Genomic DNA, 144,179 nt, shown 5'->3' with positions numbered 1-144,179 from the left:
GTTACCTAACAAAGACTGTCAAAATGTGAAAAATAACCAAATGATACCTAATGCTAGAATGTATTTCAAAGGTTAGTGAAAAGTATATCCTGGTCTGGCAATCCAGGAAAGGTTTCATCATTACTTTGTTGCTTAATGAAACTTGGGTTCTTATATCAGTCGGGAAAACCACGCCTTGGCAATATTTTCTTCATGAGATTCCGAAAGTCTGCATGAATTTATCATTCTAACGTCAACCCTGTAGGTGTCACATAACTTGCATATAAATATACCACAGCCAGACATGTATTATATGCAGCCTAAGTGCATTGACTGCACATCCTATTTATCTGAGTAACCAACTGATAGAAGCTGATTTTGTTTATAGCTGAACGAATGTTTGTCTTGGGTTCCTCCTTAAATGATTCACACATCTTACTTTCTGATGCCAGTGCACATCCTGTTCTCTATCATGGATAAGCAGCCCTTAAACATCATTGTCAACCAGTTGATTTTGTCAGGTGTCAGTCATGATTCTCGACAATGTTCAGACCCAGCTCTAAGAAGTTCTGGAAAGTGGAATAAGCAAACCTGATAGAAATAATGGAGCAGCTGAGTAAATTTCAATTTGTTCAAGAAGCTGAATATACTGAATAATAGATGTGCTAAGTATTTCCAGTAAGCTGCAATTTTCCATTGGTGAAATACCACTTCTCAGAGAAGCCACAAAGCCTTTGTCTGAACTTGTCGTTAACCAGAGTTGAAGATCTAAAACCAACTCTCAGGGTCTATAAAGGCTGAAAGGCTTGACTACTTTCTAGCTGTGTCATGCTGAAAAGGGCATTTAAAGTCTCTTGACCTCAGTTTTCTCACCTGTAAAATGGGGATAATAGCAGTTGCCTCCTTAGAGGGTGATTGTGAGGAATAAGTGAATTAATGTATATGAAGTGCTTGGAACATTGTCTGGCACATAATAAGTGCTGTGTAAGTGTTTGCTAATATTATTTTAGGGGTGTTGCAGCCTGTCTATATAATATATCAAATACTAAAATTGTGCCAAACAATATTCTTAACAAAAACTGTGTTAATTTAAAACTTTTGGTATGGAATAAAAATGATCACCTCTAACTGCACTGTGTTAATTTAAAATGACTATTCGATTTTATGTGCCTTATGGAATAGGTCATAAGTTGCTTTTTAAGAATAATTCCCAGGGACTTCCCTGGTGGTGCAGTGGTCAAGAATCCACCTGCCAATGCAGGGGACACGGGTTTGAGCCCTCATCTGGGAAGATCCCACATGCTGAGGAACAACTAAGTCTGTGTGCCACAACTACTGAGCCTGTGCTCCAGAGCCCGTGTGCCACAACTACTGAAGCCCGCATGCCTAGAGCCCATACTCCGCAACAAGAGAAGCCATCACAATGAGAAGCCCACACACTGCAACGAAGAGTAGCCCCTGCTCACCACAATCAGAGAAAGCCTGCGCACAGCAACGAAGACCCAAAATAGCCCAAAATAAAACAAATAAAAAATTAACTAAAATAATAATAATAATAATAATAATTCCCAGATGGCATTTATCTTTTTCTCATAAAATAAAGTCTAGAAAAAAGATAGTCATTTTAATTTTATAACAAACAGAAAAAACACACAAAAGTCTGGATGATGGGTAAACAGGGCATTATTTTTATGACTAATAGGTACTGGGCACGGTCAACTTTCAAATAATCATCTCATCCTTTGGCCAATAATTCTCCAGTTCTGTTGGAATGAAATTAGTTTTTAAGTGTTTAAGGCTGGAATTTCTCTCATTCATATATAATTATTGAGTTAATTTTTGGAAAAACTTTAAAAGACGGGATTATTTTTCAATATTGTTTTTAGTGTTACTCAAATGACGAACACGTTCCTTGATAGCAGGTGTAAACAAACATTTTCTGTAAAGGACCAGATAGTAAATATTTGGGGTGATACATAAATATATAAAGGACCACACGGTCTCTGTCACAACTACTCCACTCTGGCAGTGGAGCATGAATGCAGTCATAGACAACAAGGAAATGAATGGACGTGGCTGTGTGCCCAGAATGCTGTATTTGGAAAAACAGGCAGCATCAGGATGGACTGGGTCCATGGGCCATAGTTAGCTGACCCCTGTTCTTAGAGAATTCCTATTTTTCTTATTTTTACTAGAGTAAAATATACATGCACACATATATAATTTTGTACTTGCACACATATATGTGTGTGCACATTAATTTGAAAATCATGAAGATGAAGTGAAAAAACTATGCACGTTAAAGAATTTAACGAAAAGAAGGAGCTTAAAGAAGAAATAAAGGATGATATTTTATTCAGTATTCATTGATTAATTACCCCAAAACTCTTTCTTTCTGAACAAGGTCCAGAGAGGATTTACCATTTTCTTTTTGTTCTGAAATCAACCTGTAAGGTTTAATTTCCTTTTGATCAAAACTACCCTTAAAAATTCTTTAGTCTTACTATATGTATAGTATTCTCCAGCTTGCTATTTTCACTTTACATTCTGTTTAAACATTTGTTTTATATTTTGGTTATCTTTTCATACCAGTACTCATAACGCTAGTTGATACTGTTTAAAAGCTGCAAAATATTCTAGTCTTCAAATGTATTGTCATTTATTTAACTAATTTATTGATGTTGTTTCCAATTATTGAAATCATTAACAATTTAATAAAAGTTATTGAGGATTTGCAAAAGAAAAAAAGTTCTTTAGTCTTGTTATTGTGCATAGAACTCTATATTATAGAGTCTTGTTATTGTGTATAGCACTCTGTATAATAATGTTATATATATTCCAAATTTGAGAACCACTGAGCTGGACTAAAGGAGAAAATAGCTGTGTACAGAGGTCTGGGTAGTCATTTTTTTTTTCCCTAAAGTATCTATCAAGTTATTTGAGGGAATGGAAAATTCTACTGTGTTTCTTCATGCCTGCAGAATTTTCTTTTTTTTTTTAAATGTTAAGCCTTTCTGTCTTTAATATGCGTTAATAGATTTGTTTGCTACTGTACATTGTATGTGAATGCTCACAGATTAAGTGAGCTAATACATGTAAAAGCACTTAATACAGGTCCTGGCCCAGTCAGTGTTTGTCACTTTTGAATCAAAACCTTGTCTGCTCATATCCATATACACATTTTTCTTTGAAGGAGCACAGAGAAGAACTGAGGCACCTGCTTTATGTCTTTCCAAGTTTACCTTTCCTTCTGGGCGTTGAAGAAGAATTAACAGCTCTCAGTTTAACTCTTAGGGCTCCTTACTAGTAGAGCAACATCTTCCTTGAGAACAGGATGGGGTCTGTTTTACCAGATGTGAAAATCACACAGGCCTTGGTGGAGACACATAGTGATGTGTAGATTTAGACATCTATTGTAAGAGAGCAGGACTTGAAAATGAACCTCAGCTCTGCCCCTTGCATTTAAGGACACTCATGTATTGAGGGCAAGTACACCTGAATGGCTTCTAAGGTACAAAACAAAGCTAGTGCTTTCTAGTAATTGTGTTTATTTCAGTAAGAAATAATTTGTATTGTTTTAGTGGAATTTCTAAGCAGAACTACTAATCCAGAATGACTTTTAGGATTCTGAATGTCAAAATAAGTTTAGTACTCTAGACAGAAAATGTAATTAGTTGTTAAAAAATTCCCTTCCATCCTGTGCTGTACAGAATCAGTGCAGACTGGGCTAGAGGCCCAGTCCTTTAAAGCTTACTGGATGTAATTAACAATTTACCAGGACAAATATATTCTCTTGAGAGAGAATACAATTGCCTACTATTTATTAGATGAAAACAATTTAAAATATTATTTTTTCTTTATAAAAGCTTCACTGGAGTGAAGCTAAAAAGTAAGAAAAAGTCTGCAACAGTTAGCATTTTCACTTCTCTATTCGAAACACTCAGAAAAGGACCTAGCTGTTTGTAAATGCTCAGTGTATGACTATAAGGAACCATCATGAAATTCATCTCATAGTCTCAGTTACCCAATATAAGAATAAAGCCATGGGTTGAATTTAGTATTGACCTACATGATGTAATTGATATACATGGATCAGAGATTAAATTATTAATTTCCTAACTTCTTTTTTTTACAGAAAGAAACAAGAACATATTATCAACCCTTTGAGAACACAATATAACAAACTTTACCATTTTACCACTTCTTTGAATAGGTAAGACCCTATCCTCTCTACAATAAAAGAGTTTACCCACAATTGTGGAAACTAAACCTTTGTTAACCACATTTTTTAAAAACTCTTTATTAAATAAGTATCAATTCATTTTGATAAGGGAAAAATATACATGCATTCTACAGCTAATAGATTTAGGATTATTAAAATAGCATTTCATAATGTTTTGAATGATTTCATAGTAAATGAATGAAAAAAATCTTTCTCTGAAATGAGGATTGAACTAAGCCTGTCTCTCCTGCTATGGTTAACAATACCAATAGTGTCTTCTCAACACTTACTATGTGCCATTTGTGGTCCTACATGACTTACTTCACATAAACTAAACCATTTATTCTGTATAACAACCCTGTGAGTAGATATAAGGGTGCTCCTTTTATAGATTAAGGGCATGAGGCAGAGAGAGAGGAGGTAGGTAGGTATAGAAGTTCATCCAAGGCTGTATCCTGGGATCTGGGATCAAGGCACTGGAAAGAACGTCAGCCCAGCTGTTATTGCGAGGCTAGTTGTGGTAGAAATGCCTAGTCATCAGATTCTTGTTTGTGTTGAGTTGGTTCTCTCTAATTAAGGAAGAAAAAAAGACAATGCACTTACCCAAAGAGATGGCAGGGAACCATTTATTTTAGGTTTGTACTTGTTACTTTACAGTTGTTGCATGAGTAAATAAAGGAGTGTGTACACTTTAGCTCAGTTTACAAGCAGAAAGAATATTTTCTTTCATGTTACATCTATGAACTCAAAATTCCTCTGATAAAAGCAGAACAATATTACAGAAAGAGTACAGATGAATGATTTCTTATTCTAGGAAATGAAGGCTGCATTTTCATGTAATCTCTTGTTACTGGAAGTACTGAATATTCAGTCTTAAATCCTCTGTAGCAGTAAGCACTTTTCTCTTTTCATTATTTCTTTATTATTTTATTTTTAATCAAGAAAGCTTACAAAATTTCCGAAGTGAAATATGGGAAATATTATAAGAAATACCTGAGTATCAGCCACATGAATTTGAAAAAAATGCTAACATTCAGCTTTGTTGAAATCTTTTCTAAAGAAATAAACCTTTCCCTTCTTCCTAAAATGTGTCATAATCCTGAAGATGATATAACCTTCCTATGTTTAATGATGTCCTAAATTTAATGACATATGTATGAAACAATATCCCATATAATCATTTACATTTTGAAAGTTTGTATAAATGGCATCATACTGCAGATATTCTTTTGCACCTTGCCTTCACCCAACATTATATTTAGAGATTCATCCATATTGATACATAAAGATCTGGTTGACTCACTCTGTGGTAAAGTTGACTCATTGTAGTGTTTCAGTCATCCGGTGCTCAGTATTATTAACTATTATTTCTAAATAACTTTAAGCATTTTGAAGATTTAATGCTAAAATGGTTTAAGTATGGCTTTCAAAGCATCTCCAGATTTCTATATAAGAGATCCAAATATCTTAATATGTGATATCATGCCAATTCTGTTTGTTTCATTTTTCCTATTAGAAAAGATTTTTTGTTGTTGTTTTGTTTATTTGGCTGTAAGGATGTTGCTAACTAATGGTACTCATATTTTTTACTGCTTTTGCCATAACACAATATTGAAATTTGTTTTATTTCCCCATAGGTGAAATACTGACTATTCCCAAACACAATGTAAATACTACCCTTGAAATTTGAAAGATACATAAAAGAAGAACACTCTTGTTTGGCCCATGTTAGCTGTTCATATGCCCTTCAAAAATCATGAGAGAAACTTTATAAAAGGATTTTTTTTCTAATTTTCTCTATCACTACATTTAATTTTACAGTTCATTTAAGGTAAAAGAAATATCAATATATAATAATATTTATAGACATAGAATATTTCATAACCATTTTATTTTCTGAAGGGAGTAAATTACTACTCTGACGGAGTTGGGAGAGAAAGAAGAGATAAACTAACCCTTGCTGAGCAAATATGAGTACATGTAAGATTTGATGCAAGCCTTGCAGGTCAAAAGTGCAATGCAATTTTGCAGATGGGAAATCAAGGCCAACATATGTTGGGTAACTTACTAACATCATATAGTGATTGCAGAGCCCAGATTCAAATTCATCTCTCTCAGACTTCAAAGCTATACTCCTACCAGAAAAAGAATGGGGAAAACTTAACCTGTTTGATACCTAAATTGCAGATTCATTTATTCCACCAATATTATTAGGATTCATTTATGAGAGTTGAGGGGACTGGTGTTAGAAAAGGAAGGAAGGGGCCTCCCTGGTGGCGCAAGTGGTTGAGAGTCCGCCTGCCGATGCAGGGAATACGGGTTCGTGCCCCGGTCTGGGAGGATCCCATATGCCGCGGAGCGGCTGGGCCCGTGAGCCATGGCCGCTGAGCCTGCGCGTCCGGAGCCTGCGCGTCCGGAGCCTGTGCTCCGCAACGGGGGAGGCCACAACAGTGAGAGGCCCGCATACCGCAAAAAAAAAAAAAAAAAAAAAAAAGAAAAGGAAGGAAGGCACAATATCTACCCAGAGAGAGAAAACAAGCTATTCAACATCATTCTCAATGGTGAAAAACGGAAATCATTTCCACTAAGATCAGGAAGAAGACAAGGTTGCCCACTCTTACCACTTTTTTTTTTTTTTTTTTTTTTTTTTTTTTGTGGTATGTGGGCCTCTCACTGTTGTGGTTTCTCCTGCTGTGGAGCACAGGCTCCAGACACGCAGGCTCAGTGGCCATGGCTCATGGGGCCAGCCTCTCTGTGGCATGTGGGACCTTCCTGGACCGGGACACGAACCCGTGTCCCCTGCATTGGCAGGTGGACTCTCAACCACTGTGCCACCAGGGAAGCCCTCACCACTATTATTCAACATAGTTTTGGAATTTTTAGCCACAGCAATCAGAGAAGAAAAAGAAATAAAAGGAATACAAATTGGAAAAGAAGAAGTAAAACTGTCACTGTTTGCAGATGACATGATACTATACATAGAGAATCCTAAAGATGCTACCAGAAAACTACTAGAGCTAATCAATGAATTTGGTAAAGTAGCAGAATACAAAATTAATGCACAGAAATCTCTTGCATGCCTATATACTAATGATGAAAAATCTGAAAGAGAAATTAAAGAAGCACTCCCATTTACCATTGCAACAAAAAGAATAAAATACTTAGGAATAAACCTACCTAAGGAGAAAAAAGACCTGTATGCAGAAAACTATAAGACACTGATGAAAGAAATTAAAGATGATACAAAGTGATGGAGAGATATACCATGTTCTTGAATTGGAAGAATCAACATTGTGAAAATGACTATACTACCCAAAGCAATCTACAGATTCAATGCAATCCCTATCAAACTACCAATGGCATTTTTCGCAGAACTAGAACAAAAACTTTCACAATTTGTGTGGAAACACAAAAGACCCTGATAGCCCAAGCAATCTTGAGAAAGAAAAACGGAGCTGGAGGAATCAGGCTCCCTGACTTCAGACTATACTACAAAGCTACAGTAACCAAGACAGTATGCTACTGGCACAAAAACAGAAAGATAGATCAATGGAACAGGATAGAAAGCCCAGAGATAAACCCACGCACATATGGTCACCTTATCTTTGATAAAGGAGGCAAGAATATGGAGAAAAGATAGCATCTTCAATAAGTGGTGCTGGGAAAACTGGACAGCTACAAACTGGACAGCTACATGTAAAAGAATGAAATTAGAACACTCCCTAACACCACACACAAAAGTAAACTCAAAATGGATTAAAGACCTAAATGTAAGGCCAGACCCTATAAAACTCTTAGAGGAAATCATAGGCAGAATACTCTATGATGTAAATCACAGCAAGATCCTTTTTGACCCACCTCCTAGAGAAATGGAAACAAAAAGAAACAAATGGGACCTAATGAAACTTCAAAGCTTTTGCACAGCAAAGGAAACCATAAACAAGACGAAAAGACAACCTTCAGAATGGGAGAAAATATTTGCAAATGAAGCAACTGACAAAGGATTAACCTCCAAAATTTACAAGCAGCTCATGCAGCTCAATATCAAAAAAACAAACAACCCAATCCAAAAATGGGCAGAAGATCTAAATAGACATTTCTCCAAAGAAGATATACAGATTGCCAACAAACACATGAAAGGATGCTCAACATCACTAATCATTAGAGAAATGCAAATCAAAACTATAATGAGGGGGCTTCCCTGGTGGCGCAGTGGTTGAGAGTCCGCCTGCCGATGCAGGAGACACGGGTTCGTGCCCCGGTCTGGGAAGATGCCACATGATGCGGAGCGGCTGGGCCCGTGAGCCATGGCCGCTGAGCCTGCGCGTCCGGAGCCTGTGCTCCACAACAGCAGAGGCCACAGCAGTGAGAGGCCCGCATACAGCAAAAAAAAAAAAAAAAAAACTATAATGAGATATCACCTTACACCAGTCAGAATAGCCATCATCAAAAAAATCTACAAATAATAAATGCTGGAGAGGGTGTGGAGAAAAGGGAACCCTCTTGCACTCTTGGTGGGAGTGTAAGTTGATACAGCCACTATGGACAACAGTATGGAGGTTCCTTAAAAAAACTAAAAATAGAACTACCATATGACCCAGCAATCCCACTACTGGGCATATACCCTGAGAAAACCATAATTCAAAAAGAGTCATGTACCACAATGTTCATTGCAGCTCTGTTTACAATAGTCAGGACATGGAAGCAACCTAAGTGTCCATTGACAGATGAATGGATAAAGAAGATGTGGCACATATACACAATGGAATATTACTCAACCATAAAAAGAAATGAAACTGAGTTATTTGTAGCAAGGTGGTTGGACCTAGAGACTGTCAAGCAGAGTGAAGTAAGTCAGAGAGAGAAAAACAAATACCGTATGCTAACACATATATATGGAATCAAAAAAAGTGCTTCTGAAGAACCTAGTGGCAGGACAGAAAAAAAACGCAGACATAGAGCATTGACTTGAGGACACGGGGAGGGGGAAGGGTAAGCTGGGACGAAGTGAGAGAGTGGCATGGACTTATATATAAACTACAAAATGTAAAATAGATAGCTAGTGGGAAGCAGCCACATAGCACAGGGAGATCAGCTTGGTGCTTTGTGTCCAACTAGAAGGGTGGGATAGGGAGGGTGGGAGGGAGACGCAAGAGGGAGGATATATGGAGATATATGTATACGTATAGCTGATCCACTCTGTTATACAGCAGAAACTAACACCCCATTTTAAAGCAATTATACTCCAGTAAAGATGTTAAAAAAAGAAAACAAACTATTGAGAATGGCAAAGATTCCTTCTGTCGACTTAAAAAATGCACAACATGAGAGTTGCAAGTTAAGTTTTATTTGGGGCAAAATGAGCACTGCAGCCTGGGAGACAGCATTTCATATAGCTCTGAAAAACTGCTCCAAGGAGGCAGCGGGGAAGGTCAGTATATATGTGATTTTGGTGAAGGGGGAATATATGCAATCAAGCACATATTTTTTTACAGAAGGTTTCTGCTAGTCTTGTGCAGGTTACTGCTAGTCACGGGAAGCAGAAGTCACCATGAAGGATTTTACTGCTTTTCTAGATCTGAGAAGATATAGGAATTGGGCTCATAAAATTGGCTCCTGAGAATATCTAACTATCTGAAGACCTGTTCTGCCTGTTTATGCCACCCCCCGCCCTGGAGCACAGAGTGCCTCATTTCTGCTGTCCACCCTGAACTCCTTTCAGGGGGTGTTGAAAATCAGCAGCTGCAGTACCTGATCTAATCCTTGTAGAGGTAGATAACAAGTGCCAATGGCAAGTGCCAATTTGTAGTTGACACTTCAGTGATATCATAAATATGACTATTAGATATCTCTATTTTGCTATGCTAACATTGAATGGGATAATAGGAGTGAAAATGCTTTGTAAATGACAAAATCTTTATAATCATGTGCTAATATTACTAATTCTGTAAAATTTAGAATTGAATTTTTCAAACCTAATACATGTAGTTCTTAGTATAAAGGTTGTTATATCTCTCTAACATTTAAGTCTGACTACTTCATATAATATCAGCATCTTTTTGACACAAAAGTCCCATGTAGACATTTAAAGCGTAGTAAACGACCCTGACGGTTGCTTTATTTCTGGCCTCCACTACCTATTAGAGGCATATTATTTAACCTTCTTAAGCCTCATTTCAGATAATAACAGTAACAAGCTCATCTCTGTCCAGAACTAATCATTTCTCATTGTCTTTACCTGTATCATTGGAATCTACTCTCTCTCATTTTAGTGAATGCAGTAGCCTCCTGTGCTCAATATTGCTCTTGTATAATGTATTGTTCACATAGTCTGATCTTTTATAAATCAGTTGATATGACTCTTTTGTTCAGAATCCACCAATGACTGCCCTTAATAGTCAGAAGAAAACCCACACTCCTGTTGTGGCCAGCAAGGTGCTATATAAGCTGACATCTTCTACCTCCCTCATGTCATCTCAACATCCTCTCTTTCCCCACTGAGGGCAGAGACTGTGTGATGTTCTGAGCTGTGTCTAGAATGGTATCTCTACCTTGGTGGACCCTCACTTTTTGAAGGACTAGAGAGGTATGCAAAGGTTACTTTGGAATACGCATGCTATCTTTCACGCACACTAGTGATGGTTGTTGCCCTTTTCAGGATTCTTTCAGTTTGTCTTAATAGAGTCCCTCACTTCTGGAATGCTGAGGAGCTTTCCTGCATCTTTTTGACACATGATTTTATAGCATTATGACAAAATTTTATTCTACTGATACGTAATCTTGAATCTTAATTTATAGCACCAGAAACAGAAAAATTAGCTGAGTGGAAATGAGAAAACCATTTTGAAAGCAGAACATATTTATTTTCCTTTTCCACACCATCTTTTGTCTACATAATAATAAGACTTGCCACAACCTGACATTGCTTAGATTTTGCTTTATCTTCAGAATAGATTTACATCTTTTCATCGTACATCGATGGGTGAAGTTTATCCTTTAAGACAATGTTCTGTAAAATAGGCTGATTTTTTTGTTTCATTTTTACAGTATTCCTTAGGAGCAGCCCTTGATGAATGTTTACACTGTTGAGAACATTTGGCAAGAGAAAGACAAACAGTAGGACCACAATACCCTAAGAGTTAAGGGAAAAAGAAAGAAACCCTGGTATTTTCACCATCCTTTCCGAAAATAAGTACCTTGACTTGTGCTGATTACTGTCTCATCAGCATTCAGCTCTGGTCTATGGCACTCTGTGTGAATAATTTTAAAGGCAGATTAAACATTCTAAAAATAAAATTCTATTGGTAAATTAGGATATCAGATGTTCCCTTCATGAAAGCCTTTTCTAATCTGCACTATCAGCTGGCAGTCATACCCAGACCCCAAACTGTTCTGGCTCTAACTGAGCAAGAACCTATTCTGGGGTGAGGTTTTGAAGAGGGATGTCTCTTGGTTAACTCAAGACAGAAAGAGAGAGAATTGCCCACATACTCTGGCAGGAGTTAAAATAACAATAACAGTCCTCCTACTTAACAGGCTGAGTCATAAGCACATTCTACTGAGTTCTCTGCAATTCCGAGCAGATTGTTTGGGCTGCAGTTCTGTAGGCAGAGGTGGGCACCACCTGCTCCAAAAGGCTCTAGTTCTCGTTCATGAGGGTGCTGTTATTAAGTCTTGCCTTTTAACAGTTTGGCCAGATGGAGATAGGAAAAGACAAAACTTGGGTGCTGATGAGCACTTTTTCTAATGCTTAGAATAAGTAATAGTTATTATGCATTTAGTTCTTTTATTTGGCCATGACTACAAGTCACTTAATAAGGGAGGCTTACTGTGGGAGGTCTTAAAAGCCAAATCTTGTTGGATGTTTGCCTTTAGAAAATTCTGTAGACCTGTTGCTGTAGCCTTTTCTCAGTCAATTTGGGGAAGGAGTCAAAGTCAATAAGTCTACTTTTTGCTTAAGCAGAAGAGGGAAAATTATTTTATGGTCCCTGAGGTACTTCATAATGCAAGTGCCGGACTCTCTTAACCCTCAGTATGGACCTCCAGTACATTTACCTGAAGCTTTTAATGGCCTTTGATGAGCTTCCCTCTTCCTGACTCTTGTATAACCTGACTCTCCATCATGTGACTTTTTCATATAGATCATATCGCTTCTTTTCCCTATTTAAAACTTTTCTATAATATAAAGGTCCAAACTCACTAAAGACCCTTCAAACTAGGGCTCTAAGTAGCCACTTCTGGACAATCTTCAATCCCTGTCTCTTACTCAATTGCCTTTCCTTCATTCTAACCACAGTAGACTACTTGTTGTTTCTTCAACTTAATTATTTCTTTGTACACCATGTTTTTCTCATATTACTTATTGCCTTTGTTATTTCTGCAGCTCCTGCCTAAATACTCTTTTTCCTCTTGTCTGGCTTACAAAAGCTTACATCTTTTCAATTCAAATGTCATTCCTTCTATGAAGCTTTCTTCTCCAGCCTGAAAAGTAGTATTAATTGTACCTTTTGAGGCAGGAGGCACTTTCATAGCCCTTTAGGTATATCTAGACTACAGAAAAATCACCTTGTTGTGTACTTATTTTCATCTGTCTTTCTCCCCAGCTCTGTGAAGTCCTCAAAGGCAAAAGTTTTGTCTTCATCATATTTGTGCCTCCAGAAACGTGTTATTCAGTGTGAAACAAATGAATATTTAATAAATTGTCAATAGCTAATAACAACAATAAATAATGAGTAAATAATGATTGAAAGAGTGAGTAGGTGGTATGTAAATGAGGGGTTAAAGAGGTGAAAAACAAATGAGCTCTAGCCCAAGGTAGCAGATTTACAAAATAGGTTTTATGATGGTAGTTGTTTTTTAATTGTCATTTCTCTTGTGTGTGTGATTGTTTGTTTGTTGTGGATAAGAAAAAAGAGTATGTTTATAGTCAGAAGGAAGGAGGAAGCTGACACTGTGATTCCAAAAGGGAATATTTAAGGAAACAAAGCTTTGGAGGAGGCGGGAGAAGATCTGCTAAAGAACAAGTGGAGATATTAATATTAACAAAAGCAAGGGCCACCTGTTCTAAGATAAAGTGAAGACAGTAAGGGAGGATGAAGAAGGACTGTGGAGACAGGAAATAGACCAGGTGTAAAGTCTTCTATCATCTCAGGAAAGGCAGTGCTTTCACTTTGTCCTTGGCAAACATCAAACTATCCTAAGATTCTCTGAAAATGATTGCAAATTCTGTCTCCACCTTGGCCTCAAGGCAGGCATTAGAATAGGATCAACCTGAAGGCTGGGCTCTTTGCACCATCCATACCAGAAAAGGTGAGGGGCATGAAGAAGGTAATTTAGGAAGAGCAGCAGGACATGCTCTTGCCTCCCGTTGACTCTCTCCCTTCTCCCATTCCAACACCCATGGACTGTCCTAGTGCTGTCGGGATTTGCTGTGTGGGCAACAGATGGAGGAGAGTTACTGAAATTTGTTTCATTTAACCCTGTTGCTTCTATTAGTCTCATCCTTTTTTTTTTTCTAATCTCATTATATAGTTCTTCAAACTTTTCTCCAAGTATATTAGTTAGGATTGGCTAGTTGCTAAGACAAGTAGATTCAGAAGTGTGTTATCACTTTATTTCTTGCTCATGTAACAGTCCTAGCTTAGTGTTTGGGTTGGGAAGCTGTCTTCCCTCTTCATAGTCAACTAGGTATCCAGACTCCTTTTATTTGTGGCTTTGTTATTGTCTCCATCCAGCTGGCAGAAGGGCAAAGACCAAGGAGGAGCACATGGAAATGTGTATGAGTGAAACTTGGCAGTGAACATGTGACGTCTTCTCACATTCCATTAGAGCTGGGTCATGTGACCACATCTAACTGCAAGGGAGGTTAGGAGATGTAATCCTACTGTGTGCTGAGGAAAAAGAAGACAGAGATTTTGATAAACTGCTGGCAGTCTCTGTTATACCAAAAGAAAATCTGTCTATGGAATTAATATATTTGAACATATGGATCAAATAGTTCAAGCCCTGACAAGAATAGATGCCATTCATACCATAGAGATAAAACTATGAATCATAATCTCAGTATCATGTTAAAATAGTAAATATACTAGATACTTCAGTTTATCAAAGTTAATTCATACAGTAGTACACAAACAAGATATTTTTTTAAATGCCCCTTATAGAAATAAATGTTGTATCCAAAAGGATAATGGCTCAAAAAGAATAGTGCCTGGTACTGCTCTTGGTTTTCTTCAATAACTGCTTGCTAAAAGGATCAAATTATTAATTGATAAATGTAGAAAGCATCATTGTAGAACAAAATAAATATTTGTACTCTGATGTGTTTCTAAAATTCATTATAAAAAGACATGAGTTGGGCTGGTAAAATAAAAACTCATTTTGAACTGAAAAAAGAGGTGCCCTATGGGCTTCCCTGGTGGCGCAGTGGTTGAGAGTCCGCCTGCCGATGCGGGGGGCGTGGGTTCGTGCCCCGGTCTGGGAGGATCCCATGTGCCGTGGAGCGGCTGGGCCCGTGAGCCATGGCCACTGGGCCTGCGCGTCCGGAGCCTGTGCTTCGCAGCGAGGGAGGCCACGGCAGTGAGAGGCCCGCGTACCGCACAAAAAAAAAAAAAAAAAAAAAAAAAAAAGAGGTGCCCTTTTAAAGAAAAATAAGTAAAGGTAAAATATTGAGGAAAAAACCCACAGTTTATACTTCTGCAAACATTTTTAAATAATTTTGATTTTTGGATGAATTCACAACTAATATAGGCCCCATATTATATTTTTTATTTGTTTTATCAGTGCCGTTTATTTGGAGAGTAGTAAATATTGCTGTTTATATGGAGGGTAGCTGTGCATATAATTTTATGTGACCAGAATATTGTGTTACAGTGTTGTTTAAAAGCCATTCAATCAGGTAAACATTCTGCAAAATCAACTTACCTGCTAATAATTCTGTCACAAAGCTTCAGGTTCCTGTGACTGTGGAACGCTTGGGTTTTTGTAAGCATATTACATTGCAGTAAGTGTATGATCACTGTTTTTTCCTTGAAGATTAAAACTCCTTTTCCCTTTAAGAATGGGTAGCAATTTAATCAAGTTCTCATGGCATCAGAGAGCATTTTAAAATGGAGGAAACCTAATAAAAATGGCCCTTCCTGCAAGTATATAAGGAAAAATGGTTTAGTGCGTCAGCCTGTGTAAGAAGAATGAGAAGTGATAAGCAAAACTCCAACTTGGTTGAACCTGGAGGCTGATTCCTTCTGAGTGTCTCTGTCAGATCTTTCTTCCTGAGCACTATAATGATTTACTTAAACATGCTAATTTCTTGTGATTAATTTTTCTTACTCTTTTTTTTCCTCACCCACCCCCTGCACTTTTTTTAATGAATGTCAAGGACTCCCATTGTACCATGTGCTCAGTAATTACTACAGAAAGCAGTTTGATTCTGAGACAGTTGTAGTCTCTGTAAGAGAAATTTAAAATTCACTAAAGCAAATACTTTAGTGAGGGGGTGCCAAAGCTTGAGTCATTTAAAACCATTGTGAACAGCACCCTAGGAAAGATCCGGTAGTAATCAATCTTGAATAAAGAGCAAAGGACCAAAACAATCAAAAAGACCTTTTTCCAAGACAGACTGCTGTGGTACTAGAAAGTTCTTGCTACTGGGAAACAGTGTGTAAGCCTCTTTGTTTCAGGCTTGTGTATTCCTTTTTAGCATATGTTTACAACTGGAGCAGGTCTTGCTTTTGAAACCTAAGAATTCTAAAGGAAAGTTTGTTTTAAAAGGAAGAGGAATTGAAAAATAGAGTAATTTAAGATAATATAACATAACATACATGCACACTTAACTATAATATATAGACATATATCTACGGATCATTTAAATATACACTACAAAAGTGTTATTTTAATGGAGCACAAGGGCAGGGAAGTTCTTCAATGAAGCTCTGTAGGGAAGTAACATACTGATGTATAATTTTTATATAATTTTCTCATTACAGACCTGAGTAACTATATTACATAATTTAGATCCCATTTGTTTGTTTTTGCTTTTATTTTCTTTACTTTAGGAGACGGATCCAAAACAGTATTGCTGCAATTTATGTCAGAGTGTTCTGCCTGTTTTCCTCTAGGAGTTTTATAGTATCTGGTCTTACATTTTGGTCTTTAATCCACTTTGGGTTTATTTTTGTATCTGGTGTTAGAGAATGTTCTAATTTCATTTTTTTACATGTAGCTGTCCAGTTTTCCCAGCACCACTTATTGAAGAGACTGTCTTTTCTCCATTGTATATTCTTGTGTCCTTTGTCATGGATTGATTGACCGTAAGTGTGTGGGTTTATTTCTGGCTTCTCTATTCTGTTCCACTGATCTGTGTCTGTTTTTGTGCCAGTATTATACTGTTTTGATTACTGTAGCTTTGTAGTATAGTCTGAAGTCAGAGAGTGTGAGTCTTCCAGCTCTGTTCTTCTTTCTCAAGATTATTTTGGCTATTTCATATATGAAATGCAAGATTTAATAATTTAATATAAATTAATATTTAATCATATGAAATTTAATATTTTAATTAGGTGTTTGGTAACTATATGATTACCTCATTAAAATGTAACTTTCATGAGGATGGGAATTTTGCATGAACTGTGGGGCACTGAGTGACCTACCTGTGTTTCAAAATAAATATCTTATATCCTTCCCCCATCTCCAATCCCACCAGCACTAATTTAATTCAAATTCTTATATGCACTCTCATTGATTATCACATTATTGACCATCTATTTACTTTTCCTGTTTCTGATCATAACCTTCTATAACCCTTCCTATGGCTCATTTTCTCATTCATCATTGGCTTAAAGTTTCTCAGTGAGGTACCGTTAATAATGCTTAAATTTATCCTACACAGGCTGACAAGATGCTTCATCATCTGGACACTTGCTTCTCTGAAGCACATCCACTCTCCTATTTCTGGCATTCTGAAACATCCTTGATGTTTTCTAGCATGTTGCCAGTTCTCTTCTACCCCCATGTCTTAGTGTTGCTGATTTTGTGATTAGAATTATGCCCTTGTCCACCATGAATGCCCTTCAAGACTGAAGGCACATTTTGCCATTATGAAGTCTCCCACAAATTTTTTAATTTCATAGGTACTTCCACAGAATCCCTGTATACCTGTATTAAAACACTTATCATTTCATCACTTAACTGTATTATGTCATACTGATTTCTCTCAATAGCTTCTTAAGACCAAAAGCTGAGTTTTGCTAGTACTTACATATCCTGAGCATCTAGAAACATGCCTGTGACATAATAGATGTTTAATAAATATTGTTAAATTTCACCAGAAGAGAACATTTTCTAACCTCATATGTCTCTCATCTACTGCTCATGATTAAGGCACTTGTGTCACTTTTTTTTCTTTTAGTTAAGAATGAGTGAGGCAGTCTCTTTCTTATTTACAAATTATTTCTGAAAAGACTTTTATTTTTTCCTAAGAAATTTTGGTTTCCTTTACATTTGAGGTCTGTGGTTCCTCAAAGGAGATATATCTGTGCATCTTAATTTGCATTACCCTGACCTTACCAAGAAAATATTTATGTTTAACTGAAATGTCTGTTTCCCTTGGCCTTTACAATTAAAATGCCAGACATGGTATATAGTTTTAGTTTTAAAAACTAAACTATTCATTCTAATTTTTTAAAGATAAAACAGAGAGAAAAAGGTAACAAAGGTAAAATTAAATCTTGCTGCTTAGAAATTCTCAACCAAAATGCCTACTGGAAATACGGATCTCATGTGAAGCTAAATGACAATTGTTTATGGCCATTTTCTTGGAGTAATGCAGTTACCTTATTTCACTGAATTTCTTGATCCCATCCTGAGTTCTCATTTTTTACATAGCTTAACGCTGACTTTCTAACCTAAATTTGGAGTATTTCCTCTCCTTGGTTTACCTCTTAGTTTGGTTAAAGTAAAAGATTTTTTAAAAATAAAAGAAGCAAATTCTTTTGGTCCCATACTTCAGTGGGTGAGGGTAGTGCTTTTTCCATCTATTTCTGTCTGACACTTTTCAATAGTCTCATCTAGTGTCAAGAGAACTGCCAAGTGGAAATGAGTGGTCTATTAGTACTTGGTTTGACCAAAATGGAGACCCATAAGCCATGCTCTGAAAGTCCCATCACCCACGTCCTCTTATCTGATGCCACAGTCTGATATTTCTCTTGTATAATAGTACGTCACTTTCTTTATAGGCTTCCAGAAATAATTTTAAAAAAATTCTCATTGTAATGATCAATGTCTAAGGGTTTTGAGAAACCTAAGTAGAAATTTTGTGAACTTTTCTTCGTTTTGAAAAAAAACCTATTGTATTGAAACAATAGGTTCTAATACAATAGGTTCTAAGCATTTAAAAAGAAAACAATGTAGAAATAATCCATATGCTTGCTTCTTGCTGAGAAGCCAATTCTTAATCTATAGATTTACTTGTGGTACCCAAGTTCTTCAGCATGGAACTGAAAAGAATTTCAAAAAATGTTTTAGAGATTAACGGTGGGAGAGACAGAAAGATTCTCCAGATTTGCCTATTTATTGCTTCTATAAGAACACTAAGGTGAATTTTTGGATGTATAGATTAGAAATCTAAAAATCAAAGAGTGCCAACCAAAAGCTCAGACACAACCTACCTGAATAAAGCAGGTTTACTGCTACTGTGTTCCTGTTACCTCAGGTCATCTGCAATCCCAGGCAGATGAGGCACAGTCCACAGCAGCCCTTTTTCTCTTTCCTTTTCAGAGATGTTATCACCAGCAACACTTCTAACCTGCCCAGAGGTTTATCATCAACCTTATCTGTCCCCTTTTCTCCCCTTCTCCTACTGCCATTAAAAAAGCTTAAAGTTCCTATCCTTTAACAATGCAATGGTTATAATGAAGTGTTAAAAACGTATTGGGTTTAATTTTAAAAAGTAAGCACTGCCCAAAGAATATATTTAAAAAATTAACGTGCTTCCTCAAAATTCTTGTGACTTTCATAGAAATGTGTTTCATTTAAAAATTAATTTAGCATTTTTTACATTCCAAACCATGTTTTTATTTGTTCTTGGCCAGGTCCCATTTGCCTTAATTGCCTAAGATGGGTCTGTTTTTATATCAAAATGTTTTTATCTGTGAGCTCACCATACAATTTTGCCACATCAATGCCTATACATGCATTAAGACTTCTACATGTAAGATTGGAATATTTGTCTTTGTAGAAAAATTAATTATTGTGAATATTTCTTTACTTGAATATTTTTTTCAGCTCAGTTTTCAATCATCTCATAAACATAGTCTAATTACATATATTTCAGGCCTGGAGGATTTAGCAATTTTATGTCACATCATATCACTCCAGAAGGTTAGCAGAATACTAGTCACAAGCCATAAAAGTTGAACTGATTTCTAGAATTCACTCCAGGGTACATAAAGATATGTCAGCTCAAAGAAATATCTCAAACAGTATATGAGGACTGACTGACCCACTTGGATCAGACATGAGTTGTGAGGGAATTCCAAATGATAAGGATTCTGTGAGGTGGTTTTTTTTGTTTTGTTTTGTTTTTGGCCCAACTCAGCTGATGGAGTGAACAAGGCCACTTTCAGCTTAACTCAGAATTCTCCTGAATCACAATTACAGCCAGCAGATGCACTGTGCAACATGGCACACAGCCTGACCCAAATCCAAAAAGAAAGAAAATAGAAAAAAGTTGATCTTCTTTATATGACTCATACTTTACTTTTATATGACTCATATTTTACCTTTCCCTAGAAGAAAATTAGTATTTATTATAATTGACTAGATTTTGGACTCTCCCTGGATGCAGTAGTTTAGTATATTTAAAAATGGATGTTATACAAATATTTTGCATCTATCCATTTTTCTTTCTAAATGTATATGACTTAGAAGGCCTATATTCATGTAGCACCTGTGATGGCCTCTATCATTGCATTAACTGTGTTATCTTGTAACATACATATTTCAAACACATCTGACCTCTTCAGTATAGTGTGAGCTGTTCGTGGCCAGAATCCATAATTTAATCATCATTGTATTCCTAGCGCCTAATAGCTTGGTATGAAGCTGGTACTTAATAAATGTTTATTGAATAAGATTCTAGAAAGCACAATAAATAAATTGATAATTGATGACAATCTGAAAGTTAAATGAAGGCTCAATACATGCTTTGTTAAAGCAATTTATAAATAGTGCCTCTTAAGGAAAAGTCCAGTTCTTCAGTCTGTTCAGGCTCTCTTTTTCTCAGCATTCTCCATTTTCTTGCTTCAGTGTCTCATCAGATGAATCCAGATCTGACCGGGCTCATGTGTCTCTGTAACCCACTATCACATTTCAAATAACAGCAAGATAAAATTTTAAAAGTGGTGTCTAAAAGAACCTCATGAGACTCACACTGAACAAAAACAAACCAAAAAAAAAAAAAAATTCCACCTTACAGTGTTCATCAAAAATCAAGCAAAATATTCCCTAACACTGTGTAGTTTAATGAAAGAGCACTCTTCAGAACATGGTATGTGACTGAACTTAAGAAATCTGAACTTGAGTTACAAACTGACCTCAAGAAAATAATAAAGTAAATGCCTGTCAAAATAGTATAAAACATGATACTTCTCACAACAAACAGATTGGTAGTAAGGTTTGTAAATAGGTAGATGATAGATAGGTAGATAGATGGATAGGTAAAATAGAGAAACTTTAATTTATAAGCAGTCTGGTAAAAGACAGGTTTTATTTTAATTAATTAAGTTTTTGAACATGGAATCTAGCCTCTCATTTCAATCCTGATCTCATCACCAAGTTCAGTTCTATGTGCTCCTTTTCTAAAGTAGCTTTCTCATAAGAGTTGCTTCCATATTTAATCATGCATCCTTCCAATTCACTTTTAATACCACTGCTGGATCAATCATTCTAAAAAATAAACTTGATTATGTCACATCTTTTGTGGGTGCCCTCTGGCCTTCAGGAGAGTCTAAGTATGGCTCACTATACCCCTTTATGATTCCACCCTTGCCTGCCTGTCAGCCTCCTTTCCCCATGTCCCACTTCACTTCTGGACCACAGGGAACAATCCTGTGCTCTACACATGTTCCTCATTCATTTGTGTAGTAAACATGTGTTGTTGAGCTTACTCTGTGCGACACACTGTACTAGATGCAGGTGATGCAGATATGAAACCCTCCCCCTCCAAGAGCTCACAGCTTCTTGAGGAAGACAGAATAGGGAGGAACATCCAACACAGAGTGAAAACTGGAGTTAAGGATGCCAAAATAGTGCTCATTATGGTATCTTCCTGGAAGGTGTTGCCTAGCCCAAGTCAAAAATAGCATAGGATGTGGTCACCCAGACTCTTTCTTCCTAGAAAGCTTCCCCTCCTTTCTTTGGCTAACTCCTACTTGTCCTTTAAATTCAACTCGATGTTACCTCCTCCGGAAAGTATTGACTTCCCAGTGTGGTAAGAACTGCCTGTGTGCCTCCACAATTTCCTGTCCTTATCTGCGTCACAGCATGGACCACATGACTTTCTGTTGTTGGTTTGTCTGTGAGCTCCTTCAGCATAAGTGCTATACATTTTTTCTTGTATCCCCAGTGCATTCCCTATGATACATAGAGCCTTTCCATTAATGTTTGGGAGACATTTCTCAAACAATTAATTGGTTAATGAATTAAGATTTGTAACCTCAGTTGGAAGGCATTTTAGAAGTCGTATAGGCCAACATCTCCTTGATTCTATAACGTTCATGACAGGATGGGCATTCAACTTGTGCTTGAACACATCCACTGACAAGGAGTGCATTAAGTTCAAAGAAGTGCAGAAAACAAATGCGGCAACTGATTATCCTAGAAGTCCATATACACTTACTATATTTAGAACAAGATTTTAATCTGAACATGTTCAGAGGCAGAGCTTCAGTCGCATGGCTTGTGTTTGTGAAAGAGGAATTGTTCATCAAAAGATAAAGGGACTGAGCAGATCAGATAAAGTGGCAGAAAAGAGCACAAGTGGCATCTTGTTTATAACTTCCCAGGGCTTCATCCTTTCTTGTCTTAAATAGCTAAAAGCAGATCCTATTCATGGAAAACCATAAAGTATTTAGTTTTTAAATCCTTCACTTCCAACTCTCCATCCTTTTTTTTTCTTTTCATAACTCCTATTTTCTTCTCCAACTTTTCACATTTTTTTGTTTGTCTTTAATTCTAGCATCTTATTTTGTGATATATAGCACAGTCTCCAAGTTTAACTGGGTCATGACCCTGCTCCCACCTCCTGTAAAGAAATATCTGAAGCATCTTGTCCTCAAGCACTGATTGCTGTTTTTACGTTGTAGCCCCTTTAACACCCAACCAGTTCCCTATAAGGTGGTTCTCAGGTGTCTGGAACTAAAGGATCTTCATTTGATGGTGGTGCCAGTAAATACTTAGGACATACTTTTTTGTTTGGAAAACCTGTAATTCTATAGAATAGGCCTTAGCTTTGTACCCAAAGGAGATTTATTTTTACAGTGCTTTATTATGTGACACTGGACAAAGTCTGACAAATCTGGAATCAGATTTCAAACTGGAAAAAGTTTAAAACAAAAGTATTAATTGTCAAAATCCAAATTACAATTTCCCTCCTACACTTTTTATCCTTTTTATTTATGCTTAAATAAAATTGTATTAAAATTACTATGAATTTCTCTTTATATGGTAAAAGAAAAGTATTGATGTAAGGGTCAAAATTTAGCCATTCAATAGTTCCCTTGCTTATGAAACACACTCAGGTTTTGTTCATGTCTAAGTCTGTACACCTAGTAAATGGGAGAACCAGTATTCAACCCTAATTTTCTTGTTAGAAATCTATTACTTATTACACTATATCTCCAGGTCCTTAGTGAAATATCATCAGTAGAGACTAAAGCTTTAGAGCATTTAAATATTATTTATTTCTGGTATGTATACTGTATTTATTAGTTCTCTTATATAATATGAAAAAGGGCCAGAAATAATATACAACTGTGAAGTACAGGTTGTATGCCATGGTCACATAAAGCTCCTTACCCAGTTTAATATGATAAACTGTTATCAGTGGAATGGGTGCATGAAGTTAGTGTCCTCATCTGGACTGGATTCTCCTAGTTCCTACCCCATTCCACCAACTCCTTGGTGAAAGAGCAAGCAATGGAATGGATATTAGTAGATTTGGCTTCTCATTCCAGGTCTCCCTGGAAGTGTCTAACTTTGTCAAATAGTTTACTCTGTCTGGCCTCAGTTTTTCAATATGTGGCAAACCATACATTGAATCCTATTGCTAAAAATGTTCAAATAAAAGCCACAAAATAATAACAAATAATAGGTAACATTTGTTGAGCACTTCCAACTTGCCTGGAATTATGCTTTATTTGTATTGCCTTATCTAATTCTATCAATAACATAGCATTGGCTTGTTGTAGACTCTGTGTCCATTATCATCAGAAATAATGATGCACTCAACAACTCTCTTGATGTGAATTGTTTATTAGTCATGGTGTGTGGTGAAGAATGAATCATCCTTATCGGTATTTTACAATCAGCCTGAAAAGAGCAGAAAAGACATGAAACAAATACCTGGATTTTCAAATTTCATGTCATCAAGAACTTTTCCTCAGTTTTGTATAGAGACAAAGAGAAAATACGTAGGGCTGTAATTTGTTAGTCAACAGCTATTTAAGCTTAGAACTCCTCAGCATTTGTTAGGAAAGATACAGATTCTGCATAAATTTCTTATATTGTTAGGGACCAAAACAAAAGTTTCTGTTTTGTAGTACTGATATGGATAGTTAGTAGTATAAAGCATAATTGAGCCTACATGGAAAAGGGAAACAATATTCATATGCTTAATTGTATTATATAACTTGTTGTTGTATTCTTTTGTTCATCCTTGGATATGTATCAGTACAAAATTAGGATCCCAGTGTTTTTATTGAACTGGCACATTACATGGTGACAGGGCAGAGCATATCACAGAAAACATTCTAGAATTGCTAATGCCAAGTGCATTATAAAAATGGAGACATGCTTATCTAGCACACAGTGTATTTTTCCTTTAGATTTTCCAAGCTTTCATTGTTTCTCCTTTTGCCAATTTTTGAGACTATTTAATGTTGCCTGGTAATAACTATAATCAGTGACTCTTTCTGTGTTTTGTGATCTTTCTAATGTTGTAATCCAAAGAAAAACAGTGAGGTTTGTGGTTTTATGGGAATCCCAAGAGAAAAAAGTTCTTCTTGACTAAATGATATTTTCGGCACACATCTCAACTATCTAGATATTAAATCCTTCAGTTACTCCTTTGAGGGCTTTGCTAGTTCAGAATATCACATATTCACACCATGCCTATTACCCCACATCCATCTCCAAAGTGATCTAACAGATAAAGAAGATTATAACTAGATTTGAGGTATTTTAGGCAAAGTGTATTTTTGTCCTAAACCGTTAACAAGTGCCAAGAAGTATCTGAAATAAATATTCTAAAGACATCTTGAATATGATGTTAAACTGACCAAGAACTAGTCACTGTTTTCACAGTGTGCAGTAGGTTTTTTACCACAGAAAATGGGTAACTTTAAACATTCTTCTGAGACATTTCTGCTTCCCTCAAGTAGGATTAGACACAACAAAGAACTGGCGTGTTCCCAGGAAGCTGACTGAAAGCAGTGATTGGACTCCATCTCATCATCATAAATGTCCTGGACTAAAGCAATGAAAGATTCAGCTTCTATTTTTGAGAATGACTGCCTGACCTATCAAGATAATTGCCTTAACCCCTTACTCCAGTTATTCTACAGGGATATTTCGTGTGTGCATTTCTATCACTCCCCATTCTTTCCTGAGGTCCTGTGCAGCAGGCTTGCCTGAAAGCACCAATCTTCAAACTTCAGTGTTTCAGAGTCATCTGTTAAACCTGTTAAAATACCAATTTCCAAGCCCTATACCCAGAAATTCTCATTTATTGGATGGATGCTGGAGGTGATTGGCTGAAGACACTTTAAGTTACATTGGAATAGATCCCCAAAGAGTGTTTTAGTTTCATGTTTTAAAGCCTTTTTCTGAGAGGGATGAAACTGTTTATCTTAAAGATATTTCTAAACCTGTATGTTGCATGGTCACTATTATGTATGCTAGGTCATATTCAGGTCTGGAAGTTTGTTCTACTAAGCATTATTTTTCATACACTCTCAGTGGAGTTAGAACTTGAGTCTCACTTCTTCTGCCATGCCTGAAAATTAGGTTTCAAAACCATTCTTCTCTCACTGATTGAGCTAATGTTGGCCAAATAGCTATAGCTGACAGAACCTTTTTCCCTGTGTTTATCTGGATGTATTAATTAATTCAATATTCAACAAATGTTTGAAGCCCAGCTTATGACTAAGCTTTGGCCCTTTGGTAGGTTTGAATATTACTGTCATGGTTTGCTTGTGTGCATCTTACTTTTACATAATCCTTTTCATACTTTGAAGGAAAAATATGAAAAGCTCCAACTAAGTAGGCAGAAAATTAGAGAATGGTTTCTTTTTTAGTAAAAATGTATCTCTGATTTGCATTCTTAGTCCTGGATTTCCTCTGAGAAATGAAATTCATTGGTAGCTCAGACAGCAGAGCTGTCAGGGACATTTTCTTCTGAGTGTTTCTGTTTAGTTCTTATTTCTTCTCTTTACAGTGGAGGAAATGTGACAGATGTACCTTATTTTATTTTATTTCTTTGTATCTGCAAGCCCTTGGGACATATATGCTCAGGAACTACTGTTTGCTTCACTTAAATAAATACATTCACCACTTGCTTTAAAGAACAAAAAATACAGGAACTATCAAAGCATGTCAAATTTGTTTTAATGTACAATATGCAGGCAGTTCAATGATAGATCAAGGTCCAGATGAAAATGCTTCTCTTTTTAAACTAGGCTTTAAACACATTAAGTTTTAATGTACACATATGGTTTTGTAACCTTTAGGGAGAACCAACAAAACTGTATTATTTGGCCACCTTCAAAATAATAAATACTTTGTCATTCTAAAGTTATCATTCACTTATTAGCAACATTTGCTTGGATGGTAATTAAAAGAGTATTCTAGGGAAAATGAATAAAGGAGAGATACTTTTTTAAAAAGCCATGTAATGTTATTTTTTCTAAGAAATTATATTTTCATTAGAATTTAACTTATAACCTGTCTGAAAGATCTAGAATATTAAGTGAAGTTTTATAAAACATGTTGTATGAAAAAGATTGATGTCTGTTTTGTATTTTATTCACTTTATATACATGAAGGATAATATCAGAGCTATTGTGTGCTAAATAATATTATGTAATTTGCTCAAAAGAATGATACCCTAAAATAAAATGTCAGAAGGCAACAGATACAGTTATTATTTATTTATAATATATATCCTGCCTGACTTAAGGAAAGATTTGATAAGTTTTACAATTAAATTATATATAAATTATATTTATATATAATTTATTTCTATAAACAAACACAGTAACGAAGACTTAGAATGAGGTAAATACTGCAGTTAAGCATTAAAAGAGTTCCTGATAATTAAGGGGAAATGTGGGAACAGATATATTACCTGACTAAGAAATATCAGAAATCAGCAAAATATACATTATCTCATCTTATTTCTAAATTCTAATATAAATTAACTTATTGGATGTATCCTTATGCAACGAACAATCATATCACAAAAGACTATTTTCAAGAGTGATTTTACAGATTTGGAGGCAGACTTTTAGGTTGCTTGTGAGCAAATCCAAATTTTTTCTTATACACACAAAAATATGAATTTATTTAAGTATCTGGACAGGTACTCAAGTAAAGTCTCAGAGTTTTGAAACATAGAACATTATAGTCTTAGGCCTGGAAAATTTTTAAAGCAGATGCATTTAAATACAAGTGATTCTCAATATAGTAGAAATCTAATTATGGACGTTGTAGTCAATATTCTAGAAATCTAAGTAATAGCAGTACTGACTGACAGACCTACCCATAAGCTACAAAATGGGTCTCCAAGAACCTACATTAATTATCATATAAGATAAACATTTTCTATTAAGTAATTGAAAATTAGAATATGTCTATCCCAAACCATGAATTGAGTTTTGCCATCATAGCCTTGTTTGATGTTGAGCTGGATATTTCCTTTTTTTTTTCTGTTGTTTCTTTTGCTCTTTGTTGTTGTTTCTTCCACTCTTTTATTTGCTTTTTCTCTCTCTCTCAGTATTTCTTAATTAGAATTATCTAAGGGCCTTGGCTAAGGCTCCTGATCCATAGAAATAAAAACCTTCTAATCAATGTGTGGGAAGGTACTTATTTTTTACTCTGCAACATTAAACATGTATGCATTAAATCTACCTAAAAACAAAACTGATGAATTTTACATATATTAAATAGACAAGAAATTAGTTTGTATACCATTTCAACTTAGAAATTACTCTGTAGAAAGACTGTTTTCATTCAGGTTATAGCAGTTTTATTATGATACAAGAGGATACAGGTTGAATCTTCAGCAAGTTAGAAATCTGATCAATGCCATGTCATAATGTCTGGCTCATGTCATTGTAATCAAAGGATAATGACAGGTTGCCAAACACTAAAGAATCTTACATTTTTTCATAATTATCCATCAGTGATATGAATCAGAGTGTAGCCATGATCAGTAGGTTCAACAGCTGGTGTGAAAAAAACCTGCATGCTCTTACCAAGGAGCAGTAGATGGAGAGAGCCAGTTCTAAGGCTTATTAAGGGAAAAACTGGAAGAACTGAAATTTTAGAAGCTGGGATTTTGATGAAAGAAGAAATGTCTGTCCTTAGAGAACTTTCAAATATCAAAAGGAAATTGTTTAATATCAAATGGTGGCAAAGATTGAAGCTCACCACTCAAGTCTATAACTAACGTTTGTTGTGTCACAAGACCTTCTCTTAGCTTTTCTTTCCAACTGTATATCTTAATTGGGAAGAAGACTGGGGCCCTGTTTTATGTAGCATAATAGCCATGACATGATAGAGTCAAGTGAAATATCTCATTCTCAAATCAAATAAATAGAAATTTGAACTTCTTGGATTTCTTTTTAAAAATCCATATTACAGGTATCTGTATCCTCATTCATGCTGGCATTTGTGTTTAGCCCTAACAGCTAAGATTCCATTGCAACTTATTATGAATTGTAGGTCAATGTCTTGGACTTAGTACCTTTTTTTAAAAACTCAGGAATTTCCTTGCTCACATTATCAAGCTAGGCTTTTGGGAAGGAGAAGAGTGTAGGTAGCTTCTCAGCTTGCTTTATCCATCCAGAAGATTGTATGGCAGATGCCCAGCTGTCCAGCAGTTAGGAGCAAAGAGGATATGTGATCTTTTGCAATATGGACAGAGGAGTCTTTTCCATTACACAGTAGGAATGGAATGCTACAATTCCTGGTACCTCACAAGTTTTCTTTAATAGAGTTGGAGAGAATTTGCCTTTATCTCAGTTTTCTTATCTTCTTTAATTCCACAAGCACAATTTTCAGAGAGATTCAGGTAAAAGTAATATTATACATCAGGAAGAAGAAATTAAAGGAAGCTGTGATCACTTTTAACTATGTTTTAACACCATTTTGAAGAGTAGAGATAATCTGTGACCCCAAAACATTGATTGGGAGTTTAAGTGAAATTTACCATGAATGAGTGGTATTTTAATAATACCATGTTGTGATTTTAAGTGAGAGAAGCTAAATAGTGTCTCCTCTGTTTCCAGCTGCTTCTCAGTAAAACCTAAGGAAATCTTTCCAAATCATATTTTCTGTCAAAGTAGTCTTGTCAGCAGTCCAGTTCTAGCTTGAAATCTCCTAAAATGATTGTCACTTAATAGAGAGTTAAACTATATACATTTCAAAAGTCCAACAAATTAGAAAGTGATATCTGACTGATCTGTATACATTTTAAGGAGTATTATCTGAGTAGTCTTATCAGGAAGCCAGATGATACATTTTAGATAATAAATTCACTTTATTTGTGCCTCTGATAGTAAGTGAAATCAGTGTAGCCAGCCTGCCCTTTCTTCTTCCAACATTAGTTTTTATTGATTACTTAAAAAGAAAGAATTAAAAACTCTAAAGTATTAAACACTAAGGAATTCACTTTTTGAATGCCTGGTCTCTTGAAAACAAATTATCAAATTATTATTAACTTTTTTTTTTTTTTTTTGCGGTATGCGGGCCTCTCACTGTTGAGGCCTCTCCCGTTGCGGAGCACAGGCTCCGGACGTGCAGGCTCAGCGGCCATGGCTCACGGGCCCAGCTGCTCCACAGCATGTGGGACCTTCCCAGACCGGGGCACGAACCCGTGTCCCTTGCATCGGCAGGCAGACTCTCAACCACTGCGCCACCTGGGAAGCCCTATCATAACATTTTTAAATGGATGATTACCAAGTAACACACTGCTCATTTTCATGTTGGATTTTTAGGTTCAAAATGAAGATTTTTAGTCATTGAAAAATCTTTTCCAGGTAGCCCTAGGGGAAGAATTGCCAATTTTAGCTGGGAGTTATGGGTGCTCATATTATTTTATTTCCTTTGAATATCTATGGCTAGAATGCCCAGAGTTAAACATGGGCTAAAGTGCAAACCTAAGTACTTTCCAAATCCTTTTGGAGATGTTAATAAACATGGCATCAGATGAAGGTTCTATAGCCAATTGCTTGAGATGCTTTGCACACCACTTGCCTTCCCTGAGATTCCCATGTGCAGTAGAATAGCAAAAGCTCTCAGAAAGCTTGTGTTATACATGCCCATGTAACTCAGCATCTCTCAAGCTTATTTGAGCACTTTACTGCTGATGATCTTCCTCCCCAAAGCACATAATCAAAGACTATTCATGAAAAAATATCAGACAAATTTCAGTAGAGGGGCATCTATAATTTACCTGACCAGTATTTCTCAAGGTCATCAAAAACAAGAGAAGTCTGAGAACTTCTCACAGCCAAGAAGAACCTGAAGAGACAGGAAAACTAAATGTAATGTAAAATCCTGGATGGGGGTTCTAGAAGCAAAAGAGGACATTAGGAAAAAACTAAGATAATCTAAATAAACTATGGACTTTAGTTAATAATAATGCATCAGTATTGTTTCATTAATTATAACAAATGTATTCATACTAATGTAAGATATTAATAACAGAGAATTGCGTGCAGGGGATACATAGGAAATCTCTGTACTGTCTGCTCAATTTTTCTGTAAATCTAAAACTGTTCTAAAAATATAAAATTTTTTAAAAACAGTATTAGCCAGGCATGTGCTTTTTTTGTGGAAAACTCTTTCTATTTACAGGTGTTCACTCTGCACAAAAATTATTTTGGACCGTATAAGAATATGGAAATTTTATTTAAGCTGTTCTGGTAAAGGAAAAGTAAAGAAATCAAGGCATGTAAAGATAAGGATGCTGGGCTTCCCTGGTGGCGCAGTGGTTGAGAGTCCGCCTGCTTATGCAGGGGACACGGGTTCGTGCCCCAGACCGGGAAGATCCCACATGCCGCGGAGCGGCTGGGCCCGTGAGCCATGGCCGCTGAGCCTGCGCGTCCAGAGCCTGTGCTCCGCAACGGGAGAGGCCACAACAGTGAGAGGCCCGGGTACCGCAAAAAAAAAAAAAAAAGAAAAAGAAAAAGAAAAAGATAAGGGTGCTGAGCCAACAGCCTCGCTAGCAATAAAATATTATGATCAAAGTCACGCTTTGAATGTAAATAATTTATTCAGCCCATTAGATATATGAAGATGCCGAAACAAGATTATGTTTCTCAGAAGAAACATAATCTTCAGACTCCCAATTTAGGTCCTTTGATAGTTGACTAGAAGACAATGGCAGAGTGGAGTCTAGAACTGTCTTTATAAAAGATGTAGCTGAGTTTTCAGGTGTACATATGGAGCAGTTAGTTCTGAGGACACACTCCTCCCATCAGGTTCTCATGTCCCAGATACTTGCCGTGTCTGTCTTGGAACGTTCATTCAGTTCTCTGTGATATCTGGGAGCAGATTTGCAAGTAACCCTTTATTATTGGACTTAGCAAGTTTTCAGGCTCTTCTTCCTATGCCAGCAATTCCAGAAAAACTACTGAAAATATTTTATATGTAATGACTGGTGGTATGATGACTGTTAGTATAATTATAATAATAATAACAAAGGTAGTAACTACTATTTATTGAGCTTGCCAGGGACTTGTGCTGAGTCCTTTATTTTATTCTGTTTAAACTTCGCAACAAACCAATAAACTAGGCAGCCTTGTCCTCATTTTATATATGAGGAAACTCTTCCGTGCATACAGTTCTTTGTACATCATCAGGGCTGTGCGGATGCTCTTTGGTTTATTCACAAGCCCCTCAATCAATGTTTTAGAAGTTAAACTTCTTATCTTCTATTTAAATATGCTCATAGAGACAATAAACAGAATCCTTATGGGAAACAATTGCTGGGGTTAGGGGCGTGTTATTATCAAATTAGTTTAAATGAGTTGATTCATCTAGTTCTTCCTGGTATGAACAGAAAATTAGAATAGGGACCTGAGAATAGATTGAAATTCAGTAAAAAACAGACAGATCCTTACTAGGAATCTGATAGGAAGCTTACTTTCTTTACAGCTTAATTTATTTTTGATGTCTCTAAACAGAGCTTGGTAGCCAAAAGTAGATTTGTTTTAATACAGTTTTTGTTTCCTTGTTTCGAGGGTTTTGCTTGAGTTACTGTTTTTGAAAGAAAGGAAAGTGTTCTTAGTTTCCATCAGAGACTCTCATTGTTTGTGTCATCATGAGTGTGGGGACAATAGACCATCAACAAAGCTACATTGCCGGCAACAGCTTTTCAAAACTGAGTGATTTATCACCTCTCATCAACTACATCTCTAAATTTAGTGGCATCGGCATATAAGTAAAGGCTGTGCAGTATCTGCCATTTGCTTAACACGTACAGAACACCTACTCCACGACTTATTCAAACTTTACTATAATTTACAGCCACCTAGTATATGTTAGTGATTTAACTTAATTGACTTAATTGTGAAATAAAACTGTAAGTTATGACATAGGCCTGATATTATAATTTTTATTCTCTATGTAAGATTTATACTGAGAAAATTTCATTCCCTTGTAATCTATACATAGGGCTTAGAAAAGTTTGCTGAAAAATTGTCAAAACTATCTTTCTCTTAATACACAGTATCCAGAAGAACATATCTACCTGGTTTGAATTGATCATCTTTGAAACTGAAAGGGCTAATATATTGGCCGTTGTCTTTTCTAGGTTTCACAGAGAGTTGTGGTTTAAAAGAGTATTTGGGATAATTTGCCATAATCCAGCATTTCCCCTCAGCCATTATTTTCCCCACTCTTTTCTATCCAGTTTTGTCACCCTACAGATTTTCCCTATACTAAAGAATTCCTTTACTGTACAATGTCACATGTCAATGAAAGTTAGCTCAAGTATGTCCTTAAATGCCAAGCACTGGTTTAAAAAAAACAAAGAGGATATGTAAACTGATGGTGATCTTATATTAAAAGAATAGATATTCCAGAAAAGATCTGTAAAAACCAAGGTGTTAACAATAGCTACCTCTTGATATTAAAAGTGGGTTGTCGAATATGTTTTTTGACCATAGCTAACTAGTGAGCTTGCTATAAATTTTCCCTATCTTAGTACTACTAATATCTGATAAGCTTTCTCCAAAGTCATGGCTGCCGTTTTTCCTCTTCCAATCACAGGAGAAGTCACAGGACGTTGAAGAATGGCAGATGATCGGAAAGATGAAGCAAAGGCGCCTCACTGGACCTCAGCTCAACTAACAGAGGCATCCGCCCACCCACATCCACCTGAGATCAAGGATCAAGGTGGGGCAGGGGAAGGACTTGTCAGAAGCGCCAATGGATTCCCATACAGGGAGGATGAAGAGGGTGCCTTTGGAGAACATGGGTCACAGGACACCTACTCAAATACCAAAGAGAATGGGATCAATGGAGAGCTGACCTCAGCTGACAGAGAAACAGCAGGTAACTAACGGCTCTTCTGTCACCAGGGCTTGCTTTGTGCTTTGAAGTCTGTTTAGGCTGAAAGTGAATTAATTTACAGCACTGATCTTCTTTCACTAGTGCTAGGACTGAAATTCCAGTCGGTCAGGGGAAATGGACACCAAAAGGAGAGAAAAATCATGGGAACTAGCCTGACATTTCCCCCAAATTAGTTGTATGCTCAATCTCATCTCCCTATTTAGTTTTTACCACTTTAATTTTAGTAGACAAATGGCTTGATATATGCATGTTTTGCTAGTAACTGTCAGCACTGTAACTTACTGAAAGAAAACTTCACGAATAGTTTCTTATTGATACTCTTGAATGATACTGGACTTAAATCGATTAATTGATAAGAAGCATATTTACTTTTTAGGGCAGAAAGGAATGTAGAGTCTATCTCCCAGCCTTTAAAAAATAAAAGAGAAAAAGCAAAGAAAACAAACACACACATACATACACAGGAACCATTTAATACTTCCTCAGATAGCTTTTTAAGAACTAATATACAGATGCTTAAAGGAGAACATAATGTAATTTAATCTTAAGTACTTCCTTTCAAAGTGTAATTTCTACCAATAGTCCTCTTTACTGTTGATGATATTGTCATTAATGGCTTAGAGAAACACTAGCCTGCCCTATAATATTCTACACCATTATTTCCCTTTTTTCCATAATTCAGAATTTAATGCATTTGAACACAGCAACTTGCTGACATGCTACTCCAAAGAGAGTAAGTAAACTACTAGTTAGAAAGGCTATACCGCCTTCAAAATCATCCCTTACTTATTCAAAGATTGGTTTTCTATACTCAATTAGTTAACAACATGTGCACTGTACGCTCAGTTCAAAAAATATATTTAAATTTTAATGGGCAAGTATGAAAGGCATTTCAAATATACTATGATTTTTTTTTAAAATCCACTCATTCAACAAACTACTATTGGGCATTTTCTATGTACAAGCTGTGCCAGGGTGTGTGCAAGGAATGGACTCTGAACTTCACAGAGCGGATGATCTAGTAGCAGACATTAGACATGTGCGTACAATTAATTCAGATACAGAGCACAGCGTGTTAAGTATCAAATAAGCAGTATAGGAGGACAAAGCTAAAGAGGGATTGTTTCCAAACAAAATTCCCAAGTTGTGCACAGAAGCATCTTGAGGTGCCACAGCAAAGGCACAAGAGTATGGCAGAGTGTTCAAAATACTCAGAAGGAACACTGTGATACTCAATAGCTTTCAAATACTACATGAACTATTAGTTCAAGATAGTTCCATTTCAGTACTAGATCACACCACATTCCTTTTCAAGATGCCCTGTCTTTGTGAAGCTGCATGTTGGCAGTTGCTGTGTAAAAAACAAATACCCTGCAGAGATGTATGTGGAATGGAAAAAGAGGGTGGCAGTGTCCAATCTAATTCAAAGATTTGAAAAGCTGTGCAATGCCCTATAGGCACAAATGTCACATTAGGAAGAAATTGTGGTTAAGAATGAAATAAAAATATTATTTTTACTTTTCATGGTTACAAGGAGGATTGAAAGAGATAGTAGAGTATGTAAAATGAATGACTTAAGAAATAGTCTATTAATTACCATTATTGTTATTAGGATTATCAGTGGTGGTAGTTGTATCTATATGGACAACAGGGCACTCTGGGTCTAGGAATATTTTTCTACAGCTGAGTGTAATTCAACTTGAAGAGGGTGGGACTTGGGTGTCAGGAGCACTAACTGGGAAACTTTTGAAGGGACTGAGGCATCAAGAGTTGAGGACATGTTAGAACAAAATGGTTGTGGGAAGGAAAGAGATAACGTGAGACCAAGACTTTTCTCATCATAGTCCCCTGCAGCACTTGACATTATACCTCGAGGACTCAATAAATGTGTGTTGAGTGAGTGGTTGAATGAATGATGCAAAAAGAAGAAAGTCCTTTTCAAATTTATGGTGAAAACTATTGGAAAGTCTTATTTTGTCTCTTGAACTCTCCCTAGTTGACTCTCACTGACTATTATGGAGGCTTATTACATACTCAAGTAAAAAATCACTGTAGCATGCTTGGTCAAGCAGTAGAGAACCAACATCATTCACTATTTCATTTTTTCAATGGTCTTAATTATTTAAGAGCATCAGAAAAATCTATTTGCCAGGTCAGTGTGTCCTTGCCAGCTTCTTTGAGAAAATAATATAAATGAAAAAAAGACTAACAGATGTTTCTTTTTTTTTTTTTCTTTTTTTTGCGGTATGCGGGCCTCTCACTGTTGTGGCCTCTCCCGTTGCGGAGCACAGGCTCCGGATGCGCAGGCCCAGCGGCCATGGCTCACGGGCCCAGCCGCTCCGTGGCATATGGGATCCTCCCAGACCGGGGCACGAACCCGTATCCCCTGCATCGGCAGGCGGACTCTCAACCACTGCGCCACCAGGGAGGCCCCAGATGTTTCTTTAAATTGTGGGTTCAGGACCATCCAGAGACAAGTTTGAATTCAGCTTAATATATATCAAATAAATATTACATTACCTTTGGGAGACTAATTATGTAAGTTTTATATGTATATTCAAAGTGACAAAGGCTGTGTAAACAGTCTGCTCTAGGTTACCAGAGTGATGTTTCAGTCCAAATTATGATGTGATTTTAAATCAATGTCCCTCCAGAAAGAACAGGCCAAGTATTGAATCCATCAATTATCCACATGTGGAAAGCAGTAGGAGAGGAAAAAGTGTAAAATATTGTCTTCTCATACCTACAGAGGATTTCCCAGTGATAAGTTAATGTGCAATTAAATTTCTCTCCAAATTTTAGCTTAATAAAAGAATAAATTATATTATTGATGGTTTATATATAACTGTTTCACAAATCACAAACAAAAGTTATCCCCAGTAAAAAGAAATGTTCTCAAATCTTAGATATGTTCTTTAAAAATGCTATCTTCTGATGATGGAGACCATTGATACGAGCTGGCATTATATCAATAATTTGAGGTGATTATTTGGAAGAGGACCAGGCTATATATTAGCCCACTCTTTTATCATTCCATATAATGTATTGGTATATTGCAATTTCCCCTATAATGGATATTTCTCAGGACATTGTGAACATGAAACATTTCCCAGTGACATCTTCAGCTCTGTGCTATAGTGTCCAGACCATTCCTGGTTAAAGCCGAAGATCTTTCTTCTACTTTCCTTCTTTGCTGTAGTCTTCTCTTCATTCTTACAAATAAATCTTTTCCTCAACATTGTTTATTTTTATTTATCTCTATAAACAAGATCACATAACAAATGAATTGTAATCATCAGTTCTCCCTCCTTCTTCCTTCCTTTATCAGAGTGGGCTTACTTCACCCAAAGGTCTACCTCATTGTCTCTCATCTGCCCTTTTCAATGTGCACCTTCATTTCTGGGCCATAATAACTTTTAATTTTTAAAGGTGCAAGGCCATAGTCAGCTTATCTTTGATCTTATGCCCTGAGGTGGTGGGGGAGGCAGCAGGAGAGTAGGAGTTGCACAGGAAAAGCTGGAAGGAAATTGTACTTTACATTATATTTCTTTACAGCTTACCCTTCTAGATTTTTGTCTCTTTCCTTCCAATTTAAAGCTAATCCATAGAAAGGTAGATAGTATTAAATGCTCACCTATTACTTTAAGAATGTTTCTTACATTTGTTTTTTGACGTTTCCTTTTTAGAAGCCATGCCACAGAAGCCTAACAAAAGAAGTGAGAAAACATTGAGAATCAGGCCATTTAGTAAAGTTATTATTATTGATAAGTGAATAAAACATGTGACTAAAGCAGTCATTTTTAAATTGTTTTCCCTACATGAATAATAAGAGTAAAGTCTTGTAATAAACACTTCCTCTCTTTTCCACCTTATCTTCATTGAAGAAAGCAAGCAGAATGCATTTTGGTCCCTATAGAGTTTGAACTCTGAGTGAAAATTAGAAGCCTCATCTTTAAGCTTCTTATTCGTGGGTGGGGCCCAAACTCATATGAGAATTTATATCATGATAACATCAAGATAACTGGATGTTAGCTTGTAAGATGACCTTTCACACTCCTCTTTATGGGTTTAGCGACCCATCCAAGATCACATGGCTACAGCCAACATGCAGGTCTCCTGCTTTATAGACAAGTGCTCTTTCCACTGCCCCACGCAGCCTGATTCATAGCCACACGCCCAGCTGTGGCTGTTACCAGTCATAGCCAAAGAAGGCAATTCTTCTTCCATTGCAGAACGGTCATGTCCATGTACCTTGAAGCATGACAGAAAATGAGACCTTTATTCCCAGTTTTCAGCGTGAATGGAGAAAGAAAGGAGGCAATTCTGAGAAGTTTACAGATACCAAAACTTTGAAGTATTTAAAATCATGCTTTCGTGATTTTGACTGTTTTAAGGTACAGTGCTTTGAATACTAGTAAAAACACCAGTCACAGTATAAAGTGCCTTCGTGATCATCAAAAGCCAGCATCAGGTATCTCTTTGAGTAAATTTAAAGATTAAAGGGCATTCCTTCAGTAACTGCCCCTTGATTTCCCAGGGCTGCTGTGTTTCCCCAACATTTCCCTGGATTCTTTCCAGGTCTACTCCCTGTCAAGGCAGTGAGATCTGTAAAAGCTCTTCTGGGTTATCCATGGTCAGTTTTTCTAGAGCTTTCTAATGGAGATGCGCCTTCTAAAGCCTGGCCTGCCCTTTCACATCTGCACGACTGAAGCAGCCAAGTCATGAACATAGTCAGATATCTAAGTTTATTGTTGCTGAAATTATAAATTTAAGCTTGAAAATGCACAGTGGAGAAAAATGTTGTCATCACTCACAAGCAAAAATCTGAACATACCTTTAAACTTCTCTCTTTCCCTTTTCGATCTTGGAAAATTCAGCGTTTTCTTACCTCCCCATTCTCCCCTCCTCCATCCCCAGATTTGAGAGTTACTGGTAGGAGTCACCATCCCATTTAAATTGTGGCATATGGTATATAATATATATTAATGTAGGCAGAGCGAAATAGTACAGGACCATTTCTCCTGTGAAATGACTGAAGCCATCCGTACGACCCCCAAGGCAAATAAACAAGCTGGCCTAACAATACAAGAGGTTGCAGATTTTCCTTTCCTTGTTGTCATGCCAACCACTCATTGCTCTGGCTGCCATTTCCCTGAGCTCCACAGAGAGGAGTGTGCTGAGCAGTTATTTAGCATTCAGGGCGGATCTGCAGAAAAGCACACAGCCTCGCTGCAGAGTGTCTGGCCTGGCGGCGCCGATGGATGAGGACAGAGAATGGGGATCTTTTCAATGTTTTCCTTCGAAAGGTTAGGCATCGGGGGCTAGAAAGAGTGAGAAAGACAAGGACTGATAGAAAAGACATGAGGTTTGTATTTGTCACGTTTGCTTTGTCCTATGTGGTCTCTATACTATTTGAAGGCAAGTTTGGAGAATTGGCTTCAATCATATGTGACTTGTCTTGTTGGTAAATAGAAGGATCTGAACCTAACTGGGGGCTAGCTTGCGTGGACATTGTAATAAAGAACTGCCTCTCTTAATCTTGGTAAGGTATGAGCTTGTTTATAGCAGGTATTGCTAACTAGAGCTTATAATGTTTTACAAATTAGAAGAAAAGACAGGTACCAGATACAGTTGTTTATTTAAATGTGCAGTTAGAGGGTAGTTCTTCCTATAAAAAATTACCTTATATCTTTCTTTGCTCTTCAGCTGAAGTCTTAGAGTAGAATGTGATTGTCTTAAGCCGGTAATTATGTATCAAAATTTAAGGAAAACTTGGTTTCTCTAGACTCCTTTTAACTAACCCCAATGATGCAACAAATAAAACATGATTTTATTCCTTGGAATTTTAATTGCCTACAAACACTTCGAGTTGTGAAAAGCAAGGCTCGGTGTAACACAATATAATATGATATTTTAAAATTAAGATTAATTTGCATACACATTTACTCCCATGTATGGTCCTCCAGAAAATTCCTCCCATGCACTTGCAGAAATCATTCTCTTTTCTTTATTGTCTTGTTTTGTGTTAAATGTCAGAATCACAAGCAAAAAAAAACCTATTTTATCATTTTGTTTGGTCTACTGGCACTTTGAAAAATTGTGTTGACTTTGAATCTTAATCAATGCAACAGATTTGAGCTAAGAATAATTCAGAACTACTTGTAAAAATTATTGTCTCGCTTGTTTCTAGATGTAGATATAATTTAATACCATTGTAGTTTTTACTTGAGCCTTTCTCCTAATCCTGTATTTTTCAGACCTTATCAAATTTTCTCCTAATTTGCTGTCATGGTGGGTCATCATATTTTTCTTTTAATATATTCCAATTATTTGAGGTTTTTAAAATCTCCACTAAGAGAAGATCTCTAAGCAGTTCATAAAATCTTTTTTATTTGCCGTGAGTAGATGACACTAATCAGTCATGGAAACAAGTTTTCCTTGATTCATTTTTCAACCCTCTAAGCCCGTGTTTTGGTTAGGGTTATGCACAGCCTTTATCTGTCCCTTGTTCAATTTCTAAGCATTCTCTCCTCACAAAAGAGAAAAGAAAAAAAAAAAAGATGAGAAAAACTTTAATACTAATTTGGAACAAATAAATTTCCCTAATATCTGGGGAATATATTCATCATCAATCAATAATGTGTTTTTTGAAATGTATGATGTATATATAAATTGATTATATTGCTTGTATATACCTGAGAAAAATATCTGTCTCTGTATACCAAATACCCCCTTGAGGGTTGGCTTCAGGTTTGATTTTATTGCTGTTGGGAGGTTAGTAGGCCGGGGAGTACCTAACAGTCATCACACCTCCCTCTTTTCTCTCCGAGCTACTTGAGATGAACTGACTTTCTGCTTCAGTGTATCAAGCCCTCTTGCTCTCTCACACTTCACTGCACCTTAGCATGTTACGTAAAACACTGCTTTGACTGTCTGGGGAGCCTGGAAATTCATACCAGGAGCAGTGAACAGAACAACTGGTGCTGCATTGCAGACCTGGTAGTTTAAGCATGATCTGACTTGGCATCATGAGTCCCCGGGGGAAAAGGACACTGAACGCTCGCTGCCCTCTCACTGTGTTACTCGCCTCACAGGATGAGTCACTGTTCAACAACCATCCGAGAAAATACAGTTCTAAAACCAGCCAAGCTGATAAGCAGAGAAAGAAGAGAGCATATGTCCTAGGCTCTCATGGCAACTTTTAACAAATATGCAAATGGTAGGTGGTTATTAGAACACAGAAATGAGAGTTAAATATCCACTTTTACAGTTGATTTCAGCAAAACTCAAACTTCAGAAGATATTAGGCAAAATGGATACCAAGGGAGGAATCAAGGTTCAGAGAAAAATCATGTGTAATAGAGATGATTCAACCTCAGCAGCCTGAAAATTAGACTCAATATTTTCAGTCCAGAGTTTGTATTTGGAAACATAGGTCAAAGCGGTGCTGGGAGCTGAGCACCTCTGATTCTTGCATAAGTGACTCTAGCATGAATGGTCGGTCCTTTGATTGAACTAACAATCTTCTCTTTTGCAAGCAAAGATAATTTGCCCAAGCAATCTGTTATGGTTTCATTCGTGTGCAGCATCATGAAACAAGTGATGGAAAAATATTTTGAAAGGGTACATACAACAGAAGAGATGATCAGAAGTCCATGATCAAAGATCCAGAGCTGATTCATTTTATTCTCTCAAATGAATCTCTTCTTCTTTCAAACATCCCCATGTACCATGTTTATATCTTGCTAATAATAACACTGATCATATCAAAACATTTTACTGAGGTTACTTGTTACTTGTTTTAATCCCCATCACTAGGTTCTAAGTGTTTTGAGGTAGAAGCTGTGCTTCATTCATCTTTGTGTTCCTTCTGTTATATAATGCAAGGCTTACGTTCCATAGTAGGTGCTAATAAACATTTTTTGAAGTGAGATAAAGAAAGAGAGCGTTAGTATCCATGTTCGGTTTTGAGAATGGAAATCACATCAACAAAATGGGGCTACAAAAATTACACCACAGTGCAAGCAATACATTTTTGGAAAAGATGATGTTAGAAAGGAATACTGGAACTAAAGAGGCAGATGGAGGAACATCCATGGAGGAGACTAGATTCAAAGTAAAGACTATAGGGGCTTCCCTGGTGGTGCAGTGGTTGAGAATCTGCCTGCTAATGCAGGGGACATGGGTTCGAGCCCTGGTCTGGGAGGATCCCACATGCCGCAGAACAACTAGGCCCATGAGCCACAACTACTGAGCCTGCGTGTCTGGAGCCTGTGCTCCACAACAGGAGAGGACGCGATAGTGAGAGGCCCGCACACCGCAATGAAGAGTGGCCCCCGCTTGCCACAACTAGAGAAAGCCCTCGCACAGAAATGAAGACCCAACACAGCAAAAATAAATAAATTAATTAATAAACTCCTACCCCCAACATCTTAAAAAAAAAAAAAGTAAAGACTATAGAACTTGATTAGGACAATCAAGTAGGAACTCTGAAATATGGTTATAAAGGGAATGTCATGGAGGGATATAGAAGAAGACTTGATATGTTCTGATATGTTCTGAAAATAAGAGTGAAGGTTTGAAGCAAAGAAAGATAATATATCTTTGACTTAAGATAGCAGTAAGACATTTGATTAGAAATATTGTCTTCATGATGAAAACAGCTGAACTGGGAAGAATATGAAAAAACAGGATAAATGACCTTTCTAAGAGACATCAATAATCTAACAGCTAAGAAGTATACAGATATTGAACAACTTTTCTTGTTCATGCCTGCAAAATTGAGCCTCATGTAATAGAGTTGGCCTCGATAGAAAACGATAGAAACGAAATATCCTGCAAACAGAACTCTAAAATGAACGTCTTTGTTGATCCTATCCTCTGGCTGTAAGGTAAGGATTGCCTCACTGCTGTAGATCAGGAGGTCACATAAATTTCATTTCTGACAAATGGACAAACTGAATCTTAAAGCAAATTGATGTTCTAAATCATAGACTTAATTATACTTCTGTAAAGGAATATACCAGTATTGGCTTGGAGAGATGTTATGTATCCTGCTTTTGAAGGTTAACCTGAATAAAATATCACCAATGTTCTTTTTTACTCTACTTCATCTGTGAGTCTATAAATTATTTGAAAATGATAAGTTCTTAGGTAATAAACAGCATTTCCCTATTGAATAACAGGGATATTTATTCACTAACTTTAGGGAAAATGTTTCAATTTCAATTAGAGATACCTCTCTAGTTTTGTTATTTTTAAAAATGATAAAAGCTGTTTGTAATCGATAATTTTTTTTTCTTTTTGACATATTAAAATCAAAGATGCTCCCATTTACACTTTCTAATTCTGATCATTAAGTTTTTCAGTATTTAAAGGACTTTCTTTTTCTCCAAGGAGGAAAATAATAAAATGACAAGAAAAACAACTACTCTTACTTTTATAAGCAATTTTTGAAATGAATCAATTCATTGGATACTTTTTCTCCTTGTTGCATTTTGCATGTTGCTATTCTTTTTCTTAAAGCCAAATTATATTTTTCTCTTTCTTTAAAAATTACCTATTGGCTGTTTTTCTCATCAGCTTGAAAAACCAAGGTTTGTGACTAATGCACTGAAAAGATTGGAATAAACCTCCCCTGAGAGCTTTACCAGAATTGCCTTTTCTCAAAAAAAAATTGCACTAATTTGGCCTAAGTCACAAAGCATGTAAGATAGTTCCTCCAGGCCAGTTCTCACCCAATTCTTATGTCTTGATCGTAGTAAAACAAGAAACAGAGAAATGGGTTTGAAGCAAATACAGATGCCACTTTCAAAAGTCACATTTTAGGAGAGGAAGTTCATTCAATCAAGGTAACAGTGATTTCTGACCTCGTGAAAATATCTGCTCTCTGACCTAAGAAAAATTTAGTACTTGAAATGCTTTTGGACCACAGTGAACTTGCACATATGATCTGAATGCTGTATTGAAAACACTGCTCAAGGGTTTGGCTGTTTCGGTGACACACGTTTCCTTTCTAGTTGGATTTCACTGTTTATGAGTGAATTGAAGCTACCCTAGCTGATAATTTAGTGTCTTAGGACTGGAATCACCAGAGAAGGTTGATTTATTTTTTTTAAGTGAAGGAATAAAAACCTCCCAAATTATGTTTAACTTTTTTAAAGTAAATTTTAAAATAATGAGCATTTCTTCAATTCTAACTAGAAATGCTTGAGTCTCCTATGCTCAAATAATGGTGTTTCAACTCTCCCTTATGTTCTCTGATGCAAATGGGTGTGAAAAAAACTATAAATACAAAATGCCTTTCTTCATTAGGTCTGTGGAAAATTTTAGAAAGTATTTTTAATATCTATTTGATTAAAATGTCAAGGTGTTTCTTTTATTTTTTCCTATAAAATTTTAACTATAATGCTTCAAATAATATAATGATTGCATTAAAACTGAACTTCTCTTCCCATAGCTTTTGATCACCTTGTTACTGTCAGACCAAGTCAGCCCTGCTTCTGCATTTCATGTTGCATTTCAGAATTATCCAAGAAAAAAAAAGAGCAGAAACCACAAAGTTCCCTGGTTTCATAAGAGTTCTTACTTATACAACAAATTGCTCTTTAGGAAATCAGACCCAAATACAAGCTCAAATAAAACATTTTTTAAGGGTGGAGGACCTCTGTAAAAGTTGGGAAGGAGTGACTGATAATGTAGCAGGGGAATGAAAATGAATCAGAGAAACCAAGTTATTTTTGGTCATATTCTTAGAACCAAAACTTGGTCAGCCTCTTCATAATCAGGGCTATTGTATATGAAATATTGAAATTGTAATTTCATTTTGAAAACATAAAAGTCCTGATTTAGAATTCTTTTTTATATGTCAGGAAGAAAATAATAGATATTTTCATAGTAAATTGAATTTTCATTGCCATATTTTACTAAGAAAAATTCAGGACCTTTTTAGGAAATTTGAATTTTCATATCATCAGGAAGCCCCTTATAACTCTTCCCTAGAACTGTGTTTTTTATGCCAAATGAAGCTCTGTGTTTTTTGACTGTGCATAGCATATGATTACAGTAGCATCTGCCAATCCGAAGCTAAATTATGAAGTAAATAGAACTTGCCTTGAGCACCTTTCCATTTGCTTCCTGAATCCTATTTCTTCATTTTCTTCAGGTTGTTAGCAGTCACCTGCAGATACCACATATGCCCAGGATCCCACTCTCAATGCCATTTGCAAAGCGCAGTTGCCTTGCCCCATGTTAGGCTACCTACCTAGCTAGCATTACATTCTTGCATTTTTCTCAACACTGCCACTCCATCAAAATTGATCTACCTTTCTCTTTCTGCTGCATTCCTACAGTAGAACAACCAGAGCTATTGCCATAATGAGTTACAATTTTATGCTTCCTAGATATCATTTGCTTTCTGATATAAAGTGTCAGTGTCTTCAAATAAAGAATGAATATTTTGACAGTTTTAAGTGTGATATATCACCCTTGGCACCCACAATTGGCAAGTATTTCTAGAGATGTGCTTGGTAACAATGAGACCCACTACACAGAGAAGAGGTATAGACTGAAATAAGTAAACAACATTGAAGCAAAATCATCAATGTAAAATTTTATTTCAACAGATCCCTAAGGGACATTTTCTAAAGTAGGATTTGTATGTTATTTTAAAATTTCTGAACATAACTTTGAAATTACTATTATTGTTCTTGTTTGTCTTAACATAATGAACTTTTGTATCCCATGATTGGAGAGAAATTCATTTAATAGTATTTTCCATAGGATGTATTAATCCAGAACACAAAAGAAAATTTTATTCTAGAATAATTTTTGGCATAAAGAAATTTTAAAATTATATTAAAGTCTTTACTTTTTAAATACTATCATAATAGTACAAATATAACATTGGACCTAACACTTATTTTCTTACTTTAAAAAATTATTTTCTCACTTGCAAAGTCTATTGATTTTGCTACTCAGAGACCATGGAGAAACGTCTTTAACTATCAACAGCTTTGCTTGTTTGGAATTTTTCCAGAGAAGCGGTCCTCCTTCTCTCAGGTTGTGACTGAGCTTAATTTAACAAACGTTAGTAAAGGATAAAAGAAGGATGACTGAAAATTATCTTTCTTCTCATTTTTTTTGTTTTCTTTTTCACCATAGCATTTTAGTTTTCAGAATTTCACAATGTAATTAATTCCATTGTCCCTTTACCCACAGTATAATTGAAACATTGTTCTCAGGTTATATATATTCAGTTATAATTTGAAAATTATAAAGAATTACCATGTGCACTTAGTGACTTAAAGTCTGCCAAGTTCTTTTAGGACTGATATAAAGAGAATATTTGTGGACAATATTTTTTATAGCTCCAATGGCAAAAATAAAATAGGCAGTTGTAGCAGATGGAGAATCACTTATTTAAAATATTTACAGTTCACGAGAGACTGGCTAAGAAGAAAGCACATAAGGTAGATGCTGTTATGTTGCTATTTGCACATTCATTTTCAGAATGATGTTAGGACTAGAGGCTTAAGCAAACTGTAATTACACAGAAATCACGTTGGTTTATCTGTTTGCTGATTGAATGTACCCTGTGATGTATTGTGAACAAAGTGATTTTCTCATCACATAGTTCCTAAATTCCATATGCTTCTAGGTCACAAGGCCTCCAAAGATTTACTTAAGTTATTATGCTGGGGATGAGTTAGAAGGAGCAAACAAAAGGTAGCTAAGCTGGTGATTTTTACCATTTTATTGTAACAGTTTTTCCCTAGATGAAATATTTAAATTAATGGAGGTAACTAGTAAAGACTCTTCCTGGTGTATGGAGCACTTATACTTTAAAAGTTCACCCCAGTGACTTCTTTTGGAATCTAGAATGTTTTTCCATTTTTCCGTTGTATCCTCTGCCTTGGACATTCCTAGGTTTTGCAACTGTAGAAGCAATGATTTCCCCATGTGAAATCTTAGACTTGCGCCTGGTGCCCAAGTCCTTTGAGGTACCCAAATACAGGTGAAGCTTTGAAGACATGGAGAGACCCTATGTGCATGAATGATGGCACATACGTAAATTCACACACACACACTCACATAAGCACGTGTGTGCGCAAGTGCTGTTCTGCACACACAATACATTTTGTATTGTTTATCCCACAGTTACTCTAAGGATGAATTTTTTCAAGCTCTCTTAGTTTTATTGATATTTCACCTTTTCATTAATGTTATTAATAATGTCTTATGCTACATTCCTTCAAGAGTGTGATGTGTTCAAGACAATGCAGAAGACAATCCAAATTCTCAATGTCTACAAGAAGTAGTACCTTTGTAATGGTTTTGACAAAATGCAAAACTGAGTATTTCAAAGCTCTAAAAGCATTTTATCAATTCCCTCAGTGCCTTAATTATTGTATTCAATTTATTAATATTAAGCTTTTTGAAATTTTCAGAGGGACATATTCCCCAAGACATTTCTTTCTCAAATTAATTTAAGATCAATAAAATATTACAAGCTGATTTAATTAGTAAATGTTTAATATATGAAGTACAAACAACAATAAAAATATACACACATTACTATACTGGGATCCCCCAATACCAACAACAGCACAAATCTTTAACTAGAATATGTAAGTATAAAGCTAGACCATATTTGCTTACTATATTTCTTCTGCTGTACCCTTAAAATTACAAGTAAAATTTTCCAGTAGGTACTATTTTTGATCCATGCTTTGCTTTTCTAATTACTTTTGATTCCATACTATAATATCCTTAACCTGCAGTATCCTTTCACTGATAACCATCTTAATTTACTAAGCCTTTCCCTTTGACTAAATTTAAATGTTAGGCCAATTCTATCCAAGTTCTAAAAATTTCATTTGAGTAAATTAAATTGTCAGTCTAAACAAGATTATGGATTTAAGCACACAGGTTGAAATAGGGAAAAAGAGCGAAAGAGGGAAAATTCTCCTATAATCGTACACCGTACTCCTAATCCTAGCCCAAATGCATTTCAGAAGAGGACCATATGAGTGACTGTGGTGAGATCAGCTAAAATCGGTGGCCATTACTAGAAAAATCTTAAAAAACAAAACCATGCCCTTCAATGAGATTGCCCCGCTTTCAAGCACAATTAAAATGTAGGAACACCATGTCTTACTCATGTTTGTAGCCCCCGTAATGACTAAGCATAGTTCCATCATCTATAGTGGATGTGATATAAATTCTCTTAAATTTAAGTACCCATCAGAATGAACTTTGTGCAATCATGATCGTGTATCTTAAATGCATTTATCTCCATAGACTAACTTTATTGCAAAAGCATTTCCCCCCATAGATTAAATTTATCCTAGGTTTAGTCAATAAATTTTAGGAAGAAATCTTTGAAAAAGCTGGTATGCAGAGATCTACAGCTGTAGTGTTGGCCAGGGTGACCCTTTGGAATCAATGGGAGTCTGACTAGCGAAGGATATGCCAACACTGGCCTCTTTAATAAGTGCTAAGGTGCCAGAGAAACAAACAAAACAACAACAAAAATCCAATCTGCTCTTTTAATTTCCTTCATCACCAGTTGATTACAGGAAATAGCTTCAGAGAGAATATTTACTCTCCAAATTAAGCAAGGAGTAGAAGCAAGGAACTTTCCTTCTTTCCCTGCTTTTATGAATTTATCTAAGGTATTTGTTTGGCAGGGCGCTTCCAACACAGTGCTTTCCTTGTTGACTAGTTTCCATCAGCAGCAGCAATTAGCATCAGTTTCCTAGGCAACCATTCTGTACCGTACTGAGAAAAACCTTTTCTTGACAGGAGCGTTCTAAAATTGTTTTGTTTTCCTTCTTTCACAAGTGTACGGTAGGCTCACTTGTCATTTATTTTAACACAGCACTATTATGCTCATTATTCTTAAATGCAGAAACACTTGCTGGCTTTTATATTCCATGTGGTTGAATTTATTGTCGATGTCTCTTACTTTTCTCTTAAACAACCTGAAAGAAATCAACAAAAATATGTTCTCAGGCATATGCCAACTTGCTTGGATTTTTTTGTTCACAGTCTAATTGATGAGGCTTTACATGTTCAAGTAATCACAGCTGGTTCTGATGAAAACCCAAAAGGTACACATTCAAAATCAGACTTCTGTGCATACCAACAATATCCTGTGTTGCTCAGGACAAAGTTGGAATTCTCAGGACCACTTAGAAACTTTCAACTCCATTGTTTTTATTATAAATCAATGAAACAATATTGATAGATTAATATAACAAAATAACTAAATTTAAAATAAGTGCTAAAAACTGGTTCTGAGACTGGCAACAAAATTTGACATGATAAAATAATGTGACCAGCAGAGCATAGCAGTGGTGTAGCATGAATCAGCATCATGGAAGAAAACAGAGGGCTGCAACCCAACTGTAAATGCTGAATAGTATGGTACAAGGGTAGAGTAAAATTTACTTTAACATTTTAGTTTAAATAATAAGTGGCAGGAGCCTGATAGAGTCTGTTAGATAGTGACCCAAGATTCAGGCAAGAAGGTACTCACTGGGAAAAATGAGAGAATCGTCCTAATGTATAACAAAAACTCTCAGGTCTTTACCTACATTTTGCAATCAAATGATGATAGTAGACTTGGTGATAACAAGACTGTAAAAGTGATTAAAACAGTAATATGTAATTTAAATAAGCACTTGATATATAAATTTCATTTAATTGTCACAACATACCAAAAGATGAATATCACTTCTATTCCCCTTCACAGATAGGGAAACTGAGGGTTAGAGAGATTGTCACTTATTTGCAGATGGTAAGAGATAAAGAGAGAATTTTATTCCAGATTTTCTGACACCAGAATCTACTATGATATAAAATATTTGTACTGCACTGATGTAAATCAAAGTGATATTCAAATGAGACAGTAAATTGCCTTTATCCATTATTTTGCCAGTTTTCCAACCTGGAAAATGTGTTACTGTGTGAATTAAATAATATTGACAGGAAATAAAAGTGCCTAGTGTAGCAACTTGTTTAATAACCTTGTATTGCAGTATGATGCTCATTCATTATTTATGATAATGTAAGTATCTTAGCATCATATCTTTGAGGTATTATCAAGTAGGTTTCTGTGGATGAGAGCATGTCTCAATTAGTTGCTTCTTTTTTTAAATAAATTTATTTATTTATTTTTGGCTGCATTGGGTCTTCGTTGGACTTTCTCTAGTTGCAGCGAGCCGGGGCTACTCTTCGTTGCAGTGCGCAGGCTTCTCACTGCGGTGGCTTCTGTTGTTGCGGAGCACAAGCTCTAGGCGCGCGGGCTCAGTATTTGTGGCTCACGGACTCTACAGTGCAGGCTCAGTAATTGTGGCGCACGGGCTTAGTCGCTTAGCAGCACGTGGGATCTTCCCGGACCAGGGCTCGAATCCGATGCAGGGGATTCTTAACCACTGAGTCAACAGGGAAGTCCCTCAATTCGTTTCTTACATCTATTTACTCCTATTGGTGGTATACGTTAACACCAATATATTTATCCAACAACAAGAAAAAACATTCTTCTTTCCAGAATTCAATTCAGTCTACTGAGGACTGCTTTGATCCTCTTGTGAATACTGACCCCATATCTGTTATCCAGAATACATTTACAAGACAGACTTCACTTTTTACCTGTAGCTGTTTATCTATATAGTGATGATATGATATCACCTGTTGCTCTATTCCCTGTGCTGTGTCTTTAAATCCCTTGTTTTATATCAGCTGATAATCAATAACATTATTTAGAGGTTATAAGATGAATTTGTTTTTAAAAAATTAGGCTTTTATTGTTTTTATTCCAACTGATTTATAGCAAGATCATTTATCAGATCAATTCCAAGTTATTCATTTGCTTAGGCATGATGGGGCTTTACAGCCACATCATGAGCCATTTTTGTATTATTTATAAAAACTGTCTCATTACCATAATGACACTGCTAATAAAGTAACACCAAGTTAATACTCCAATACTGGTTGTAAGGTTTTCACTGAAATTCGAAATCCTTGACATTAACAAAAGAGAGAATAAAACACATATTATACAAACTCCTTAACTAAGACAATTTCTAACATAGACTAAAAATGTCCACTTCCAGAAAATTTTAGACGTTCAAAAGAAACATAACCGAGCCTTTCAGAATTTCAGATTACAGTAAGATGTGTCATGTTTACAGCTGTGAAGATCAATGCTAACTTTCAATGAAGTATAATGAATAGTACTTTTTCAATCTATGCATAATCTGTATTCATCTTTAATCTTCTGAACAGCTAAGTTCTATTCAAAATTTTATACGTGTAATGTTTGGAAGAAAAAATAACAAAGAATTAGACTAGAAATTAGGAAAGGCAATAAGGAGGTAGAACAAGTGAGCAATGAAAAATTAAAATGTCTAATCTCTTAATTACAAAAAGAATGTTTCATGTTGCTAATTGTCCTCAGCAGTAGATAGGGGTTATCATGCCTTTAAGAATGCTGTCTAGAAGACAGTCCTAAATTGGGACTTACTGGCTGGAATCTAGAGCAGATGGTAGACCAGAACCTACACAGCCAAAGAAGTGGGTATAAAGCCAGAGAATAAATAATAACATCCCTCTAGCTCTGTCTAGAAAAAAACAAAAATCTGCCCTTAGCCATCAACATAGATGATTGCAGACTAACCATATTATCTGATATTCATCATAATGATAGCCTAGTTGGGCTGGACCCTTAGGGCATATCACTGTTGCTCTTTCTTTAAAGTAGAAATATAAAAGTAGAAGACTCAGAACAATATATGGCTGAGAGAAAATGAAAACATCTTGGTAAAGAACTAGCGGGAGATCTTCTTTTTATTTGAGTTCCTTGATGTGCCAGGCCTGTTATATATTTTTGTAATTGAGTTCCTCACAAAAACCTGTGAGATGGGTACTATTATCATTTCCATTTTTTGATTGAAGAATTGAAACTCAGTGAGTTTGAGTAAAATTCCTAGGATGAAGTAACTAGAAAGTAGTAATGCTAGAGTTTATACCCACATTTCTCTGAATTAAAGTCCATGTGAGTTTGTGTAAAATTCCTAGGATGAAGTAACTAGAAAGTAGTAATGCTAGAGTTTATACCCACATTTCTCTGAATTAAAGTCCATGTGACTTTGTCTAATGCACACTATAAATGACAGTAATCCCCTAGATAGAAAGATACGATAGATGGGTGTATGGATGGATGGGAGGATGGATGGAGGCGTTTAATAAATACTTGTAGAATGAATAAAGAAATTATATATATAATTATAAAATTAAGTACATATATATATATACATATATAATCACACACACATTGTAACTCTTATGTTATCATTTTTATAGGTCTGATTTTGTGACTGCCTTCCTTTATCTTTTGTATATGTTTGACACGTTTACCATTAATCTTCCCTGAACTTCACCTGAACCCTGAGTGAATTTGCTCCTGTTCCAGGAGCCAGGCTATAATGGTGAGCCTCACTCAGGAGATCTGCTGATTAGGCCTCCATTGCAAAAAGGCCATCCTCCGTGGGAGAAGCTACCATCTCTGCACTGATGACAGCCCTTTCTTAGAGGAAGATTTTTGAATTGACTGGACCAATTGAAACACCCAGAGCAATCCTATACTCATGTTTTCCTAAATACACTATGAAATTAATATTAAAAAATAGTTATTTTTCTATTTTTAAAGTTTTAACAGTATTATTTTTCCCCCAAACGGAAGATAACATGTCATGAACTTGACTCCCATACAGCCCGTTTGATTATTCTAAAGTAACATTTCTTATAATCTGTTAAATTCTTTTAAAGAAAAAAATGATCAATTATCCCAAGAATGGGCTAAATTATTTTCTTACTAGTTTTGATTAAATACATACAAATACAAAATCAGCTTATTCAACTATGAAACTCAAACACATTTATAAATTAATGTTCTCTGAAACAACAAAACCAATAAAATTCAAATGTCCTGCCTCTTCCCATCTAAAAAAATAATATTGTTTTGCTAAGACTAAATTATCACTCACAAAATATGTGGTACCGGCTGATACAGTGCACTTTATTTAGGTTGGACGTGTCTATACTGACTGGAGATAAGTAATGATTCAATTTTCCCTTTACTTATCTCTGTTTAGAATATTTTGAAAGTCTGTACAGTGCCTAATGATGTCATTTGGCCTACACCTCATGCTAATGCATTCTTTATTAAGTTCACCTCTGTTCTCATTAGCCAACAGCATATAAACTAATTCTCCATGGTTTCAAAATTATTCTAAATACAATCTCAAACAAAAAGACTGGAATAATGTGGTATAGCTCAGTTGTAATTTGTTCACATAAACTAGTAATACTTATTTTTATTGGATTATTTTCCCAATTTAAACAAATTTAATTTATGTAAACTACTCTTAGATCCTGGAAAATTCTTCAGTAGGTACAGAAGAATTTGGAACACCCATTTAAGAAGTAGTATTCTAAAATGCATCAAAAACTTAAACAAGAATACAATAAATGATATAAATTGGGGAAGTTAAGTTAGTAAATATAGTAACAAGCACAGATTATTTCTGAATTTGTGTAAGCATCATAAGCCTTTCATGTTAATTTTTCATCCTTTCAAAAACTTGTATTAAGCATTCAATCTGGGTCAAGTTCAATGAGAGAAGCTTCGAGAATTGCAGCAATGACAGAAAGTCCTTGACTTGGGAAACTTTACATAGTAGTGGAGATAAGGCTTGTGTACTGACACAATTCCATGCAAGATGTATTTACTATATGCCATAGAGAGATACTAAATTTTGCATACATGCCAACAAGGAGATGCAGGAATGATCCAGAAGATGCATGGGTTCTATATATGTCCCATTTTCTGCAATTCTTGCTCCACCTCTCCATTATATCCAGTTTTCCATAAAACACCTGGATGTTAGAAGTGCTAAAAATCACTCTTGATTTTTAAAGGTCTGAATTGCATTGAAAATTAATATATGCAAGTGGCAATTCGCAAAACATGAAATAATTCTTTTTGCAATATTATTAAGCAGTGTAAACAACAAAGAGGTGTCTCAAAGTGGATTTAACTTTCTGTAGCCCTTTTTGCAGTATTCTTTCCCATTGAAAATGTCACTTTGGGAGACTAGCCTTTCAGGGATTTTTCAGAGAAACCCTCCCCAACAGCCTGGCTTCATGAAAACACACAGCCCTTCCTCCTCTTCTGCCCCCGCCCCCCCACCAAATAGCACAGCAGTTAGTATTCCTTACAATGCCTTGATGATTGTTATTGTCATTTATTTACCTGGAACAACTATGAAAATTTCTGCTCAAACACTAAAATAGAACAAAAATTCTAATAAAATAGTACTGTCTCAGAAATAAAGTATTCATCTTCTTGAGTTAAATTATCTATTACAGTATCTAACATGGTCTACAAGATATATAGGTAGATAGGTAGATGATTAGATAGATAAATAGATAGATAGATAATTACAGATAGATAGGTAATTACTCAATCATGGTCAATCACTTGTTACATAGTCTCAAAATATAATCAGGAATGGTAATAGTGTACATTAGATAGATGAATAGACAAGCAGGTCTGAGAGAATGTTTCCTTGGTTCATACCTTTAAAGTTCATATATTTCCATTAGCCATTCACATGACTGCTAGAGAATTTTCTGGTTGTTTCTCCATTAGTCCTTCTGTTCGTCTATTTAAGAGAAAAAACATCATAATAGGAAACCTGTGTTCTAGTCTGTTTACCTCTATCAGCTGTCTGAACTTGAGCAAATCTCATCAGTATACCCAGCCTTTGTTTCCTCATCTGCAAAATGAGAGGATTTAGACAAAATCTTCTCTCAGAGCTCTTTTAGCTCTAAAATTATGTGATGCTATGAATTAAATTGTATAGTTTAAAACATCCTTATAAGGATGAATTGTATCAATACTGTTTGATATTGTAATTATTCTGTACATGTTTGCAATAGTAAAGAAAAAAGGTCCTTCCTTGTTGAAACTAAATTGAGTGCAAAGTGTATTGTCTAAAAAATTGCTTTATGAAAAATACTTGGTATATAAATGTATGAAATGAATTTGCTGGAGCCTTGCTTAGAAATTAAAGCTTTTTCAGAAATAATTTTAAGTAGCCTATCTATACTTGCTCTTTGGATACTTGAAATTTAAATTAGGACTCCAGCTTCTTAAAATTATACTTCGAACATAAAAAAATATTAAATCAGGGCTTTCCTGGTGGTGCAGTGGTTAAGAATCTGCCTGCCAATGCCGGGGACACGGGTTTGTGCCCTGGTCCAGGAAGATCCCACATGCTGCGGAACAACTAAGCCCATGTGCCACAATTACGGAGCCTGTGCTCTAGAGCCCGCGAGACACAACTACTGAGCTCACGAGCCGCAACTGCTGAAGCCCGCGCACCTAGAGCCCGTGCTCTGCAACAAGAGAAGCCACCGCAATGAGAAGCCCGCGCACCGCAACGAAGAGTAGCCCCTGCTCGCTGCAACTAGAGAAAGCCCATGCGCAGCAATGAAGACTCAACACAGCCAAAAATAAAAATAAACAAAATAGATCATTTTAAAAATATATTAAATCACGCTTAGTTTAGTTTTAGTATTTAAGGCATTTTATAATATACTAATTACTTGAAAATTGGTATTCTAACTATGATATTTATAAGAATGTCTGATTATATGATCTAATCCTATTGTCCTCTGTTTCATCATCTGAAAGATGGGAGTAATAATAGTAAATAATGCATTAGAATGATGAGAGCAACCACCTTAGCAAAGTGTTTGGCACGTAGTGAGCACTATAATATTTTTAAAATACTGCTTCTCCTACTATTACTGCTACTGGCTGTAGATAAGAGTGTTTACAGTGCATCCCTTAAGACTATATACATAGGGTATAGTGTCAAGTGGCTATTTAAAAAATCAGGAAGTTAAACATATAGACGCAAATGTATTCAATCAGGTAATCCAGCTTTTAAAATTCAGATAAATGTTGTCCAAGTGGATTGCTTATCCAGAAGCCTGCTTCTCAAGCACTATGGTCTCTGTCATCCTGGGTGGGGTGATGAAGCCTTTCTAGAGGAGGCTGTGTTTAAATGAACCAGCCAGGAAAAAACAGGCAGATCTTCCCCAACCTGCTTGTGAATGTGTAAATTCCAATCAGGAACCATAATTTCAATGAAATATTTATTCTAAAATCTTGATTAAAATTATGAGAACAAGTCCCTACCCATCCCCTTATCCAGGACAACTTGTTTCTATTAAGGCTATAAGTTTAAGGTTTATTTCCTAGTATGGAAGATGTTTTTATATAAAGATGATGAAAAGTTAAATTCTGTAGAATTTATTTCTAATTTAGAAAATATTTTTAATCTCAAAAGGCATCTTTCCTTTTTAGTTGATGATATATGGAACATCATTTCCTGAATTTTTTCTGACTAGGTTATATGAAGTTAGCATTGTTAATGGTTCAGCAGATGCCATTTCAGGCCAAAAACTAGTTATCAGGCATCTCATAGACTGATCATTTTAATGATGACCCTCCCTCCCACCCTGGCTTTTTTTTAATGAAACTATTGCACTGACTAGGTTGAATATATATCATATGGCCTTAAAGATCTTTAAACCATCCACTGTCTAGAAAAGTAGTAGCTCTTTAGAAAGAGACCATCTGATATATCATTTCCATGTATTTCACTCAGATTTTATCTTCCCAGATTTTTCTTAATCTCTCGTGTTCAAACTAATCCCAGATAGTGCTGTTTAATCATAAATTCACATTTTGAAGCATCTTTCGATTTTAAATCATGGTATTTCTGCAAATTAGCATAGAAGATTATTTTAATATACTTTTCTATAAAACTGTAAGAAAACTATAAAACAGTATTTTAAGTTAAATCTAAAATGAATCCTCTCTTCTCTTAGAATTTGTTTTACTAGGTACAAAATATTACATTGTTTCTGTTTGTATAAAGTTTTTAAAATTTAAGCTGCCATACAGGTTAATTATTTTTCTTTAGTTCTGTGTTAATTTTGCTTAGCTCCCAGAATGCCAACTCCTTTTATTTTCTCTCTCTCTCACTTTTTTTCTTGTTTGTTTGTTTATATGTGGTGTGTGTGTGTGTGTGTGTGTGTGTGTGTGTATTTATCTGCAATTTAATAAATTGTTATACTTCTTTGGGAGAAAGACAATGAAAATAAAATCCTAATTGACTATATTGTTTGATTATTTTTCCTCGTTGCTACCTGTTTTGGATGGCTCATCATTTTATATTCTTTTGTTACTATTTATTACAGAGGAGGTGTCTGCAAGGATAGTTCAAGTAGTCACGGCAGAAGCTGTAGCAGTTCTGAAAGGTGAACAAGAGAAAGAAGCTCAGCATAAAGATCAGCCTGCAGCTCTGCCTTTAGGTAAATGAGAAAGAGCCTCAGGTCAGGGGCTGTGTCTGCTGCACCCTGATCACAGAATCAAGTCTTCGCATTCAAAGATAGGCCATATCTCATACTTCATCCCTAACTGTGACATTCATCAAACATCTTTGTTGGGATGCACTGGGATCTATTTTCACCTTTCTCAACAGACTCATGGTATTTCGGTAGTCTTTAGGACAGTCAACTTATAATTAGACTTTGCCCCTAAATTGCCCTTAATTTTCCTTTTCCAGACCACTGGAGATAGTTATTATAAAAATAAAGCCAGTTCGTTTTGATGTCATGGCCCCTACTCATAAGGAAAATGTTCTAATGCTTTAATTAGAAATGATTTTTTCCTGTTATAGGTTTTCGTTAATTATTGTCTATACTATAGTCTCTTTTTGGTCTCCCTGAACAGGCTACACAAAACCTATAGCCAGAGATTGTTAGAATCATCAGTGACATAGTATCTCATATATGGTACTGGTCTTCACTTGGTTCATTTAAGGAAAATGAGATAGCATTTGCCCTCTCGCTCCATCACAAGTCAAATGCCCTGCAGGGCCAAACAGGTAATAATGGTGCTCACCAAGGAAAACACTCTCAGCCAAAGGCTCCCTATCCCTACTCTGGATAGACAGATAGATAGATAGATAGATGATAAATAGATATATGCTAAATGTAGATGTATGTACATGCAGAGATGCATAAAAAAGGAAATTCTCTTATGTTCAACATATATGTTTATTTCACAGGTGCATATAACTAACACATTGAAAGGTATGGTTTTTAAAGCCTAAAAATAGTACATATCTATTTTTTCTGTCTTTCAATCTAATGTATCCTTTTTTCTTTTTTTTTGCGGTATGTGGTTCTCTCACTGCTGTGGCCTCTCCCGTTGTGGAGCACAGGCTCCAGACGCGCAGGCTCAGTGGCCATGGCTCATGGGCCCAGCCGCTCCGCGGCATGTGAGGTCTTCCCAGACCGGGGCACAAACCAGTGTCCCCTGCATCGGCAGGCAGACTCTCAACCACTGCACCACCAGGGAAGCCCCTAATGTATCCTTAATATTTGATCTTCTGATTAGCACTCCATTGTCTACTAAAAATTAAACAATAAAAATTTCTCCTCTCCCAGAATAATAATTAAAAATAATCTCATTATAGTCAGTAAAATATTCTTTGATTATCACGGATTATTTTCTTCTAAAACAGAGAGGGAAAATCTTATCTAAAAAATTAACCTTCTTTCTGTGGTTTACTTGTATTCTTTCAAATAAAACAAAACCCCCTTTTTAATTTTTTTTAATTTTTAATACAATTTAAAGGTTACTTTCCATTTACAGTTATTACAAAATATGGGCTATATTCCCCGAACTGTACAATACATCCTTGAGCCTATCTTACACCCAGTAGTTTATAGCTCCCACACCCTCACCCCTATGTTGCCCCTTCCCCCTCCTCACTGGTAACCACCAGTTTGTCCTCTGTATCTGTGAGTCGCTTCTTTTTTGTTACATTCACTAGTTTGCTATATTATTTAGATTCCACGTGTAAGTGATATACACCATTTGTCTTTCTCTGACTTCTTTCACTTAGCATAATGCCCTCCAAGTCCACCCATGGTGCTACAAATGACAAAATTTCATTCTTTTTTAAAAGAAAAATCTCCCTTTTAAAAAAAAGATTGAGGGCTTCCCTGGTGGCGCAGTGGTTAAGAATCCACCTGCCAATGCAGGGGACACGGGTTCCAGCCCTAGTCTGGGAAGATCCCACATGCCGCGGAGCAACTAAGCCTGTGCGCCACAACTACTGAGCCCGCATGCCACAACTACTAAGCCTGCGTGCCTAGATCCCATGCTCTGCAACAAGAGAAGCCACTGCAATGAGAAGCCCGTGCACCGCAAAGAAGAGAAGCCCCCACTTGCCTCAACTAGAGAAAGCCTGCACACAGCAATGAAGACCCAACGCAGCCAAAAATAAATTAAATAAATTTTTTAAAAAACTTTAAAATATGGCTTAGAAGCCCACAGGGCTTATTTAAAATAAATTTTACCACTGCCCTTGACTGATAAATATTTCCTTTTAAAATCCCTTACCTTCATATGAGTGGTCATAAAGAAGGTAAGGGTCTTGAAGAGGAAACGTTGGAGTTAAATGTGAATGAATTCCATCTTTTAGAACCTTTCTCTCTTTGGTCCTTCTTCATGTGTAGTGCCGAGGCTAGAATATTTCTCAGCTCCTACTAGTAGATGTTTCTATCTAAGGTTGCCTCAAGCTGTGACAGCTTCATTTTTCTTTTCTAAGAATACATACAGAGGATGGGTTTCAACATTATCATCAGTGGACAAAATGTTATTTAAAAAATACATCTCCTAAAATAACTGTGATTAGTTTCCAGATCACAATGAACAATAGAGAGCTCTAACATTTTTTTAATCAGTCAAGCCAAATCCAAACTAAAATGCTTGCCTGCGTAGGTTTGAATTTAGTAAATTAGGACCAGAATGAAATATTTTGTTAATTGAACAAGCAGACACAAATTAATGGGATTAATGATAGAATTTTAGCAGCCATCTCTAATCCATTTTTATGGAGAGGACAAAATGTTTTTTTTAATATCAAATGCTCTTCTTTTTTTTAGGCTTTCAGAAATACGTGAACCAGGTAATGGGGCTAAAAATAAGTCAAATGCAGCTTGCTATTGAGTCTTTCCCTGAATTTAATAAAGAGTCCTTTTTACAGATAGCAGAACTGCCTACACATCTACTGGCCTAATCGGATTAATTGTTGTATCTCATTTTTTTGTTTGTTTGCTCTTCAGCAGCTGAAGAGACAGCTAATCTGCCTCCTTCTCCACCCCCATCACCAGCCTCAGAACAGACTGTGACAGTGGAGGAAGGTAAGGCTTGCTGGACTCTTTGAGGTTTGTCTTCTAATAAGGGTAAATAAACCTCAACCCATAAGTGCTGGACTTCTGTATGGGTTAGTATGTGACCCAGTTTGGGAGCTCTGTTTCAAATAGTCAAGAAGAAACAAAGACTTTAATTAAATGTATTATCATGTCTCTATACAAAATCAAAAGTAGATGAATACGGTAAAATAAAAAAGGAAAAATCTGCTCGATAAAGGAAAAGATAACTTTGTGTTTAAATTGCTAACTAGAATAACTACAGAGAACCAGTTTACTTCATGTAGAATGTTTTGACAGAGAAGATACAATTTAATTTTATAAGTGACTGAACCAAAATACATTTATTGATGAAATCAACACATTTTTATGGAAGGGTTGGCAGGAACTGTCTCTGTTGTGCTCACTATTGTATTGCCAAGGGCTTCCCCAGGGCATGGCCTGTAGCAAACTCTCAATAAATATTAATGAATAAATGAAGAAGTCAGTGAATGAATGTGATATTGAGAGTAGTGAACTGGAAACTGAGATCATGGCTTCTTTCCTGCTGAGACCTGTTATTGTCCATGAATTTTTTAATGCATTTACTCAACATGGAATGCCATGTCAGCTTTTCAGTTCTCAGTGATGAAGCAGACAGATGCCTTTGAAGAATATTCATTTAGAATCTGAGATGAAAGGCACTATTTAAAAGCAAACTATTATTGGTTCTCTGACTTAGATCAGGTAACTTTTGTCTATTGTTTGAGAGTTACAGGAGAAGGCAGAAGAAAGCTTTTAAAATATATTGAAAGCTTACTTGTTTCAATATAATTTAGTTTTTGTATACTAAAATCAGAATGTTGATACTTCTCCATTTTATTCATTTATTTCTTCACTTATTTTTCCTTCTGTTTTCCCTTTTAGAGCTCATTTTGTTGTGCTAAAAATGGAATAATGTCACAAAAGACCCACTGTCTTTTTATAATCTGTAATTAGGTTTGTTTAAAATACTTTCTGAATTCCTTAATGGAGATTATTCTAAATTACTGAACTATAAACTATCAATAAATATAATTTATTTTTGTCACAGATTTATAAACTTAAACCTTTTTTTAGCAAGATCTTTTTTTCTTAACTTGAGGCCTTTTTTTCTCATTTTGCTGCCTGATATAATGTTAAACTAAATTAGTCTAAGGAGTAAACAAAAATTTGAGGACTATAAGCAGTGCATATAATCAGTGTCATTATAGCCACTGATTATTAGTTAACTCCCTGAAAATGTGACTTGATCTTTTAATTCACAGATCTGAAAGATCCTTCTTGGCCTTATGTTCTTCTGTTCATTCAGCACATACCTATGAAGCCCAAGGTTCTTGCAGTCTTCACATTCTAGGTATACACTAGTGAACAAACAGACATGATCTCTGCTTATAAGAAGCATGCAGTCTGGTGGAGAACAGATATCCAATAAATAAGCTTAGCACTAGGAAGGAAAAGAACAGGGAGCTTTAAGATAGAAGAGTAATCTTAGTTTGTTGGATGGGGAAAAGACAACTTGGGAGCTGATCTCAGAAGCCTGAGGAGGTGTTGGCCAAGCAAAGAAGGAGGAAAGGGGCATTTTGGACAGGGGGTCCAGGATGTGCAAGGGCTCTCAGGTGGGCAAGCGCATGAAGTGCTCTAGGAACTGAAGGAGTCCTATGACTAATGTGTGAGAAAGGGTAGAGGACTGAAGGAGCTTGGGAGTAAGCGGCAGCCGACTTGGTTCGGGGACCTGGATTTTACTCTGAATGCAGTAGAAAGCCTTCCGTGACAGCTGTGCCTCCCTCAGGTCACTGAAAATGTTTCTGAACCCGTACTTAAAACCTTCCAAGTGTCAGAGAATCCTCTTAGCCCAGAGAAGGGTATGATGTTGACTCCAAAGTCAGCTAGAGGTCACGTAATTTATTCTTCTTACTCTTTTATGGGAGTTGGAGCCGAAAGGGCAGCAGGGTCCTCCCATCCGAGATTCACCCAGTCTGTTTCTGGAGGGTGGTACAGTGGATATAATGAAAATATAAATAAAATATAGAATCACTTTCACATTTTGGTAACTTAGGTGTCACTTTCCAAAGTAACTGTTCCTTCACATTTCGGGATTGTTTTCTTCGAGCCGTTTCAGTATATTTAGGGAAAATGTCAACTTACTTCCTACTGAAAGTAATTGGAACATATTTTTAACATTTTTCAAACCAAACCTGTATTTTTATTGAATTATTATTTTTTATTTTTTTCAAACGAAAGCATTAACCTATACAAAGGCCTAATGACTTGCTTTTAAAAGGATAACCATATTTTTGAGTTATATAGAAAAAAAGTATGTATTTTACAAACTCTACCTCATTCATTTAAAAGATCAGATATTCTCACCTTAAATATATGAAAGATATGTGATCTAGGGAATCAAACTAGTCCCTCTCTTTTATTTTAAACTGCTTTTAAAGTACGTATAATAACTTATTTGTTTTGTTTTATCAGAAAAAATTAGTGAAAAACTGCAAGACAGGATTCAGCTTTTCAATTATTCAAACCAATCGGTTTGTAAAGACCAAGCCAAAATTCCATTGATATACTGCTCATAGTATGCTGGGTGGAAAGAAAGCACGTGGATTTTTTCATCTGGGAGATTTTTTACCCTCCTCAAAACACTCTCAAAGCAACTTTACTCTAAAGGCACAGTGAATGTCACAATTCAGTCCTTTTATACAAACGTAAAAGAGTTCGTAAATTGAGTAATTCAATGATTTTGAGGATATACTTACTTTTTATTAATTATCAAACATTTTAAAAGCTGTTCTTTCCCAAAGGGGAAGCATGAAAGCTCTCACTAAAAATAATTTAAGATGTTATTTACTGTCATTTATGAATATCCATTTATTATAACTGATTTAATATTCATAATTCCCAGAATTCTTGCTTATTCTGGGAAACAAAGGGATTTTAATGAAAAAATTATATTAGTAGCACATTTAGAAAGGAAACCCAGGTACAGTGAACCAATACTGTACTATTTATGATATTTTCAAATTAACCTCCTTTTTCTTTTTGGCCTAACCATAATAGCTGTCATTTGGACTGAACTGTTAGAATTTGGAAACCCGTGCACGAACAGTGGAAACATCTGAAAACAGAACCAGGAATGCTTCTGCCCTCTTAGGTTTGCTCCAAATCCTAGGGTGATGATTTCCTGAGTCAATGATTTGGCCACATTATAACTGCTGATTTGAAACAGTTTCCCTCCATAACATTCTGGGGCAGCAGATACAGCGGGCCAACTGAGGAGTCCTCATCAAAAGCTTGTAGAATGGAAAGGGCTTAGAGATGGTAAGAAACAATATTAGTGGAGCCAGCTGCCCCAGGGCATGGGGCAGAAGCTGTGATGCCAGGACAGGCAAAATCACTGAGTCATTGATACCCCAAGAGACTCAGTCTCTCGTAAAAGTGACTATCATTTGTACCAAAGGGCACTGACATACCAAGACTGAATTTTGTGTGGCAAACTTTACCCAATATAAATTTTCAAATGCTTTAAAAAAAAAAAAAAAAGGTTTGTGTGAAAGCCAATTAGGGAAAATGTATTCTTCCACTGAAACCAGGTAAACTTCATTTTTAAAGATTATCATTATGCAAAGAAATTTATGTAAAAGTCCAAGGTTCATAAGGCTACCCTGTCCTTTAAAATATCACATTATTAAATGAAACAGACTATTTTGTGGCAGAAGCAGAGACTCCATAAGCAAGTGTCCTTATAGTTAAAAGGAGACATTCAATCCTGGCCTTAAAGAACAAAACTGTTATGAATTCATTTTTCATAAATCTCTCAAGTCTAGCTTTGATGTGTCAAATGAAAGTAAAGAGCAAAGGTACACGACAACTTGTCTGATATACTGAAGACAGAGATGCTAATGTATATGGAATTGAGCATGATACTTGGTGCTTTCTCAAATACCTTCCCATTTAATCCTCCAAGCAACCCACACAGATAATACTCACTTCCACTCTTGCCCAGGATGTCATGGCTAGTAAGTGGCTTATCCAGAATTTAAATCCAAATCTAACTCCCTACAAACACAGCCTCACTGCATCCCTAAAGTTGTATGTTATTTAGGCTTTTACTGTGGGACAATGAAAGTGAAATGATCTTCTAATGAGAGTTTATTGGTTACAAGCCACTGGACTGATTTCCTTTTTATCCAAACTACTCCCATGTAAATAATTCATTCTTTTATAATGTATTTATTTATAATTATTATGTATTTATAATTCACTCATTTACAATTTATTATGTGTCCACCTCTATTTGGGTATGAACTGAGACCACCTGCCATACACAGTTCTGTAGCAAATGAGGATCTCTTGTCTTCTAGCATTATCACTGGAAGCCCATGCACTGGTACACTATCTGAACTTAGCCAGCCATGATGCTCTAAGTGTCACTTGCCTGGCACATCTCTGGGACTTGTAATGTAGATGGACTGCAGGCTCATAGGTCCTAAACAGAGACTTGGAGTGCATACAGCTCACAGTACCCAGACAGGACTGGGCTTTGCCAGACATTCTTTTTGGCGTTGCCTGGCTAAGGGCCAGACAAATACTACAGAGAAGCTATTTTTCCACTGAAGCACTTAAAGTTTTTGTTGTTTTTGTTGTTCTCTGATTAGTCAAAGTTTTCAGAATAGAAAGTACTGTTTCTTTGAAATATTATAGATCAGAAGCAAGACTCTGGGCTGTTTTCACATTTTGGCACTTGCAAAAAAGAGCAACAAGCAACAAGAAAGAGGAAGCCAAAATCTTCAAAAGGTTAAAACATCCACAGGATATTGCCTTTAAACTATCAGCTCTCAGCTTTAAATTCTTTAGTTTTGAACTGTAGTCTGGTCTACTCCCCAGAACATGTTGAAAAACAGAGAGGCAAATATGTCATTTTCACTAATTGATTGTCCATGCAATTTGTTGAAAGTATTAGAAGTTTTAAGAGGAACTTGTGTCCATAGGGAGTCTACAGCCTCAGGAGTCACTAGAGGAAATATGAATGGCTGGGACTTGTGACAAGCCCAGGACTTAGGATTCAGCCAGCATTGTAGGCCACATCTCAGCCAGTTGTCTGCTCAGCTGAGAAATCATGCTGAGTTGAACTAAGAATATCAGATGTAATCTTAGGTTTCTTCTATCCCATGTTATAATAAGCATCCTGGCTGAGAAAATTCTGAGCACCCATCCAGAAACAACTTCCATGGAACAATCAGTAAATAATGTGCTCAAAAGATTAAAAGTATTCTCCTTTCAAAATGTTATTTTAGCATCCTTATGATTTCAGGTTCATTTCCAGTTGTCAGCACTCAGTTTGCTAAAAATAAGTTATTGCCCTAAAAATATCATGCATTTTCAAATTATTGCTGTAATTTTGTCAACTTAAATTTTGATAGAAATAAAAATTATATAGATAGTACACATTTTGAAAATTACAAAAATTTAAAATTATTCTCTATATAAGTAAGTAAATAGTGATTAGCAAATTTAGTAACCTGCCATGTAGGCCTGAGGTGTAGTGTCTGTACTACATCAGCAGCCAGATATTGTTCTTTGTCATCATCCTTAAGGCTCATTGAAATATGCAAGAATCCAAATGCTAAGCAAACTGATTGATCTACACTCGTGTAACTAAGGAAGTATATTTAAATAATGCAGATTTCTAAGCCAAGACACAGGAAAGAAGAGAAATGAGAGCAGTTCCTTTGGCATTTCAATGAGAAATATGCAATGAGGTGTTTGAGATATAAAAACAGTCAGAAGCCAGTAGTGCAAGTGAAACTGCATTGAATAAAATACTGATGAGTCTGAAGCCAACTCAATAGAAATTCTCAGCTAACTGTAATCTATTAAGCTTTCAGAAGAGAAGCAGAACACGGGAAAACAACTGTATATTTCTAGGTACTTTCTAAAACTTTCTAATATTTTCACAGTCATGCAAATGAGGACCAGGGTTTAAAAAGATGCCTAGGAGTCTGCATCCAAAGTAAAAACTGTGCCAACTGTGCTCCCCTAAGCAAGACAGGAAAGAAAGATAATGCATTGTAGATTTTTCTTAACAGGATTGAAATTAAAAATTACTTTCTGGTTGAAGTCATTAACTAAAAATTAAATCAACCAAAATGCTAACCATGTGAGCATACTAGATAATTAAGGTTGTACTTCATCAGGACTGATTTCCCCCATAATTGTGCAGGCATCAGATCCTAACAGCTTTCCTCTTTTTTAACTTATAAATATATTGATAAAAGCATGAGGAAAATTTATGTACTTGAAAGAATTTCTTCTAACAAGTGTATTTGTTTGATAGTGCTTTGTTTCTATTCCAGTGTCCTGTTGTTGTTTTAACTTGTTTGAGGAGAATGTAAAGATAATTTCTATTATGCAGTGGGGGTGTCAGAGCATTTGGTTCATTTAGATCAATGGCAAGATTACTGAAGGGATAGCTGAAATGCAGCGGCTACTGAAGCATGAGACGTCACTGTCTCCCATCCTCCATCCTGCTCTGCTGCTTCCATGGCCCCATGTCCTCGCGCAGGTGTCTGTCTCGTCTGTCTGATCTTGTGTCTGTCTTGTCCAGTTCTCCCTGCAGTTTCTTCCTGTGTGTCTGTTTGTAGATGAAGGGGCTGAGGATCAAGTGGGTCCTCTACACAGTTTGCCCAACCACAAACCTGCCACCAGTGAGGAGAGGCGTAGACTCCTAGCCCCCTCCACCATCTCGGTGTCTGTGCCTGATGATGACTCTTCCAATTCCGATGAGGAGTACTATAAGCATCCTTTGTTCAGTTCACAGTGGACTACCTCTAGTGTGCTCCCCAGTGTCCCAGCGCAGAGTGCAGAGGCCCACTTAGACCAGGAGAAAGGTGAACCGAGCATGGTCCCCTTTTGATCCCCCTCCCCTGCCTGCAGCTTTGACCACATGCATCATACTAAGTGTGCCTTCATGTGTGGAGTGGGAGAGACAGGAGCCTGCTTTCTCCATATGAAAGTGAAGTCCCTATATAGCTCAGTCCATCCAAACGCCTTAACAATTTATATCTAAGAAGCCTTATTTGAGACATGTGAGTACTTCCTTTTTTTTTTCACGGCTTCTGAGAAGGAAGCAAAAAAAGTTCAAATAAAGTATGACTTCTTTCTGCCCCTTGCAAATAAATCAGTGGGGGAAGAATATATTCTCTTACCCAAACCAAAGAAGATGAACTTTAATATAATTTTATCCTCTTGGATACGTAATATTTCTAGGACCAGACTTCAATAGAGTTAGGCTTCTTTTTAGTGCTATGTTAATGTGATAGCTCTTTAAAAGAGAAAGGTCTGTTTAGGGTAGAATAAATGTTATGGAATGAATTTATTTCTCCAAATCACTTAATCATCTACAGAAACTACAGAGGCTTCCCCAGGTGACCTAAATCTTGCTTCAAATAAGTAGAAGTGGGCTAAAATGAGGGAAATGCTCCAAAGCTTTTGTCATTCCAGTCTCATGAAGGTGGAGACCCTATGTATAGTTGGCATTGGTGAGGATAAAATAAGTGGGCAGTGGGCTGCAATTTGTCTCATTCTAACAAGGTAGTTTTATAAGGAAAAAAAATAGAGCTCAATTTTTTTTTTTTTTTTTGCTTAGGTGAAGAAGTTATTTTCAAATGAGGAAAAATAACTTGCTTAAATGAAGAGTTTATTTTTATATGGCACAATATTTAATGTAAGGGCAGATAGTTCCAAGGCAAGAGCACCAGTGGCTCAGACACTCTGATGGAGAAATATAACCCATATTGAGTACAACTAAGTGAACTTAAAACAATTCAGAAAACTATGTGAATTTTTGAATAAAGAACAGGTGTGGAAATAAACATGATTTAGACAAAATGAGAAAATGGAAAGCTAAAAAATTACATGGATTTGGAAAACATGTAAATTAATTTGATAAGATTTCATCCAATAAGGTGCTATATTAAAGCAGCTATATTAAAAGTCTCTTAGCTTTAATCAAAATCTCTAATTCTATGGCATTATAAAAATTGCCTTAATAATGAGTTAGAATCTGAATGCTTAAAATGTTACTGACATAATTAAATTACAACAATGAAAGTTTCTGAGTGCTAAATGTGAGAAAATAGAAGTAGTCCTCTTTTTTCCCCCCTCTAAAGATTTTAATATTTCTCAAAAAATTTCTTTCCATCTGTAGTCTTTCTCACAAGTCCGTTTAAACAGTGTATAATTGTTTAAATTATAGGAATCTCATAAGAATTTCCTAGGAATTTCATAAGAGACATTCATTTGCAGAACTAGAAAACAGCTTATATATTTCCCTCTACTTTCTTTTTTTTGTATATATAAATTTATTTATTTATTATTTTTGGCTGCATTGGGTCTCCGTTGCTGCGTGTAGGCTTTTTCTTGTTGTGGCGAGTGGGGGCTACTCTTCTATGCAGTGCGCAGGCTTCTCATTGTGGTGGCTTCTCTTGTGAAGCACAGGTTCTAGGCGTGCAGGCTGCAGTAGTTATGGCACATGGGCTCAGTAGTTGTGGCCCATGGGCTCTAGAGAGCCCCTTGGCTTGGTAGTTGTGGCTCGCAGGTTCTAGATAGCAGGCTCAGTAGTTGTGGTGCATGGGCTTAGTTGCTCCACGGCATGTGGGATCTTCCCGGACCAGGGCTCGAACCCGTGTCCCCTGCATCGGCAGGCGGATTCTTAACCACTGCGCCACCAAGGAAATCCCTCCCTGTAATTTCTTAAGCAATAAAATGGGATTTATTTTACTGACATTTGAAGTGTAAATGAGAAACAAATGAACACGATAATTCATGGCCTTCATAAATTTGTTTTTTACATTTTACTTGTTAACATTTTTCTGTGTGATATACATCTTTGGGGAGGATATTTTGGCAGTTTTGTTGCCACTCAATTATCTTTCCTTGGTGGTTTTGTTTTGAATTGCAGAAATGAGGCTTTATAATATGCACATTTTCTTTCTTCAGTGTCAAAGAGGACTATACAAGAACTATATTACTGATATTTCAGTGGTTTGAACAATCTGATAACAGTCATGTCCCAGAGGTAGACTTTTCTAAATAGTAGTGAAATTAACTCTTACCTGGACCTTGTTTTTCAAAATATTTTACTTACTTCTTGAAAACTTTTACATTCTCCAATCATATAATGCAATGAATGTAAAATTAAGTTTGGTAGTCTTTGGCCTTAAAAATACTAAATAAATTATATTTTAAAGAGTTTTGATGGATTTCATGATAAAGCTGATAATAAGGTAGTTGATTGGATATTATTTTGAGACCAGGCTTTTTATTCCCAAAGATTTTTTTAGCAAAGTTTGTGTGTTTTAAATTAAGTAATCAGAAATTCGTATGTAGGGGCTTCCTGCATTGGAGAAAACAGCACATGTCTAACAAATTTAAAGGTTTGTTTCAGCACATCAATGCTTCTATCTTTTCACAGCCATCTGTTATCTGGCAGTACCATCTCTTATTTCCAGCCAGCTTTCCACATTGTGTACAACTTACTGCCATTTCCACTGAGGGTAATAGAGCAATAAAACCCTTTCAGCTCTCAAGTTTTAAAATAAAGAGCCTTTTCATGAGACTGTAAAAGGCATCATGATTTGCAGATTATGCATAATAATTTTCCAAGCAATACATAATGTCCATTGCATTAGGATATTAATTTGCTCATCCAAATGGTAAAAGAGGTTCTTGTGAGGTCAATATAATCGAGCTGAAAGTGTTCCTTGAATAATATTTCTGTTGTTTCATGTATGTTTCTGTGGTCATGATGTCAACATCTTTTTCCTCCCTAAGAAGAAGAAATGCTAGCGAGTCCAATGGCTGAGGAAGAGAAACCTGCCACTCTTCCTGGGAAAGAGTGTGAGGCTGCCAAGGCCTCAGACCAGCCCAAGGGCCTCAGTGAAGGCCAAGTGGAGTCTAGTGCGGAGGCCCAAATAGCTCCTGAAGAGAGCGCCCCAGCAGGGACCCCACAGGAGAAAAGTATAAAAGAGGTCGCGGAGGTGTCTCCAGAAGTAAAAACCCCTTCCTCTGCCGGGGAAGGTGTGTCTTTCTTAGGATTTGCATGTGTTTTGTTGCAAAAGATAGATCTCTCCAGCAGCTTACCAACCTGATGCCTTTCCAATGCTATCCCATCGCTGGGTCTTCTCATGATCCCAAAACCACTGTTTGAGACTTAATGAGCAGAGAGTGTGGCTTGTGCAGGTGCTGTGTGGCAGCTTGATTTTCCACTGCTGCAGCTGATTCCTGGTTTTACTTTGCCATGATACAATACGCTTTGCAGCCAGGCTGATGACACTATGTGAGCTTTTTTCCGCCCCCGCTCTTCATCTCAAATGTTTGCCAGTCACATTGCTAATACATGTATATTTTTATTTTTATTTTGGGGGACAGCAATTCATATGCTTTTCTTTCAAACTGTAGAGATGGATTTTGGCACATACAGGCTTAAATGGTAGAATCGTTTTTGTTTGCAACCGCAGTGTGCTATATTTTTTTATGCTTCAGTGAATACTGGTTTGGTTTCCTTAAAAGCGCCTGCTGATGCTTCTCATATCATTTCCTTTCCATGGCAGCCAACCCCTTTGATAATCACCATATCTCTTGAGTTTTCATTCATCTAACCTTTATTAGAAAGGTTCGTGTAGTATTTCTTTTCTATTGTGACAACAAGACACACAAGTATATAAGGTAATAATGATCCATACACTTGCTCTTCAGGAGATGACAGTTTTATTTTCCAGATAATTACATTTAGCCCTATTCACCACAGTGAATAACTTTGACCTTAAAATACAATTGAAACTCTGAAACCTTTTGGAATGCTGAACAAATAAAAATTAAAAAGAGTCATTTAATCTCTGTGAAGCATCTCTAAAGCCAATACTGGTCAGTGCTTTGCCCGTTGGTCACATTCCAGAGAATGAGGTCATGACCAAGGAGAGAAAGAATTTTAATAGTTGACTCTTTAAAATTTTGTTAGTCACATGACTTCCCAGTATTATCAGTATAATTCAGATTTTCTTACCTCTACCATACAGAGTAAGTAATGATTAGAACTTAAGAATTTTGATATGTGGTAGAAATTGACTTGTCAATATTTAGGTCATATCATATAAAGTCAGTAGTAATCATTTATTTGTATTACCAAAATTTATTCTCAGATGACTTCTAAAAATTTATTCTAGTAACCTTTCAGTGCCCCCAAAATTGGTCCTGGAACTTGTCAATCCAGTTAACTGAATTTATTTAACACATATAACTATAACTTAATTGGCCTTCTGCCCATGGCCTGCCAATTCACTTACAAATTAGAAAACAAAGAAAAAGGTCAGTAGAAATCAATTCTTTCCCATATTTAGATTACTATATAGATTCTTTTGTACCTTAATGTTAGTTACTTATTCAATATTCTTTAATTTGTAATTTTATCTGTAGAAGGCACATGAAAATTTTTTTCTACTTCAGTACACATCACATACTGTTTAGAGAGACCAAACAAAGGAAAAAAGAGTATTCAAAATATACTCTTATTACAATTTATGTACATATTAATTCACAATGGGAGTTCATTTTAGCAATCGTACAAATATATCTCAGTCCTGACATTTTCATATTGATTTTTAAATGAGTAGCATGCTTGCATGTTTCATAGTTTTTCTTTATACCCTACCATTCATTTGCCATTTCAAAATATAATTTTAAGCTTACTGCCTGAAAGCACTTGCCTATTATTTGTTTAAAAATCAACCCAATTACTTCAGGTTTGCTTACAGCCTCGAAGATGGAGTTTCATGATCAACAGGAATTGACTCCCTCTCCAGCCGAGCCATTAGACAAGAAGGAAAAGGAGTCAGAGAAAGAAAGTAAGCCTGGTGAAGACCTTAAACATGCTGCCTTAGTTTCTCAGCCTGAGACAACTAAAACTTCCCCTGATAAAAAGGATATGCAAGACACAGAAGAAGAAAAAGTACCTCCCACTCTGTTTGGGCATACTCTGGGTGCCAGCCTAGAAGACACAAAACAGAAGATAGAACCGAGCCTAGTGGTACCTGATATTGGCCTTCCCGCAGAGCCCTCAGCTGCAAAAGAGCAAAAGGACTGGTTCATCCAAATGCCAATGGAAGCAAAAAAGGATGAGTGGGGTTTAGTTGCTCCAGTATCTCCTGGCCCCCTAACACCCATGAAGGAAAAAGACGTACTTGAGGACATCCCAAAATGGGAAGGGAAACAATTTGATTCTCCCATGCCAAGTCCCTTTCAGGGTGGAAGCTTCACTCTTCCTTTAGATATCACAAAGAATGACATTGTTGCAGCAACATCACCCTTTGCCCCTGCCCTACTACAGCCAGATGACAAAAAATCTTTGGAAGAAACTGGTAGCCCAGCGACTGCCAAAGATAGTTCTAAAGTTGAAGAGCCCCATAAGGATCAACCTGACAAAATGGCAGAAGCACCAGCCTCAGAGGCAGTTACATCACCCAAAGATGCTCACATTTCGATTGTGGAAGAATATGTTCCGGAGAAAGGTTTAGGAGAAGAGAAAGGGGCAATAAAGCAAGAGAGTGTGCAGATAAAAGAGACTCCCACCTTCAGTGAACAGGAGTCTATGCTTACTGAAAAGGAACCTCACCTAAAGCTTGAAGAACAAACAACCATTTCTGATGAAGAAGCTGTGTCAAAAGAGAGTGAAGCCCCAAAATTGACAGATGAAGAAACTGGTGTAATTCAGCCCTCCACAGAGCACGCTTACTCCAAAGAAGAACCGAAAGGCCAGGAGCTTCCCACAGATATATTAAAACAGGACTCATTCCCTGTAAGTTTGGAGCAAGCAGTTACTGATTCAGCCGTGACCTCTAAGACACCAGAAAAAGTCATGACTGAACCAGCTGCACTAAGTGAAAAGAGTGCCACCCAGGAGCTTTTTGAAGAAAAAGTTGCTGACAAAGATAATAAGGTTGAAGGAGTTGGAGCTGTAACGTCAGCTGAGCTTGACATGCCATTTTATGAAGATAAGTCAGGAATGTCCAAGTACTTTGAAACATCTGCCTTGAAAGAAGAAGTGACAAAAAGTATCCAGCCAGGCAGTGATTACTATGAACTGAGTGACACAAGAGAAAGTGCCCAAGAGTCTTTTGATACTGTATCTTCCATGTATAAAAACGGCGACAAGGCACTTATGGCAGAGAAAGACTCCCAGCCCAGTGCTCCAGCACAAGAAGCAGGGTATAGCACTCTCGCACAGAGTTATCCGTCTGACTTACCTGAAGAGCCCAGTTCTCCTCAAGAAAGAATGTTCACTATTGATCCAAAAGTGTATGGGGAGAAAAGGGATCTCCACAGTAAGAATAAGGATGATTTGACACTAAGCAGGAGTTTAGGACTTGGTGGTAGGTCTGCAATAGAGCAAAGAAGCATGTCAATCAATTTGCCCATGTCTTGCCTGGATTCCATAGCCCTTGGATTTAACTTTGGCCGGGGGCATGATCTTTCTCCCCTTGCTTCTGATATTCTAACCAACACTAGTGGAAGTATGGACGAAGGAGATGATTACCTTCCAGCCACAACACCTGCAGTGGACAAAGCCCCTTGCTTCCCAACAGAAAGCAAAGAAGAAAAAGAACAGATCAAGGGGGAAAAAGCTACTGGAGAGGAAAACACCCAAGTCGAGACATCGTGTGAGTCACCTTTCCTAGCCAAAGATTATTACAAAAATGGTACTGTCATGGCACCTGACCTGCCTGAGATGCTAGACCTGGCAGGCACAAGGTCAAGATTAGCTTCCGTGAGTGCAGATGCTGAGGTTGCCAGGAGAAAATCAGTCACATCAGAGACTCTGGTGGAGGAGAGTAGTACTGGCTTCCCCCCTGTCACTGATGAAAACCATGTCATTGTTAAAACTGACAGTCAACTCGAAGACCTGGGCTACTGTGTGTTCAATAAATACACAGTCCCACTCCCATCACCTGTTCAAGACAGTGAAAATTTATCTGGGGAGAGTGGTTCCTTTTATGAAGGCACTGATGATAAAGCACGAAGAGATTTGGTCACGGATCTTTCATTGATTGAAGTCAAACTGGCAGCTGCTGGAAGAGTCAAAGATGAACTCAGTGCTGAGAAAGAAGTATCCCCGCCTATCTCTGGTGACAAATCAGGACTGAGTAGGGAGTTTGATCAGGAGAAGAAAGCGAATGATAAGCTGGATACTTTACTAGAAAAAAGTGAAGAACATGCCGATTCAAAAGAACATGCTGAGGAAACAGAAGAGGCTGGTGATAAAGTTGAAACTTTTGGATTAGGAGTAACCCATGAGCAAGCTTCAGCCAAAGAACTGACAGTCTCAAAAGATGCATCACCTCTCATGGCTGAGAAAGCAGAGAAAGGTCTTAGTTCCGTGCCAGAGGTAGCTGAAGTAGAACCATCCCAAAAAGCTGAACCGGAACTCGATTTTGCTGCAAAGAAAGCTGACCAGGGTCAGTTAGATATTAAAATCAGTGACTTTGGACAGATGGCTTCAGGGCTACACATAGATGCTGGAAACGCAGCAGAGCTTAAACTCAAGGCTACCCAGGACCTCGCCCCTTCATCCACAGCACCTCAGGAGGCAGATGCGTTTATGGGTGTTGAGTCTGGCCACGTGAAAGAAGGCACAAAAGTTAGTGAAACAGAAGTCAAGGAGAAGGTGGCCAAGCCTGACCTGGTGCACCAGGAGGCTGTAGACAAAGAGGAGTCCTATGAGTCCAGCGGTGAGCATGAAAGCCTCACTATGGAGTCCTTGAAAGCTGATGAGGGCAAGAAGGAAATTTCCCCAGAATCTTCTCTAATTCAAGACGAGATTGCCATCAAATTGTCTGTGGAAATACCCTGTGCACCTGCTGTTTCAGAGGCTGATTTAGCCGCAGATGAGAGAGCTGACGTCCAGATGGAATTTATTCAGCTGCCAAAAGAAGAAAACAAGGAGACCCCAGATATATCTATCACGCCCTCTGATGTTACAGAACCATTGCCTGAAGCCACTGGAGCTGAACCAGCAGAGGCTGAGGATGAGGAAGAAGAGATAGAAGCCCAGGGAGATTATGATAAACTGCTCTTCCGCTCAGACACCCTTCAGATTACTGACCTGGGTGTCCCAGGTGTCAGGGAGGAATATGTGGAGACCTGCCCTGGTGAACACAAGGGAGTGATTGAGTCCGTTGTAACTATCGAGGATGATTTCATCACTGTCGTGCAAACCACAACTGATGAAGGGGAGTCGGGTTCCCACAGTGTGCGTTTTGCAGCCTTAGAGCAGCCTGAGGTAGAAAGGAGACCATCCCCCCGTGCTGAAGAAGAGCTTGAAGTAGAAGAAGCAGCTGAAGCCCAGGCTGAACCCAAGGATGGCTCCCCAGAAGCTCCGGCTTCCCCTGAGAGAGAAGAGGTTGGACTCTCAGAATATAAGACAGAAACCTATGATGATTACAAAGACGAGACCACCATTGATGACTCCATCATGGATGCTGACAGCCTCTGGGTGGACACTCAAGGTGTGCATTTTTTTTTTTTTAATTTTCTACTCCCAAATAAAATCCAGTAACCTAGTGGAATTTTTTTTCATTTTTAAACATTTTAAAATGACCCTTTATCTCTTGATTTTGCATTTTTTTAATAGATGAAGGATTTTGTACATTTGTTACTAATGTTTTCGTTGTTGTTGTTGTCATGGTTTGCTTTGATCCACAGATGATGATAGGAGCATCATGACAGAACAGTTAGAAACTATTCCTAAAGAGGAGAAAGCTGAAAAGGAAGCTCGGAGACCATCTCTTGAGAAACATAGAAAAGAAAAGCCTTTTAAAACCGGGAGAGGCAGAATTTCCACTCCTGAAAGAAAAATAGCTAAAAAGGAACCTAGCACAGTCTCCAGAGATGAAGTGAGAAGGAAAAAAGGTTCATTTAACAATCACTTCTTTAAAAATGTTTTTGAAGTAATTCATTATTACTCTTTTGTAGAAGAAACTGCCTAACCATGGTAACTAATTATTGATGAAATTTCATTCGGTTTTGCTCCAAGTGTTTATTTTTTCCTGATGGTGTGCTTTTTGTGTTTTCTTATTCATAGCAGTTTATAAGAAGGCTGAACTTGCTAAAAAAACAGAAGTTCAGGCCCACTCTCCCTCCAGGAAATTCATTTTAAAACCTGCTATCAAATATACTAGACCAACTCATCTCTCCTGTGTTAAGCGGAAAACGACAGGTGACTGTTCAATTCTGCAATGTGGCTGGCAAACATGGACATGTATTTTTTTTATCTCATTACCGTAGCAGCTTCGTTTTGTTTTTCTTCCAAGAATCTCAGCAGTCATGAACAATTTCGCTATTAAGTGTCTTGTATCATTATTCTTTTTTTTTTCCCTCCCTGCAGAAGAGGTCATGACCATCTGTTTCTTTGTCATGCTCAGACTTAACAGTGATTGTATCTTGGCATTGTGCTCTAGTGTCACGTTCTGGGGATTCCTATTTTCATTCTGTGTTTTTGGTTAGACGATGGCAATGAATATAACCGTGGTATGCATTCTCATTATTTTGCTTATTTATCTCCCTCATGCTTAAAAACCCATATGTATTTGTCCTATTTTCTATATTGTTATTGCCAAATCTGTTACTGATGTTGATGAATTTACTGAGAACCACCAAGAATGCATAGTGATTTTGAGATGGAAAATGAAAGGCAAATCTGGGGTGAAATTGTGGTTGAAAAATTACTTTGCTTTTGGATGGAAGAAAAAATGGAGAAGGAAATTGTCTGGTAATCCTATCAGATTTTATTTTTCATATCCAAAATTAGCCAGGCTTTCTGGTGATACTACATCTCTTAGCTGACATTTTGTCCTTGGGATTTTCTTAAATGTGTTGGATCCAAACTGCTAAATTCCCCTACATAAGGTAGCATTCAAAAATTTAATAAATTTAAAATTTAATGAACCCCTTCCCTCCCAATATCTTAGAATTTAGGTTTATTTCTATTTTCCTACCTTCTTATTGTTCTGTCTCCTTCAGATATACTTGTTTTTTACTGTTTAAAAAGGAGTGAAAGAGTGAACATGAAGGAGTGAAACATGTTACAAATCATCACAAAAGACCATACATAATATCTATAATGTAAACTCTATTCCTAAATTTCAGTGCAAAGTATTTATTTTAAATGTATAATTGTATTAGGATACTCTTCATTTAGAATATATTTTATTTTAGCATTGATTAAATGGCACACTTGCAGTCTACAAAAGAAGACATCAGAGTTCTTAAGTCAGAAAGGAATATTTCCCAATCCATTATACATTAGAAGTGCCTTTATATGACTCTTCGGATGGCTTTAAAGGGTTAGGAGCAGCATTAACCCTTGTAAGAAAAAAAAATCAAGGTTAATGGTTTCATGATAACCACTAAAAATTTCAAGTATTTTTAATTTGTGTTCTTCATATAGAAAATATCTCATGAGCATCCTTCAATAACTAGTATGTAAGTCAGGATTTGAAAGTAGAAGACATAATTATACACACACCTTGATGATGAAGGTTTAGAATGAGGGGTTCCTCTAAGTTAAGAGTTAGGAATTAACATGACATCTCTAAATCTTATAGTGCATCTTACTTAGTACATTTTCATTAAACTTGGAATTTTTCTTCTAGTTAGAAAAATGCTTGCACAGGCAGAATCTCTTGGTTGGGGCATAAAAGCCCTATATGCCACCTAAAAAGATGAAAAATATATTAGGATCGTACAATTTCAGAGGAAATGTCAAATGGTTTGGTGAAGTACCTGCATGTCATTAGTATTCAATATGCCACACTGAGAATAACTTACCTTTTTATTTCATTCATTAAAGGAAATTTAAGATCTTTGGACTCATTAGGATCTTCCTTTTTTATTCAAATATTAAGATACTCAAACAGAAAGCATATACCAAACATGAGTTTCATTGACTTAAAGCAAAGTATATATGTCACAGAAAAAATGAGCTATATTGTAGAAATAGTAAAGAGGCATAATTTGCACTGATTCTTTTAAAAAAAAATAGTTTCAGAGTCTGCGAATAATCTTACTAGCCAGTCCTAAATAGCATGGAACATATTGTAGGCCGTTACTGTTTTTGTCTTAGAACTGCACATGGCACAAGAAACCTTTTTGAAACTCATTTGGAGCGCTTATAAGGATAAGTATTTTTTTTTCCAGAGGATTTCTCTCTTGTGAAAGAAAATTAAGGTGGAAGTAAACACACAAGTTTATGCCTTTTATTTTCTTAGCCCAATTGTTAAATAGGGACAGTTTCCCCAAACACAAAGGGTTGTGTTCAATCATGAAAGATATTTAAGTCAAGTCAGGTAAGTCATCAGCAGAAATTATGCTAGAGATGATGGAGTTTAAAATTGAAACCAGAAGTATAAAACAGCAGCAAGAGAAACAACAGTAACAGATGTGGTAATAATTTCATACAGGAAGTGCATGTGTAGAACATGGTCTATTTTACTGAACTTAAATTTCTTCTCATGTTTTCTCTTCTTGACAAGCCATTTTTCTTCCCTTCCCTTCTCATGTGGTCCGTTTCACGTCAAACAAGTGTGTCATTCATATTGTGAAATGAAGGGGTGCAGAGGGAAAGGGGTTGGCAGAGCATGACAGTTTAAAATATAAAATGCAGAAATGTCTGTAGATATGACAGTGGCTACATAAAGAAGGTTTGGGAATCTCTGTGAATATTCTTATGTGATGCCCACCTTAGAAACCAGTCACTCCCCTTTTCCTTAAATTCTGCAGCATTCGGATTACTGTCCTATGATTTCCATTCTGAAGGATCAATTGTAATTTAAGGGTACATTGGTAACAGATAGAAAATTACTTGGTGTGCTTACCTGTGCTTTGGTAAACACTGGGTTATAGTAATTAGCACACTCTATAGTGGGAGCCACATGCTATAATGTTCTTATTATTCGGGTTTCTTCAGTTACTGAATTTGAGTCTCAATATAAACAAAATTCACTTTGCATTGTCTGTTGACACAACTGAATATCCAAAAGGCATTAAAAATGCATTTACGTGGTCTTTAGCCACTAAGTGTGTGGTTGTTTTTGTCTCCTCTCTCAACAGCAGCAGGTGCTGAATCAGCTCAGGCTCCCAGTGTATTTAAACAGACAAAGGACAAAGTGTCTGTGAGTAAAATAGCTTCTTCCTTGCTCTTCATTCAACATTCCCTTTGGTATTAGTGGCAATGTTTCAATAATTTTAGATAAAATTTAGACTTTAGATGTTTACTCTTTTAAAACATTTTAGATCATTCAACTCACCCAGATTGATTCTTGATGGCATTCAAGCATGTCCGAATGTCTTCTGGAATGTGATGGTAGCTGGTGAGGGCAGAGCTGGCATTTAGGCTGCCTCTTTTTTAGTAAGACAAAAACATGTGAAACACCATAATGATCTGGCAAAAGTGGGGGAGCCCAGTTTATTTACTTTTCACAGAATCAAGATAAACCATTATAATCAACACTAAACTGTATTTTACAACACATTTTCATTATTGTTTTACAAAATAAGAATATGAGAAAATTAATGTAGATGAGAAAAATAAGTAAAAATATATTATCTCCTTATCTAAAGATAACTGCAGTTACCATTTTGACATAAAATCTTAATTTTTTTTACACATTTATATGTTTAATAACAAAGATGGAAACACCACATATCAGTTTTTTAATTAAACAATAAACAGATTTCCATGTCATTAAACATTCTTGTACATCATTTTAATGACTACATAATATTTCATTTTGTATTTTTACTGTGATGTTCTTAATCAATTTCCCATTACTTGACATTCAAACCAGTTTTCTTTTATTTTAGCAGTATTACTGTAGAAATCTTTTTGGCTACATCTATGAATGTATCCATATGCATGTCCTTAGGATAATTTTGTAGTAGCAAAATCATTGTTTCAAAAAGAAAGTCCACATTTAAACTTTTTGCTGCATATTGTCAAATTGTCCTCCAGAAAGGTTCTACAGCTTATATGTCCTCCAGCTGTATATGAACATGCTTGTATTTGTTATTACTAGATATCTCTATACTTTTTCTATATTTACCAAGTTATGGAGATGAAATATTTTGTTGTTTTAATTTGGTTGTATTAATGATGTTTAGCTTCTTCTATGTTTATAAATCTTTTATATTTCTTATTTTGCAAATTTTATTTTTATATTATTAATCATGTTTTTTAAATTTTCAAAAGACCAAAACCAACACAAAGTATTTTACTTCTTTCTTATTGAAAGAAAAAAGTTAAAAGACTTATCATGGAATCCTAAAATTACAACAAATAATTTGAGTGATGATAATTAGTAATGTATCACAATGTTCTGGGTCTTAGCCATCATGTATGATATGTAAATCACAATTCTTAGTTTAGCTTTCTAAAAACTAATAAAATTTTAGACTTCTTTTTATTTATTGTGAAAAATAGGAATTCATTTTCAATGACAGCCAAACGTTTTATATCATATTGAAGTTGAAGCCAAGGGACTTTATGTTGATTAAAAAATATATGTATATTGATTATTATATAAATGTTTTCAGACATATTCCTGAACTTATGGCAAGCAATAGAATCCATTTAGCACTTTGGTAATTTTAGTCCTTATTTTGAACACACTGCTATTTCAAGATTTGTATCTCTTTACCTTGTTTCTGATGGGGAACTAGTGGGTTATGTTGGTTAAGAGCAGGACCATGAAACAGGCCAGATCCAAGTTTTGAATGTTTATTAACTATATGGTCTTTTTCTTCCTGTGTCTTAATTTTCCAAAAATAAAGGGAGGAGTAAAAATTCCTATATCATAAGTGAGTTGTAAACACTAAGTAAGTAATTTTATGAAATAATACATTCTATAGTGCTTAGAACATAGTATTTATTCAATAAACAGCAATTATTATTATTATTATTATTATTATTTTAAAAGTGGAAGTCTTTAGGAGCAGATACAGAAAGTAAGTCTGAGCTTTCTCTTGGTAAAATATTTTTTAAGATTATAAAATAATTTTAAGATTACATAAAATAATTATGTAAATAATTATTATGAAATTATTATGTAAATAATTATTATGAAATTATTAATTTCATAATATTTATGAAATATTATGAATAATTACGAAAATAATTTTTAAGATTACATTGTTTGCAAAATCTTTCAGAAATTTTCAAGTCCGTTGGTCTTCAAGTAACTCAACAAGAATTAGCATTCAATGCTTACACTTGGACAGAGAACATACACATCTGACACAAAAACTAACCTTTTTCCTTGTAAATGCCCATCTCATCCTTCTGAAGAAGGGAGATTAGACCACCATTCTTTCTAACTTTTTCTCATTTAAAATCCTCCTTTTTCCTTGTAACCTCATCCTCTTCCTATGTTTCCTAAAACCTCAAGATTAACTCAGTACATCCATCAGAACAGTTCTCTACGATTTTTCAATTGATCTTTATTGTGAACCTAACCTATAATCTTTCATTTCATTTGAGTTTTTTTGTTTGTTTGTTCATTTTATTTTGTTTTTGTTTTTAGCAGGAGATTAGTAGATGTCTTTCATAATTTGAGGCAATCCAATTACTCCATTTTCTTTCCTATTCCACACTTTTGAAATTCACTGATTTGTGGGTAGCATCAGTCAAAACAGAATGACTTGTGCTGACCCAGTTATACTTCCCACTCAAGGTGCTGGGTCTTTAAAACAAGAAGTGATTCGTGCAATCTGTGAATACTTATGCCTCTTCGAAGTGTCTACCGAGGTTACAACTTGAGATAAAAATCTTAGTTTCAACTGCTGTTTTTTTATCGGCTAAATCATATTAATTATTTGAAGATAAAAATCTCCTCGGCTTTGTCATACTTGTCTGTATCTTTAACAGTCTCCCCTGAGACATGTGGCATGCCAGCATAGCTTTCTCCAAAAGCTGTATATATATGTACAACCACTTACACTTGCTCTTTCTGACAATCTTCCCAGGGATTATCAACACCTGTGAAATAAGTCTTGTGATTTTTATGGGCAATCTAGTCAGTGTTGACTTTCATTTTTAGAATTTATAGCACATCATACAAACTGTGGTCTCTGCATAAAAATGTTATTAATTCTATGGTATAACTTGGTCCCTGGTATGCATTTGACTCATGAAATGAACTCATTATATATAAAATCTGCAATTTTCTGATGAAATCAGTGTAGATAATCTGAAAATACATTTTCTCAACTTAAAAAAGAACTATTTTCCATTATTAGGCCTTAAATATACTTTGTTCTAAAGTTCGTGAAATGTGATCAAAATGTTGATTATATATACCATTTAAGGGCTGTGTTTATTAAAGGAACAATTCCAACAGACTCTCAAGATATTTTCCAAATATGGTAACATTATAAGGTTTATGGCTTAATCAGAGACCTTATACATAGAATTTATAAATAATATTTTAATCTATATTCTCATTATATATGTATTCTTAAGTTAGTTCCAGTTAAAAAGATGTGTTCAATGAAAATCTCTCGTTCTCACATAATATACATCTCTATCATTGATTAAACCATTTATCATGTGTTCTTATTAAAAGCAGACATTTAATTTCTTATACGTTTACATGTTTTTTTTTTAATTTTCCTTTTACTTCATAGTTTGGTTTATTTTGTGCTTTTGTTTGTTTTCTTTCATGGCTAGAATTCTACCTTGTCAAAGATTCCTGCCTTACAGGGTAGCACAAAGTCCCCACGATGCAGCTCAGCCTGCCCTAGTACGACTAAAAGGGCTACATTTTCTGACAGTTTATTCATACAGCCCACCTCAGCGGGCTCCACAGACCGTTTACCATACTCAGAATCAGGGAACAAGGTAAGGCAGCAAGCCAATCAAAGGTGCAGAAAGGAACATAATTTGGGAGAAGGACACAATTCAGTAAATGTATAAAAGCAAAGACTTTCAGTTCTGAAGTGTTTGACATATAAACAATAGACCTTATTAAAAACAAGTACAAATTAAGTGTTTTGTAGTTATAAATAGTCTAATCATTAAAAAATAGATGTCTTTTTGTAAGATAGATGCATAATTAATTTATTATTTATTTGATATTTAATAAAATTTCAAATACAAAATATACTATATATGATGTTACATGTGACATATTATATATAATATTGTACCAAATTATATTATATATAATATAATAGTATGGGCTCAGTATCAGACACATCAAGATTTAATACTAACTCTGCTACCTCTCAACTCAGTGATTTTTGAAAAAATTACATAAACTGATGAAAGCTGTTTCCTCAGCTCTAAAATGCATATAACATTTTTTGTAAAAATTAAATCATAAATTGATGTAAAGTACTTAGCATTCCTGTCACGTAAGTGCACAGTATATGGTGGTGATAATTGCTAAATACTGCGCATGCAGTGCCTTTCTGCCAGTCCTTTCTGATTAATACATTATCATGCTGATGAAGACTTCTCAGTTAAAATTATTAATTTCCTGGAGACTACTTGAGCACATTATTTTTATCCATGTTATCATTTAGAGTTTGAATTTCACAATCGATTTTTAGCACTAACTCCAAAATAATATATTTTTATAAAACCTCTAGGCAAATCTGAATTCTTTCTAAGTTTTGAAGCAGAAATTCTTATAAGTATATAAAAGTCAGTAGTGTGGATTAAAAGAAATTCATCTATCAGCACAGGAGGAAACTTAGCCAGAGCAATGTAATTACTTTGCATAATTAAAACGAAGATTCACAGGAACGCAACGTCGTTTTATTTTCCCCAATCAGGATGGAGTAACCAAGAGCCCAGAAAAGCGCTCTTCTCTGCCGAGACCGTCCTCCATTCTCCCTCCTCGACGAGGCGTATCAGGAGACAGAGATGAGAACTCCTTCTCTCTCAACAGTTCTATCTCCTCTTCTGCACGGCGGACCACTAGTAGGTTTATTTTGCTTTGGCTTCGTGTTCATTCATTTTTTAAAAATCCCTTAAGTGGAGTAGCTTATAATGTACTTATATTTTACATTTGCCAATAAAATATGCATTAAAGTCAGATTATATTTGTCCTAAGAATCAGAGACCCAGGCTATCAATGGGTCCAAAACAATTATTTGAGTCAAAACAACTGATGGAGGAGATGAGTACATACTACCTCATTATCCATTAAATAGGATTGAAATAAAGTCATTTTCAGAATATATTTTCTCTCTTCAAGTTTAAAGTAAAAAAGAAAACTCGAGGGCTTCCCTGGTGGTGCAGTGGTTGAGAGTCCGCCTGCCAATGCTAGGGGACACGGGTTCATGCCCCGGTCCGGGAAGATCCCACATGCCGCGGAGCAGCTAGGCCCGTGAGCCATGGCTGCGGGGCCTGCGCGTCCGGAGCTTGTGCTCCGCAATGGGAGAGGCCACAACAGTAAGAGGCCCGCGTACCGCAAAAAAAAAAAAAAAAAAGAAAAAAAAGAAAATTCGAAAGAACTAATTAGTAGAGAAAACCCATAGTCAGGGATTTTTTTTTTTTGGCCACACCGCACGGCGTACCGAACTTCCCCGATCAGGGATGGAACCCGCGCCGTCTGCAGTGAAAGCTCGGAGTCTTAACCACTGGACCACCAGGGAAGTCCAGGGACTTTTTAAATATAAAAGCTTAACCTTTATTAGAATTCCAAGTCCTAAAATCTAACTAGAAAATCAACAATCAAAATTAAGGATCCTGCTCAATTTGGTAAGAATTTGTGTTCCAATGAGGCTGTAAACATAGCATGTTCTGTGCAATAGCTTCAGTTTCTTTTGATTTCATAATGTAATGGTCAGCAATTATCACAGTTTATGTAAAGAATATAAAAAGTTCCAATCATTACCCACTTATGTGCTATGTTGCTACCAAGACTATCTAGTAATTTAAATTATTTTCATAAACGTGTTTCTATTACCACAAAAATACTACCATTTATTAATCACATATATGTGCTAAAATCTTAAGACACATTTTTCAATCAGTTTAATTAACAATGCTGATGGTTAGGTATTAATAACCTCATTAAATCTACCGATGAGAAAACTGACCTTTTAAAGACAGTAACTTGTTCAATACTACACAGCTAGTAAATGGTTGAATTTGGTTTTCAGCCCACTGATAAGTTCACAACCTGTCCTCTTAATGTCTTCTCTATATTTATTTAGAAGAAATAGTATTAGGGAACTGTTCTGTAGAATCACTCAGAGAATAGTATCCCTGTCATTTAAAAACTATTACAAAATGGTGGAAACATTTGGAGAATAACATCTCTGTCATTTAAAATCCATTACAAAAGTGTTGGAAATTGCTACTACTATCACATTATAGTTGATTTCACCACTTATTTTCTAAGTATTTAATAATAATTGCCCCACTTCAAATGTGACTATTTTGTGTGACACTTAAACAGTGTTTTTTGCCTACGGTGAAAGTGTTTATTATAATTAAAGCCATTGTGTCTCACACCGTTTGGATTCATAAAGCATTAACATCCTTTGAAATACATGCTAGGAACACTTTGAAATGACTAAAACTCTTTTTCACCTTAACACATGTAAAGTATGCAAACTAGCAAAGAAGACGCTTAAGAGTTAGTAATCTCCAGAGAAGAGAATTTAACTCCAAATACCTGGAGTTGGAATTGGGCATCAGCAATTACCCCAGGGATGTTGAGCCAACACAAAGGCCCCAGTGCTTCCCAAAGGCACACCTTGAATTATGCTTGTATTTGTTGCCATGGAAGCAAAATGACACTTTCTTACATAAATCCACATCTTTGAGTCACTGTACTCTGCCTTTTAAAATGTATCTGTATACAAATTGCTTTTTATGTTCTGAGCCAATTCTGTTTTGACTTTTTACCTTTACTTATGCTCATAAGCATATGACATTGTATTATTTGGTAATGAACATAATGGATACTCTGATAATCTAGGACATAGGGTCTATTTTAGCTCTACATAGCAATAGCTAAAAGGCATAGGGACAATTAGCAGAACAAGCAGTTTGCCTCCTCCCATTTGCCTATCATCTCCTTAACTGCACACAGGAATATTCTAGTATTTTGTACAGCTATTGAAAAGATTTGAAAGAAAGTGCTATGCAGGAAGTTCATTCAGCCCAAGAGGAGGGAAAGACATTGTCACTGAAGAGTTGACAAGATAAATAAGAACATAGTGTCATAGAGTAACTCATAAATCTTTTTTAAATCATTTTAGTAATTTAGATTTAATCTTTTCTATTTCAGAACTAATAAGAAACACTCAAATTTGTCATTTTTGATGACTAGAACATAATTTATTACAATAAAAATTGATAGTATCTATTGAACAGCAGCATTAAGAGCTTCTTAATACTTGTGTTTTTTTCTCATTCTCCAGATATAACACAGAACCTTCCTCCTTTACTTTTTCAAAACTTAAAGCCATTTTCTAGGGGTATAGAAATAACTCTTACTTTTACACAAATGTTTCTTTTAGTAAATATTGTTATGCACATCCAGATTATTGCTTTAACTCAGTCTCCATGAAGTGAAAAATACCTCAGCACACTTGGATAAATTCTGAATCAAATTCATACCATTAAAAAAAATATGTTGATCTCCTGCTGTGTTCAGGCCCCATAAAAGACACCAGTGTTAGGTAGAGTGGCAAATAATACAGAGATGATCTCTCTCCCCAAAAGACCTGAGCTATTTAAAAGTGATGACGTGATGGAGAATACATTTGAAGAAGAAATAAAGTTTCTGAAGAGATTTTTCAGGACATAGTGACTGACTCAAACCAACATCAAAACCTTGCCATAAACAAATGTTATAGCCAGGAATCTACAAAAAGACAAGTTGAATGTGGTTGTATTATCCTGGTCTTGAAATGTCATATTTGTGGAAAGCAATAAAAATCACTAATTTATCACTTTACTCTTCTCAAATCCCATTTCATATTGCCAGTTGAATAGTCTACCCATGTCTTGCCCTTCTACTAAAAGACCAAAAGGACACAGGGCAACTTTGCCTTGATATGTGAAAACTGTTCACTGAGAGAGGAAGTAAAATTATTCTGGTTATCCAGGAGACTGAGTCTAGACCAATGGGTAGATTTACTTTGTCTGCAGACTACAATTATCTCAGAAGCGCTCTTGAGCTCACTCCTTGTAAATATTTAAGCAAAGATTAATTGTCTCCTTTCTCAGGAAGAACTTTCTGCACTGATGATGAATTACATCAGATGACTCTACGATCCCTTTTACTTCATTGATTTTAAAATTAATGAGTTATATCTTTATCCTCTACAAAATTTCCAGAAGATTCATTGATTTTACAAAGTTACATACTCAGTAGTAAAAAATAAAAATCATGCCCTTCTATAAAATATTTTAAAAAGTGAAACAATTTGTATAATAAATGTAAACAATGTAAATCAGTGTTCTATTATTGGAATCAATGTATTATTTTAGACGAAAGATTTTTAGAGTTAAGAGAAAGTTCAACAACTATTAAGAAGCTAAATATCATATCTGGCTTAGCATTTAGTATCATCTGGGTAAATGAACCTCAATGTCCTTACTGTTAAATTAGACATAATAAGAGCTGCCTCTACTGCATGTGTGTATGTTTGGTTATCAAATGTTCGGTATTCACAAAAGTGCTTTGAAATCTGTTAAGGTGTATATACTCATTTATATCATTATTCTTTCAAAAAAGCATTTGAAATGGCATTTAAACCCACATTAAAAAAATAATGTGAGAAACATAGCATAGGAAAATGAGGGGAAATGAGTTAAGTGATAAAATGAGGTTAACATCAAGTTGAGGCAAAGAAATACACCTCACAATATCTTTATTATTAATAGACAGTGAAGGATTATTGATTTGACTCCAAACTGCAAACTAATAATGAACGTATGGGAGAAAACACAATCTGGTACAAGATTCACTGTGAACATATTGCTACAACACCCTACTTTTCTAAGGAAAGAAATTGTTTTGTTTTGTTTTTTTTCTAATAAGAGCTAAGATATATTTCCTTATAAAGGAAATAATTGCAAACACAGTCAGGTACAAGATTCAATGTGAATAAATTTTTATAACATCCCACTTTTCTAAGGAGAGAACTAGATTTTTTTTTTAGAGTTAAATAATTTTCTATGCAGGCCAAAAGCATGTGATCTAAATATACAATTTTATGTTGTGTATCCACCTGGATCTCGGAATAAACTTACTACACAAAAGAACGCGTGGTCTGCATGTCATTTAAGGACTCTTCAGTAAATATGAGTCCACAAAGAACGTTAAGTGCAGACTCTTTTTCCAACTAAAGGCAGATCCATATACCTAAATGATCACACAAGAAGAAAACACTTTTGACACATTCATAATGAGAATTAAGAATAAATCAGGGGCTTCCCTGGTGGCACAGTGGTTGAGAGTCCGCCTGCCAATGCAGGGGACGCGGGTTTGTGTCCCGGTCCGGGAGGATCCCACATGCCGCGGAGCGCCTGGGCCCGTGAGCCATGGCCGCTGAGCCTGTGCGTCCGGAGCCTGTGCTCCGCAACTGGAGAGGCCAAAACAGTGAGAGGCCTGCGTACTGCAAAAAAAAAAAAAAAAAAAAGAATAAATCAGGAAAACCCAAGTATTATCTTCACATTGATAGAATCAAAAGAATGTCACCAGTTTATGGGCCTAAAAATAGGAGGTTCTCACCTTTTTGAGCATTGTTGTAATTCATAAATATTCTAAACCCTTTAGAAATTTAATGAATTATGAGTTCTAACAATGGATGGGAAGGGGAATGTCTCCAGGAGAACTTTCTGACACTGTGGTTTGGGTTCTGTTTTGTCTGTTAATATAGGGTCAGAGCCAATTCGCAGACCAGGAAAGAGTGGCACTTCAACACCCACTACCCCCGGATCAACCGCCATCACTCCTGGGACCCCACCAAGCTATTCTTCACGCACACCAGGCACTCCTGGAACCCCTAGCTACCCCAGGACCCCTCACACACCAGGAACCCCCAAGTCTGCCATCTTGGTGCCCGGTGAGAAGAAAGTTGCCATTATACGTACGCCTCCAAAATCTCCTGCTACTCCCAAGCAACTTCGGCTTATCAACCAACCACTGCCAGATCTGAAGAACGTCAAATCCAAAATTGGATCGACAGACAACATCAAATACCAACCTAAAGGGGGGCAGGTAAGAATCACATGAACACACGTATTTGCTGCCAAAGTAAAATCCCATTACTTATTATGTTGTCATCCTCATATTATAGGCTAACGGTTCTTAAAACAAAAGGGAGATGGAGGTTTTAAAGCGTTACAGGTTATGATTTATTGCTGAGAGTATGGATCTTATCTGAGAAAGATAGCTTATGAAATATGATGGAAATCATATGGCATGTCCATTCCTTGTGGTTATTACTAGATAAAAATTGATTTAACCATATAAGAGAATCTTTTAGTTGACTACCTAACAGATCTTTTCTAAATGTATCTCTGTTGCCTTGTGGATTTTAACTTAAGAGATTAAAGTTACATTTCTGATATGAATTTGAGTGATCTATTTTAGATCCTGACTGTGAGTTCCTTTGACCATCTTTTAGTAATTCCACTTTTATCTCTTTCCTTCTCCCCAAGGATTTCCTATGACATCTTCTACCATTTTCCCATGTTCCTTCCAAATCAGAGCATGGGTCCCCAAGTTTCTTCTCTGGCTGCTATTGCCTAAACATTGCAAAGGGCAAATATTCATGTTGATAATTAATAGACAGTTCTATATGGTTCTATTGGAAAATCTATTTCAGATTAATTGTATTGAATAGGGTTCTTAGTAAAATTCTAACTACTAACTCTTAACTTCAGCTTCAGAGCAAACATTCACATTTTTTTTCCAACCAGAGGGCTTTGAGTTCTACCTTAACCTGAACCTTGCTTTTACACTGTGTGTTTGGACAAAGCAATTAGGGCTAATACAATACAAATACAAATATCATTTAATATTTCCCTTGTGATATTGATATACCCATAGTTTGACTTGTATTGTCAATGAAGAGATAAAACACCCATCCATTAGTGAAAGAAGAGAGAAAGCAATAATTTCCTTTATACATTAGCAAACTTGTAATGCCCTTTCAATATACCAAAAAAGCTTTTCTTTTTAACCTCAATATTATTTTCTTTGACTCTTTTTCTTATCTCTTATATTTCCTGCCACTGATTTCTGGTATCCCTCTCTCATGCCACAGAAAATGTATTTTCAGCAGGTTTAGAAGAAACGTCTTGCCAAAACGTGAGGCTGTCGAAGACTCCTACTCAGTGATGAAACAAAAAATATTGCTTCTTCCTTTAGCAACAGACTTCTTTGCTTTCTCATTGTGATTCTGTTCAAGGAAGTCCAAAGAGTTAAGCAAAAATCAACCAAAGAAAGGACGAAGGACTCAGTATGCCATTTTCAGAACAACTGTAACATTCTATAATAATATAGTCACAGAAAGATGCTTTTTCATAGAAAAATGTCATTAAAATATGAGCTACAAGAAACCCTTTTTAAGCATAAAACAAAAATAGTTCTACCAAGTTTAAGCCTGTAATTCGAAAAATCTCATACTCTTGCCTTTATCACAGTTTTTCACATCCAAGAGAGGGAAATATTTTGAGCCTTTTGGAAATATCCAAATGTCATATTATTTTTATATTTATACATAAATAATTGAAAAGAGTAGTTGAATAAAATAAATTTAGTACCAATTTGCAAGTTTATTATTTTAGCTCTTTTGAGCTACCCCCTAAAATAGGGTAATTATCATGTGTATTTAAAATCAATTCTCTTTTTATAACTATTCCAGTGTCCTGGTATTGTCCTTAACTAAATGCAAGGTTTACTTGCTTATCTTCTGGAAAATATTGATACTTAAAAGAACCTGTTTCTTCTTAGTATCACAAGTGAATATTAAGTACCTCAAAGATATTTTATTGAAACTAAAAAGAAAATCTAATAAGGGAATAATTATTGATATAACTTGACAATAAATGATTTTATTCAAAGGACTTTTCAAGACAGACAAAAAGTTGTTTTGGCCTCAGCTTTGCTAGAATCATTAAGTTAAACGAAGCCCAAAATATGAAGACTTATTTATTTTTTCTTTCTACTTCATTATGATATCTGGCTGTGAATATTTCTATGTCTAATTTTAATTGACTTCTACTATATTTGTTAATTGATAAAGTTGATATAAAGATGTCTCACTCGTTTGAGCTGAACTAATGCTGCCCTAGAGATTATGGTAATTAAGGGTTAGTAAAGATATGACACAAAAAATTACAGAAGGAACAAAAATAGCCTCAAATCAGCATGTCATTTGAAGAAAATCTCTTGTTCCGTGAGGCAAGTGGTAACCTGATGCAAAATTATCCTATTGCATCTTCAGATGACTTGGAAAAAATCTACAACAGTGGAGTTATGAAGTGACTTTCGTTGGAGAAGCAGGAGGTATTTCCTCACCAAGATAAGAAATAGATGGAGGGAATATATTTGCCTTCTATTTTGTGATAGATGGCATCAGTGCATTTAAATTGGACAGGAAAATGAATTGGGAAATTGAGATGCACTACAGTTGAACTGTTTTTGTAGGAAAAGTATTTCACTCAACACTTTATCCCCGTAAAAGCCTCCTTATAGTGTATGATCTTCTCAAATACAGGGAGTGAGGAAAGGGTCTTTTTCTGTACATGTTAAACTGGGGATTTTGATTGGATTTTAAAGGTTCAACCTTATAAAATGACTAAGAGAAATTTTTATGTTAAAGCTTCTTAGAAATTGTCAAGATGATATGCTAAAGACCCTTGTTATCTGACAGAGAATCCATAAATGCACCCTGTTGGGGAAATTGAAGCCAGTGGCATGTTGTCCCCAATAGTAATTGTATATACTAGGATATTTGAATGGACAGTGACCAACCCAGAATCACTGAAGAGGACCAAAACAATATTATACCTTCTGTAGGAGCCCTGTTTTGTAATAGACATATGTCATCTATAGTTATTGAGAAAAAAAGTCACACAACTCTTATTGGTGAAGATGGGAGTAAATTGGTAGATGTAACCTTAATTTAATTAATTCAAACCATCTGCACAGACTCTATTGTCATAAAATTCAGAGTGGTTTAATTGTATGTAAATAATTTAATTTTAAAAGATTTATTATTGTTGTTTTAAAGTTTGTGCAATCACTAATATTAGGGAGAGGAAATGTATAATGAAAGATATAGTGTCTTAGGAATTCAACAACTTTCCAAGTTGGGAAGCTTTATTATTTGCCCCATTTTGAACATTTATTGCTCTTCCATATGTATAAGTTTTGTGCTTATGGCTATTATCTCTTCTGTTGAAGTCCAATTTTCTATTGGCAAAGAGGCTCAGCTCAGGTCTCAGTTCAGTGAGGCAAATCAATGCCTAATGGAATAGATAAGCTAGCTGAAGATATTAGGAGCTTTACAGAAAGCAATAAAGTTAATCTTTTCAGCTAAAATATAAATTCATTCTACTGTAAAGAACATATGCAATCTCGGATTTACTATAGATAGTAAGCTTGGTTGATTTAACTCAAGGCATAGGTAAAGCTATCTTATTTTTTTTTTTTTTTTTTTTTTTTTTTTTTTTTTTTTTTTTTTTTTTTTGCGGTATGCGGGCCTCTCACTGTTGTGGCCTCCCCCGTTGCGGGGCACAGGCTCCGGACGCGCAGGCTCCAGACGCGCAGGCTCAGCGGCCATGGCTCAAGGGCCCAGCCGCTCCGCGGTATATGGGATCCTCCCAGACCGGGGCACGAACCCGTATCCCCTGCATCGGCAGGCGGACTCTCAACCACTTGCGCCACCAGGGAGGCCCAAAGCTATCTTATTAAGTGTATTAATTTAAAACTATCTCAATGTACCTAGCTCCCTAATCTACATTAAATCTAAAGCTAAATTTTAGAATAAATAGTGTTAGCTTTTTAAGGACTAGGCTGCTTGATTTAAACAAAGATAAGAAAATAAACAATTTCTCTAAATGTGAGGCATAAAAAATTTAAGCAACAACTCAATGAATGGTACTTTTTCTATCTGTGGATCAGATGTTTTTTTTATAGGTACTTTGATTTATATGGAATACTCCTACATGTTTTGACAGGTTTCTTGTTTTTTCTCCGTCAGCTTTATGAAGATCAGTATACAAAGCACCTTGTGATAGTTGAAAGATACTAATGAGGTGGTTTCACAAATCAGAACAAAGAGTTTTCTTTTCATCTCCCTTTCCTTCATTCCATATCCTGGCCATCTTTAGGTGCTAATGATTTTGTGCCCCAAACAGCACTTATTCTACCCATTTCTTGCAGTCCACTCTCCACCACCCTAGCACAGGATATGTTATATCTTGTTGATATCACTGCAATAGTTGTTAACTAGTCTCCCTTCGTCTGTTCTTTTCTCTTTTTTTTAATTTTTATTTTATATTGGAGTATAGTTGATTTAAAATGTTGTCCTAGTAGCAGGTGTACAGCAAAGTGACTCAGTTATACATATACATATATCCATATTTTTCAGATTCTTTTCCCATATAGGTTATTACAGAATATTGAGTAGAATATTTCTGTTCTTTTCTCTATCTGATATACTCTCGATACTGTATCCAGGGCTTCTCACCGTATTTATAAATTCCATTGTATAATTGATTATTTAATGTCTATCTTGTCTCACCTACTAGACCATAAGCTCCATAAAATCAGGGATGAGGTCTGTTTTGTCCTCAGTGTTCAGTATATGGTAGGTATTTGGCATATTTGTTGAGTGAAAGTTGAATGAATGTAGTATACTATATGCATCGAGAGATGCATTCTTTCTAGTGACTTGTTGAATGAGTGTGACTGCCTAAAGCTGTTACAGTTATTTCCCAAAGAAACACCCCACGCTGAGACCACAGTGAATTTTGGCTGAGAGAATATTGGATCAGAATGTAAGAGCTGAGTTCTTGGTCCAGCTTTTTTGCTAAATTATTGTGTGGCCTTAGATACTAACCTCTCTAGTCCTCGACTTTTTTTTTTTATAGTTTATTATTATTTTTTAAAATTATTTATTTATTTATTTTTGGCTGTGTTGGGTCTTCGTTGCTGTGCATGGGCTTTCTCTAGTTGCAGTGCACAGGCTTCTCATTGTGGTGGCTTCTCTTGTCGTGGAGCACAGGCTCTAGGCACACGGGCTTCAGTAGTTGTGGCTCGTGGGTTCTAGAGCACACGCAGGCTCAGTAGTTGTGGTGCACAGGCTTAGCTGCACCGCGGCATGTGGGATCTTGTGGGATCTTCCCGGACCAGGGCTTGAACCCGTGTCCCCTGCGTTGGCAGGCGGATTCTTAACCACTGCACCACCAGGGAAGCCCTCGACTTTCTTATCTGTAGGATAGAAACAACAAAATAATACTTGTTTCTGTATATAGTACCACCTCATTTAAATAGACTATGTTGATACATTAAGCTCTCAAATCCATGATTCTACAGTGTTTTTGCATTGCAGCTCATCAAAAAACATTCATTTAGGTACTCTAATAGACTCCATAAATATTTGTGCCACAAAGGGCCAGCTGAAGTTGAGTGAAAAAGCAGTGTTTCTGAAATAGGAGTGTAATTGAGGAAGGGGGAGCAATGGGAAGGAGGAAGGAGAGAATGAAATGTGCAAAACGTAGAGTGGAATCTTTTTTTATATTTTCTTATAAAGTTTTAGGCATTATTCTGAGACTTTTTTGGCCTTTCACATGCTAACTTGAATGAGTTGCTTTCAATTTTATGTTCAAATGAAAAAATGGAATTAATTCTGGAGGCAACTGATAAGTTATAGTAAAACAGGATTTTTTTCTCATTATATAAAATTATGATGGTAACCACTGTGAAGGTCTACTGAGTGCTATTAATATATAGTCAAATTTACAAATTATAAATTTTATTAAAAAAAGAGAAAGACTGGGCTTCCCTGGTGGTGCAGTGGTTGAGAGTCTGCCTGCCGATACAGGGGACACGGGTTCGTGCCCCAGTCCGGGAGGGTCCCACATGCTGCAGAGCAGCTGGGCCCGTGAGCCATGGCCGCAGAGCCTGCGCATCCGGAGCCTGCGCTCCGCAATGGGAGAGGCCACAACAGTGAGAGGCCCGCCTACTGCAAAAAAAAAAAAAAAAAAAGAGAAAGACTGAAGCTTATTTAGATGTTTTTTCTCATTTGTATATTTATTCTTTCATCATTTACAAAGACTATGCTGGGCACTATACGATAAAGGGGGAATGGATGACAATAATATCCACTGGCCTCTACAATCTAGGCAGAAAAAAAGTGTTTGTTTGTTTGTTTGTTTGTTTGTTTTTTCTTGTCCTCCCCTAGTGCCCTGCCTTTATTTAATTTTAAGTTTTTTCCAAGCCATTCTTTCCATCTCCTTAGGCCTCCAAATAAATGCTAAATAAGAAGTGTAATAAAATACCCCATTAACTGTAAATTACAACCCAGCATGAAGAAAAACTGTTCACCAAAATACATTACAAGGCATTTTTTTGCTATCAAATTCATCATTATCTCAAAATGAAAGCTCCTTGAGATCAGGGACCCTGTCTTTATGCAATAGAATTTTATAACTGTAATTCAGGTATCTTTTCTAAGGTAATGAAAAGTTATTGAGCTAAGCTTCATAAATATTAATTATTAAAAACTATGGAAAAATTATTACTTTGGGTTTACAAAGTTGCGGCCTGTAGAGTCTGTTTTTGTTTGCTGTTCATTTACAAACCAAGAAGGGACATGGGAACAGCATTGAATCTCGGGTTGTTTTCAAACAACTGAACAGACTCTCAAAAAGTTACTTTCTTACCAACTTGGTCCAGTATTCCTTAAAAATATCTTAAAATTTTAAACTAAAGAAAAAAATGTAATGTCAAGATTTTGGCATATGAACTAGATAAAGCTCATTATCTGTTAATTTTCATGAGTCACAATGACTGCTATATTCATAACTTTCCTTCCAGTGCCCATGGACAGACCACTTAAAATATTTAACAGTGGTTCTAATGGCTAAACTCAATGTCTGTTTCACCAAAAAGTTCTTTCTAAAATTTTCAGCATTATGCATTCACCCCAGGGTTTCTCAACAAGGTTTTACCTTCTGTGCTTTTTGACAGTCTGCACAGGAAAATTGGGCTGATGCCTTAATAGGTCCTCTTCCATATTATTTTCCTTAGAGATCTGTGGAATTGTATGTTTTGACATAAACTATTATTTCTATTAATGTGTATTGAAGTATACTTATTGTTTATATTTATATACTTAGTTTTGAAGAAGTTATTGATCAGTGTCGGTAGATTTAATTAAAATTCAGAATGGACTATAATGTTTGTATACCTGTATGCATTTTGACCAGAGCACAGTGTTGTTAACAGATGAATATTTGATGAACATCATCTGTTCCAGAGAACTTTCAATCTTCAGGAATATATGATATAATAACATTTTTGTTTTAATATATGATACCTCTGGACTCGGTAGAGGCTAAATAGTTTTCATTAAAATTGAATGTTATGGAATAGGAAGTACTTTTGAGAAAGACAGAGGAGTGTTTTTATAATGCAAGTATAAAGAAAAGCTTAATAAGCCTTCCTGAGAAATGATGCAAACCCAAAGGAAAAGCTTAATTCCCCATAAAGTTGAAGGGAAGTCAATTGAGTGTCACTGTCCACTACCTTTCAAAAAGAATTTCTTTCTAAGACAACCTTGGATGGAGAAAGAAAGAAATTTCTTGTAATTGAGGTTCATACCTAGAAGATACCTGAAAGACCAGATTATAAAGAAGCTGAGAACAGAATCCAAACTTTTGGACTCCCAGTTACTTTCCATATCTTGCTATCTTGAGCTGACATGGGGATATTTTTACTTAAATAAGCAGCAGCAGAGAGTGTCAAAAAAATCAAGTTTCTGTTGCTCAAGAAATCCAAGTTGACACTGTGATTAATGCCTCTGGTTTATAAACTGTTTTACTAAAAACTATGTTAGGATTGTATTTTCTTTCATTTTTCATGTTTCATATTTCCAGCTAATCTCTAGTAAGAGAGATCTTTTCCTGTCTACAGGCATAGCCTGCATTTTGCATTCCTGCCCTTTCTTAGAGTAACCCCATATTGGGGGGGGGGAACAAAAAGCTCATTTCTCTAAAGGAGCAATTAAACGTATATGCAGAGAGAGTACAGTGGCAGATCACTTCAATTGAACCATTATGGTAAAATTCAACTAGAGTCGCATCAAGAATATCCAGAAAGTAACTATTCTGTTCTTTCCTAGCATTGTGGAGGAATACATAGAATTAATTTAAATTAAAATTAAATAATTCTGATTAATTATTCAATTACATTAACCTATGCTTTATAACTCTTCATGCTTATAGGACCCTTATATGAATGAAAAATCAGTGGTGTGTGCATACAAGTAATCAATGTATGCGCATGAGAATAAAATCCTTTTTTGCCAGCCTCCCACTTCTAGGGACTCATTTGGCTGAGCCTTGAAGGATGAACTGTGACAGACTAAACTTGGAAAGAGGACATTCTGTCAAGAGATAATAACATGAAGAAAGCATGGGGGTGAACCTGAAAATGTAACAAGGCCCTTAATATGGACTAGAATACAGTCTGGATGAAATGTAAAGTATTAAGAGAGGACTCAAAAATCAGAATTGCTACAAACCCTGGTTGCCTGGCTAAAAGTTTTGTTGTATTTAATAGGAAATAGGGAGTTTGGTAGAATTTTGAATAAGGCAGAATTTTAGGAAGATGATCCAGTTGATTGATACAATAATACATTTCACTTCCACTATGGAGTATGCAGAAGGAAAGGTTGTCATGTTCTTTGCATTAATAGAGCAAGTAAAAATTTTGATTGAAAGAAATTAACAAAGATTAAAATGTGATTTAGAGTTAATGTTGGATAATGGTTATTGAAATAATTTTTCCTTCATATCATTCAAATAGAAAATTAGTTCATTTGTAAAATAGAAGTTCATTATATTTTTTCTAGACAGTCTCTAAGATGTTAAAATAATTTTTCTTGGCATAGGCTTTAAGGAAAACAAAAGTCCAATGAAAATTTCTTCCCAACGAAAGTAGTTTTTATTTCGTCTATCCACAGAGAACAGAAAGTTAAACTCAACTCTGATAAAAAAAAAATAATAATCTGAAATAAAGCCTTATCCTTCAGAGCAGTCATCTATTTTTCTATTTTATGGGATGGTTTCTGAGGACTGCCTGTATTTGTGGAATTAACTCTCTAAGATGTTATTTGCCAATGATCCTAGAGATATTTGGCATGAAGTATTTTGTAATTTTGCTAAGGCATAAATGTGAGTCACATGGCTCAGATACAAGTTGTCAAGCTAGAGTGTAAAACTTACTGAACATCAAACATTCACTGCCCAGAGTGGTTTTATTTCTGTCCACTCAACCATTAAGCATGATGAATGTCATACTTTGCCTCATTTTAGACAAAAGCAATATACCATGGGGCTTCCCTGGTGGCGCAGTGGTTGAGAATCTGCCTGCTAATGCAAGGGACACGGGTTTGAGCCCTGGTCTGGGAGGATCCCACATGCTGCGGAGCAACTAGGCCCGTGAGCCACAACTCACGCGTCTGGAGCCTGTGCATGAGCCTGCGCGTGTGGAGCCTGTGCTCTGCAACAAGAGAGGCCGCGACAGTGAGAGGCCCACGCACCGCGGTGAAGAGTGGCTCCCGCTTGCCACAACTAGAGAAAGCCCTCGTACAGAAATGAAGACCCAACAAAGCAAAAATAAATAAATTAATTAATTAAAACTCCTACCCCCAACATCTTCTTAAAAAAATGTTTTTGCAATTATGGAAATATGTAAAGAATGTGCTATTAATGCATGTCAAATTGAGCAAACGTGGGTTAATGTTAATATAGTCTACCATCAAAAAAGGCCAGCTAGGGGCTTCCCTGGTGGGGCAGTGGTTGAGAGTCTTCCTGCCGATGCAGGGGACACGGGTTCGTGCTCCGGTCCGGGAAGATCCCACATGCCATGGAGCGGCTGGGCCCGTGAGCCATGGCCGTTGAACCTGCACGTCCGGGGCCTGTGCTCCGCAACGGGAGAGGCCACAACAGTAAGAGGCCCGTGTACCGCAAAAAAAAAAAAAAAAAAAAAAAAAAGCCAGCTAATTTTTTCAGTAGAAAATCTATGATTCTCAGGAAAATCAACTTTGAAGTTGGCCTTGAAGTTTTAGAATTTAAGATTTGAATCATCTCTAGATAATGCAAGCAATGTGTCCCCTTTGGGTTTGAATCATTTGTTTTGGAAATCATAAAAATTGTCAAACAATTGATTAAAAGTTAGAGTCAAACAAATTTATGTAACTGAATTTGGAATTTCCATTTTTGCAACAAATGAGTCAGATTTAACATTTGGCTTTTGATCACTTGGTAATGTCACTTGATTGGTACTCTTATGATCTCTAAATTAAAATTTGTAAATGAAATATGAGACTCTGTATATCCCCAAGGATTAGAAAAATGGCTTAGATGAATTCTATTTCATTGCCAAAATAAATAGATCCTTATGGAGAATAATTTAAAGTATTATTATTAGAAATAACAAATCAAAATTATTTGCTTTCTAAAATTAACTTACCTGTGAGGTTTGAAATGTAGTGGCCCTTATTGACTTCATTATCTGCATCTACAATTTATGTGAAACTCTTATAGTGCAACTACACATATGGCTAGATACAGACTCTGTGATAGCCCCCGTTTTTTTAATAGGAATTTTTATTATGCCCTAAAGAGTGGCGCAATCATCATGTCTTCTGAATTCAGATTTTGACGAGAGGCCCTTCCCTTGGGCTGCCGATGAGAGCTGTTGATGATACTTCCCTGTAAGGAGCAAGCTATCTTGTCAATGTTAGGCAGATGCTGCAATTTAAGCTTTGTCTAGTTAAAAATAGTCAGGATTCAACGTGCTCTTGAATTTTTTACTTTTTTTTGAGAATACAAGGAGATGTGATACCATTCTTAGATATATATATATATATATATATATATATATATATATATTTTTTTTTTTTTTTTTTTTTTTTTTTTTTTTTTGCTGTACTCGGGCCTCTCACTGCTGTGGCCTCTCCCGCTGCGGAGCACAGGCTCCGGACGCGCAGTCTCAGTGGCCATGGCTCACGGGCCCAGCCGCTCCGCGGCATGTGGGATCCTCCCGAACCTGGGCACGAACCTGTGTCCCCTGCATCGGCAGGAGGACTCTCCACCACTGCGCCACCAGGGAAGCCCCTAGGATAATTTTATTAAGCTTTTTTTATCATATATAAGAGGATAAATTGTCCACTAAAGCACTAAATACATGATTTCCCTTTAGCTATTGGGGGGTAGTTGTAGCCAAAGTAAGATAAAACAAACAAAAATAAACCTTTCCTTCCATTCTTACATTGCTTGTTGGCCCTCCAAAACATGCACAATTCAAAAACACATGAAAGAAGCTACAAGAGTTATTACTTTGCACATTACATTACACCAGAGTAATATCTTTACAGATCTGGAGTTGCTATTACCTGGATTTGCTATTACCTTCAAGGTGAGTACTGGACTTGCTGAAAATAGAAATAGAACACCTAACCTCATATCTGTTGGGCCCAACCAAGGCCTGGACTAACTGTTCATGACTCAGTACAAGTCAGCTAGCTAGTAGTCCTTGGTCTTCTCCCCTCTAAAAATGGAAATAATGCTTTCACACCAAATCCAAGAATAATGGCTATTTATGAGCAGTTGTCAGGGAGAGGCCTTTCAAAAGGCTACCAAGCCAAACCAGCAAGGGAGTCATAAATCCTTTCAGCAGAGGAGGCCCAGAGCCTCCTTGTTGACCATCTTGGGAAACCAGGGCTTCTTCCCCTGGATGAATGAGGACCCTCACCTGCAGCATTCAGCCAGACCAATGTGAACCTCACCTGTTCTATGTGGACCAGTCATAGTCAAGTCAAGTGTACCAGGTGATTCACAATTGTGATGGGTGACACTTTAGGGGTTAAGGGGGAGGAGGGGGCACTGGTGTATCCTTCAGGATCCTGGGCTGCACTACACTATTGGCCCTTCCATAGAGTGGACCTGAGTCTCAGCATTGCCCACAATATCAGAAGCCTCCTCCTCACAGATAATTCAAGTTTTATTCTTTTCCTATATTGTTTCCAGATTATAGCAGCCTACAGCTGGGATATCTAAGGCTCTCAAGCATTTGGCCCTTGTGGGGGAGGGTGCAGGAGAAAAGGGGCTCATATTCATATGATAGATCTGCTCTTCAGTTTCAGTGTTAGTTTTTTCTCTTAAATGATTACGTAGGTGGAAGGGAGTTTGGAGCCTCTTTGGTGCTGCCCATTTCTGGTTCCCTATACCCAGCATACTGAAAGAAAAATGCACAGTGAAGTTACTTCCAATTCCTTTTAGGTTAGGATTTTAAACAAGAAGATTGATTTTAGCAAGGTTCAGTCCAGATGTGGTTCCAAGGATAACATCAAACATTCTGCTGGGGGCGGAAATGTAAGTAGAAGCTTCTGTTAGGAGCCGTCCTGACTGTGTGGAGCCATCTGCACAGCAGGCACTTGGTCTCCTTTCCTGCCTCCCTCCCAACCCACTCCCCCCTTCTTGTTGCTGCTCCACACGTCCCCCTGGTTTGGGGGCTTGTTAGCCTTGCATTTTTGGTGATGGCCTTCCCATCCTTCCCTCTAAGATCACTGGCGAATTTCTTGCTTTCCTAATGGGGTACACCATGGTTTTCGGGGAGATGGAAAACCCACTTCACTTGCCAATTTGTTTGCTGGCCTTTGGCTTCAAGGTATTTTCTCATGCTGTCTCTACTCCCCTGCAAAAGTCAGCTGTGCACACACTTTTCTAGCTCCATTTAAGTTACTCTTGAGGCAAAGACTGATGTACTTGAAAGTACCCAAACTGTATAATGTCAATATTTTGTGCTTCATTATTCACGAGAGTTGGGTTATCATTTGGAATAATACAAAACTGGTGAAGCATGGCTCACCTGTAATTCAGTGAAAAGATTCAAGTCCCGGTATACTCTGTCATGATGGAATTTTTTTCCTGTCTCTTAAATTGAGTGAAAATAACATCCTATGAGAGAAAGGGAAAGATGAATCCATGTTTCTCAAATGTAGTTGAGGAAGAGTTGAAACAGGCAAACTCAAGCTAAAGAAAGCATGGTTCTTTGTAAAATTAGAATAACAAAAAAGACAAACTGGGTGACTCTCTATACTACAGATCCTGTCACCTAAACTTCAGATTCTGGCCATCTGTGACTCAAGTAATTTATAGATTATCAAATCCAGAATTCTCACCTATCTAATAACTCTTGATTCCTTGCTCCTCAACCGGGCAGAGATGGAGTCAAGCAGTGAAAGGAGAGACAAGCAAGTGCCTTCTAGCAGGAGCTGTCACCTGATGTTCAAAGTAGCTCCACTGGGCGTGAAAATATGCCATGTGGGAGGACCACAGCAAGGTTTTCTGGGCTCTTTCCAGGGTGCAGGGCTAAGCCTCAGGCTCAGCATTTACACTGACAAGGTTGCCCTCCTTCCTGTTGCCCTGACTGTAAGCTCACACCCTGTGGTACTCTCACAGAAGCAATCTTGGTCCTAGTAAATAATTTGAGGGTATCAGAGGGTAGACCCAGCTGCCCTCTACTACGGGTGCTGCTGGTCAAAACGCCTACATGGAAAAGGATAAATTGAGATAACTGATGATCTCTAAAGTAAGTAAGGGAGCTTCCAACCTCCAAAACAGTAACCTGAAATTTCCCTCTAGAGAAGAATCACTTGTTCAAATGTGCAGATTCCCTGACGCCATTTCCAGTGTTCAATTAAGTAATTCCCATGTATTTCTGATGCAAATGGACCAGGAATCACACTTGGAAAGCACTGTTTCAAATATTGGGAGATGAAATAATTTCAGTAAGACACAAAGAAGAAAAAATGCTGTCATTTTATATTGATAATCTGGTGTGCAATAAAAATTCCATTTAGCCAAGACATGACAATAGTATTTTAGAAAAGCATGTTTAGAGCTTTCTTCTTCTTGTTATCTTAAAGCAGTGTTGGGCTTCTTGTTTCTATGAGCAAAGTTGGTCACTTTTATGTAAAAATCACTTTTTAAAGAATAATTTCTCTCTTCACTTGGCTCTTTGCTTATGGAAAGGTTTGACACGATGTGGCTTTGTTCTCTGGGTGGAAGCTTGCCTTATGAATCCAGGTGTTTCTATCCCCTTGTGGCATGATCTGTTTTCTGCTAATAAAATCTTCTATTCTAGGATTTTCCTTCACTTTGGTTTTTCTTTCCAACCAAACATGTGGGAGGATCTATGGAAGATTGTGTTTTCCCATTTGTGTGCATATGTTGTTGTATGTTGTGAGTTTGGATTTCTAGATTTGACGTATGATCTTGGGGGTTGTTTATGTCTAAACTATTTTAAGCACATTTTATGTGGTTCACACAGGTACAGATTGTCACCAAGAAGATAGACCTAAGCCACGTGACATCCAAATGCGGCTCTCTGAAAAACATCCGCCACAGGCCAGGTAAATCAGTACTTTTTAGTAGTCTGAGAGATATTAGATTGGATTCAAGAAATTGACAAGCAAGATTTGTGTTGCTGTGAAATATCTAATTGGAAGGACTTTTCCAAATCCTGATACTTCATGCTTTTATTAATAGAAATTTACATTAGAAATTTCAAGGCATCTTCACTTGGACAAGTAAACTTAGTTACCACAAACAGGCCACGTATCATAGGACATGTTAAAAATTAAAAGGTACAAAAAAAAAGAGAAAAAGACAAAAAAATAAAAATTAATAAATAAATAAAAATTAAAAGGTACATGAGATGCGTTTATCTCTATGTACTCAACATGCATGTTGGAGCTCGTTGGAAATATATAGTCTATAAAATACATTGAGCCATGTATTTATACATAATACATGCACTGAAAGAAGCATTTCCAAAGAGTTTTCAAGAAATTGTTTTTCTACATTATGTGAAAAAAAGATTGTGCTTAAGCAAAGCTGAAAAAGTTAACTTTTCTGCTGAATTTCTCAGATCCAGATCAATAAGTATTGTGAATCCTCAGAGTGCAATGTTTCCCCCAACTTATTTGACCATGGACTTCTTGTTTTTCTAGAATATCTCATAAGACTGATGCACTAAGGTAGAATTTCTACTCATCTTGCTGGGGATTTTTCCCTCCTTAATTCCCTCTAATGTATTATGAGTCACTTTTTCTGAGTATCATGTATTATGTTTTCACTAAATTCCACCTTTGTGCATATGTAAATAATGGACAACTGTCAAATTTGTAAATTTTCTTGAGAATATTTTGACAATTTATATATACCATTGAAGAACAAGAGGAAGCAATTGGTTTTAACCATCTATGCTTGGCATCTTAATTAAACCAGGTAATACGTTATTCCTATTAATCATTGTCTCAAATGTTATCAAAACAAGGTATAAAAACAATTGAGCCCAATGAGATTTCTGACCAGGAGATTGTTAAGAAGAATTTATTAGTTGAAAAACAAAGGTAGATAGGATATGTTTCAAAATAGATAAATGAATTGGAAACATATCTAGAGATCAGGCTTCTCTTTGGCAAAGGGTGTTCATAAGGCAAGTCAAGGAGTTAGAAACTATGAGTAAGGAATCTCCATTCCTGGTTTCAGAATTGCTACCCTGGAATTAGCTCTCTGTCATTTAGGAAACAGCAGGGATATGTTCCCATGTGGGTATCTTCACAACCCCCCATCTATTACTTAAGTCTACAAACATTTAGTTGACTTTGTACTGTGTCAACAGTATGATAGAAGTATTTGGCTACACTGCCTACTTTCTTCCAGAATACAAAAGACAATATTGGATTCTTTCATTCCAGACAGTAAGTATACATTTAGTTAAATTAACCTGGGGTCTTGATGCACAGAAAAATCTTATATAGATAAGAAAATATTCTGTGTATGTTTTACTGGTCATAAAAGGCTACTGTCATGGACTCCCACCTTTTTCTAAATCTAGCTCTTACTTCGTAATAAATGAACCAGATGACTAAGTTCATAAAGATGTATTAGCACAATGATCCTTGACAATAGCAAGCTTTTCACAAAGTTACTTTGGATTGTGGAATATCTAAGGAGAAAATAAAGGAAACAATTTGACACCTGGAGCCACAAATTGAAATATCCAGTCTTGTGGACTTCACTTCGGGACATATGAAGCTTGATGGGGATTATAGTCTTCTGCAGTTACTGCTCCTGATGGGGCCAGAATTTTTCAGAACCAAAGGCAGAGATGTCTGAATTCAAATGGACTTCTCTAAGAGTTACGTAAAAATACCTAGTAGGACTTCAACAGAAATAGACTCCTCAATCTTCCTTTTCTGAATATATTTTGGGTCAATGTTACATTGTTATTTTTTTTTTCTCTCTCTCAAAATACAGTTCAAAAAACTTTTAACAAGGTTACATAGACACAGTATATAACCATAAAAGAAAACTTGAAAAGTAAGATCCTAAGAAAGTTGATCTCATGTAGCTGAAAGCTCAACATCTTCTAGACTCTAACCAATATAATTATGTCTTATGACTCACACTAATCCTGTAACAACCAACAAGTGAGACCCATGGGGCCAAGTAAAATGTTGGAAGGATAACACTCCTGCAGTTATGCATCTTTTGAGGGAAGGACAACTACATGTCTTCTGTAAGCATGAGTTAAATAACATCATGCACATCCTAAGCCTTCAGGAGGAGAATGAATGAATCTTCAAAATTTAATCCAGTAACACCATACAATTTCAAGGGGCCCCTGGCCAGGTAATTGGGTGTTAATATAAATGTCCAGGTATCACATGAGAAAAACACCACAGGCCTAAGAGACCTGTAAAGTTTTAACAGACCTTTCTCTCGTCTACAGAGATAAATAAGCAGCAAGAGTCCAAAACTGAAAAATCTCTTCCATGTTTCCATAGAGTCCCTCAGGTATTTTTCCCAAATCAAAATCCCAAGAGAGATGCAATGATAGTAGAGGGTCACATTGCTTACCACTGGCCTTACAAAAAAATGCATAGAGCCAAAACCAAGTTAATAATGCAAGTCAAAGCTAATCTCTTAGGTGGAGACAGGTAAAGGTGTCTAATCCAGCTTCCTTCCAGGTCAAAGACATCAGCAGACAGGCTCAAGAACAGGCTAAAGGACAACAGATACCTACTCAATGTAGAACTCCTTACATTCATAAGCCTGAGAAAGGTGTGCAGAAATGGGGAGTGCCACAGATGTGTGGCTCATGGCACTCTCATCTATCAGCAGATCCTTGAGTTTCAGACTAATTAGCATTTAAGGAAATGGCATGGTCAAAACTCTGTCTCAGTATTATCAGATCAAAGTCAGAGTCACATTGGTCCTATGGCATCTGGAAAAGAATGGGATCTCCTAAGAGTCTCTTCCTGTCACTCCATCTGCTAATTAAAATGGAAGCTCTTAAGCAACTTAGCCCCTGACTCCAGTTTCATCAGTCAAGCTATCAATGCTGAAAATTGACAAATGGTAATATTACCCACATGCACTCCATTGCTAGCCTAATAGTTCTTTGAACAAGTGACCTATTACCATTAAGAAAAATAAAGAAGAGTTTCATTGCAATTTAATTTGCTCCCTTAGAAATAAGAGACTAAATGTGCCAAGTTTGAGAAAGGATACATAAGATACTTACATTGTGTTATTTTTAGAGTTTTTATCTCACAGACAAGAACAACCCCTCTGATATTTTAGGTTAGACATGAGTAGAGGAGAAAGGAATTAACATGTAGAGCAATCCACGTAATGGTACAAAAAGGATGTCACTACCGTAGATGGTGTGGGGAAAATGGTATAGACTAGAAATTCTAAAAGATTCCTTTCACATCCATGGTCGGAGGGGTAGTAGAGGTCATTAAGTTTGTCGTTTGCCATGGTCTACCTACTATAATCATTTTGGGGAACTAGTCACCACAAATATAAGATTTAATTTTAGCAAGGCATTTAAAAGCCTTTCTCCTCTCCTACGTAGGTGGTGGGCGTGTGAAAATTGAGAGTGTGAAACTGGATTTCAAAGAAAAGGCCCAAGCTAAAGTTGGTTCACTTGACAATGCTCACCACGTACCTGGAGGTGGTAATGTCAAGGTAAGAAACAAGATCGTGAGCCGATCTTGCCTTTTTAAAAAATCCTTCTGAAATACTCTTCATCAAAATGGGTCCCAAATTGAAGGCCTGGACATCTAGAAGTAGGGATGGTAAGAGCTGAATAGAAGTGACATGAGTGTCAGCTCTGGGATATAGAGGAGCTAAGCGACAGTTAAGATGCTTGAGTTAACGAGGACTGATGCTTGTCTTAAACAGATTGACAGCCAAAAGTTGAACTTCAGAGAGCATGCTAAGGCCCGTGTGGACCACGGGGCTGAGATCATTACGCAGTCCCCAGGCAGATCCAGCGTGGCATCCCCCCGACGACTCAGCAACGTCTCCTCTTCTGGAAGCATCAACCTGCTCGAATCCCCCCAGCTTGCCACCCTGGCCGAGGACGTCACTGCCGCACTCGCTAAGCAGGGCTTGTGAATATTTCTCGTTTAGCATTGAAGTAATACTATTTAGGCATGAGCTCTTGGCAGGAGTGGGCTCTGAGCAGGTGTTATATTCATTCTTTACAAACCATAAAATAAATAATCTCATTCCCAAACTGTAGTAATTGTTACAATTTTATATTAAAAAAAAGAATAGTATACGCAGAAATTGACTTGATTTCCATTTGTAACAGGAAGATACTGGCTTTACATGAGTACAATTGGACAATTATTTTTGCTCTGCTCTGTTTTGCATGGAGTAATATTATTTTAAAAATTGCATTTCTACCTTTCATGTGCCTGAAGGCTATCCACTACATCCTGAAAGGCCTTGTTAAAATCCAAGCTGCTCATTTCACTATTTTGTTGCTGGGTGAAAAGGTAAAAAGCTGCCCATTGTAACTTATTACAGGTTAAATTAAATCAAGGAGTCTGATTGCAGGAAGGGAAGAGCATGTAAGAAATAAGTTTTTTTAAAAGCGTTATTTTGTATAAATGGGAAGAAAGATTCAATTAAGTTATTAACATTTGGGACCTGGATAATTATATCAGAGTATAAGTCAATCCAATAAATTATTTAACTAATTAAGAAATAGTTACGACGCATTTGAGCTGTGGTTGAGGAAGTGGTATAAAGTGCATCTCTTAGGAATGAAGCACTTTCATTAGGGTGGACTCGTGTCTGATTAGAACGTTGGTTGATCAGCTAGATTTGTGTACACACTACCAGTTTCACACCCCCTTTCCATCTGTTTGATACAGTATTATAGATATAAATATATATATATTTCTCTGTGGCCATTTGTGATACTTCCTCATATACTTGAATATTATACTTCCTTATTCACAGCATCTGTGTCTCCTGCACCCTTTGGTGTTGCAGTTTTAGGTATGTGAAAGTAGGTGTTAGCAGGGTTCTTTCCCTATTAAAAAAAAGTTTAAAAACACAAAAAGTTTTAGCATGAAGTTGCTTTCTGTAACAACTCAAAGCTGTAACCCTGTTTTAGTGCCAGATACAAGTCTCTCCCGTGATGCTAGAAAAAATTTGTTTTTCTTTGCTTTCACCAACATGGAGTTTGTGGGGGTGGGTCCAGTTATACATAAAAGGGTTTACAGATTGTTGGTGTAAGATTATGGATTTATCTTATTTTGAATCACAGGATAGTTTGGGTTTTATTCCTGTAATCATTCATGAAACAGACTTCTTAAGATTTCTTTTTCTTTTTTTTTTTTTCCATTTGCTAAAGTTGAAACTAACAGTGGGATTTGGGGGCATGTTATCCCATTCTTCCAAATAGTACCTGTTTATTAAATTATCTGATAGAAAATGTTTGACCTCCATACGCAAAGATCCCTTGATCAGAAGGGGAAAATATGGTATTTTGAGAAGCTATAGCTATAAAACATTGGAGGTGCAGATATCTAAATCAGTTTTTTCATAACTCCAACATTGTACTCTGTAAAGGAACACTATTGTTTGTCAGTAGATAATACCATTCTGACTTTAGATACGGTCTAGAAATCACAAATCTGTTAATTAATTCACTTTACAAATCATTCATCTTAGATTTATGAATAAGCAATGAAATAGTCAATAGCCTGAATAAGGCAGTGGGTTGCCAGGCTAGATGGATGCTTTTTAGTATTTTATATGTTCTTTTTCTTGCTCAGGGATGGTAGGCTGGATCTGAACAGTTAAAGGCAAATGGTCCAGTAGGCATTTGATTCCTTTGAGCCAAATCAGTTCTTGAATATAAAGGAGGAAATGATGAACATGGACTGAGGCAACAAGCTAGTATAGTAGCATCTAAGAAAGAAGCCAAGGGATGCAAAGACAGAGATGCGGGTGCCATTTTGTGACCCGTTGGAAATTACAACCAATGCGACTTCCATAAAAGAAACTCTAGGAGCAAAAGTGCACCATTCATTCTCAACTAAGAGGTTTTTACATAGGCAAACATTTCTGAAACTATTTATAGATCACTTATTTTATAGGACAAAGATTTAGAAATGACTGATTAGGACTGTGGATGTGTCTGTTTTCTGCCTAATTATTGCTGTGAGGTTTCATTTGTCCCATCTGGGCATTTTATTCATCAGCTTCCCTTGAATTGCACCAGAAATAGGAGAAGAAAGAATAGGAGTGTGGAGACTTATGGTATTTTCTTATGTGTTTGGTAGTGTTAGATAGTGATTAAAGCTGAAGTTAACAGTTGGTTAGAACAGTTTTAACCTGTGAAACAAGTATTTTTTTTCAACCTGGTTTAAACTTTTTATAAGCATTAAGAATAAGTAAACATGATCTACATATTAAAATTGTTTCTTACAAATACATGTCTAAAATAAAGATTATATAAAGTACCAAGTTATTAGATTTGGCATTAAAACAAAAGTTTACTTCAAATCACAGCAAAATTATAATGAATAAATGCCCTTGCTTTGTATGGAAATACAATTCTTTATAAAAAGTTAACAAAATGAACCTGATAATTTGTACAAGTAAAAGAAAGAAACACAGGCTAAATGTCTTCTTATGGGGATAAGGGGTGGAACCCATCTTGCCTTTACACTCAAGATTAACGACACAAATTAAGCTTTTTGAACACCACTCTTGTGGGGACATCCATACGCTGATCTAGAAATTAAGGCTTCATAGTTCCAATTCTAGATCTATTAATGCCAGTTTCTCTCTGGCTTTAGCCTTTGAGAACCTGTTTAAGCAAACATAAGTAATCCAGAGCTGTGAAGAGTTAAAAGGCCCACTCACTCTCTCTGGGTCACCTGCAACCAATAATTGGGTACGTTACAATGATGCAGGAGAGATCCGAGTTCATGATGAGTCTCCAAGGCCATGTTCATTTAGGAACCAACTCTCTCTGGATTCTCCTGCTGAGTTCCAGCAGGGTGATGGGCTAAATTCCCACCCACAAGCAAGACACCTGTGTAACACTAACTAGGTATAGCTGAAGAAGGCTGAAGAGAGAACTTGGTTAAATGGAAAAATGTACTGATGGTAGCTGACCTTCTCCACACACTCATATAGTTATAGAGCAGGAAATGGGATCATCAGCCAAAATATAATATCATGTCAATATTATTAAAGAAATAATCTCAATGTGGTTGATTCTGACATAGCTGCAAGTGTAGTATTTTCTCCTATTTTTCATGCCACAGAAAGGAGGAAAATAAACTATTCATGGTCTAAGTGGCCAGAAAAGATAGATCCATGGCTTGGAAAGGCAAATTCTAGACATTCCTTCAAAGACTGATGTGCTAAAATCAGCTTTGATGTTTGTTTTTTAACACCTAGGATTTTTAGCCTGGGTATGTAGGTTGAGGCCAAGTCCCTAGCAGGAAAAACCTTATTTTTAGACTCCTAAAATGTCAATCATGAAGATCTACTTCAACTTTAGCAAAAAGAAAAAAAAATCAACAAAAAGTATACTCTGTATGCTGGGATCCCAAGGTTCCAACATGCCGCTACAAATCTGTGGGGGGTTTCTTTCTTCTGATAATTCTAGAGCCTGTTACCATAGAAAGGCATTTCTTCAATGGCTGATTGTAGTTAGTTCATGTTTTTCAAGCAAAATTTGCAAATGTATTTGTTGCTGTATAGTGATTGTTTTGCAAAATAAAGTTGCTTGTCACCTAACTGATAGTTTCAGATTGTTTCTTCTTCTCTGGAAAAAAACATAATATATAATATAATATGATCTAATCTAATCTAATACAAATTGCTCAATCCAACCAAAGAAAAATTATGAAGAGAAGGCTACAGTTATCTGCTGAATGCCTACTATGTGTCAGGCCCTACCACTACTGTATTAGCAGGATGCTATCTGTTGCAAGTGACAGAAACTCGAATTGGCCTAAGCATAAAAGCAAATTTACTGGCTCAAGTATCCAACTAGGCAGGAGTATCTGCCTCAGGCAAGGATGTATCCAGGCACTCAAAAAATGTCGTTTAGACTCTTTCTCGGGGCTTCCCTGGTGGCTCAGTGGTTGGGAGCCCGTCTGCCAATGCAGGGGACACGGGTTTGAGCCCTGGTCAGGGAAGATCCCACGTGCCGTGGAGCAACTGGGCCCCTGCGCCATGACTACTGAGCCTGTGCTCTGGAGCCCACGAACCACGAGCACTGAGCCGGCGTGCTACGACTGCTGAAGCCCGCGCACCTGGAGCCTGTGCTCTGCGGCGGGAGAGGCCACTGCTCGCGGCAGCTGGAGGGGGCCTGCGCGCAGCAATGAAGACCCAATGCAGCAAAAAATAAATAAAAGAAAATTAAAAAAATATATAAAATATAAAAGACTCTTTCTTTTTTCAACTCTGGATCTAGGCTCTCAAAAGATGTCATCAGGAATTTTTCTTTTTCCAAATTTTCATTCTGCTTCCTCTATGTTGTCTTCATCCTCAGGCAAGCACCTCTCTCCCTATGATTACTGGGAGCTCCAGGTTTCACAGCCTCCCAAAGGAAGCCTCTCTCCCAACAGCATTAGCCAAAATCCAGGCTCTGGAAATCATTTCATTACATGGGTCACCTGCTCACTTATGCTGATTGGCGAGGGTGGGTCACAGACCTACCTCTATCGCAGGTGGTTGGGGTAGGTGGAGAGTAAAGGGAGAAGTGGCCTCATCTGAACTCCATAAACTAACCATGGAGAGAAACTATTTCCTCCAAAGTCAAGTCAGTCTGCTACTGCCAGAAGAGAGAGAAATCAGTGCTGTGCAGGCCGTGAAAACAGCCATCCTCGACATCCCCAAGCCCCACTCTCTATCTTTATTCATCCTTTAGCTCCTTGCTGCTTAGATTGTGCCCAGCTTCACCTGGGAGCTTGTTCAAAATGCAAATCCTCAGGCTCCACCCAGGCCAATTTACAACATTCCCCTAGGTGATTTCATCCGCATGTTAAAGCTTGAGAAGCGTCAGCTCCTCCAGTCGCTGCTAACATGTCTAAGGAGAAAGAGCTCTATGGCAGAGACCACTTACAGGTAAAAATCACCCCTAAAACTGTTCAGACAATGTCGCCAGCTCTGACGTCGAAGAGGTTAGTTTTCAAGTGGTAGAAACGTGGGACTGGTGGAAGAATTACTTTTGTACTGAAGGTTTTCCAGGCTCATGTTCTCACTTGACTGAAACCTACTTCTTCTACTGGTAGTGTCATCACCTTCTATTTACTCTTCCTTTGGTAATAATACAGATTGGGAGCAATGTAGCCAAAAACATTAGAGTTTTTCTTTAATAATTTTTTCAGATTAGCATCTGTGTTATACTTCCTAAAGGAAGTCTTTTAACCACAAGGGATTAAGACATCTGTCTGATAACAGGAATCACGATAAAAGTCTTTTTTTTTTTTTTTTGCTAATTGAAGTAGATTTACAATATTGTGTTTCAGGTGTACAGTATAATTAAGTATTTTTGCAGATTATATTCCATTATAGGTTATTATAAAATATTGGATATAATTCCCTGTGCCATACAGTAAATCCTTGTTGCTTATCTATTTTAGGTATAGTAGTTCATATCTGTTAATACTGTAGTTCTAATTTGTCCCTCCCCACCTCCTTCTCCCCTTTGGTAACCGTAAGTTTGTTTTCTATGTCTGTGAGTCTTTTGCTGTCTTGTAAATATATTCATTTGTAGCATATTTTAGATTCCACATATAAGCGATATGATACAGTATTTGTCTTTCTCTGTCCAACTTATTCCACTAAGCATAGAACTCTAGGTCCAATCATGTTGCTGCAAATGGCAATATCTTATTCTTTTTTGTGGCTGAGGAATATTCCATTGTATATATACCACAGCTTTTTAATCCAGTCATCTGTTGATAGGCGCTGGGATTTCTTCCATGTCTTGGCTATTATAACTAGTGCTGCTATGAACATTTGGGGTGCATGTATCTTTTTGAATTAGTGTTTTCAATTTTTTCAGATATATACCCAGGAGTGAGATTGCTGGGTCATATGGTGGTTCTATTTTTAGTTTTTAAGGAACCTCCATACTGTCTTTCAGAGTGGCTGCACCAATTTACATTCCTACCAACAGTGTACAAGGGTTCCCTTTTCCCAACGTCCTCTCCAACGTTTGCTGTTTGTAGACTTTTTAATGACGGCCATTCTGACAGGTGTGAGGTGATACCTCATTGAGGTTTTGATTTGCATTTCTCTAATAATTAGCTATGTGACACAATGAAAGTCTTTTTTTATTATTAATTAACAAGGCAAAGAAGAGACAAATTAACTCAGATATAATGTAGGAGGGCAGGATAACCCTCTATGTAGCTTATGGGGGGGAAATTTTCCTCTTTTGTGATGTGGCCCTTCTTGTAGAACTATGACCCAAATAATTCAAGGTTAGAATGTTGTCCCTGTCAAAAGTACTTTTTCCAGCAACCTAAAATTGTTTCAAAATACTGTCCTTCGCTAGGTTTTCTTAAGTACCTTAAAGAAACATCACAGACACACCCTTAAAGCCGCCTTTTTTCCTCTCATGCCTTTTCCATCCCAAACACACCACAGCTGTTCCCACTTTGCCCTCAAATTCCATTAAAATCTCCTACCCCCAGGCCTCCTTGAGGTAATAGACCTGTGGCCTCCAGCTGTGCTTTGTTTGGTTCGCTTGGCGTTTTCAAACTAAAGAAGGTTCACACACACACATACACACAAAATCCCAGATTTGGATCTTTGAAAAGTTAAAAGATTTGGCAACAGTAGGCCCGCATTCATGGTAATTAGCTGGAGCTGGTCCATGAACGATGAGCTAAAATCGTGTGGCCTCCACTTGGCCACAGCACCCATCTGTGCCTATTATTCCTCCCAGCCCACATTATTCCCTTTCACTTATTACTGTGGGATTTAGAGTTTGTAACCTCTGGCCTAAACTCACTTGTTTCTCCCTACCAATTTCTTCCTCATTCTGTGAAACAAAAACCCAAAAGCATAAGCCCCAATCCTAGAGTGGGAGAAGGAAAAGGTCAGGTGGGTAGGTCAGATCAGAATCCTCAGGGAGACTGGGAGCCTGAGAAATCAATATTTAATAGATTTTGCCCTGTCTCAAGAAAAAAGATAAAAAACACCCTTTTAACTAGTATGTTTATTTGACAATAACTAATTGGTAATTATTTACCATCAAATAAACTGGTAATTTCATGTTCGTAATAAACACATTTAAGATCCTGCTCCCACCTTTATCATAAAACAGAGAAAAAAGAAGAATGCAGTGGAGTATATTTGTTTCCCCACGCTATGATAAATAAAAATCTCCTTGTCAAGTGAGAAATGGCAAAAATGATCATCTTACTTAGTAGGCCTGAACTTATGGGATACTTGCCTATTACTTTTAGAAGTAGAAGAAAGGCATAGTGGAAAGATGTTCTAACCTAGTCAAGCGAGTGACATGTTCTTAAACCCAGGGCTGATCTTCAGTCAACATACACCTTATTCAGTTGAATAAGTTGTTATAATATTAAAGGACTTGCTTTCCAAGCCTCCTCCTCATCAGTGCCTGCCCTTTGCCACCCAGGCCTATTCCCACACATGTCATAGACACCTCCAGTTCCTAGCCTCTATGAAGTTAATGCTTGGTACAGCAGAGAGCTTCCAAGATCCTGTTCCAGTGCCCCCAAAAGTCCTGCCTTCCAGGCATCACCAGTTGCTATGATCCCCTCAGGGCCTCTGGAGGACTGGCCTGTGCACGCCAGTTCAAGGAAGTCCAGATTGTCTACGCTGGTTTCTACCAACCTGCTGGCTGCCAGCCAGCCTGCCACAGCTTTTTCTCAACTACTGCTATGCATGCATTGTCCTCCAAGTCAGAAGAAGACTGGAACCCTACAGGGGAGACAGCACTTTTGGACTTCCTGGTAGGCGACTACCTGGTGCTCATATAACCATACTTCGGCTATGGCCAGCTGGTACCAGTCTTCATTTTTCCCCAGACTCCTCTCCTACAGTTGCCTGTAGGAACTGCAGTCACCGCAAGACTTCTAACTCTCACCAGAGTATAGGGGCGGACAACAGGCACTGAGGAGGTGATGGGGGCTCCTGAGGCCAACAACAGGAGGTTGTGAGCAACATTTAGGCCCCATGGGACCATGCAGGGTTAACAGTGCCTAAGGGAAAGCCTTTTAGGGTCCCTGTTGAAATTCATCTCCATCTAAACCCCACCAAAAGCCCAAATGGAGTAGGCCTTAACATTAATTTTATACTTATTTAGTGATTGCCTCTTACAGGCATCCTTATAAACATATGTTAACTCCTATGAGTACTGTAATTATCAGCGTCCCCATTTAACAGATGAGAAAAATAGAGAGGTTGTTTAAAAGTTAATGGGCAAAGCTGGAATTTGAACCTAAGCAGCCCAAGATGTCTCATCTGGTCTAATGGATTAGGTTTGATCCAATTAAATATTCTAATAAACAATTTTCCTGACAATGATAAAGATACCAAATAGATATTATGTAAAAATCTCAGCATTATGAGGGCTATAAAAATGTTTGTATTTTGCTGTTAATTCAGCAAACAATGACAGGATTGTGGATCTTAAACAATATCATGCATGTAAAGAGAAATTTTCTTTTTTAAAAAAAATAAATGCAAGTCATTCAATGACAATTAAATGGGAACTATTGGAACAATTTTCTGCCCTTCTCTATGTCAAGTCATGGCTTGTACAAAGGCATCATTTAGCGAGTGACTCCTATGCCAAGCAAAGTTCAACCAGACATTTCTGAAAATCACCAATATATTTGGAAATTATTAGGAAAATTGGATGAGCTATTTGTGCCAAAACATACATCACTTGACAAGCAATTTCATAATTCATATTGTTTAGGGAATAAAAGCATTTTTTCTATTGTATATATTAATTTATCATGATGTGCCAGGCGCTAAATACTGTTGGCTCTTCGTTTCCATGTGTCCTGCATCCCTGGATCCAACCAACCACAGAACCCGCAGATTCAGAATCTGCAGATGCAGAGGGCCGACTGTACCAGAACATTTTACATAGAGGATTTAAGCATCCCCAGATTTTTTTTTTTGAGTTTTTTTTGTGTGTGTGTGGTACGTGGGCCTCTCACTGTTGTGGCCTCTCCCGTTGCGGAGGCTCCGGACGCGCAGGCTCAGCGGCCATGGCTCATGGGCTCAGCCGCTCCGTAGCATGTGGGATCCTCCCGGACCGGGGCACGAACCCGTGTTCCCTGCATCAGCAGGTGGACTCCCAACCACTGCGCCACCAGGGAAGCCCATCTCCAGATTTTTATATCTGCAGCGAGGCCAGTCCTGGAACCAGTCCCCAGCAGATACTGAGGGATGACTGTATTTTTTTTTTTTTTTTTTTTTTTTTTGCAGTACACAAGCCTCTCACTGTTGTGGCCTCTCCCGTTGCGGAGCACAGGCTCCGGACGCGCAGGCTAGAGGCCACGGCTCACCAGCCCAGCCGCTCCGCGGGATGTGGGATCTTCCCGGACCAGGGCACGAACCCGTTTCTCCTGCATCGGCAGGCAGACTCTCAACCACTGCGCCACCAGGGAAGCCCGGGATGACTGTATTTTAACATTACTCTTGCTTCCAGCGCCGTGCAGCTTTCTTAAAGGCTGTTTTTCTTTCTCTATTATGACACCAATAACTGAATTAAATTTCTTGCTTTCATTGCAAGCATGGCACGTCACTTAGATTTTCCTTATGAAACAAGTACCTACAATTCATAGCATAAAATGTAAGAATGCCTGATCAAGCTTTAGATGTGTAATACACACTTCTGATAGTCTGACTTTTAATATGAGTAAGCAAAAAAATTATTTTCATTAACATCAGAAAACTAAGACACAAATAGATACTAAGAGGAACTCCTCAGCCATTTTGTTTTCTTCAACTGTAGAAAAATCAGAAAGCATTCATTATGTGGACACCCAAGTATTAATATTTTGTCTTTTCCTATGTAACCAATGTGTTGAACAAGCATGACGCATGTAAGTTGTGATCAAAACACAAATTTAGTTTTGTCTCTCGCCATTCCTTTAAACATTATGCAGTGAAAGAAATCTTCCCCTGCCTCAAGCTGGAGACTTGGACATACTCGTGACGTTTTAGTCACTCTCAGATAATAACATTCTTCTGGCTATAAAAAGAATCTCAATTTTTAAAAAGTCTCAATTCAGGAATTAAATACACAGCCCATGGAATAGTCAAAACTCTGAAGCTGATGTTACAAGATTTATAGCACAGATTTGCCTCAGGCATCAAGCCTGCTTTCTTCTCTGTGGACTCACTTTCTCTTCTTCCTGACAAAGCTGCTTTTGCTCCCTCTAGGGATAAAGCTGGGGGAATAAGGAAAAATATGGGAATAGGAGATGTCTTACTTGATTGGAGACTGGGCATCCCATGACAGGCAGGTGGTTTAGCGGATTTTTTTCTCTTTCTCTGTGGGCTTCCAGTGGTGTACCTCCAGCCTCTTTCTGCTGAGGCTTCTCTCCCATCCAGGCAGCCTTACTGGACAGGACCTAAGACAACTTTCTCCAGCTCCCTCTCCCGCCCAGCCCTCGCCTGGCCCTCTTGTATTACCAGCCCTCCTTACTCTGGGAATCGAGGCAAATCCCAACTCAGAAGCACTTCTAGGGAATTCCCTGGTGGTCCAGTGGTTAGGACTCCATGCTTTCACTGCCCAGTGCCCAGGTTCAATCCCTGGTCGGGGAAGTAGGATCCCACAGGCCACGAGGTGGGATCACATAAGGTAGATGTTGCATAGGGTTAAAAAAAAACAAAAACGCTGAAGGGTACCAGAACCAGAGCCATCAGCCCTTCTCTGGCTGCTGGATTTCTCCAGCCTGTAGAAATCTAGTGTCTCCCAACATCTGTGTCTCCCAACATCAGGGAACACATTTCAATGCTCTGCAAGCATTTAAATCCTCTTTTTATTAAACTTAGGGTTAGAAGGCAACAGCTCCCCAGACCTCCCCCAGAAGTGTGACAGACAGCATGGCATCTCTGTCCAAAGAAATCCCCTCATCAACCTCCTGTATCCAATCCATCTCTCTATCCCCTTTTTGTGTCCTTAATCAGACAGAAACAAAGTCCTGGAGACCATTTCCTTTATAAATCTGCACATGGGCAGGGACAATTTTTCACTCTCACTTTTGTGTCCTGCTGTCAGTCAGGCCAGCCCCGCTGTAGATTCTCAGGCCAAAAAAAAAAAAAAAAAAAAAAAATCCAATTCTAACATTCTTCTGTCTTTTCTGCACTTTTGGCTAGAGTAGTCTCAAAATGTGTATACCTTTTTAAATAGAAAATGAATAAATGCCACAAACACTTACTGAATGCTACATCCTCATCTGGTCCAATGGCCTCAAGGCATTGAGAGTCAAGTGAGGGAGGCAGATCATATACGACACACCACAGCCCAGGATAAACAGTGATAAGTGGTAGAAACTCAACTTTACACAAAACCTATGGGGAAAAAGGAGTCCAGCAGGGGCAGGGAATAGAAGGGGATTTCTAAAGCAATGCATAAAGGCATGAGTGGAGGACACATTCTGAGAACATGAAACTGTTTGGTGTACCTGGAGCATAAGGTGGGTCAGAGGAAATGAGGCCAAGAAAAAAAAAAAAAAGCTTGGAGATAGATATTGGGTCTTCTATCCTATTCACAAGCTTGGGGATTCTATTGTGTAAGCTAGAGCAGTCATTACAGGTAAGGAGGAGAAATCATGTGATCAGATCTGAGTTTTAGAAGAGTAATTTTGGCAGCAGTGTGGAGATTGGACTGGAAAGAAGGGGCTAGAGCTGGGAAAACCAGGGAGAGGTGACTAAGAGCCTGAGCTAGGAGAGCAGCAGTGAAGATCTAGAGGAAGAAAGCTGCTTAAGACCCTCAACATAAAAGGGACAGAACTTGGAGACCACAGGATGTGAATTGGTTAATAGAGAAGGAGAAATAAACTTGAGGTTTATAACTTGGGTAACCAAGTGGATGATAACGCCATTAACAAAAATGAAGTAGGCAGGTGGAGAAGACGTGGTGTCAGTGGAGTAGTCATTAGGAAGTCTCAGAAATTTGTCAATTCATATCTGGATCTTAGAAGTAGAATCATGACCAAAGATGGGTGTATGAGTACCCCCCCCCCCGATTCCAGATGGTTCCAAACCAGGGGGAGTAAATAAGAGGAAGGGGGTGGCTTGCCCCAATCATTTCTAACCCGACCTTACTGCTCAATAATGAGCAATGCTCTCGCCATTCATCCCAGAGTGTGATTCTCTCTTAGTTCAGGCATCATCCCTTAGGGTGAGTGAATTTCGTTGACACGAATGCAGTGTTGGTGACCACCCTAGGTCCACAACTTCCCTGTTGTAAATCTCTGAAGATGTTCCTAGTTTTAAGGAAAGTTAGAGACGCTAAGTTTCAAAACATCATGAGTCGGTAGGATGCAGGCTGCAACAGTCCCTCCTTGGTTCAGTGATTTTATACTTTTCCTGTGTCTTCATCAATGCTAATTCTTATTTTGTCCATTGATCCTAAGACTGTTTGATCTTAAGCAGAGAAAAGGTCTTTTTTTCCACTTCTTTATTTGTTCTTAACATCCACTCATTAAACATCAGTTACCTTGGCTCCATTTATTTTGTTAGGGATGAAACATCAAGTCATCTAGAAATAACATTCTTCATGTCAGCAAGGACCAGTGCAGTGTTATTAATTTTGCTGCGTTGCCATAATGCTTGACATTTGTTCTCCTTTCCTCATAATCTGAAACAGGGCTTTGAAAAATTCCTAACATACGAATGATGATATTAGTCCTGGAGAATGGATGAGCTCATGTAGGATGGGCTCACAAAAGACAGGAGTTAAAAAATCCAAAATGAAACAGTGTAATTCCTATACTTAAGGGACAAGCAGAGAGGAAAAAAAAGGGGGGTAATCATAAAAACTGAGGACCAGCCATTTGAGGGATGGGACTAAGAGAAAATGTCACAGAAACCACAGGAGTAGATGTTGCATAGGGTTAAAATCTGCAGGGAGGCTGCCAAACGTGAGAAATGAGAAGCTGTTGAATTCTAGAATAGATCAGTGACTTTGCAGAATGATGGTGGATGCTGAAGATAGAACAGGCTTCTTGGGCTGTACTTCTTCATTTCACTTACATATGACCTGGGGCAAATTACATAACTGAACCATTGGCAAAGAAATATCTTCTCCAGCTCGGAAAGGGCAATCTGCAATGCATTTCCCACTCGTAGCTCGGGGAACTTTGAATATAAATGTTTTCTTCTGGAAACACCCTTCATCCAGGGCACACAGTATTTGTCAGCATTGTCAAGGGTGAAAAGGCAATCTCTCTTCACTTTGGCAACTCACCCTATCAGTCCCGATGACTATTTTTGAAAACTAGTTTGTATTTCCCCTGATTCACAAACACTTGCATTTCTTATCTTGCTGGCACATGACTACTCACTCTATACTGGCTTCTAAATGAATATAAGTAGATTTATTTCTTATATAATAGCATGAATAAAATTTTTTAAAAGAGTAAACAGACTTTGTAAGTATATGAAGCATCTCAGTAGGATCTCAGGGGTTAAAAGGAAGAGATTAATGTCTGTTTCATAACTGCTTCATTTGTTGGTCTTAGATTAAATCTTTTAACCAAACCTTTCAGCCACAAAAATTAAGATAATAATTCTTTATGTCCTTGTGTTTTAGCCAATTAGATTTGCAGAGTGATTTGTGATTCTCAGATGAAGATTACTGAGTTTTCTCATTTAAACATTAGAACTGTAATAGATGATGAGTTGATGAATTTAAAAACCTCTGCTTTCAGGGCCAGTCTGGAAAACCACACTAGATTAATTTTGGCTATATAATTTATTGTGATTTCTTCTCTAGATAGACTTGACTGCATTATACAATCATGAAATCATTTGTACATAATCGCCTTTGAATTATATTCTATTGATATTTTGATCTCATTCCTGGTTTTGCACATATATGTATGTGAGCACACTTTAAATATTCTATGACATGCCCATTCTAAAATTAAGTTAGTTTTCAATTTCTTGGGAAATGAGAAGAATTTCTGATGACTCTGGAATAAAAAGGGGGCTCAGTCTGCAGCCAGCTCTTACAGCAGGGTTGCAGTTCTTCCCAATTATGTTGCCTGTGCTTTCTTTCATTCCTGATGTCAGAGGAATCATCTGGATCAAGCACCATGGTGCTTAATTGGAGAAGCACATTAGCAGCAACACAACTTCAAGAAAAATCCAAGAGGAGATGGGGCATTTATCTATGCTTTGTAAGGAAAAATTTTACCAATAAAAAATGAAATCATATTAAATATCAGAGCATAAATGGGCCTTCCACTCTTTATGGAACATGTATTAAATATAAGAGAGGAAATAGAATACTTCCTCCTGAATTTCACAGCCACATCCAATGTCATTCCATTTTTATAGTGAAATTTCTCACCAATTTTCTACAGAGACATCAAAGTTTCACAGAATCAGTTTCATACACTGGAGAGGAAGATTCTAGGTGTGATATCAGTAAAAGAAGTAAACATCAAGAGAAGTCTTTTGGCTTGTTTTAAAAAATGCTAGAAAAATAGAGATGAAAATTACCAGATGTGGCACAGCACAAATCATGGAACAAGATGAAACTCCCTTGTTGTTTTAAAGGTGTATCAATCACAGGTGCCACTTTCCCTATTCAAGACACTTGACTGAATCTGTTTTCTTGTGTTTGAACCAATGGCTAGGACTGTACTCAGCTATTTCTGTACCCCAGCCATGACACCTACAAGAGGATCCCATAGCAACCATTCCTCGATTTTTGGTATTTTTCTAACTTGCTAAGTTGTAGTCCTAACACTATCAGAAAGGAAATTCCCCAAGTCATTCTTTTGAAGAATTAGATATTTTTCTTGCCAGCTAACATATTTTTTTGAGCAGACGAATGTCATTCTTAGGCATGCTAAGTAATATCTCTAGATGTAAAGTATGCTTGTTTGTAATGGAAGGGCTGTATAAATTTTACATCAAGGACTCAGAGAACGATTGCTATGTCTGTGATAAGTCAGTCTCTTCCTTTAGCATCGTTTCCTTCAAAAAGACAAACTAATGATTTCTAAATTAGTAGCTCTAAAGTGATGACAACCAGTCTTAAGGTGCAAAATTAAATTACATGGTCACTGCTTAGTATTTTAGAAATCCATATGTAGACACACAGGGGTAAATTATGGTACTCATTGTTTATTACATTCTTAAGGGAATCAGTTTATTGCTTTTCAAGTATGTCTTACATGCTTTTTTAATATGCTTTTTTATGTGCTTATATTGCTTCTTTTGATCTTCACAATAACTCTATGAGATAAATATCATTATGTCCATTTTATTTTAAGGAAAGAAGAACTCATAGGGCTAAATAACTCATCCAGTATCACACAGACAGTAAATGGTTAAGCAGTGAATTACATGGATCTCTCTGATTGGAATTCCCAGTTTTCCCGTGAAACATGACTGTATCTCAGGAAGGGCCTCAGCCATTTATAGTAAAAGAACATACTAAAGTTTACTGTTTGATTTTTATTAAAATAAAATATTCAACCTGATCCCTGATAGGAAACTGTGGTGTAGGGTATCAAGAATATGAGCTTTCTAATCCTGGCCTTACTGCTTACTGGTTATGTAACTTTGGGCAATTAATTTTTTGTGCCTCAGTTTCAACACTCATAAAATGGAGACAATTTTAAGTACATTAAAAATATAATTAAATTAAAAATGAGTGAATAGCTTACAGGATTGTAGGGAATTTTAAATGAAGTAATGTTTAGGTTTGTCTAATAGGGTACTTAAAACTCAGTAAATGCTATATTTTCTGCTGTTCTACCTTTTATATTTTTAAAGATCACACTTAATGAAATACCACAACATATAATTTTACTAAAAGAACATACATGGTACTATGTGTACCATGATGTTTTCCCCTAAACATGTATTATGCACATGTTTCAACCCAGTAAATGTAGGTTTGCATTATTCTTTTTAATGACTTCATTACATTCCATTCGATGGATATACTATAAGTTACTTAGCTAATTATACATGTTTGGACACTTGGTCTGTTTATAAATTTTCACTATTATAAATGATTCTCCTTTCCTACATCTCTGTACAGATATCTATTTCCTTAGCAAAATTTTATAGAAATGGAATTATTGAGTCAAAGGGTATCCAGATTTATAAGAACTTTTTACACATGTAGCAAAATTGTCTCCAGAAATCATGTGCTACTTTTTATTCCCACAATAGAGGGATTTTCCCCACTGTAATTTTTTTATCTTTGCCAATTTATTTTACATCCATTAGTTTTTCACTTTAAATGCTTTTGATAACAATTGATGAGACACTATTTTCTTATTAACAAGAAAGCAAATGAAAAGCAACCAGCAATTGAGATCAGGAGTCTGTAAACTTGTTCTGTAGAGAGCCAGATAATAAATATTTTAGGTTTTTGCAAGCCATACCTTCTCTGTCCCCTCAACTCTGCTTGGTAATGTGAAAACAGCCACGAACAACATGTACACAAATGATCAACTTGGAAATTTGAATTTCATATAATTTTCACTTATCATAATTTTATTCTTATTTCAATTTTCTTTTCATTTAAAAATGTAAAAACCATTATTAGCCCACACAGAGGACTGGATTTGGCCTAGGCTGTCGTTTGCAGACCCCAATTTGAATAGATATAATGTGATTACATGTGATTCATGCTGCCTGATTTTCATGTAACAAAGACAAGGGCGGAGACAACATAGATCGGAGGTCAACTGGTTGAAGAGACTGGTGCCCTTTAGTCTTAAGGAAAGAGCTGCCCCCTCCCACAGTCCAAAATGACTTCAAATCCTGCTCTGTAATTTACCACCAGTGTGGACTTAAGCAACTTAGCATCTCTGAACGTCAGCTTTTCCTCACTTATAATGAAGTTGGAATCATCCACATCATGCCCTTAATTCATGTGAAAGAAGTTAAGTAATGGCCAGTATTCATTCTTCAGTGTTTTGGAAAATTCACACATGAGGTATTACATTAATATATTGGATACATGAGTTAAAATAGACAGCCAAGCTGATATTTATTCATAAGCCGTCGCCTTGCACTGCCTTCCTTACAGTAGTAATTAACCTGACATTCTGGTCCATTGAAGTAATTATTCCTTTGCATTTGTCTGATGCTTTCAGATTTACGAAGCATTTTCAACCTTTAATTTATTGAATCCTTAAGTCAATCCTGTGGGGTATATATTCTTGCCATATTTTCTTTTTCTTTCTTTTTTTTTTTTTTAAAGAAGATGTTGGGGGTAGGAGTTTATTAATTTATTTTATTTATTTTTGCTGTGTTGGGTCTTCGTTTCTGTGTGAGGGCTTTCTCTAGTTGTGGCAAGCAGGGGCCACTCTTCATCGCGGTGCGCGGGCCTCTCACTATCGCAGCCTTGCTTGTTGCGGAGCACAGGCTCCAGACGCACAGGCTCAGTAGTTGTGGCTCACGGGCCCAGTTGCTCCACGGCATGTGGGATCTTCCCAGACCAGGGCTCGAACCCGTGTCCCCTGCATTGGCAGGCAGATTCTCAACCACTGCGCCACCAGGGAAGCCCCTCTTGCCACATTTTCTGTAGTGAAAACTGACATGAAGTAATGTTGCAAGATTATACAGAAGACAGCTAGTTAATGAAAGAGCTATGGTTGAACCCAGGTCTTCTAACCCCAAGTTCAGGCTTCTCTTTTTCACATCCAGATGGATCCTCTCATATTTGGAAAGACTAAGCAGCTGCCTTTTCTGCTGTCCCCTTATCCTGAAGCTGTCACTCATGGCCTGACTCGCACAGAGATTCAAAGACGGTCTGCCCCTCTGCCCACAGTTCCTGCTGTCTTAGTCACGGTTTAGAACGTGACCTTTCTCCTCCCAACTCCACCACAGTTTATGGAAGGACTAAGGACACTGAGTCAAACAAAGACAGCTAAACCCTGGCAAGGGGACAGGGAGGGGCAGGCCCACAGAGCATAGCCAAGTCTCACTAACTAGGGAGCTATAGCCTGAACTGATGGTCTGGTCCTTGTCACATCCTCGTCCCCACCTAGTTCCCTCTCAGTGAGGCTTAAGCGCAACTTCTGTGTCTGTGAAAATTCCCTCCTTATCATATCCACCTCTGTTTAAGCTAGTCTGAATAGGTCTCTTTATTTCAACCAAATAAGCTCAAAATAAAACACACTGGTTTGTCCATGGTGCATTTTTATTTAAAGACCTATATAAATCCATGGTATTTTCAGTCAAAACCCACATTAAAAGCTACATATCTATGTAATGTTGGGCACGTTTAAAAAATACGATCAAAGTAGGCAAACTGGGTTTTGAATTATTTCTCGTGGGAGGTAAAGAATATTTATTATTGCTAACCATGAAATTTATTTTGGATGAGGCCTATTGCATGAAAAAATGTTGATCAAAGATTGAAGGTAGGGCTTCCCTGGTGGCGCAGTGGTTGAGAGTCCGCCTGCCGATGCAGGGGACACGGGTTCGTGCCCCGGTCCGGGAAGATCCCACATGGCGCGGAGCGGCTGGGCCCGTGAGCCATGGCCGCTGAGACTGCGCGTCCGGAGCCTGTGCTCCGCAACGGGAGAGGCCACAACAGTGAGAGGCCCGCGTACCGAAAAAAAAAAAAAAAAAAAAAAAAAAGATTGAAGGTAGAAGTTAGAGGATTGTGTTTCCTTTTATAGTATTCGTTTCTGCTTTTCCTGGTGATTAAAACACTACTTTCTTGGTTAATCCTATTCGTACAATTGGAGGTGTTTACTTCTGTTTTTCAGTTTTTTGTGTAGTCACCTTTTCTATATTAAAATAATAAAAGTTAAATAATTGTTATCTGTGCCTTTAATGTATTCAGTTTTCCCTTCTGGCCTGAGCTACTTACCTGCTTTTTCTAATATATGTGTATTTTTTTAATTTTATTTTATTGAAGTATAGTTGATTTATCGATACACTGTTGGGTTAATTTCTGCTGCACGGCAAAGTGATTCAGTTATATGTATATATACATTCTTTTTCATATTCTTTTCCATTATGGTTTATCACAGGATATCAAATATAGTTCCCTGTGCTATACAGGAGGACCTTGTTGTTTATCCATTCTATATATAACAGTTTGCATCTGCTAATCCCAAACTCCCAAGCCATCCCTCCCCCATCCTCCTCCCCCTTGGCAACCACAAGTCTGTTCTCTGTCTGTGAGTCTGTTTCTGTTTCATAGATTAAGTTTATTTGTGTCCTATTTTAGATTCCACATATAAATGGTATCACATGGTATTTGTTTTTTTCTTTCTGACTCACTGCACTTAGTATGACAATCTCTAGGTCCATCCATGTTGCTGCAAATGGCATTATTTCATTCTTTTTTATGGCTGAGTAATATTCCATTGTATACATGTACCACATCTTCTTTATCCATTCATCTGTCGATGGACATTTAGGTTGTTTCCATGTCTTGGCTATTGTAAATAATATTGCTATGACCATAGGGGTGCATGTATCTTTTTGCATTATAGTTTGTCTGGATATATGCCCAGAAGAGGGATTGCTGGATCTTATGGCAACTCTATTTTTAGTTTTTTGAGGAACCTCTGTAATGTTTTCAATAGTGGTTTCACCAATTTACATTCCCACCAACAGTGTAGGAGGGTTACTTTTCCCCACACCCTCTCCAGCTTTTGCTATTTGTAGGCTTTTTAATGATAGCCATTCTGATTGGTGTGAAGTGATACCTCATTGTGGTTTTGATGTTGAGCATCTTTTCACATGCCTGTTGGCCATCTGTATGTCTTCTTTGGAGAAGTATCTATTTAGGTCTTCTGCCCATTTTTCAATTGGATTGTTTGGCCTTTTGTTATTGAGTTGTATGAGCCAGTTGTATATTTTGGAAATTAAGCCCTTGGCAGTTGAATCATTTGCAAATATTTTCTCCCTGTCTGTAGGTTGTCTTTTCATTTTGTTTATGGTTGCCTTTGCTGTACGAAAGCTTGTAAGTTTGATTAGGTCCCATTTGTTTATTTTTGCTTTTATTTCTATTGTCTTGGGAGACTGACCTAAGAAAACATTGTTACAATTTATGTCAGAGAATGTTTTGCATATGTTCTCTTCTAGGAGTTTTAAGGTGTCATGTCTTTTATTTAAGTCTTTAAGCCATTTTGAGTTTATTTTTGTGTGTGGTCTAATATATGTGTATTTTGACTTTAGCCGGATTAGAGCACAGTTGTTCTTCATCCAGTTTGCACTTTAGAGTTACCTGCAAAGCTCTGTAAAAATATTCAGAAACTTTTCTGTCTCCAATGATTCTGATTTAATTGATCAGGGATGGAACCTAGATATTAATATTTTTTAATCTCCTCTGATAAGATTCTAATCACCAAGATTGAAAACAGATGGTTTCAAGAAATCTATCAACTTCTTCTAGAATCCAGTTAGTCAGCACTAGGGTTGATAAATGTGTAGTTTATTTCTTGATCAGGTGAAACGATATTGATCCAGATGCACAACACTTTGGATCAGGAAACGAGAGGAGCTGAGTTTTGCTACGCCTGTAGCTCAGAAGTACAGTGTGAAATAAATCCCCAAGAGGGTCTTGGGCAGGCTTGCTTGATCTTGGTTCCATCGATAAGAATGATTATGCTGAAAATAAAAGTTATTTGATCTGTGGTTATTGCTTGCCTTTTAGAAGAGAAAACTATGAGCTGTCAGAGTTTGATCATATTTTTAATCAAATTGCAAGTGTTTCTGCATATCAAATTCCCTTCCTCTGGGGAGGAAGTGCTGCCCAAGGTCGCACTGTTGTTTTCATTGCAAGCAGACTCCCAGATGCAGTTGGTGTGCAAGAAATAGTTGTTGTATTCACTGTGGAACAGGGAAAGCTCTCTCTGCAGGGGCAGGTCAGGGTCTGGGGTTTGTGCTGCTGCCACATGACTGAGTCGTGGACAGACTCCCACCCTACATGCACTAGAGAACAGAAGGAAGGAGGAGTAAAAGCAGTGATACAGCAGCAGGGAGAAGTGTTAACAGTGAGACGGTTTCTCCCTGGTTATTTCCTAAGGAGCCCAGCATCACCAGGTCTCCTCTCACACCAATGCTCATTATTACATATTGCATTATTACATTGCATATTGCATACCAGCATTACAGTATTTCTGAAATTTCGGCCAGTTACACACCAACAAACCTTTCATTAATAAGAAAGGTCAGTAGAATATTAAGTGCAGATATTGCATTTTCCACATTTTAAAAGGACACACTTTCTAAAATAAACAATTTTATTTTTTCTAAATTGGCCCCTGTGCAAAAATCGTTTAGACTCTAGGAAAACATGAGTCTCTTCATTCTTTTAATAGTGCTGATATAAAAGAAGATTTTTTTTTAAATCTCTTTTTTTCCTATACTTCAAAAGGAAAATTAAATTGAAAGATAGTTTTCTAAGGGGCTGCTCAGCATTTCCACCTTAATAAAATAAAGCTTCCTTCATTACAACATTACAGCATGATATAAAGTGGAAATATATACATCTTCATCATAATATGACAGACTATGCATAATAATGAAGCCTGAGAATTTAAAATATTTCAAATATTCAACATACCAGTGTTAAATGAAACCATTGAACCAGTGACTCAGCAAATATGGCTTCCAGCATCAGGAAGCTTTCCTAGTCTTTCAACCAAAATACATGTGATTATTTATAAAACTAGAAACAAACAAAAATAGGCTTTATGATATTGGAGTCTACCTGAAGTACAGTATACCTATTTCTTCCTGTCTTCTTAAATCTATAGAAGAAAAAGTTTTTTTACTCCAGAAACAGAGCTGTTGGACAATTGATAGGAATCAGAGAACTGGCATGAATTAAAGCTAAAACAGATCTGACCTATTAAGGGACTGACCATTCATGTGTCATGATTTTAAATAAGTGGATCCTAAAGTGATGTCAGGAGCTAGCATCCACCCCCATCCTCTGCAGGCATCAGTGAGCAACAATGTGTCATTTCACCCTGTGCTTCAGGGATGTGTTGACTAACAAGCCCTAACAAGATACCAAGTGGCAAAAAAAAATTAAATGAAAATGCTCTAGCCATCTTCTCCATATAACTGCAAGGTTTATATAACATCAGCTCTGAGAATTACCAGAACTGTTGTTTGTCCATCTTCCCCAGTGTCACTCCATAAAGAAACATCATGGATTGTAACATCAAGACAAAATAAAAATGACTAAGCTACAGAAGAGTTCATTTAAAAGGCTAAAAGGCTATGGCATCATGTCCAAAGAATAGTACTAATGATAGAGTACAACAGGCACTGTTCCAAGTGCTTTACCTATAGTGTGGTTATTTTAAAAGATGTCTGCAAATTCTTTGACACTCCTCCCATTGAGAGGTGGAATCTATGTTGCTACCTCTTGACTCTGGAGGAACCTTAGTGACTTACTTACAACCAATAGACTGCAGCAGAAGTGCTGCTACATGGCTTTTGAGGCTAGATCTGAAAAGACGAGGCAGCTTCCACCTAGTTCTCTTGGGATGCTCTCTGGGTGAAGTGAGCTGTAAAAAAAAAAAAAAAATCCAACTGCCCAGAGACTGACACTCAGGAGAGGCTGTGTATACTTGCTACAGTTGACAGCCTGAGCTGAACTCCCAGCTGTCAGGCAGTATCAACTGTCAGCAGTGTAAGTGAGCCGTCTTGGGCATACAGATCATTCACATCTTCAAATAACTACAGTCCCAACTCACGACTAACTGTAACTGCATGAGAGAGTATAAATGAAAACTACCCTGCTGATACTTCTCAAATTCCTGACTCATGAATCATAAGACCAATAAAATGGTTGTTTTATGCCACAAAGATTTAGACTAATCATTGTTATACAACACTTGGAACCAGAAAATATATTGATTCACTTAATCCTCACAACAGCCTTACAAAATAGCTATGCTTGCTATTCTCATTTTTCAGATGAAGATACTGACTCCCAGAGATGCTAAGTGGCATTTTCAATGTTACATGGCTTGTGAGCCACAGTGCTGGTGTTTGAACCCAGGAAGGACCCAGGTTCCAGGGTCTTTGTTTTTAAGGATGAATGGTGGTTATCATATTTGAACTTCTTATGTGCCATTTCAAATCCTCTTGGCCTCACCTGTTTCTGGAGTCAGTGACCACTTGTTCAACCTCCAGCACTTCTACAGAGACCAGTACTGTGCGGACTCTTGCCAACTTTACCTTGCCTGATGCCTCTGCCACATACGCTACTAGGAACCCAGAAATCCGTTTTGAGATGAGATGCTGCAGGACCCTCTCTGCACCCACACATATGTGTCCAGGGAGTGTGGGAATGTGTTACCGAATGCAAATTTGTGTGCCCAACACACAATGAGGCCAAACAACCTGAAACACTGGAGTCTGGAGCAGAGAAAGTTTTCTTACAGGGCCATGCAATGAGATAGGTGGCTCATGCCCAGAAAACCCTGAACTTTCTGAAGGATTTCAGCAAAGCATTTTTAAAGGCAAGCTGAGGGAGGGGCATGGTTGGTTGGTGCAAACTTCTTAGTGTCGGAATCCTTCATTCTTGCAGCTGTCCATGTAGGTCGGGTCACGATGCTCCTGTAAATCTCCAACAAGACAAATGTTATTCTCTGTTCTGCAACTTTTTATCTCTATCTGAACAGAGAAGTGTTATACCCTTAAAGGTCAGAGCCTTGAGAATGGCTATCATGTATATTTCAGGCTATAGGTGTCATTCTTAACTTGAAGCAAAAGAAATAGAATACAAAGGTTAAACTAAAAAAAACAGATCTAGTATGGAGTCAGATTTGTTCTTCCCTATTACAAAGGAACTAATACTCCATAGAGCAAAACAAACCTCCAGGTACACTTTTCTCGCTTCCTTCTGTAGATACATTCCCTGGAGAAGCAGTTATTCAGAGAAGCAAGTTCTGAAAGAACAGTTCCCAGATCAAGCAAGCAATTGCTTTTTTTAAATTAAAAAAAAAATTTTTTTAACATCTTTATTGGAGTATAATTCCTTTACAATGGTGTGTTAGTTTCTGCTTTATAACAAAATGAATCAGTTATACATATACATATATCTCCATATCTCTTCCCTCTTGCATCTCCCTCCCTCCCACCCTCCCTATCCCACCTCTCTAGGTGGTCACAAAGCACCAAGCTGATCTCCCTGTGCTATGCGGCTCCTTCCCACTAGCTATCTATTTTACGTTTGATAGTGTATATATGTCAATGTCACTCTCTCGCTTTGTCACAGCTTGCCCTTCCCCCTCCCCATGTACTCAAGTCCATTCTCTAGTAGGTCTGCATCTTTATTCCCATCTTGCCCCTAGGTTCTTCATGACTTTTTTTTTTTTTTTTTAGATTCCATATATACCTGTTAGCATATCGTATTTGTTTTTCTCTTTCTGATTTACTTCACTCTGTATGACAGATTCTATGTCCATCCACCTCACTACAAATAACTCAATTTCGTTTCTTTTTATGGCTGAGTAATATTCCATTGTATATATATGCCACATCTTCTTTATCCATTCGTCTGTCAATAGATACTTAGGTTGCGTCCATGTTCTGACTATTGTAAATAGAGTTGCAATGAACATTGTGGTGGTGGGATTGCTGGGTGGTATGGTAGTTATATTTTTATTTATTTATTTATTTTTATTTTTTTGCGGTACGTGGACCTCTCACTGTTGTGGCCTCTCCCGTTGTGGAGCACAGGCTCCGGACACGCAGGCTCAGCAGCCATGGCTCACGGGCCCAGCCACTCCACGGCATGTGGGATCTTCCCGGAACGGGGCACGAACCCATGTCCCCTGCATCAGCAGGTGGACTCTCAACCACTGCGCCATCAGGGAAGCCCTATTTTTAGTTTTTTAAGGAACCTCCATGGTGGCTGTATCAATTTACATTCCCACCACTTCCCAGTGCCAGAGGGTTCCCTTTTCTCCACACCCTCTCCAGCATTTATTGTTTGTAGATTTTTGATGATGGCCATTCTGATCTGTGTGAGATGGTATCTCATTGGAGTTTTGATTTGCATTTCTCTAATGATTAGTGATGTTGAGCATTCTTTCATGTGTTTGTTGGTGATCTCTATATCTTCTTTGGAGAAATGTCTATTTAGGTCTTCTGCCCATTTTTGGATTGGGTTTTTTTTTTTGATATTGAGCTGCATGAGCTGCTTGTATATTTTGGAGATTAATCCTTTGTCATTTGCTTCATTTGCAAATATTTTCTCTCATTCTGAGGGTTGTCTTTTCATCTTGTTTATTTCCTTTGCGGTTTCCTTTGCTGTGCAAAAGCTTTTAAGTTTCATTAGTTTATTTTTGTTTTTATTTACATTACTCTAAGAGGTGGGTCAAAAAGGATCTTGCTGTGATTTATGTCATAGAGTGTTCTGCTTATGTTTTCCTCTAAGAGTTTGATAGTGTCTGGCCTTACATTTAGATCTTTAATCCATTTTGAGTTTACTTTTGTGTATGGTGTTAGGGAGTGTTCTAATATCATTCTTTTGCATGTAGCTGTCCAGTTTTCCCAGCACACTTATTGAAGAGGCTGTCTTTTCTCCATTGTATATTCTTGACTCCTTTATCAAAGATAAGGTGACTATATGTGCATGGGTTTATCTCCGGGCTTTCTATCCTGTTCCATTGATCTATATTTCTGTTTTTGTGCCAGTACGATATTGTCTTGATTACTGTAGCTTTGTAGTATAGTCTGAAGTCAGGGAGCTTGATTCCTCCAGCTCAGTTTTTCTTTCTCAAGATTGCTTTGGCTATTCAGGGTCTTTTGTGTTTCCATACAAATTGTGAATTTTTTTGTTCTAATTCTGTGAAAAATGCCAGTGGTAGTTTGATAAGGATTGCATTGAACCTGTAGATTGCTTTGGGTAGTATAGTCATTTTCACAATGTTGATTCTTCCAATCCAAGTACATGGTATATCTCTCTATCTATTTGTATCATCTTTAATTTCTTTCTTCAGTGTCTTATAATTTTCTGCATACTGGCCTTTTGTCTCCTAGGTTGGCTTATTCCTAGGTATTTTATTCTTTTTGTTGCAATGGGAGTGTTTTCTTAATTTCACTTTCAGATTTTTCATCATTAGTGTATAGGAATGCAAGAGATTTCTGTGCATTAATTTTGTATCCTGCTACTTTACCAAATTCATTGATTAGCTCTAGTAGTTTTCTGGTAGCATCTTTAGGATTCTCTATGTATAGTATCATGTCATCTGCAAACAGTGACAGCTTTACTTCTTCTTTTCCGATTTGTATTCCTTTTATTTCTTTTTCTTCTCTGACAGCTGTAGCTAAAACTTCCAAAACTATTTTGAGTAATAGTTGTGAGAGTGGGCAACCTTGTCTTGTTCCTGATGTTAGTGGAAATGGTTTCAGTTTTTCACCATTGAGCATGATGTTGGCTGTGGGTTTCTCATATATGGCCTTTATTATGTTGAGGTAAGTTCCCTCTATGCCTACTTTCTGGAGGGTTTTTATCATGAATGGATGTTGAATTTTTTCAAAAGCTTTCTCTGCATCTATTGAGATGATCATCTGGTTTTTCTCCTTCAAGTTGTTAATATGGTGTATTACATTGATTGATTTGCATATATTGAAGAATCCTTGCACTCCTGGGATAAACCCCACTTCATCATGGTGTATGATCCTTTTAATGTGCTGTTGGATTCTGTTTGCTAGTATCGTGTTGAAGATTTTTGCGTCTATGTTCATCAGTGATATTGGCCTGTAGTTTTCTTTCTTTCTGACATCTTTGTCTGGTTTTGGTATCAGGGTGATGGTGGCCTCGTAGAATGAGTTTGGGAGTGTTCCTCCCTCTGCTATATTTTGGAAGAGTTTGAGAGGGATAGGTGTTAAGCAGTTTCTTTTGATACAGAGTAGTACTCAGCTTGGTAATGCACCATCCTATTAGCTTTGCCTCCTTCCCTACCTAATCTATCTTTAGTTCACTTCCACCCCCTGGAATTGCACTCCCTAATGAGAAGTAACATGTAAACCATTGTTTCAAGCCCACATTTCCTGGGAAACTCAGGTCAGGATAATAGCCAAACATATTTTCATTACATTATTATGCTTAAATATACATAACATATATAGCATTGTTTTGTGTATTTAAACTTTTAAAGTAAATGTTATTTTTACCATAAGATAATTCTGCAAGTTGTTTTGTTCAATCAACACTGTATTTTGGAAAATTTCCCATGTTGATACATGGAGCTCTAATTCATACATGGTAGTTGCTGTATATTATTCCAACCTGTGAATGTGTCATATATAATTTATCTGTTCTCCTATATATGGATATGCATCAGATGCAGGATGCTTAGAATTCACTAAAATGTTGTTATGAGTAATTATCGTTCTTATCTTTTTGTGCATATATGTGATAAATCCTCCAAAGTCTACTTTGGGAATTGTTGAAGTGTACACATATTTCAGTTTTCCTAGGTATTGCTACATTAGTCTCCAAAATTATTTTATAAATTAAGTTCTTGCTGGAAGTTCTATTCTTGACAAAACTTTGTATGACCAGACTTTTTAGAAGACTTTATTTTTAGAGCAGTTTTAGGTTTACAACAAAATTGAGAGAAAGGTACAGAGATTTCTCATTTATCCCCTGCCCACACACCAGCATAGCTTTCCCATTATCTGTATCCCCTATATTATCCCACTAGAGTGGGACATTTGTTAAGGTAATGAAAGTACATTGACACTTAACAATCACCCAAAATCCATAGTTTATCTTACGGGTCACTCTTTTTTTTTTTTTTTAAATAAAATTATTTATTTATTTATTTATTTATTTATTTATTTATTTTTATCTTAGTTGGGTCTTTGTTGCTACATGCGGGGTTTACCTCTAGTTGCCGTGTGTGGGGGCTACTCTCTATTGCGGTGCACAGGTGTCTCATTGTGGTGGCTTCTCTTGTTGCGGAGCACAGGCTCTAGGCATGCATGCTTCAGTAGTTGTGGCTCACGGGTGTAGAGCACAGCCTCAGTAGTTGTGGTGCACCAGCTTAGCTGCTCTGTGGCATGTGGGATCTTCCCAGACCAGGGCTTGAACCTGTCCCCCTGCATTGGCAGGCTGATTCTTATCCACTGCGCCACCAGGGAATCCCCACAGTTCACTCTTGCTGTTGTACATTCTATGGGTTTGGATAAATGTGTAATGACATACATTCATCATTATAGTATCATATGGAGTATTTTCACTGTTTGAAAAATCCTCTCTTTTCTACCTATTCTCCTCTCCTCCCTCACCAACCTCTGGCAGTAGCTGATCTATTTTACTGTCTCCATAGTCTTGCCTTTTCCAGAATGTCATATAGTTGGAATCTTACAGTTTATAGCCTTTTCAGATTGGCTTCTTTCAATTAGTAATATGTATCTAAGCTCTTCCATGTCTTTTCATAGCTTGTTAGCTCATTTTTTTTAATGCTGAATAGTACTTCATTTTCTGGATGTACTGTAGTTTATTTATCCATTCACCTGTTGAAAGAAAACTCAGTTGCTTCCAGGTTTTGGAAATTATGAACAAAACTGCCAAAATTATCTACATGCAGATTTCTGTGTGGGCACAGATTTTCAGTTCATCTGTGTTAAATACCAAGGAGTGTGACTGCTGAATCTTATGGTAAGAATAGGTTTCATTTTCTAAGAAATTGCCAATCTGTCTTCCAAAGTGGCTGTATCATTTTGCATTCCCACCAGCAATGTATCAAGTTTCTGTTGCTCTACATCCTCACCAGCATTTAGTGTTACCGGTGTTCTGGGTCTGGGCTTATTAAGGTGTGTAGTGACATTTTAATTTACATTTCCGTGATGACATATGATGTGAAACATCTTTTAATATATTATTTGACATCTGTCTGTCTTTTAGGTGAGGTTCTGTTAAGGTCATTGACACATTTTTAAATGGGGTTGTTTGTTGTCTTATTGTTGAATTTTAACAGTTCTTTGTATGTTTTGGATAACAGTCCTCTATCAGATGTGTATTTTGCAAATATTTCCTTCCAGTTTGTGACTCATCTTCTCATTCTCTTGACATTGCATTTCACAGAGCAGAAGTTTTTAATTTTGACGAAGTCCAGCTTATTTCTTTCATGGATTGTGCCTTTGGTGTTTTATCTAAAACATCATTTTATGCCACACACAAAAAATGGGTTTTATTGCTATGCTACAGGTTATCAAGGTTTTCCTCTATGTTATTTTCTAAGAGTTTTATACTTTTGTGTTTTACATTTAGGTCTTTGATCCATTTTGAACTAATTTTTTTAGAAGACGTAAGGTCTGTGTCAAGATTTGTTTCTTTGCATGTGCAAGTCCATTTGCTGAATGAATTATCTTTGTTCCTTGTATTGCCTTTACTCATTTTCAAAGATCAGTAACTATATTTATGTGAGTATTTCTAGGATCTTTATTCTGTTCCATTAATCTATTTGTCTGTTGATTCTCCAATACCACATTGTCTTGATTACTGTAGCTTTATAGTAAGTCTTAAAGTTGGGTAGTGTCAGTCCTCCAACTTTGTTTCTCTTTAATATTGTGATGGCTATTGTGGGTCTCCATACAAACTTTAAAGTCAGGTTGTCATTATCCATAAAGTAACTTGCTGGTGTTTTTATTGGGATTACATTGAATCTATAGATCAATTTGGGAAGAACAGACGTCCTGATAATATTGAGTCTTCCTATCCATGAATATGGAATATCTCTCCATTTTTTAGTTCCTCTTTGATTTCATTTATTAGAGTTTTGTACTTTTTTTCATATAGTTCTTGTACATATTCTTTTAGATTTATACCTGAGTATTTCATTTTGAGGGGTGTTAACATACTTGGTATTGTGTTTTTAATTTCAAATTCCACTTGCTCATTGCTAGTGTATAGGGAAGTGATTGACTTTTGTATATTGACCTTGCGTCCTGCAGCCTTGCTATAATCATTTTTTCCAGAGGACTATTTTTTGGTCAATTCTTTTGAAATTTCTCTACAGATGATCATGTCATTTGTGAACAAAATTTTTATTTTTTTCTTCCTTCTCAATGTGTATACATTTTATTTCCTTTTCTTGTTTCATTACATTAGCTAAAAGTTATCAGACTTTTAAAGTTTTTTAACTTTATGGATTTGGAGAGAAATAAAATTGTTTTTATTTACATTTCCCAGGTTATTCATGAGACTGAGCATATTGACTGTTGGGACCACTGATGAGATATAAGCATATTCTCATTTTTCAAATTTTTTGTCTTTGCTTATTGATTTTGCAATAAATCTTAATATATTATGGATCCTAATACTTTGTTCATTAAATGCAAGATAACTTTAAGAAAATGACTCTCCCTACCTAGGAACATGGTACTTTTGCCAGTCTCTATGAATTTAAACAATTTATGGTGTTGTTTCCACAATGGTATTAAATGTTTTCTTAGATTTATTCTTGAATATTTTATAGATTCTCTTGCTATTCTCTAGACTGAACAAACATTAAAACAAGTAAATATGATTTTCAGAGAATGATAAATTTTATGAAGTATAAAACAGGAGGAAATAATAACATTTCTGGAACAGGATAGGGAAGACAATTTCAGGCAGGTTAATAACCAGGCTTATATGACAAGGTTATATTTGGACTGAGACCTGAATGGTGAAAAGGTACCAGCTTTGTAAAGATATGGAGGAAGACCATATCTAGAGCAAAGTAGAGTGGTAAGAGTTGTATGTAATGAAATCAATCATGGAGAACCTTGCAAACCAGAGTAAGGAGCTCAGATGAGTATGGACTTGGGATTTAGAGCTTTGTTCTTCTCACTGAGAGACCTCTGAGACTGCTGTCCTTAGAGCTATCAGCTATTTGGGCTAAGGATACCCAAGACACATGGGATATATCCACGGCTGCATAATGGGTGTGGCCTCTCCCCTCAAACTCCAAAACTACAGCATCAATGTTTTCATTGTACACTTTGACTAATAGACACATGACAACAGCAATCATGCTTCTCTTCAAATTCTAGTGGGTTGCTGTAGAGTAACAGTGGGCTCTTGCCAAAACTGTTTTTATTAATTACTATGAGTGTTTATATTACTACAAACTCTTCATATACTAACACAGCATTCTGGATTCTGCTTACTAAAGCAATCTTTTCCAAAATCCAGACAGAGTTCTCCTCTGCTCTGTTTATTTGCAAAGAATGTTTATTTATATACTCATCTGGCAACTTGGCTCCTGGCCACCATCAAAATTCACCCTTCCATTTAAAAGAGAGGATAACCTTCAAAGCTGACATATATTTAGCTACATCTGTGTGGATCTTCTTGCAACTGCCTTTCACATGCTTCCTAAAGCCCAGTAGCCAGTTTCCTCTTCTGACCCAAAGCCACTTCATCACTGAGTGCCATCATTGGGAAAGCTCCACATCCAATTCAGTGTGTTGCACAGTGAGATGATGATATGCAGTGATTATCATGGACTGGTTTATTAACCCTGGTGCTATGATTGACAGATTAACTCAGTTCTTAGCTTTCCTCCAACAGTGTTCATCTGAATTGAAAAAGAAAGGTATTAAAGTAGGCAGTGTAGACGAAAGCATTTAGGGAAGGCAGGTTTCTTCCCCAAAGGCAAAAAGTATTTGAAGGTTTTCAGTGAGGTATGAGAAGTGAACCATCATGGTAATCTTAATTCTCCACTAAAATGTTATTTTGAAAACAGATCTTTACAGTGCTTATTATAGATTTTTTGCCACCTCCATATGACTCATTGCCTTAAGGGGATTTGGAAATGGAAAGGACCATTAACAGAAGTTCTTTCGTATGTCCTTCAGTATCTCTCATTTACATGATTCATAGCACTTCTTCCAAACCCTCACAACTTCACAATACTCATTATTGTAATAGAAAGTTAGGGTATAACTTTGAAGTCAGACTTCACAGTTTCTTTTAGCACTTACTGTGTAACCTTAGGCAGGTTATGTAACCTTTCTGTGGCTCAGTTTTCTCTACTTTAAGTTTTGACAACAGAGTTTTTTGGATCAATTGATTGATACAATTAAAACAGACCTTGACATATAACGAGTACTCAATATATGCTACCTGCTATTAATATTTTTCTGACAAATACCCTATTTTATCTATTAAATATCACTCATTAAAAATGACTTTATTGATTACTACACAGATTACATAGGCCATCAGGCCTGAACACTCTCATATTCTCATTCTTCTTCTTTTCCTTCTAAATTAAATTCTACCATTCTTCCTTTTTATCTCCCATCCTAGGAACTATTTTTCCACCAAAGAATGATAAATCCAGCTGTGCTCCAGAACTTGGTTAATTAATTATTCTCTCTCTTAAATATGCTCAACATTTCCTTCTAAAATAACCCTTTAATTCTGGCCCATAAATATTTCCAAATCTCTTATCTAAAAAAAAAAATTCTATAGTACAGACACTTTGGATGACAGTTTGACAGTTTCTTACAAAGCTAATCAGTCTTAAAAAATCATCCAGCAATTGCACTCCTAGGTATTTTACCAAATGTGTTGAAAACTTACATCTACACAAAAACCTGCACACAAAATGTTTGTAGCATCTTTACTCATAATTGCCAAGGATTGGAAGCAACAAAGATGTCCTTCAATAGATGCATGGATAGGGAATTCCCTGGCGGTTCAGTGGTTAGGACTCCACACTTTCACTGCCAAGCTCCCAGGTTTGAACCCTGGTGGGGTGACTGAGATCCCACAAGCCAGGCGGCACAGCCAAAAAAAAAAAAAAAAAAAGATGAATGGATAAATAAACTGTGGTACAGCCATACAAATGGAATATTACTTAGCGATAAAAAAAAATAAGCTATCAAGTTACAAAAAGACATGAAGGAAACTTAAGTGCTAAGTGAAAGAAGCCAGTCTGAAAAAACTACGTACTGTATTATTCGAACTATATTGCATTCTGGAAAAGGTAAAACTATAGAGACAGTGAAAAGATTAGTGGTTGCCAGGGGCTGGGGAGGAGCAGGGAGGAATTAGGTGGAGCAGAGAAAAATTTTAAATCATGAAACTACTCTGTATATAATAATGATGGATAAATGACATTATTTGGAAAAACCTATACAACTCTACAACATAAAGAGTGAACACTAATGTAAACTATGGATTTAGTTAATAATGTATCAAATTGGCTCATCAATAATAACATGTACCATACCAATGCAAGTTGTTAAAAGGAGAAATTGTGGGCTGGAAAAGAGAGAATATATGAGAACTGTCTGTGTATTCTTTCTTTAAACCAAAACTGCTTTTAGAAATAAAGTCTATTAATAATAATTTTAAAAAAAATCTTAAAGTTTATATAAATTGTTTCACCACAGCACCTAGGTTAGTATGGTTTTTATTAATAACTTGGAGAAGATGTGTATGTTTAGCAAGGAGCAGGAATCTTGGGGGCCATCTTAGAATTTTGCCTACCCCACTATCCTATCCTATGCTGTCACCTCTCAAAAACATCTTTTGTGACAAAAGACTAAATTTGTTGTCCCCTATACTTCCAAATTGGGCTCTTTTTTTCCTCTTCCCGTATGTTCACCTGAATTACTTTATCTACTTCCATGGTTTCACTATCTTTTATACAGTGTTAATCAATCTATCCTACCCCGTTAACTCTTCTGGGCTCCACATCCATATTACTAGCTGCCTCTTCATGGTATCCATAGGAATTTCCAATAGCTACTCAAGGAAAACTAATTAATTCTCCCATACACACTCATAAAATAAGAACATGATTCTCCTTGCCAACTTTTTCTCTCTTTGAATGAGATCATCATTACTCAGTTGCTCAAAATAGAACATTTAGAGCTTCAGCCGATATTTACTGAAGGCTTAGTATAGATCAGGGACTCTCTTAAATTCTTTACAAGTATTAACATTAATCTTCACAACATCTCTATGGAGAAAGTATCAATACTATTACTTGAAAACCATAGTGAAGAACCTTTCCCAGGGTGTTATATCTAATATGAGGTAGGGCTAGAGTCAAAACTGTCTGGCTCAACACCTAAGCTTTTAACCACTGTGCTATTTTTCTTTCCCCATGCCCACTTTGTTATCAAGTCCTATCTATTCTGCCTCTGCAAGTCCACTCAAACTCATCTCCTTATCTCTAGCTCTGTTGTCATGTCCTTAGTTCAGGATCTCATAAGATATTTTTCTAATCTCCAGACTTGGGTTCCCACATACAACTCTTGCCTATTTCAAATAACCTCTACATTCCAGTCATATCAATCACTTTCGAATGGAAATGAAGTGTTTACTGCCCTGCTTAAAATCTTCCTATCCAAACTTTGTAGCCTGCCATACAAAATCTTTCTCCATCTGATTCTTGCCCACATTTTCTGCTTTGTCCCTTTGTTCATAAGTAAATTGGTATCATGTCTCCCATCGTACCCTTTTCTTTACCTATCTGTCTTCCCTTCAATACTGTGAGTTTCTTATGAGCAGGAATCTATATAGATTAGTGCTTGGCATATAAAATGGACTCAGTAAATATGAATAAGCTATTTAGAATCTATCTTTCTTTGTTTCAAAATTCATATTAAAAGATGACTTCAAGAGGAGCAAAACTGGAGTCAGCCTGTACTCAGAGCTTTAGCCCTGCCCTGGCAGCTTTGAGATCCTAGTCAGACAGATCACATCATAATAATGCAGAAGCCCAAGACATTTAGCAACATGAGAAATGAGAAACAGCTCAAGTAAACCCAGTGAAGATCCAAACTAAGAATGACATATTTCCTAATGATCAAATCTAAGTCTGGTACACAGACATATTACCTTTCTTAGGGTAGAATACCTTTGACGACATTAAGTAACATTGTGAGTGATGGCAGCTACAAGCGAGGAAGAAGAAATATTATTAGAAGTCTAAACCAGGAAGGAAGTTTGGCAAAACAGAAAGCTTGAAAGTTCTCTGATGTGAGAATTTATTGTAAAAGGGTAACCACAAGAAAGTAACTATGCTTGTTTTGCCAAAGCAGAAATATTGCCAAACTAACCATTTGTGGGTATCAGTTCATTACAACTTGAGAGAGAACATTTGAATCGTGCTGTTGGAAAAGGAAGTTTATTATAGGCCATTAGCGCACTCAGAGATCGTGTATAAAGAATACCTTTGAGAAGTAACAAATGTGTGTATTTCTCCTATGCTGTTCACATAGCAGTCAGCACTAATCAATAACAGCAGTCTTTTCTTGAAGTACCTGGGCCTTATCTCCACAGTCTTTCTCAACAGCCAGCCCCTACCAATTGATCTGAGTTGGCATGAGAGAGAAAACCTATTTACCATATAGCCTATAAAAGAAAAGAGCTCTGTGATGAGAATCATAAGGACTTGCTTCTCCTTTGGGTCCTAAGCATTAACCAGCTAGGAAGTCACTTTATAACCCTAGGCCTCATCACCCTTATCAGTACAATTTGGAAATAGGAGTGGACTGTCTCTAAGTTTCCTTTGTGTGTCCTAGCCCTAGATATTTATAATCTTAAGTAATGGAAAGTATCTATGAATAACTGAAAAAAACATGACTATCACATAATTCTAAGAAATGAAGTTACTCATTGATGTTATAAAACATCATTGTTATCTTTTTTCCTCCTCACAGAGCTGCTGATACTAATTATAAGATTCTTTGTCCAATGGTTAAAAAGGAAAAAAAAAACTTTAAAGAATTTATTTCTGTGACTGAAAATACCAATACATACCATATAGTTCTCTCTATATGGTGTAGACTCACATGTAGTTAATAGAAGATATTTCCATCTGTTGAGATTAGGCCCTGGGGTGTCTGATTCTCCATTTTGTAGATTACACCAATACCTTTGCTCAAAATGGTGTATGACTATGTTCGTTTGCAAGTATTTCGATCCACAGCAATGGTTTTTTACTCACACTGCTTCACTGTTGACCCCATCCCCTCCTTGTTTTACTGCCAGATAAAACATCTAACAATAATCTACTTATAAACTATAGTACAGGGCTTTGACTATGACAACTCAAGTAAAATGGCAGGCATCAATGGAATGAACAGGATCATCCAAGTGTGCTAATGGCCTATAATAAACTTCCTTTTCCAACAGCACGATTCAAATGTTCTCTCTCAAGTTGTAATGAACTGATACCCACAAATGGTTAGTTTGGCAATATTTCTGCTTTGGCAAAACAAGCATGGTTACTTTCTTGTGGTTACCCTTTTACAATAAATTCTCACATCAGAGAACTTTCAAGCTTTCTGTTTTGCCAAACTTCCTTCCTGGTTTAGACTTCTAATAATTTTCATGTGCTCCTTCGGCTGAATCCCGAGGGTGGACTCCTGACCTCCTTGCTGGAGGTACGAAGGATGCCAGGGTTAGCGACTGCTCTGCGGTTCCCCAAAGCTCCTCCTCCCCGGAACGTGACACTTCTTCAGCTGCCAAGGTTGGGAAGCAGGACAGGGGACACTCCTGGGGTGCAGCTCCGAGGGGAGGAAGCCGAATTCTGGGGGCTAAAGAGGCCACGCGGGGGACCTGCGCGCGGTGCCGAGCTGGGACCCTTTTGGCCATCCCAGGGCTGCGCAACAACCTGACCCCTGTCCGGCGCG

The 144,179-nt window shown here is 36.8% G+C and overlaps 1 protein-coding gene across 30 annotated transcripts; it reads left to right on the top strand.

Annotated features, from left to right (window-relative positions):
• The first annotated feature begins 32,991 nt into the window (after positions 1-32,991).
• On the top strand, positions 32,992-107,462 carry MAP2 (microtubule associated protein 2). Of its 30 annotated transcripts, none has more exons than XM_060105867.1 (14): positions 32,992-33,253; positions 56,615-56,728; positions 59,555-59,632; positions 71,464-75,222; positions 75,419-75,625; positions 75,798-75,932; positions 78,824-78,885; positions 82,437-82,607; positions 83,546-83,693; positions 88,619-88,959; positions 101,265-101,357; positions 103,318-103,399; positions 106,918-107,030; positions 107,247-107,462. In XM_060105867.1, the coding sequence occupies exons 1-14, from the start codon at positions 32,992-32,994 to the stop codon at positions 107,460-107,462; spliced, it is 5,781 nt and encodes a 1,926-aa protein (XP_059961850.1). The 30 variants fall into 30 exon arrangements, with proteins under 30 accessions (XP_059961850.1, XP_059961845.1, XP_059961852.1 ...); XM_060105862.1 differs by lacking the exon at positions 82,437-82,607 and adding an exon at positions 69,497-69,742; XM_060105869.1 differs by lacking the exon at positions 82,437-82,607.
• The last annotated feature ends 36,717 nt before the right edge of the window (positions 107,463-144,179 follow it).

The sequence above is a fragment of the Mesoplodon densirostris genome, chromosome 8 (assembly GCF_025265405.1).
Source record: "Mesoplodon densirostris isolate mMesDen1 chromosome 8, mMesDen1 primary haplotype, whole genome shotgun sequence".
Classification (NCBI taxonomy): Eukaryota; Metazoa; Chordata; class Mammalia; order Artiodactyla; family Ziphiidae; genus Mesoplodon; species Mesoplodon densirostris.
Note: the sequence above shows the minus strand (reverse complement) of the source record. Positions and strands in the feature narration are given on the sequence as shown.

What these genes read in the sequence shown, in the direction of transcription:
- MAP2 (XM_060105862.1), top strand. Translation starts at nt 32,992, where the DNA reads ATGGCAGATGATCGGAAAGATGAAGCAAAGGCGCCTCACTGGACCTCA. An exon ending in CCTCTGGGTGGACACTCAAG is followed by an intron (nt 75,223 to 75,418) that starts GTGTGCATTTTT and finishes TTTGATCCACAG; the next exon opens with ATGATGATAGGAGCATCATG. An exon ending in AGACAAAGGACAAAGTGTCT is followed by an intron (nt 78,886 to 83,545) that starts GTGAGTAAAATA and finishes TTCCCCAATCAG; the next exon opens with GATGGAGTAACCAAGAGCCC.